Source organism: Jatropha curcas, chromosome 8 (assembly GCF_041381405.1).
Source record: "Jatropha curcas cultivar XTBG-Jc1 chromosome 8, XTBG_Jcur_1.0, whole genome shotgun sequence".
Lineage (NCBI taxonomy): Eukaryota > Viridiplantae > Streptophyta > Magnoliopsida > Malpighiales > Euphorbiaceae > Jatropha > Jatropha curcas.
Window position 1 is genome coordinate 8,663,676 of NC_143158.1, and position 142,963 is coordinate 8,806,638.

Below are 142,963 nucleotides of genomic sequence, written 5' to 3' on the forward strand. Positions count from 1 at the left end.
ATATAGTGTTGGAGTGGGTCCCATTCAAGTAGGATAACCCACCCCCAATATTAACATAATATATATATATAATATTAAACATGTGCTTTGGGTGCAAGCAAAGAAAGAAAATAGAGAGAAAGAAAATAGAGAGAAAGAAAAACCAAGAGAGAATTGCTTATATCAGATAGTCGATCTTTACCCAATCTTGATTAAATTTTGATATGTTGCTCTACTCACCAAGCTCTAGAAGGTGAACGAATCTAATTCTTGGTTTGGCTCTCTCAACCGATGAGATCTACCATTTTGTCTCTTGTATTTGTTATTGAAATCTACCATTTCGGTGATGATTATATTTGTATTAGCCAAGGGTGTGCCTTGATGATATTTGTGTAGCCTCTAGTTGATCTAGAGAGAAACTCTGTGTAGCCCATTAATTTATTAGTGGAAGATTTTGAAGTGGACTACGATCCCGTGGTTTTTCCCTTCTCCTTGAAGGATTTTCTACGTAAAAATTGATATGTTGAGTATTGTTGATTTTCAGTTATTTTGCTTGGCTATTATTATTATGTTATTGCTGTGATCACAAAGAGGAAAAAATATTGATCTGTGGGTTATTATTATTATTTTCGCTATGCTCGTATTGCTTATCTGTATATGAGCCTGACCCCGTGTATTTTCCCAACAAGTGATATCAAAGCACTTGGTTGCTTTACAGGTATTCTTATGTGAATTAAGATGGATGATAAATTGATCGGCAGTATGGTTAAACTCTCTTCGTCGAATTATCCAATATGGAAGATGTTAATGGAAGACCTTCTATATTGTAAAGATCTATTTGAGACCATTGAATTGAAGGGAGTAAAGCCAATAGAGAGACTTGATAATGAATGAAAGAAAATTGACAGAAAAGTTATCAGGATAATCAGACAGTGAATTGACCTGAGTGCTATTCACCGTGTTGCTCAGGAAACAGAAGCCTATTCATTATGGACAAAGCTCGCAAACCTGTATGAATGGAAGAATGCACAGAATAAAGCCTTTATGATAAGAAGGCTTGTGAATTTGAAGTACAAAGATGCAATACATGCTTCTGAACACTTGAATAAATTTCAAGAAATCTTAAACCAGTTGACTACTGTGAATTTAATGCTAGATGATGAGGTGCAGACATTACTTCTGTTAAGTTCCTTACTAGATAGCTGGGAGACTTTAGTTGTGTACTCAGCAGCTTAGCTCATGGAGGGAAGCTAACCTTAAGTACAATTAAGGATAACATTCTAAATAAAGAAGCCAAGCGCAGGGAATAGGGATCGAGTAGCCATTTAGAAGCATTTGTTGCAGTCACAGAAAGAAGGGGGAAAAGTAAGACTAGATATCCTCAAAATCCAGACAGGTATGCCATTGAAGACCTACACTGATTATTTGTCTGGTAAACAACATAGAGTTTCATTTAAGAGATCATATTCTCCATCTAAAAAGCCACGTATTCTAGATTTGGTACATACTAATGTTTGACTGATGGGGGAGAACCAAAAGACTATGAATAGGCCATGAAAACCAGTCACAAGGAAGAGCGATTGAAAGCCATGCAAGATGGGATGAAATCCTTGCATGAGAACCATACATATGAATTGGTGAAACTGCCTAAGGGCAAGAAAGCATTGAAGATTTAATTGGTGTTCAGATTGAAGACTGAACAGAACAACTCACAGCCAAGGTACAAGACAAGATTAGTTGTGAAGGGATTTAATCAGAAGAAGGGAGTTGATTTTGAAGAAATTTTCTCACCAGGGGTCAAGATGTCTTCTATCCAAGTTGTGCTCGGTTTCGCAGCTAATATGAAATTGGAGATTGAACAGCTTGATGTGAAGACTGCTTTTCTCCTTGGCAACTTAGAGGAGGAAATTTATATGGAGCAACCAAAAGGGTTTCAAGTCAAAGGCAAAGGGCATTTGGTATGCAGATTGAAGAAGCGCTTGTAGGGCCTCAAACAAGCTCCTAGGCAACGGTACAAGAAGTTTGACTCCTTCATGGTGAACCATGGGTATGACAAAACTACTTCTGATCATTTTGTATTTGTGAAAAAGTTTGCAGATGGCAACTTTATTATCCTCTTGTTATATGTGGATGATATGTTGATTGTGGCCTATTATGCTAAGAAAATTGATAGGTTGAAAAAGGAGCTTGGCAAGTCCTTTGCAATAAAGGATTTAGGATCGACAAAACAGATTCTTGGAATGAAGATCTCTCGAGACAGGAAGAATAGAAAGTTGTGGTTGTCTCAAGAGAAATACATTGAGAAAGTTCTCCATAGATTCAACATGGGCAATGCAAAATCAGTTTGCTCTCCACTTGCAGGCCACTTCAAGTTAAGTTCCAATCAGTGTCCTTCAAGTGAGAAAGAAAAAGAAGAGATGAAGAAAGTACCTTATGCATATACGGTTGATAGTTTGCTGTATGCCATGGTATGCACAAGGCCAGATATTGCTCATGTTGTTGGTGTCGTTAGTCGGTTTCTCTCAAATCCGGTTAAAGAACACTGGAATGCAATCAAATGGATTCTCAGGTATCTCAAAGGCACTCTTAAAGTATGTTTATGCTTTAGTGATGGTAAACCTATGTTGGATGGATATTACAAATGTAGACATGGCTAGTGATGTGGATTCTAGAAAATCCACTTCTGGATACTTGATGACTTTTGCAGGAGTAGCAGTGTCTTGGCAATCAAAGTTGCAGAAATAAGTTGCATTATCTTCCACCGAGGCTGAGTATATTGCTATTACAAAATCCAGAAAAGAGCTCTTGTAGATGAATAAATTCTTACAAGAATTGGGCCTTGAACAACAAAAGCATGTGTTATTCTGTGATAGTCAGAGTGGTATTCATCTTAGCAAGAACTCAACCTTTCATTCCAGGTCAAAGCACATTGATGTGAGGTATCACTGGATTTGAGATGCGCTAGAGATGAAATCAATTCAGCTTGATAAAATATACACAGATGATAATGGCTCTGATATGATGACTAAACCCTTGCATACGGAGAAACTTTTATTTGTAGGAAGATAGCGGGCATGGGGGACCTCCCCACTTGAATGTGAGGGGAGATTTTTTGGCGTGAGTCCCATTCAAGTGGGATAACCCACCGCCTTGTTAACATAATGTATATATTTATTAATATATAATTAAACATGTGCTTTGGGTGTAAGCAAAGAAAGAAAGAAATAAAAAGGAAAGGAAAAAAATGTTGTGAGAGTATGGTGTGTGCATGAAACGCCGTACAAATTAGAGAGAAAAACAAAGTGAGAAATAGAGAGAGAAAAAGAAAGAAAAACCAAGAGAGAATTGCTTTGATCGAATAGTCAATCTTTACCCGATCTTGATAAAATTTTGATATGTTGCTCTACTCACCAAGCTCTAGAAGGTGAACGGATCTGATTCTAGGTTTGGCTTTCTCAATCGGTGAGATCTATCACTTTGTCTCTTGTATTTGTTACTAAAATTCACCGTTTCAGTGACAATAATATTTGTATTAGCAAAGGGTGTGCCTTGATGATATTTGTGTAAACTCTAGTTGATCTAGAGAGGAAATCTATGTAGCCCATTAATTTATTAGTGGAGATTTTGAAATGGACTACGGTCCTGTGATTTTCAGTTATTTTGTTTGGCTATTATTATTAATGCTATTGCCGTGGTTTATTGTTGTTCCCCATTTTGATTTGCACAAAGAGGGATTGATCCGTGGGTTATTATTATTATTTTCGCTGCGCTCGTATTGCTTATCTGTATTTAAGCTCGACCCTGCGTATTTCCCCCAACATATAAGTGCTCATTAACTTACAAGAACATCCTACTGTCATGCTCGTTTCCATATTTGGACGGTATCCCTCAATGTTTGTTGGATTATTTTTCCTCGAAGTAATAAAGTTAAGTTATTCTCTTTCAAAAATAATTATTAAAATATAAAAGAGAAACAAAATATTTTTATAAAAACAAACTAGTCGTTTGTTATTATATTGTAATTTTGATATTTAATTTGAAGCAAGAGAGAAAATATCAAATACTGTAATTAAATAATAACTGTTGATTTTGTGTTAATAAATTTCTTTATTGGTTGTCATTGTAAATTTCTCGATCAATGGCTTGTTTAGAATTGTCACGACCCGATTCCATGGGCCGGACCGGCACTAGGGCCCAGGTAAGCTTAAGGCCCCCGAGACCCGTAGTAAGCCTGAAACACTAAAAATTTATTATCTCAATATAATTTTAAACATTCAGCCCATATTATTATGAAAGATAAACCTCAATATTTTATTATTTCTCGGCCCAAGTTTATCTTCTACAGCATTCTATAGTTCGAGCCGAATTTACAATACATCACATTCTAATATGGGCTTACAGAATTATTTTGTCTATGTTAATTTACAGCTAAATATATGTAAATTCTACAACTGCGGAGTCACTAATTCTTTGGTATACATAGCTTTTTATACGCATAATTACATAGTGAAATAATTATAGAACCAGGAAAATTTTCCTATTGCCCTGCGCCGAAGAAACATAGCCTAAACTGGATTAAAGAAAAAACTTACTTCCTGGAAAAAAAATAAACAAGACATGTGAGTTTTCTAAGAAGTAATACTTATTGCACAACACATGCATTCACACAAATGTATAAATATATCAATCTAGTCATCCGACTAGTTATGTGCTCACGCGACCAATCACACAAATGGCATATCATCAGCACTCACAAGTAATGTCACCTTCAATTAAACAAGCAAGTGGAAATTAGTCAGTGGCGCCACCTGAAACCCCAACGAGCCGTCCTCACACATGGCTCGCCCTCTCATACATGTGCACCAGGGAGCCGATCCCCCATACGGCCAACTGGTCTAATCCTCACTGACCAGTCCTCTCATTATTTTTCCATTCTCTCTTCTCTTTTCCATATTAACAGGAGGCAACTCGGTGGTCTCCATCCAATCTAGATCATCAAGTGCTCACAACAGGAGGCCACCCTGCGGGCTACAATCAAATCTAGATTATCAGGTGCGCAACTACAAGAAGCCATCCTGTGAATTTCCATATAATGTATATCATCAGGTGCACAAGGGGGCGCCGATCTCCCATTTTCCCGGCCGACGGTCAAGTATCATATCATAACCGGATCCATATCACAGACCGTCCTCACAAACCCATGGTGGTCCACTTCATCCCAATTCCACACAAACAAAGCACAACATATCACAACGCAATTAATCAAGTATTGCAATTAAATGCAAACATATTAATCAATTAAACATCGTAACGCAATGCACAATTAGGCATCCAAAATCAAATGCAAATAAATAAGTAATAGTGTTAACAACAAACAATAATAAATCAACAAATAATAATAATGATAAACAATAACAATGAAAATGAATAAATAAATATTCGAATACTTAAATGAATAACAATGATAATAAATAATTAATCAGAGTACTTTATTTATAGAATTTATTTAAATAAACTTATTAATTATATTGTTAATTAAAACTAATCTAAGTTCTACCGAAATTTCGGCAGCATCTCCCCTAAAAATTGGACTATCTACCTGTTAAAATATCAACAGTCTCACAAATATTCAATCCATACGGCCCATCCGTCGGGCAATTAATCAAACAACATTTTCCCATCCTCCTTAATCTCAACATCACCACACAATCCATTTTATACATTACAATAACATTATATCTTAATTAAATTAACAATAAAATTATAAAGCTATTAACTACTCACATCTACCAAATTAAATTAACTACATTAATTAACCACAAATAATAGGGTTAATTTAATTAACTAACATTTCTACCATTAACTTAGCTAGATTAATTAATTACAAATAATAAAATTGATTTCATTACCTAATATTAGTTAATTTAATTAAGTTTAATTAACTAATATTAACTTAATTAATTTAATTAGCTATTATTTCATATCTAAATAACATTAACATTAACACAATTAATGTTAATTAATTAACTACTAACAACATTAACTAACCCAACTAACTAAATTAACTAAATAACCTTAACACTATTAACGTTAATTAATTATGCTAGATCAAATTTCTTACGCGAGTCAAGTAAGGAAGCAGTGACTGCCGGTGATCGAACTTGACTGGCAGTGGCTGAGAGAGGCGGAGAGAGGCGAAGAGAGGCGGCTGGCAGCGAGACTCGCAGCTGGAGCTGCTGCTGTGGGCGCGCCAGACCTGACAGAGGGCCTGACTGCGCGATCTGTGGCGCTGCGTGAGCTAGGACAAGGCGGAACGAGCAACAGAGGTGCTCCGGTGACGAGCGGCAGTGAGAATGGCAGTGGCGCTCAACTGGAGCCGCTGGAGCTGCTGGACAGTGGTGCGAATGCAGGTGCAGGGAAGAAGAAAGGGGAAAGAAAGAAAGAAAGAAAGAAAAGGAAAAGAAGGAGAAGAAGAAGAAGAAAGAAAAGGAGGAGAAGGTGGCGGAGATGGTGTTGCCGGAGATCGGGAAGCGCAGAAAGAAAATGTGGGGAAGGGGAGTGAGGTGCGCTAGAAATAGAAAGAAAGGAAAATTCTAGATGGTTTGGGTCGAACCGGTTCGATTCGGTTCGGTTCGGCCCAAATCTTCGATTTTGTGATTGGTTCACGGCTTTACAATCAGTTTTCGGTTCGGTTTCTCACAGTATTCATACTAAAATATTTATATTAATTTCCAGGCTGTCGGTACATAAAATTCAATTGGAAAATGTTTTGAAATTAGAAATTCGGGTTGTTTCAAGAATCCATTACATAATATTTTGTATTTAGTTAAAATTTCAAAAAAATCACTAAGAAAGAAAACAAATTGGTGGTAATAATATTACTCTAATTTTTTTCCACTTTTGTTTTGAAGTGGTTTGAGTTGATGGAATTGATTGATTTCATTCATACCCCTGGTTCCATCACTTTAAAAAAAGGAGTTAAGATTTTCTTAATTCCATCGGTTTTTTTAATTAATAATATAGTTTAAACCACTTAGTTTTATTCCAAAAACATCTTATAAAACTATGGATTACGTTTTTCAGCTAAACGGCTAAACGATAGAATGTGAATTCTATTGAGTTCACAATCTATAAATTCTACATTCCATACATATTTTTACAAAATTGATGTATTTCATACGAGTTTCTCAAATGTGCGTTGCATTATACTCGTTAATTTTCTATTATAAATTATAATATGATGAATAATTTTTATTACTAAAAATTTAAAAACATTCACAAAATAAAAAAAATATTTTATAAAATAATAAATAAAAAATTCAATAATTAAATAACTTATTATGTAAAGAACATATTTATGATAATAAAATATTATTATAATTTGACAACCAAATTTTCATAAAATAAAATTACTTATCAATCAATTTAAATTTTCTTATAACAATTTAAATTTAATTAACTTAATTTTTGTATATAATATAATATTATGAACTGACTCAATAAAATATGAAACATTAATATTAGCTATATTAAATAAATCATTGTTTTCGTATGGGAAGAGATTTGGAGTTTGATTCTCAATAAATACACCCCCAAAGAGGGAAAAAAAGCTTTAATTACGATTACGTCTCGAGCTGAATTAGACGATCCCTGATAATAGTGTCAGGATACTGATGATTTATACCAAAAAATAAATAAATCATTGTTTTAGAGCATTGTTTATTATTTTTATTTTTAACTAAAGTATGACGATATAATTAGTTTTATGGTTGCTTTTTTTGAGAAAAAAAAATTATTTCAGCGTATTATATGATTTAATATGTTATATCATTATTTTTTATTTTATTATATATAGGCTTACTATATATATATAAAATGTCACGACCTGAAACCATGGGCCGGACCGGCACTAAGGCTCAGGTAAGCTTAAGGTCCCGAGACCCATAGTAAGCCTAACTAAAAAAAATTCAATTTTATCAATGTAAATTCTAAGTATTAAGCCCATATTGCCATGCGAAAATAAACCTCATATTTATATTGTAATTCGGTCCCAAATTATAACATCTTAAACATTTATAAATCGGCCCAGCTTACAATACACCACATTTATAATATGGGCTCGCAGAATTATTTCATCTATATTAATACACGACTAAAGATATATAAATCCTACAACTGCGGAGTTCACTATTAGATAAATACAATTATATTCTTGTCCATATAGTTATATAGCAATTTAGTTACTGAAACTAGGAAAATTTCTTTCTAGCTCTGCGATAAAAAGGTACAAAGCTTAGACCGAAATGAAGAGGAACCTACTGCCTGAAAAGTTAAATAAGTCATGTGAGTTTTATAAGAAATAATAATCATTGCACAACACACGCATTCACACAAAGATGTAAATATAACATTCTAGTCATCCGACTAGTTATATGCTCACACAGACAGTCACACGAATGGCATAACATCAACAATTATTCACAATTTCACATAAATCACATCACGTGGAAATTGGTTTGTGGCGTCATCAAAACCCTCGATGAGCCGTCCTCCCACATGGCACATCCTCTCATGACGTGTGCACCAGGGAGTCCATCACCATATATGGCCGATCGGTTTAATCCTCACTTGACCAGCCCTCTCATTGTTTTTCCATTCTCTCTTTTCTTTTCCACACCAATAGGAGGCCACCCTCTGGTTTCCATAAAATCCATATCATCAGGTGCACACGAGGGCATCGATCTCCCCATACATGGCCGACGGTATCGAAGACCGCCCTCACAAACCCATGGTGACCCACTTCATACCAACCCCACACATACAAGACATAGCATTATCACAACACAATTAATCAAGTATTGCAATTAAATGCAAGCATAGCAAACAATTAATTAACATGATGCATGTAACGTCCCATTTTTCTATTGAATCGGGTCGTTGCTTAGAGTCGAGTCGGGCTGATCCAAAACCCGGTTCGATCCATTAGATTCTAGAGTGGGCTAGAATGGGATGTAATTGAAATAAGGAAAAGAAGTGGACTTACTTGAAGGAAACAAAAAGATCAAAGTATAAGGATTAGGACTTGCTTGCACGAAAGCATAAAGTTGAGGTATTAAGTTGTACCATTTTGACACTTGAGGTACCATTTGGTAATTTTCACAGAAAAATCCATGATATTTTGGAGATGTACCCGTGAGTTCCATTTCATTTCATTTCTTCATCCTTATCTTCATCTTCTTCCTCTACTTTTCCTCTCATGCTTTCCTTTCTCCATCACTTTTAATGGTAGTGAAGATTTTAATGGGATTCAAGCATTAATTCAACTTCTATTCTATCCAAGTAAGTAAACCTTCTTGAATTTCACACTTGAATCATTTGGTGATATTTTTAGATGATTCATAAGAATTCTTATGTATAGGAGAAGTGAGCTCAAAGGTAAAAGGAAGCTAAAAAGAAGAGCTTAAGCTTATTGGCATAAAGGTGTGCTATCTCTTTTAGTTTAATCAATATCTTTGCATGAGAAATTGTGTGGTGTGTTGTTAATGAGATAATATTGCTTCATGTTGAGTGGGAGGACTGGTAATGGTGAGAAAACAGGGGATGGAATGAGTTTATGCTGAACCAGAGTTTGCTGGAAATTTTACCAGCAACTTCATCTTGATTTTGACCCCATTTAATGATGGAACTAGGGATTGTCATAGAAGAGTTATTTGTTCCTCTATGTGTTATCTTTACGTGGGCTTTTGAATCATTCAATTTGGAGTTGTATATTGAGAGTTATGGCCAAAAGAACACAGACTGCACAATCTGGAAACACGTCGCGCGCTCGCGCGGTCTGGAAAGCAAGTCGCGCTCGCGACTTTCACATGCGCGGTCGCGACTTTGGCCAGAAGCTCTCTGACTCTCAGTGTGCGCATCTCGCGCTCGCGAATCACACAAGCGCGCTCGCGACTTCATCTCGCGCTCGCGACTTGTGCTGCGCGGTCGCGACTTCAGCCAGAAACACACTGACTCTCAGGATGCACAAGTCGCGCTCGCGACTTTCACATACGCGGTCGCGACTTGAGCCAGAAACCCTCTGACTCTCAGTCGCGATTCTCGCGCTCGCGATGTTGCAAGGCGCGCTCGCGACTTATGCTGTGACACTCTTTTGCCTTTCATTTGCTATGTAATTACATTCCTTTGCTCAACATGCATGCATCCAATCATTTTACAACAAAAATACAACATAAGAACATGGATTAAAACAACATGTAAGCATTTATATGGTGTGAAATCATATCAATATGATGAACTATGACGTTGTGAAACCATTTATGTGCTATTGTGTTACATTGTTGACATGCTAATCTTAAGCTCCATTGAGGTTAGGTAGAAACCATGTAGATAAGGCTATGTCGCGACATAGAATAGCAGATCTGCGCCCCATACAGTTTGGAACTCCGGCTACAGGCCGTTGAGTGGATATGATTATACAGGCCATAGCAGCCAAGCATACAGTTTCATACAGTTTTTCTTATCACTTCGGTTTCACTATAACCTTATGGAGCTATACAGTTATATCGACTACAAATTGCATAATCATACAGTATACTAAACAGCAAGAAAGATCATTAAGGGAAAATGAAAGTATCATGATATGTGTGCTTACATTCCATATGTGAGTAAATGTTTAGTTCTACATATGTATGTGCTTATATGTTTCTTCATTCGTTGTGATATTCACTGAGTTTAATCAAAGTTGCAGAGTTTTTACAACATAAAGAACATCAGGTAAGATTATGAAAGTATCATGTTATATATGCTTACAAATTTATTTATTTAATTCTTAATGAGCCATACAGTTATGAAATGTTGTTAATCATACCTTATATGCTGTGACTAAAGTGCATCAGTCATACAACAGAATGAACAGCAAGTAAGAAAATGGAAATATAATGTTATGTATTCTTACATATTTATTGATTTCATGCAGACAACACAATGAACAGCAGGTAAGAACATGATAGTATCATAATGTGTAATATAAGGTTCATGTAAAGGAGTTATGAGAGAAGTAGATTAATTATGGTTATGAGTTAGAAGTTTATTCGTTGCTACAAAGAGACATTCATGTTAAAATTTACTGATTCTATGAGTATCAATGCTTTATGAAATTGGTATTTGAAGTTAGTTGCCATCGCACTTTATTTAGTATGTGAAGTATAAGAACCACTGAGTTTTATACTCAGCGCGTCGATTTTCATCACGCGCAGGTTGAAGATCGTGGTTGCTACTTGAAGACTTGAGGAGTCCTATCAAAGCAGAAGTGCTTAATTTGGTCATAATAGATTGAGAGATGTAAAATTAAGAATTATGGCATGTATTAAGATTTATGGCATGTATAATTCTTTTATTGTTAGAGCTTATGTGATTGTAAATATAAGTGAAACATGTAATTATTTTGGTGTAAGTAGTTGGAGATAAGAATAATATTTATGAAATGATTGAAGATGAAATAGTTTACTATAGTTGGTATGATTAGGTCATGAAAACTTGATATAGATTCTGAATGAAATTAATTGCTAGATATTAAATACTTTTGAGGATCTATACAATTATGTAAAGATATATATATAAAGGGTTATTGTGTTATGATGATTCTTGGAGATGTTGGAAGTTTAGAGTGTAACTGGGAGTGTTTATATTCTTATTTTGCATACAGTATGATATCAGCATGACAGGATATAAGTTCAACCAGATTGTAGCGTCTCGGCTCGGTTCATTCGGGTTAACGGGTGGACCGGGAAGGGGTGTTACAATGCAAATGCACAATTAGACATTCATAGTTAATTATAATTAAATAAAGAAATAGTAATCAACAACATATTATTATAATAATTGATCCATCGAAAATAAATAAATAACTAAATAATAATAATAATAATAATAAAATAATTAGAAAATTTTATTTATTATGTATCAAGTTAAAGAATTAATCTAATAAACCAATTAATTTAATTATTGATTAAGACTAACTTAGGTTCTATCGAAATTTCGGCGAAACCTCCCCTAGAATTTGATCAAACCATAATTCAATAATAAATTTTCAAAACCCATTCAACGGGCAATTCACATCAACTCATCCCATCCGCCATAGACATAACCATTCATTTAATCTCTTATTCAATTCACACAGCCCATTCGTCGGGCAATCAATCAATTCAAGCACCCTTCCTCCTTTAACATCAATATTATCACCCAACTATGTTAACCCTAAATTCACAAATATAGTAACCTTCAACCTGATCCAATAATATTCATATAACATTATTTATTAAATCATAAGCTAACAAAATTAACATTATTTATTAAATCATAAGCTAACAAAATTAATAGCTTTATGGTAATTAATTAGTTAAGTGGTTTAAACTCGTTTTTAACAACAACTAATTATAAATTCTACTTATTTAGATTCGACCATCTAATTATCTAACTAATTAATTCCAATTCATCCTCTACATTTCGATTTATGACAATTATTCTAAATGACTTAAGTTCTAGATTTTCAACATTAAGTGTATTTAATTAGGTCGAATAGTGATTTTTAATTACGTACTCAACCTAATATAATCACAATTTCTAACAATTGAATCCTAAGTTCGAATTCTCCTAAAAATCCTCCAATTAAGTTCAAAAACTTCCAACCTAATACTTCAAAGTCCTTCGATTAAATATCTATTCAAAATTAACAAAATTAGCCAATAAATTTAAATTTGAAATTTATACCCAAAAATGGGAAAATAGGTCTTAGGGCGTATCAATCGAAAATCGAGCAACAATTCCACGAGCAGCACGAGAAAAGGAGCATTCTGCCTCTAGGGGTCTCGTCGGCCAGTCGCGGACAACCGCTGCAGCCGTGCACGGTGGTCAAAATGTCGAACTTCACCGGAATCGGGCGATTCTAACACCATCAGGCTCGAAATTCTATAAAGAACAAAAATCCAGCGTCAATTCATGGAGTTACTGCCTCAGTGGGTTAGAAATAGCTTCGATAGTCATTATTCCTCCTCCACGCACGATTGCTCCTCAAAACCTCGGTGAAATCGCGAATTTATAAATGGGATTTACTCCCATGCCGTAGAGAGTCGATTGGCGCTTGTCTCTTCCTCTGGGACCACCGGAAACGGCGTGGGTCACCGAAAATCGAAGAAGAGAACTGTCGAGAGGGAGACGACTTGGCGTCGTGCCCCAGCAGCCCCATTCTGCGTGAATGATGGCCGGAATGTGACTGAGGCATGAAGGAATCTCGACTGCCACTTGCTTTCGTCGTTTGGTGGCTGGAAAACAAGGAAGGGAGAGCAAGAGCGGCGCTCGCACGCCCGCGAAGAAGGAGAGAAAAAAAAGAAAAGAGAAGGCGGTTCTAGAGAATTCTGGGCCATTTCGGTTCGATTCGAATCGGTTTGGCTCAATTCAAAGATTTGGCCCGATTTTGGTTGGTTTTCGAGTTTTTCGCTTAGTTTTCGAAAAATTCAGGTTGATTTACGAGTCTGATTTAGTAATAATAAAATATTTTCCCATTGATTCATTGGTCAGGTTTTATGATTATATTTTTAAATGACAAATTTTTGAAAAGTATTTTCTGGATCGTTTCATATATATATATATATATATATATATATATATATATATATATATTTAATGAGTTTTATTTTCTGTTTCATATCAAACAATAAATTCTGCAAATATACTTCTTAATAAATAATAATAAATTATATTTATTCTTTATAAAATAAGTTATAGGAAATAATTATAACCAATCAAATTCAAGATATAAACGTTTAGAGTCAAAAAGAATAGTTACAAGAGATTTTTCAAATCAGAAAAGATCTTTATTTTTTTTATCTATCAATATTTCTAACTTCGAATAAAAATTATAATTAAACATATTATATTTTTGCTATATTTAATATGTACCTTATATAATATAATATAACCAATCAAAATTAGATTATCTTTATATTTTCAACTAATAAAATTAAAATTCTTAAAGATATTACATTCTTACCATGTTTAATATATACCTTGCTTTAGTATATATATAATGTAATTTCTTAGTTTATTCAATTAAACAGGAAAATAATATACTAATTAAAATTAAATTATCTTTATTTTTTCAACAAATAAGATTAAAATATTTACGATGTTATACTCATACCATATTTAATATATACATAGTATAATATATAATATAATTTCTTATTTTGTCCAATATAAATTAGTTTTAAATAAAAAATTAATATTCCCAATAAAAAAAATTCAATTAACTTATTTTTTCAACCAATCAAATTAAAATTTTTAATGATATCTTTATCAATCCTTTAAACTTAGGCTCCATTTGTTTCCGTAACATAACTTGCTGAAAAATATTTTCTTTGAAAAAAATATTTTTCAAATGACTTATTTTCCATTATTTGGTTGTAATATTGAAAATTAGTTAAAAATATTAAAGTATTTGTCTTATAAGACCATAAAAATATTAATAATAATAGAAATTTTGTTGTTAAAAATGAAAAGAATGCAAAAAATATATAAATTATGAAAGATGCCAGTGTCCGGTGGTTGGTGGCCGATGGTGGTGGCTGGTTGTAAATTGTGACTGGTGGTAGTGACTATGATGATTAGTAAATTAAAAAATATGAATTTATAAGGTTTGCCAATATTTGAAAAATGTTTTACTCTCTCGAAAATGGAAATTGTTTTCCTTAAAAAATGACTTAATTTTCCTTTCACCAGGAAAAGACTTATTTTCTTGAGCGCCCCAAATAATGAAAAATTGTAGAAAATATTTTATTGCAAGTTATTTAACAGAAACAAACAAAGCCTTAGTAGGAGCGTTTTTTACAATCCATCGTTCTTTTATCTATATTCCCACGTTTATATATATTATATCAATAAATATATATAAATTATATATAGATATAGAATAGATTATAGATAGAAGATAAATTAGGAGGCTTATATAATAATAATAATAATAAAAAGATAGATTAGAGGGTTCAACCGATTGAAAGAACATTATATGTGGGCTAGAGGGATAAATTTTTTTTTTTTATGATTGAGATATCTTGAACCTAAGACCTTCCATTTTCTATATAACTAAAAAGAACGACCATAGGTTGGCTTATATATTTCACATTTTATCGAACCAAAAGACTTCGTAATTATATAGATAAGAAGAAACCTTAATTAATTCCATTATACTTTTCTTATAGAGAAATTAATTAATAATAATTCATCAATTTGACCCCTAGTAAATTGGACGTGAAAATGAGGGCTCCAATATATATATATAATAATAATAATAATAATAATAATAATAATAATAATAATAGTATATATAATAATTTCACCATTTTTATATTTCTATCATTATCTGCTTATTTGTTTAACATTATTGTTGTAGTCTGCTTAAGAATAAAATATATTCCATAAAGGTATTTTATTCTAAGATAAAGTAATTTATTTTTCATAGGTTAACAACTCTTAAAAAAGAGGAATGATTAATTATAAATTGATATTTCATCATTAAATATGTTGTGGTTTGTTTGTACGTTTTGTTTATATTTTGATATTATATAGTTATTATGTTTTACTTAAAATTACACATTGCATGATTTTTCTATATTCTAAATAGTACGTGAAAAAAATAAATGTAACTTTTACGATTATTTTTATTTTATTTTTTTAAAAGGGACAATCATTTGTATTTTTTTTTTTTTTGAAAAGGGACAATTATTTGTATTTAAACACTTCTAAAAGCTTATAAAACCATGGACATCGAGTAAAAATGAAAAAAAAAAAAAAAACACATAGCTGAATAGAAAAATAAAATAAAATATTTAAAGATAACTATAATTTTGTTTTAAATTATATCATTAATTTAGTGAGTTATTAGAAAGTTGCTTCCTATTGTATAGCCTGTCACATTATTTCAATCCGTCAGACTTTCTAACGAAATAAAAAAAATTTAATAATACTACATTACATATCATTAGTAATCAGAAAAAGCCTAAACTTAAAAATTATTAACTTGATTTATATGAATAATTGAATTTTTATAAGTGCATGGCATAATGGATTGAATATAATCTGCTATTAATATTATCCCTAATCACTTAATAAAATATTAATATAATTAATTATTTCATTACTTTTGGTAAGACTAAGATAAAATTATATATAATAAAGATTTGGGCCCAACTTATGTCTGACTAGGTCAACAAAAAAGTGGTAAAAAATTCTATTATTGTGATGCTTTATTTGTTTGGTGAAAAATATTTTTTAAAACATAATTTATTTTTTTATTATTTAATTAAAAAATATTTTTTTCAGAATTTTTTCAAAAAAAAAGTTTTTTTAGAATAATTATTTGATTACAATACTAAGGTTGAATAAAAATCATTCTTTCACACTTGGATTGAGTATATTGAAAGAATTAATTTCATTTACTATTTAAGAACAAAAATAGTTAAATGTATAAGAATTTTGTATTTTATATTTTTGGTGCAAAAAAACATACATAAATATGACAAAACACATAAAATTTCTCTCCAAATTAGGGAGAAAATAGAAATAAATTAGTGGAGGGAAAATAATTTCATTTTGCTTATATATATATAGAAGGAAAATAGCATTCTTTTTTTCAAAATATTTCTCTTCCCTTTACTTTTTCCTCTCTAATTGCTTTCCTTCCTTTTTTTCTTTCTTGACTAATAAAGGAAAGTTATGGTATTGGTTAAGAAACAGTTGCAGCAACTTGCAAGTAAAATTTCGCCATTAATAGTTGAAGATCGAAAATTTTGTATATGAACTGCGAAAAGCAACAAATTAATGCAAAACGACAAAACTAAAAGGAAAGGAAAAAAAATATAGCAGAAAAAGTTAAGAAGAGCCTCATAAAAACATCATCTTTCTCTTCAATTTGCACATTCAATATTCCATTCCCTCTCACAAATTTCCAACTCATACCACTACCCACGCTTGGGAGTTTGGTATTCCAATATGAGCTACAGAGAGAAACAGAAATGAAATAAAATAAAAAATAAAAACAAATATGAAGACCTTTTAGGGAGAGAAATATGGTTGAGATGGTTTGGTTGTATTTGCCACTGAATTAACCTTTTTATGGGACCGTGAAAATCCTTGTGCCTCAAAAACTACTGGTGGGTCATTCTTTGCCTTTGAGGTCCTACTCTCCACTTGTTGGTCTTTGCTGTCTCTGCTACTGTATCTGTTACCTCTTTCTAAATTAACCCCTCTTTCTTGTTAGTACTACTATCGCTTCTTCTCTCTTTTCTATGTGTTCTCTATCTTGCCTTATTAGTCCAAACTAAAGATCTAATCTTTTGCCTACCTGGGTATTCATTTTATTCTTGTTCTAGCTAATAAAGATCATATATTTATTGTGGTACTGAGTGTAGACTTTTGCATGCATGAGAGAATTGTATATGTTCTGAGTTTGAATTTTGTTTATTTGTGTTATCTTCAAGGTTAAGATTGTTGTTTTTCTGTGAAAGGAAGGTTGTATCTTTCAATTCAAGCATCTGGGTATTCTTGACACTGTCAAAGCTGTGTTAGGTATTGCTTGAAGTCATTCTTTTGGCTATTGGATTTGATGGGTTGATTCGGGCGGTCACTTTTGGGGTATTCGAGGGAAAGGAGGCTTTTTGAATTGGTTGAAGTTGTTATTCTATTTTCAGCGACTAAGATTTCATGCATGGTCCAAGACAATGGAGAGGTTTATGGCCAGATTTTTATTTCTTTAGCATTGAATACTTTAAAAGCAATTTAGTGAAATAATATGAAGAACCTGCTTAAGAAGCTCCATATCATGTCCAATCAATCACAAGATGCAGATGGGTCAAATTCATCAAGGGGCAACAAGCCGACTGATATATCTTCTTCCCCTGATAGGCTTTTGTCTTCTAAATCCCATGAACATAAACCCTTTTCAGGTATTTCTAGTTGGTTGAATTCTGTTGCTAATAGAAAAAGTCCTAGTCCACCATCTTCTTCAAATGTGACTAGAGCAGACAGAACAGAACCATCTGATTCAATTAGTAGTAGTGGTGGCTTGGATGTTGTTTCCGATGCTGTGAGGAGGGATTCAGGGTCTAATACATCCAGGGATCCTGATGTTGAGGAGGAATATCAGATTCAGTTGGCTTTAGAAATGAGTGCAAGAGAGGATCCTGAGGCAGTTCAGATTGAGGCTGTGAAGCAAATAAGTCTTGGCTCTTGTGCCCCTGATAATACTCCTGCTGAAGTTGTTGCTTATAGATACTGGGTAAGTTTTCCTATATTCATTTGACCTCCTTAATCTATTCAAACTATGATTTTTATAAACTGAACACTAGGAAGGACACTTGTATAAAAACATTTCCTCAACTGTTGACGTTTAAGGCAATTCCTTTATAATCTAAGCATTAAGTCTACTTCTATATGATGAATGTATATTATGTGGTGTATGGAAATGTACATTTGGCTGGAACATGTTCGTTTAATTGTTCCAGAAATGCTTTCTGAGTTGCCAACACATTTCTGGAATTATTTCAGTACGATAGCACATTGGATTGCATTTGATATGATGGTATTTCGGGAGAGATTATTAAAGAGGTAAATAAATGGAGAAGTAGTTGAAGAGGTAAAGAAGGATTTTATAATTTTGACAAATGGTAGACCATATAGTCCTAAATTGAGCTAAATGAAGGACAAGGATCCATGTAACCAGCCTTAACTAGAATGATATTGAGCATTTATGGATCAAATGGAGTTATGCTCAAACAGGGGGAATGTAGTTGGGCCTGTGCACACTTACAAGTCTGACTGTCCTTGTTCTACATTTCTGTACAAGTAACAAAAGAAAATCGAACTGTCAAAATGTAGTATCAGTCTTGTGACTTCATAGTTGCCACCATTACTGCTCTGTATTGGCTTTGTAACATTGATTTCAGCCAGTTAGAAACTAGAACTAGTGGCATAAATCATGAAGGGTAACCACTTACAAAATCTGGGTGGACACATTTGAAAGAACAAAGCAGATGGGAGGTTAAACAATTAATGAGTAACAGAATCTAGTATTTGGCTTAGTGGAAATTAAAAGTGGAGGAGCAGCATGTTAAATCCTCTTTACCTTAGATGTTTTGTGTGAAGCTATATCTGTAAAGATGGGACAATTTTTGATGCTTGACCCTGTAGTTTACTCATCCATGGATCTCTCTTAGCATTTGAAATTGTTCATTTCAAATCAAGTTTTATGCTTAAGTTTTAATGATATCTATTGTCAAAATGAGGCTGTCACTTTGGTCAATACTGTTAGAATCTCCTTTATTTGGCTACTCAATTTCTCTTTGGCTCCATCATTTATGGTTAAAGTAGTATGTACAAAAATTAAATGATCTAAGATTTTGTATTAGTAGAGTATCCATTATCAAGAAAGTGTCTGATGGTGTCTGTACTGGGATATGGAAAATATGGCTTTGACTTGTGTGGTAATGGGGAAAAAGGATTCATGTAGACCAGCATGTATTATCAAATTTCAAGAGTTGGCCTCGTGTTACTGGGAATCAACTAGCAAAATATTTATTCTTGATTTGATTGCCTTCTTCTAAGACTGAATAATCCAACAAAGTAACCAGTGCATGTTTTATGAATTCAACCTTTTCTACTGCTTTGAAATTTAATATCTCCTTTGGAATCTTGTGTGGGGGAAGCCATACAATCTCTTGAGTCTTGACTTCAGAGTTTGTCACAAAAAAGTTGCTGTGAGGCGAAGCAATTGGTTAGCTAGTTGCGCCTAAGTTGATTCATTTACATAATTTCTCATCTTTGACATGTAGCTGTGATATCGAATTTGAGCTTAACAGGATATTTTATATGATATACTTCAGAATTATTCCTTCATTCGACACTCTTTCCTCAAACTTACTTTATCTTGTGTTTATTCCTTTCTAACCAATCTCATATCGTAGATTTATCCATGCTTCACAGAATTACAATGCTCTTAGCTATGATGACAAGATCATGGATGGTTTTTACGACCTTTATGGAGTTTTGACCGAGTCTACATCAGAAAGAATGCCATCTCTAGTTGATTTGCAAGGAACACCAGTTTCAGACTGTGTCAGCTGGGAAGCAGTGCTGGTGAATAGGGCTGCTGATGCTAATTTGTTGAAGCTTGAACAGAAGGCACTTCAGATGGCCTTCCAATCTAGGTCTGAAACTCTAGTTTTCACAGAGAGAGCATTTGTGCGAAAGCTTGCTGTTTTAGTTTCTGAGTACATGGGAGGATCAGTTGCAGATCCTGATAACATATCAAGAGCATGGCGAAGTCTTAGCTACAGTTTGAAAGCTACACTTGGTAGCATGGTTTTGCCACTTGGTTCTCTTACAATTGGATTGGCTCGTCATCGGGCATTAATGTTCAAGGTATTTCACTTTTATTTACTATTATTTTACATTTGTACTGCCAGATAAATAGAGTAGGATGCTACCATGGCATTTATTAACATGAAGCTTTTAGAGGCATATTTGAAATTTGTTTTAGATGACCTTAACAAATTTATCTGACTGAATGTATCAGTTTTCTGTGTTTGTGCACATGCTAAGCATATCATTTCATAGCTTCTTTCTGCTTAGAAATCTTCTAATACTTGTTATCACCATGCCTTGCAAATGAAATGATAACCAGACACAAAGATGTGTCACAGCTAAAGTGTAGCAGTTGCAGCTGATGTCACTATGAATTTCTTAAATAGATTAGCAAGATGGTTCAAACCAATATTGTTTATCAATTTCTGCTTACCAAGTTCATTAATTTTGTTTTAGCATAGGGGCTCTGGAACATTGCTTTTCTCAATGTTCATTCGTCTTCAAGGGAATAATATATTCTATGCCTACCGACATGTCGATGTGGTTTTGTAATCCTGTATTTCTCTGCTTTTGTTTGTATTGAGTTATCTGATTCACTTCCAAGGTACTTGTCCCAAATTTAAACCTTGTTTGTCAATGGGCAATTCGAATTTCCCTAACTTGACCTTTTCAGCCAACCATGGTTCTTGGCTGAGTTGGCGAGGCATTTGTTTACTCTTTTTCTTATGCATCATCCTCGGAATTACTATATGACATGAAGTGAAGGACTACATGATATGGGAGCTTCCTGCATAATGTTATCACCACTGTTCTTGAGGGACTGAATTTGACAATATCAATGAATAGATTCATATTAAAACAACCCCCTTGACATGCTCCTGCTTATGACAATAATGCCCGAACCATGAATGTCATTATTTCTCCATCTGCAAATGACAACATGCACTAGGAGGAATACTATAGCTTGTACAGTGATTTTAAAAACTCCCTTTATATTTGTGAAGAAGAAGAATGAGAGGAAATATTGACTTGATTATTCCCTCAAGAATTGGGGATATAAATAGTACTACATATGTACAATATAGGTAACTAATCAAGGATTCCAAATAATCTGCTGAGATCCCAAATAATCTGCTAATGATACGCTAATTATAGCTCCTAATCTCAGCAGCTAATTACAACTAATTACAGCTGTAATACAGCTAAATACGGTAGCTAATCATAACACTCCCCCTCAAGCTGGAGCATACATGTTGTATGTTCCTAGCTTGCCACAAATGTATTCAATTCGAGGTCCTCGTAAAGATTTGGTCAGTATATCTGCCAATTGATCGTTCGAACTGACAAAGGAAGTAGATATGCATCCTGACTCAATCTTTTGTCTGATGAAATGACAATCGATCTCAATATGTTTCGTTCTTTCATGAAACATTGGATTTGAGGCAATATGGAGTGCTGCTTGATTGTCACATATCAGTGTCATCTGTTTTATTTCTCCACACTTCAACTCTTGAAGAAGTTGCTCGAGCCAAACAAGTTCACAAGTGGCTAATGCCATGGCTCGATACTCTGCTTCTGCGCTTGACCTAGCCACAACATCTTGTTTTTTACTTTTCCATGATATCAAATTTCCTCCAATCATGGTACAATAACCAGAAGTTGATCGTCTGTCAGAGGGAGAACCTGCCCAATCTGCATCTGAATAGCCAACCACTTGTGAATGACCCTTGTTCTCATATAACAGACCTTGCCCAGGAGTTCCTTTGATATATCTCAGAATGCGAACAACAGCATCCCAATGACTATCACATGGAGACTGAAGAAATTGACTAACCACACTCACGGCAAAAGAAATATCCGGTCGTGTAATAGTAAGATAGTTTAATTTTCCAACAAGCCTCCGATATCTGCCAGGATCTTTAAATGGCTCCCCCTGTCCTGGAATAAGTTTTACATTGGGATCCATAGGAGTATCCACAGGTTTACAATCCATCATACCTGTTTCTTCTAGTATATCAAGAGCATACTTTCTTTGTGAGATTGCAACTCCAATCTTAGACTGTGCAACCTCAATCCCAAGAAAATATTTTAGCTTTCCCAAATCTTTAGTTTGAAAGTTTGCTGAATAAATGCTCCTTTAGTTGAGAAATCCCTTCGTGATCATTGCCAGTTATGACAATATCATCAACATAAACAACTAGATAAGTACATTTCCCATGATTTCCATGCCGATAGAAGACTGAATGATCAACGTCACTTCGACGGATGCCAAATTTCTGGACAACAGCACTAAATTTTCCAAACCATGCACGTGGAGATTGTTTCAAGCCATAAAGAGATCGATGTAGTCGACATACCAAACCAGACTCCCCCTGAGCAACAAAACCAGGAGGTTGCTCCATATATACTTCCTCGGTCAATTCCCCATGCAAGAAAGCATTTTTTATGTCAAGTTGATGAAGAGGCCATTGATAGATAGCTGCCAAAGAAAGAAGAAGACAAACAGAGGCTATTTTGGCCACGGGAAAAAGTATCACTATAATCAAGGCCATAAACCTGTGTGTACCCCTTTGCCACAAGCCTAGCTTTCAACCTATCAATTTTACCATCTGGTCCAATTTTAACCGTGTAAACCCATCATTAGCCAACAGTGCTCTTCCCAGGAGGCAAAGAAACAAGTTCCCATGTACCATTATTATGCAAAGCAGTCATCTCTTCAGTCATAGCAGCAGACCAACCAGGATGGTTAAGCGCTTCACTGACACTCTTAGGGATAGAAACGGTAGACAATGTCGACACAAAGGCATAATATGAAGACGGTGATAGCTCAAAAAATTGTAAATAGGATGAGAATTACGAGTGGAGCGAATACCTTTGCGAAGGGCAATGGGAGCATTTTCTGCTTCTGTGTTTGGCACAACCGGTGCAGGAGATGAGATTGGAATAGGAGATGAGTCACTAGGCTGTATATCTGCATTCAAAACAGGATTAGTAGTAGGACGACGAGAATAGACCTGAAGAGGATGAGATGTAGCTGGAGGAAGAATAGGAAAGGGGAGAACATTGGAAACAGATTGTTCAAGCTCTGGCTGTTTAGAAAAATAAGGGGTAGTTTCAAAGAAAGTAACATCAGCGGAGATAAAGAACTTGGAAGAGATTGGGTCATAACACTTGAACCCTTTCTGAAGACGAGGATATCCTAAGAAAATGCACTTAATGGACTTTGGTAGAAGCTTGTCCCTGCTAGGGGTATGATCATGAACAAAACAAGTACTCCCAAAAACACGAAGTGGCAGATGAAAGGGGTCCTGTTTGGGAAACAAAACAGAATGGGGACTTTGATTCTGTAAAACAGAAAAAAGCATCCTGTTAATAAGAAAACAAGCAGTAAGTACGGCATCCCCCTAGAAATGAAGTGGGACTTGATTATGAAGAAGTAATGTGCGTGCTGTTTCAATAAGATGATGATTCTTTCTTTCGGCAATTCCATTCTGTTGGGGTGTATAAGCACAAGAAGATTGATGGAGAATACCCTGAGAAGACATAAACTCATTAAATTGCTGAGAAAAATATTCCCGAGCATTATCGCTGCGTAATGTTTTTATGGAAACACCAAATTGAGTTCGAATTTCAGCACAGAATTTTTGAAAGATAGAGAATAGTTCAGAACGACTTCATGAGAAACACCCATGTACAACGAGAATAGTCATCAATAAAAGTAACAAAATAATTAAATCCCAGAATTGTACTAACACAACTAGGACCCCAAATGTCTGAATGAACAATATCAAACATAGCCAAAGCTTTATTATTGACAATCTTAGGAAATGAAACACGAGATTGTTTTCCAAGTTGACAAGATTCACATTCCAAAACACTTAATGAAGATAAGCTAGGAACTAAATGTTTAAGTTTAAGAAGACTAGGATGACCAAAACGATTGTATAGAAGCTCAGCGGAAGCAGTAGAAGCTAATGTAATAGTGGCTTTCAAAGGGGATATGTAATACAAGCCATGTGACTTATATCCTATTCCAATCGTCTTCCCCGTATGCCGATCCTGCACAACACCATAGTTAGCTATGAAAAAGACAATACAATCAAGCTGTTCGGTGATTTTGCTAACGGAAATTAAATTATAAGGACAGCCAGGGGTGTATAAGACAGATTGTAAAGTTACTGATGGAATAAGTTGAACTGTCCCAATGCCTTTAACTTTAGTTTCTGAACCATTAGCTAAGGTGACTGTGGATGAGTCTAGAGTAGGAATGAGAGTAGAGAACAATGTTTCATTACTAGAAATGTGATCGGAAGCGCCGGAATCAAGTATCCAAGGAGCACCAGTTGAGGACTGAGACAAACAAGCAACTGAAGTGCTAGAGTGCTGTAGACTAGGTGACTGTTGTTGAGCTTGTTGTTTGGCTGCCTGGAATTGGGCATATTCTTCATATTCTGATCCTGTCAGGGTGATGCAGTTGCTTGATGTACCAGGCAAAGGAAGAATTCCAGCTCCATTACTCCGAACCATATGAGCTGCAAGTCGTCCAGTACCAGCAGATTGATTCTGAGACGGTTTACTATGTAATTTCCAACAGGTTTCACGAGTATGTCCCGGTTTATCACAATAAGTGCAGTGAACCTTATACCTATTACCTTTTCATTTTTGATTACTATTCTGGACGGCAAAAGCAGAGGCTTCAATGTTAGGAGGTGCAACTGGAGTGGTGGAAATACGAAGAAGTCGAGCAGAGATATCTTCTAAGGTAGGAACAATGGAACCAGTCAAAATTTGATCTCGAACAGAGCTAAGATCAGGTCGAAGGCCGATTAGAGCCAAGACCATAAAAAACTTGTCTCTTTGTTTTTCTTGTTCAGCAATATTCTCTATGAAAGGCATAATGGAAACAAACTCATCATGTCTCAACTTGCCCAATGTAACTATCCATATCCATTTGATTTTGCTGCAAATGGACAATATTAGAGACAACATTGTAAATTCGTTGTATATCATTGGTATACAATGTTTTGGCTTTTGTCCAGACTTTACAATAGGTTTTACAGGACTGAAAAAGAGGAAGTAATTTGGGATCAAGAGTATGCCATAATAGGCTACACAACTGAGCATCAATTTTAATCCATGCCGTCCTATCGGTTGCAACGATATCAATAGCATTCTTAATAAGATGATCATCATATCCTTGACCTAAGAACCATAGCTCAATAGAATTGCACCAAGAAATGTAATTGCTACTGCCTTGAAGTATTACAGTAGTAATACCTGTAGAATTAGGAAGAAGAGACTCGATTAGACCTGATTCAGCCATATTCAGTAGCAGAACAGCGAAGAGGAAGGTGGCAGAATCTGTTGACGGCGTGTGGCTGACGACAGCGAGGATTTCGGTGACGCGACTTGGTGTCTGAGGTCGCCGGTCACTGGGTAGGCCTGGGATAGTGGCTGTGACTATAGAAGAGAGAGAATAATAGGGTAATTGGAAATCCCTTAGAAGAGAGAAAGAGAAAAGAAGAAGAATGTATTTAGGCCCTTTGTTGGCTCTGATACCATGTGAAGAAGAAGAATGAGAGGAAATATTGACTTGATTATTCCCTCAAGAATTGGGGATATAAATAGTACTACAATTGTACAATATAGGTAACTAATCAAGGATCCCAAATAATCTGCTGAGATCCCAAATAATCTGCTAATGATATGCTAATTATAGCTCCTAATCTCAGCAGCTAATTACAACTAATTACAGCTGTAATACAGCTAAATACAGTAGCTAATCATAACAATATCTATGGATAAGACACCTATGAATGAAGAGGTCCCTTCTTAAATTTCCAGTATCTTTAATGCTCCAAATGCTTAGTAGTTAGCTTCTATGTACCTAGTCTATGCAATTGTGGAACACTATTGACATTCTCTAGATTAGAACCTTGAAAATATATATATTATGTAGTGTCAACCTATTCCTCAAAAACTGGACACCAACCAACACTATTCAGGATTTGCATTTACACATAAATCTCACCTTAAGGTAAGTTGATTTTTCTTCCTCAAAATTGCCAATCACTGAATCTCCTGAAGGGTCTATCTCAAGTGAGTGCCCTTGGCAACTGTGAAGCACTGAATATCATTCTCTTCCCTTTAATGAAGCTAAAAGAAATCAAACTTTTGGTTACCAGTTCTAATTTAAACACTAAAAACTGAGCACATAATAATATAGTGCTTTACATTGCTGAAATAGGTCAAGCTCTACAAAAGCTACCGGTGGTGCACAAAACCTTTACCTATATCAGTCCTAGTTTCTACCCTTTGAACTTTTCTGGATGGCTATCTTGCTGAAGCCACACTGCTATCAATTTTCCTGGTCATCTTTGTGTTGTTCTTTTCAAGATGCTCCTAGGAAATTTACACAAAATAATCAATCCTTATTAACTTCTTGTGGAGGGTTCATGCTATCTTAAGCATTACACTCTGCATGACTGCATGAGTGTTTGTCAAATCAGGGGTGTAGTAAAATTTTTTTCTTCGGTGGTTACCGTTATACATCATCTATGCTTCATGGCTGCCATTAAATCATAGAGGGAGATTGTTGTAATTTTTTTAGCAGTTTATCTGCTCAAATGAGACCAAATTATCCATAAAGCAGGCAGCTTTGGACCACTACATATTATTATTTTTAAATGGTTTTGATAAGTGCACTTCTTTTTTGAATTAAAAAACTTTTTTGTAATTTATTTCATGATAACTAGAGCCTTCTATTTGCGTTATATCTGAGCTAACATTTGCTTTATGAATTTGTCCTCACTTTTCAGTTCTTTTCCCTCAGTAATTGCTTTTTTCTCTTATACCTATGTCTTTGTGCAGGTTTTGGCTGATAGTGTGGGCATACCATGCGGGCTGGTAAAAGGTCATCAGTACACTGGTTCTGATGATGTGGCCATGAATTTTGTAAAGATGGATGATGGAAGGTAATTGCAGTTATGAGTTTCTACTTGCTACTTATATGTTTCTTTTGGTGGTGATAACCATTTTCTTTCTTTTTCTTTTTCTTGTTATTCCTTTAAATTCAGCTGGATTTTTCTTTAGGATTTAGTTCACTGTTTGCTGCATCAGAACATGATCTATCATGCAAATGTGAGCTGCTGTACTCAAATGCTCCTTTTCATTATTTTTTTAAAAAGTAGATGAGGCTATTCAATCATAGTTCTAGAAACCAATAATTTCCTGTTCTTATATGGGGTTCTTTGGAAAGACAACATATTTATATTAGGGGTTTCGAGGTTTTGTATGAATATATATAATTTGAAACATCAAACTACTTAAGGGGATGTGTAACATGGTTTCAGGGAATACATCGTTGATCTGATGGCAGATCCTGGCACACTTATTCCTTCTGATATGGCTGGATCACAAATAGAATATGAAGAGCCTTTTTTTTCTGCCAGTCCTTTTTCTCGGGACATGGACTCATCTCATATAGCTTCTTCTAGTAGTGGAGTAGCAAGTTCCTTTGAAGAACATTCGGATGTTGGGACATTGGAGAAGAGATCAAGATCCAGGAATGTTGCTACTGCTGGTAACGAATCTGATAACAGGGGTGACTTTCACCACGTCACAAATGTAAGTGAGCCAATTAAAGGTGAAGAAGAATCCAGGATGCCCTTGGACAATTTAAAGAAATCCTCCAATGTAGATAAGGTGCTTATGCGGGAGGGTCCTGGGAGGCCTAATTATCCTTATGCACATACAAAATCTCCTTCATGGACGGAAGGTGTTAGCTCTCCTGCTGTACGCAGAATGAAAGTGAAAGATGTTTCACAATACATGATTGATGCTGCCAAAGAGAATCCGCAGTTAGCCCAGAAACTTCATGATGTATTACTAGAAAGTGGTGTTGTTGCTCCCCCAAGCTTGTTTACTGAAATTTATTCTGAGCAGTTAGACGTATCAACTACTGAGGCCAAGTCCCCTACAGAAGATAAGGATGACTACAAACGGAAGAGTGAGACCCGTCATATGAAGGATCAAGATGATCTTGGTCCTTCTCCTGCTCGATATTTGCCTCGTCTGCCTCATCACAGAGTGCAGTCTAAAGCAAGTCCTGCTTTTAACCAACCAGAGCAACTTAAACCTGAGGATGGTTTAACAATCAACCATCCTTTTGATATGAGGGAGGCTACTGGACAACCAATGCCATTGCAGACTGAAGCAACTTCTGTGAGTTATGCAAAAAATGTTCCTGTTGCTGCAGCAGCAGCTGCTGCCGCTGCTGTTGTTGCATCTTCTATGGTTGTTGCTGCAGCAAAGTCAGGCTCTGACTCAAACCTTGAACTTCCTGTAGCTGCTGCAGCCACTGCTACTGCGGCAGCTGTTGTTGCAACCACTGCAGCTGTCAGTAAGCAGTATGAGCACTGTGCACGAAATGATGGTGATGCAGATAGTTCCAGTTATGAGCCACGAGGTAGTGGGGACCGTGGTAGTGGTGGCAAACAATCCGATGCTTTTATGGAAAATTCAGAAGGTGAGAGACTATCTGATAGATCAGCCGGTAATAATAGCTCGAAGTCTGACGCAGGATTGGATGATGTTGCTGAATGTGAGATTCCCTGGGATGAAATCACCTTGGGTGAACGCATTGGACTTGGTACTGACCTATGCATTCGCTATGAATTGTAAACTTTATTATAGTTTTATATCCAGATATAGTCTAATTATTTTCTTGCATCATTTGTTTTGCAGGATCATATGGAGAAGTATATCGTGGAGACTGGCATGGAACTGTGGGTATTCTCATGTCAATTAAATTTGTTCATCTCTTTTCTCTGCATATTTGTGCCGGATTATTAATTAATGGTTCTTAAAAAACCAGTTTTGCATTTTGGTCGTGACTAACCAACATCAAGATTGCCAGAAAATTTGTGACTAAATTTTGAAGAATTCTCTTCTTTGAAGAGCTGGCACCGCTCACTATGCGGCCCAGTTTTAAGCAGGGCACTCCCATTAGCCTAGGCTGCTCCATTGAAAAATAAGTGAGAAGGCTGTCTGCTGGCAGTTTTATTTAATTGGTTTAAATACAACACAAAAAAATTGGGATCCAACTGCTATTAGCTTCCTGAAGAACGTAATAATTGACTTTTTACCTGATTTACAAAAGCACAAGAAACTTTTCTTTTCCAAACTTTTGAGAACATTTTCTATGGGGAATCAGGAAATTATATTTCAAAATTCTCTTAAATTCTCTGGAGGAGATTGGTTTTGGGATTAGGAATCCTAGAAAACAGGTTTCACATGGGGAAAAGTTATGGCGTTGCTCAAAGTTGAACATTGGAGAGTCATTTGTATTAATGGATCATAGATAAAATAGACCAACTGAATGGGACTGCTAATAATTCTAATTATTTTGTTTGCAATGTTTAGAGGCAATGGATTGACCATGTTGCCCTCTTGTTTTCAATAGGAAGTGGCTGTGAAGAAGTTCTTGGACCAAGGTATTTCTGTTGAATCACTTGAAGAATTCAGAAGTGAGGTACAAGCCCCTCTTTGTTCTTTATCCTACTTTTTTATCTTTGGTCTGTCTACAAGGTATGAATGGATATTTCTACCATAGTGCTTTTGTTAAAGATGCTCAACCTTGTGGTAGTGTCTATCTAGTCAAATGGTGCTGTATCTGGGCTATACGCAGCATGTGCCTGTTATTTCTAAACTATATGATATTGTGAAGCATCCTAGATATGTGAACCATGGTTGATCTGTCACTATAAGCATTAAGATTAATGGTCACAGAGAACAGTGACACTAACATGGGTAGATATTCTTAAATCTTAATGCTCACAGCAACAGTTTTGCAGGTTGATATTATTGTTACGTATATATATTATTTTCCATATTCGGGTGCATCATAAGTTCCACAACTATCAATCCTCTAATCTTTGGCGAAGGCAGAAGTCTCTCCAGGATCTACAGTACACCCATTCTCAATAAGTTGGGGCTAAATTCTATAACCTTAGGATAGAGTGTTTTGTTGGATGTGACATGATGAAATTGTTTCGAAGCGTGAAGGATGATATGCTTTGCCTGTCTGGTGAAATATTTATAAATTTGCTCCCAATTGTTATTTGCCTCAATTCTGTGGTCTTAAATGATGAGACTGTAGAATATTATTAGATTAATTCTGCAGATCTCATTGGACAAGTTCATTAGAATTTTTTACATTATTTCCCCAAATATTATGCTATAGCCCTGTTACATTTCATATTATATCTTACTTGCTGAATTTTTATGTTTGGATGTAATTTTAGGATGTCTTATTATAATATGCTTCAAGCATGATAAATTTTTGGAATTCAGTCAATTTACTTTTGAGTTTGAAATTCTAGGTTAGAATCATGAAAAGGCTCAGACATCCCAATGTGGTTCTCTTCATGGGAGCAGTAACTCGTGCCCCAAATCTTTCCATTGTTACAGAATTTCTTCCTAGGTAAATTGCCACTTTGTTTACTCCCATTCATGTTGCTTTTTAACAATATATATTATGGATGCCAAAATTTTGGGATCTTTCTAAAAGGAACAATGTGATTTAATTATGTGCCATGAGGCAGAAACAACATAAAAAAGTCTTTAGGGCTAATCAAAACCTTCCTGTGAATGTAGTGTAATGCAATGTGTACTATGACTAAGTATTAGCTAAGATCCCTGTCCTATTACAAAGCATTCAGATTCTTAAGTATGAAATTTAGCAGAATGAATGACTTGCAATATCTAAACTCTTTTAACTGGGATGGACTTCCTAAGATTGTGATGGGTTATCGAAATTCTAATGATTGAACAATATTAGTTTTTGGATTTTCTTTGTAGAACAGCTCGTCTATGGTTATAACTGTGCATGTGTTTCATTTATATTAAAGTCTACTTGGAACTCATAATGTTAATAATTATTTTCTTTTGTGATATTGAATAGATTCCCACTTAAGTTTCATACTCACAATAACTAACAATAGCTTACAGTGCCTCATATTCTAAGTTGAAGTTTTCATTTTCTTTGTCTAATATTTTGCATTAATTCATGGCACATGTTTTCAGAGGTAGTTTGTATAGATTAATTCACAGGCCTAACAATCAATTAGACGAGCGGAGGCGTTTGAGGATGGCCCTTGATGCTGTATGTTTTAACATCCTTGTCTTGTTCCGATATTACTAAGCATGGTTGTCCTGTATTTTATGAATTCATTAGTTAGTGTTTCTATTTACATGATTAAACTTTCAGGCTCGGGGAATGAATTATTTACACAACTGCACTCCAGTGATAGTACACCGTGATTTGAAGTCCCCAAATCTTTTAGTTGATAAAAACTGGGTAGTGAAGGTACCCTTTATATTGTTAGACAGACTGGGAAACTTTTGAAATGCCCTTTAATACTTTAACTATCCAGCAATGACATTCTAGTTTTTGATTGCCCTCAGGTATGTGATTTTGGGCTATCAAGAATGAAGCACAGCACATTTCTTTCTTCAAGGTCAACCGCAGGGACGGTAAGTTGTGCTAGTATTTGACCCTTCTCTCATAATTTTGGATTTCTACCATTTTATTGGGTTGTAATCATTACTTTGTAGTCCATAAATAAGGTATTTTTTGCATCATCCTCCAGGCTGAGTGGATGGCCCCAGAAGTGCTGAGAAATGAACCTTCAGATGAAAAGTATGCAATTCTCTTCCCCACTTCTTAATCCACCTTTTTGGACCCCTGAATTTTCAAATGATAATACAAATTGAACATCTATATGTAGGTGTGATGTTTATAGTTTTGGGGTTATACTATGGGAGCTCTGTACAATGAAGCAACCATGGAGTGGAATGAACCCAATGCAAGTTGTTGGTGCCGTTGGATTTCAACAACGCCGACTTGACATTCCAAATGATATGGATCCTGTCATTGCTGATATTATTAGGCAGTGCTGGCAAACGTGAGTATTTGTCTCTTATGCCGAATATTCTGGATGCACTTCTTTCTATTATGTTTTTCTTAAACTGTAGATTCTGTGACTTTTGCCAAATATTATTGGTTGCTTAATCTTATGTGAAAGTAGGTAACAACATATGTTACACGATTTGGTTTCCGTTTCCGTGTTTCGGAAATGTTTCCTGCACGGAAACGTTTGGAAACTCCTCGAAATGTTCAAGGATGTTTTCGTTGTGACGGATTGAGAAAAAATTGTTGTAATTTCATTAATGAGAAAGATAAGTATATATACAAGTGATACCTAAACTATTTAGGATTATAAAACCTTAGACTACATAGGAGTAAATCCTAAGATCATGCTATGTACAAATGGGACTACTAACTTTCCTTAACACTCTCCCTCAAGTTGGAGCATAGATGTTTATCATGCCCAACTTATTACAGATATTGTCAACACGAGAACCATTCAAAGCTTTTGTGAAAACATCTCCCAATTAGTCTCCAATTTTAATATGATCTGTGGAGATAAACTTTTCTTGAATTTTATCCTGAATGAAATGACAATTAATCTCAATATGCTTGGTACGTTTATGAAATGCTGGATTAGAAGCAATATGAAGTGCAACTTGATTATCACACCATAATTTAGCAGGTAATGAAGACTAAGACCAGCTTCATTCAATAGTTGATTCACCCATACAATCTCACACAGATTGTGCATGGCTCTATACTCTGATTTTGCACTGGACCGAGAAACCACATTTTGTTTTGTATTGACAAACTTGCTGAATTTCAATAGAATTTCAATAGAAATCTGCTTCCATTCCCTCAAGCTGATTGGGTTAAAATAGACCGAAGTATATCACAAATTTGGGAATAAATTCCTAAATTACATCCTTAGTTGATGCCCATTGACTCCTAATTATGGTAACAATTACAGCCTTAAGTAGCTCCCTAATTGATGGTTATTTACAGCTATCTTACAACAGTATAGTCAATTAATTATAATAGTATACTAACATGACTTCTCCATGAAACCAAATTTTCTTCAACAAAAACACAATATCTAGTTGTAGATCTCCTATCAACTTTAGATCTTGCCCAATTTGCATCTGAATAACACTCAATATTAGAATGTCCATGATTTGATTATAACATATCTTGTCTTGGAGCTGCCTTTAAATAACATAAGATCTATTCTAAGGCTGCCCAATGATTTACTGTTGGATTAGACATGAATTGACTTACAACACTCACTGAATATGCAATATCATGACGAGTCATTGTAAGATAATTGAATTTTACCAACCAGTCTCTCAGGATCTTTAAACAATTCACTATCCTCTTTTCAGAGTTTCAGTGCCATGGGTGTATTACACGGCTTAACACTTAATTTTTCTGTTTCTATCAACAAGTCAAGAACATAGTTTCGTTGGGATAAAAGAATACCTTTCTTACACCTTACTACCTTAATACCTGAGAAATACTTAAACAAACTCAGATCTTCTGTCTGAAATTGAGAGTGAAGAAAGGATTTTAGGGATGTTATGCTTGTAGTATCATTACCAGTAATAACAATATCATCAACATATACTACTAACAGAATTATGCTGTCCTTAGAATTTCTATAATACTGAATGATCACACTTATATTTTTGCATTCCAAATGTTTGAACTGTCTCATTAAATCTACTAAACCAAGCACGGTACTCTGTTTTAACCTATATAATGATTTGTGAAGATGACAAACTTTCCCATACTCCCCCTGAGCAACAAACCGAGGTTGTTGCTCCATATAAACTTCCTCATACAAATCACCATACAGAAAAGCATCAATGTTAAGCTGATACAAAGGCCAATCACAAGTTGCTGCTAGAGAGATAAAGATACAAACCGCAGCAAGCTTTGCCACTGGAGAGAAAGTATCTGAATGATCAGCACCACAAGTCTGAGCATACCTTTTGACTACAAGGCAAGCTACAGAGCCATTAGGATTAACTTTCACAACAAATAACCATTTACATCCAATAGTGGTCTTCCTAGTAGGCAAAGTTATTAAATCCCAATTACCATTGACATCCAAAGCCGCCATTTCTTCTTCCACAGTAGCTCGTCAACTAGGATGAGATAATGCTTCATGAACAATTTTAGGAAGGGAAATAGAATCTGAAGACACAATGAAAGAGCTAGAAGAAGAAATGTGGTCATAAGAAACAAAAGAAGAAATAGGTAAGTACACTAACGTTTACCATTTCTAAGAGCAATAGGAAGATCAATGCTAGGATTAGGAGGATCTGGAATGGTAGGAATTGGATTCGATGATAAAGAGTCTAGCGGCAGGCATGAGTTAGGAGCCTCTAACCTGCGAGAATAAACATGAATAATTGGAGGAGGTTTAGTAGCTGTTGATGTGGGTGCTTGTACTGGTGGAGGTTCCAGAAAAAGATTAGGTGGATTAACAGGTTGAGAGATGGTATAGACTAGAAGATTATCCTCCTCTCCTTGACTATTTAAATAGGAGAGGACGGAAAGAAAGGATTAGACTCTAAGAAAGTGACATCAGCAGATACAAGATAACGATTAAGAGTTGGAGAAAAACATTTGTAACCCTTTTGAAGTCTAGAATATCATACAAAGACACATTTAAGGGATTTGGATCAAGTTTGGTAATATGAGGACGAACATCATGAACAAAATAAGTACATCCAAAAATACGAGGTTCAATAGGAAACATGGATTTAGATGGAAAAAGAGTAATATAAGGAATATCACCTTGAAGAACGAATTAATGCATATGATTAATAAAAAAACAAGCAGTGGAGACAACACCAGTCCAAAAAGGTTTAGGAACTTTCATTTGAAAAAGAAGTGCTCGAGCTAACTCAAAGAGGTGGCTGTTTTTTCTTTCTGCAATCCCATTTTGAGAAGGTGTATCAACACATGATTTTTGATGCAAAATGCCATTTTGTGTCATATAACTTTGAAACATTTCTGAAAAGTATTCTTTAGTATTGCAAATACGTAATCTTTGTATAGAAACATTAAATTGTGTTCTTATTTCAGCACAAAAGATAGGAATTAATTTGGATTAATTCTTCATTAAATATAACTAAATAACTTGAGAATAATCATCGATAAAAGTTACAAAATATCGAACACCAGATTTGGAGGTAATAGAACAAGGATCCCAAACATCAGAATGAACTAATTCCAAAAGGGACATAGCCCATTTATTGACTCGAGATAGAGAAGGTAACCTATGATGTTAAGCAAATTGACATGACTCACAATCTAAAGAAACTAAAGACTGGAATTGTGGAAATAACTTCTTCAAAATGGATAAAGGAAGGATGGCCTAATTGACAATGCACCTCAAAAGGAGATAGAGCACGAGCACAAGCAAGAGAAAATGGTACTTGTTCATCAAGTGGATGGAGACTGCTAGACTCACGTCCTGTACCAATAATCCACTTTGGCGTAAGATCCTGAAACATACAATAGTTAGGATAAAATTTGATGCAACAATTTAATACTCGGGTAGTTTTGCTCCAATCCAAATAATTAGAGCCGTTATGTTTGTTTCTATGATTTTATTCATTGTTGGAACCACATCTTTATTACAGCCTTCTATTCAGTAGTCCCCATAATGTTTAAATAGAAACACACATAAATTGTAAAAACCACAATAGCAGAAAATACCATAGAAAATACCAGACTCTCAACTGAACCCACTTTCCAAACCAAAGAGCAGCAACCAAATAGCAGTAGCAGCAAGACACTTGGGTGTCGAAAAGAGAAAAAAATAAAAAATAAAAACTGAATGGAAATGCAGAATCACACAGGAACTCAGAAACTGAATAGTAGTATACCAAACCAAAAAACAAAGTATATGGATGTCCAGAAATTCAAAACAATTAATGGGATAAACTTCCCTGTCCAAGTCAACACCGGAGAAGGAAGTCTTAGCCGATGATATCTCCACAGATCATTCCTCTGATTTAGGAACAGATTACAATTAATTTCCTGTAATTAATCTCTGTAATTCCTTTCCATATTCTGTTTGTATTCTCCCTATTTAAAGGGTCTTGTACATCAATACAAAATCATCAAGAATTCCAAATCCTCAAACACTTTCATGGTATCAGAGCTTCGGTTCTGAAAATTATCCCTCCCTCTCCTTTCTCTCATATTTTTTTTTTTTTTTTTTTTTTTTTTAGCTGCTGCCGCCGATAGCCATGACACAAACAGAAGTCCCATCTTCGACCTCCAACCCTAAAACACCCACCCCCATTCACCCTGCCTACTCTGTGACTAACATCCAATCAAAAATAAGAACCCTAGATGGTAGCACAGTTACATACACATCATGGGTGAAATTATTCAAGTTTCATTCTATTGCATACCGTGTTCTTGATCACATTGATGACACGCCACCCCCAGCCTCTACAGATCCATTATACAGTGCCTGGAAAGAAATAGATGCCTTGGTGTCTCAATGGATTTACAGTACCGTGTCTGATGAACTGCTCACCCGCATCCTCGACACTGAAGCTACGGCTAGAAAAACATGGCTGAAACTTGAGAAAATCTTCCTTAGCAACAAGAAAGCAAAAGCGGCAGCTCTTGAAACAAAATTCGTTAATCTCACCCTTGCAGCCTGCAGTTCCGTTGATGATTACTGCAAGAAATTGAAAGACATCGCCGACCAACTGAACGATGTTGACCAACCAGTTACAGAATCCCGATTGGTCTTACAACTGGTTCGTGGCCTTCCTCAAGAATTCGACGCCATAGCTTCTCTTATTAACTCACAAAACGTAGACTGGGACCTTGCACGAACCATGTTGAATGATGAGGTCATTCGCCAGGCTGCACGACAACAAACCACCTCTGTCCTTGTCGCTCCAACCATGCAAACAAACCAAACCCAGCCGGCTGCAACTCAACAACCTGAAAACAATCAGCCTCACAACAGTTCTTACCACTCCAATTATAGAGGCCGTGGTCGAGGCAGACGTGGCAGAGGCAGAGGACGCGGCTACAGGGGAAACTCTACGGGGACTCCTTGGGCTATAACACATCAGTCCACCAATCAAACCTACCCAAAATGGGCTTGGTGGAACACTCCACCTTGTCCCTACCCAACACAAACTCCATGGCCACCAAATCAAATTCAAAACACACCCACTGCCCATTATGCCGCTTATTCAGAACAGCAGCCATACGGCCCAGCACCACCATATCCCCCTCCACCGCATACTGGATATGATACTTTAAGTCCTTCCGATCTCAGCCAAGCTTATAACACGATGCAACTCAACTACACAGATCCAAATCTGATCATGGATATAGGGGCAGAACGTCATGTCACCGACAACTGAGGTATGATTCGCAACCCTGACTCTTTTCCTGTTAACACTAAACTTTTAGTCGGCAACGGACACTATTTACCAATTGAGGGCTCAGGAACAGGTTACCTTCCCATCCTTAACCGTACATACATCCTCCCAAACATACTTTACAGCCCACATATCATTAAAAATTTATTATCTGTCCGCCGTTTTACACGTGATAACAATATTTCTGTTGAATTTGACCCTTTTGGTTTCTCTTTGAAGGACCTCAAAACGGGACAGCTCCTTTCCCGCCACAATAGTACCGGAGATCTCTATCCTGTCACTCCACCAACCCTACCACCACAAGCTTGTTCAATCACATCTCCAAATTTACCTTGGCATGATCGCCTCGGTCACCCTGGCACACAAGTTTTAGATGTTTTAACCAAACAGTTTGGTCTTCCTTGTAATAAGAACAAGCATTTATTTTTTTGCAATTCTTGTCATTTATCTAACAGCAAACGATTACCTTTTTATGAGTCAAATTCCTTTACTTTTTCACCATTTGATATAATACACTGTGACTTGTGGACCTCCCCTATTCCAACCAAATCTGGATATAAATACTACATGGTGCTAATTGATAATTTTTCCAATTATGTGTGGGTATACCCTCTCAAGTTCAAATCTGAAACTTTCACCACCTTTACTAAATTCCATAAACTCATAGCCACCCAATTCAACCGTAATATCAAAACTTTTCAATGTGACTTGGGGGGAGAATTTGACAACCATAACTTCAAAATTTTTGCCCAACAACATGGTCTGTTATTCCGTTTTTCATGCCCCCAAACATCTTCCCAAAATGGTCGGGCTGAACGCATGATTCGTCGTCTCAACGACATCATCCGCTCACTCCTCATCCATGCTCAATTACCACCTATGTTTTGGGTCGAAGCACTTCACACTGCTGCCTATCTCCATAACATCCTTCCAACCAAACGTCTCAATTATTTCACACCCACTTTTGCCTTATATCTCCGCCACCCGACATACGATCACTTACGTGTGTTCGGGTGTGCTTGTTATCCCAATACCTCCGCAACCCAACCCCACAAATTACACCCAAGATCCGTTAGATGCATCTTCCTTGGATACCCTCCAGATTTTAGGGGATACCGATGCTTTGACCCTACAACTGGGAAGATCCACATATCACGACATGTAACCTTTGATGAACAAACTTTCCCATACACCATTCCAACTCCACCCAAAACATACACATTTCTTGATGAACAACCACCACCAGGATTTCAGTTTATACAACCTCACCCAACACCAAACACCACCCAAACCCCAAAACGCCCAATCTCTCCTTACCCCATAATATACACCCGCCGCCATAAACAACAGCCCCTTAACCCAGTGGCCAATGCTACGGCACCCCAACACACTGCTGCACCTGTCTCACAAAATCCCAACACTCAGACCACCGCTGTATCAAAACCCGCACAGAATACCCATCCAATGACCACCCGCTCCAAAGCTCGCCATGCCCTTATGACCACCTCAATTTCACCAATACCCACCTCTTATGCAAAAGCTTTTTCTGACCCTCATTGGTTAAATGCCATGCAGGCTGAGTTTCGTGCTTTGCAGGAAAATGATACATGGGAACTCGTGCCTCGCCCTCCTGACCGACCGGTCATTCGGTGTATGTGGCTTTTTCGTCACAAATTTAAATCAGATGGGTCACTTCAAAGGTACAAAGCACGTTTGGTGGTAAATGGCAAATCTCAAACGGTGGGCATTGACTGTGATGATACTTTTAGTCTCGTAGTGAAACCTGCAACTATACGGACTGTGTTATCCATTGCAGTTTCCCGTTCTTGGCCAATACACCAGTTGGATGTCAAAAACGCGTTTTTACATGGGCATTTAAATGAAACTGTTTTTATGCATCAACACCCGAGTTTCACAGATAGAAGATACCCTCATTTTGTGTGCAGATTGAAAAAATCCCTTTATGGGCTCAAACAGGCGCCACGGGCATGGTACACCAGATTTGCAACCCATCTGCTGTCTCATGGGTTTCGCAGCAGTGTGTGTGACAATTCCCTATTCATTTTCTCAAAGGGAAATCAGCTTGCTTATTTACTTCTGTATGTTGATGATATAGTGCTCACTGCCTCTTCTAATGAGTTATTACAGAATATTATCCGCATGCTCTCACGAGAGTTTGCAATGACAGATTTGGGCCGGGTGCATCATTTCCTGGGAATCAAAGTGACACGGACATCTGGTGGGTTATTTTTGGATCAGTCTCAATACACAAAGGATATCATCTCCAGAGCTTCAATGTCCTCTTGCAAACCGTGTGCCACCCCAGTCGATCTATCATCAAAACTGAGTGCTTCTAATGGACCTCTATTCCATGATCCAACATTATACCGCAGTCTTGCTGGCGCATTACAGTATCTCACATTCACACGCCCAGATATATCATATGCTGTTCAACAAATATGCCTCTTCATGCATGAACCGCGGGATCCACACTATGCCTTTCTCAAAAGAATAATCCGATATTTACAAGGCACAGTTGACTACGGTATAAGAATTGGCAAGACAAATACACATACCTTGGTAGCATACTCAGACGCAGATTGGGGTGGATGCCCAGACTCCAGAAGATCAACTAGTGGCTACTGTGTTTTCCTTGGTGATAATTTGATTTCATGGTCTTCAAAACGGCAGCCTACTATCTCACGGTCTAGTGCAGAGGCAGAATATAGAGGAGTAGCCAATGCTGTTGCAGAGACCACCTGGCTTCGCAATTTGCTTCTGGAATTACACCTCCCACTTCAGCAGGCCTCCGTCGTATACTGTGACAATGTTTCCGCAGTGTATATGTCTGACAATCCTGTCCAGCATCAACGCACAAAACACATTGAGATCGACATACACTTTGTAAGGGAGAAAGTTCGAATAGGCCACATTCGGGTCTCACATGTCCCATCTGCTTTTCAATATGCTGACATCTTTACCAAAGGCCTATCTCGACAGTTGTTCCAGTCATTTCGATCCAGCTTGAGCATCTGTCCTCCGCCCGCTCAAACTGCGGGGGAGTCTTAGCCGATGATATCTCCACAGATCATTCCTCTGATTTAGGAACAGATTACAATTAATTTCCTGTAATTAATCTCTGTAATTCCTTTCCATATTCTGTTTGTATTCTCCCTATTTAAAGGGTCTTGTACATCAATACAAAATCATCAAGAATTCCAAATCCTCAAACACTTTCAGGAAGGTGGTGCATAGGAGATGGTTGGACGCGCCCACACACGCCAACGCGTGGATTGGAGCTCAGAACTAAGAGTTGAGTGAGAGCCACATGCAGGGAATCGGGATTTTGGGGAAGCTCTGCTCGGCAGCTGGAGGAGTCCTTAGGGTGGGCTGTGAGACAAGATAGTTACCCTAGAATGTTCACCAACACTGACAATGGCCTCCCTGCATGGGAAGCCCAGAAAAAATTGCAGAAAAAAAAAAAAATTTGATCTCAATATGCTCTGATACCGTGTGACAAATTGAGAAAAATTTTTTGTAATGTCATCAATGAGAAAGACAAGTATATATACAAGTGATTTCTCAACTATTTAGAAATATAAATCTTAGACTACTTAGGAATAAATCCCTAAGATCATGCTATATACAAATAGAGCTGCTAACTTTCCTTAACATTTGTAAATTGGGTAGTTTGGAAACACGTTTCCGCGCTTGAAAATACGTTTTTATAAACTAGAAACTATCGAGAACTGCACACATTGTTGAGAGCCCTGTCATTATCCTATGAATTTTATGGAATCTTTTAGACTTTCTTAGTTCTTTTGTTTTCTCAAAATGCTTATGTTGGTAAAATATTTAAATTGTAGAGCGTGTATCAACAGGAAATTTCAGTAACCTAAATAGCTGATTATCTGCAATTTGTATATTTGTTATTGAAACTCTGAAAACAATGCTTGTAACTGAAACATAAATTCATTGGTTTTGTTTGAACTTCTCAAATCAAGCCAGGCAAGGTCTTCATTTCTTTAAACACTGGAGGGAAATTAGAATTATGACTGTTTTGAATGGTTTAAGAGAAGTATAGCGCACATACAAAAATGATTGTATGTGTGGCTTGTCGATTTTTTTTCTGTGCAATAAGACTTTCGTCCATTTTGAATCCCTACTTTTACGTTGACTTGATCAGAAATTGTTATTTCCTCCAGGCTCATTCAATTTATTATGATAGTTTAAAAAAATGTCCATAAAGTCTTAACCCCATAGGGGTGAACTATATGGATTTTTTTCTCCATCCCATGTGGTCTGGAGCAATTTATGATTATAGTTTGAACCAAATAAAAAATAAAACACAGAGGAGTAGAAGGGAAGCAGATTTTATATTCAATATTTTAAACAATTCTACTTGCTCAATAGACTTGGCATTGCTTATTTGTCCAAGGTCTAAGCAGCTTTCTCACACTTGACCAAATTGTAATCTGTTGAATCATGTCAGATCAAGTCAGTTTGACCATTAATCCAACACTTATCAATTAATCAATATCCAGAGGAAAAGCTGAAAAGGGATATTTTTCGCATATTTTTCTCTAGTTGACACCTAATGTAGTTTGAGCTTGAATTTTATTGTTATGGTTTATTAGTGCTCGTCTTCAGACTGTTCACAACAACTGTCTCATTGTGAATGTATATAGTGGTCTTCAAAATTCTACATTTGCAAGTTGGATGTATGCTATGTTAGTGCCAGCTCGCCTTACCCCTTTATTCTCCTCATGTTTCATAATCACTGTTACCAAATGGGTTATATTTTTGTACCATGCAGGTGATCTGGCTTGTTTCTACTAGTGTTAGGACTCTAAAAGCGTGAAGTCTGCTACCTTTCTTCCCTCTTCTTTAGCTGATGAACTGTCTCCTTTCTTTCAAATAACCATTAAATTCTTTCCTCTGTTTATTTTCTGAAAAGTTGAAATCTGGCACATGAAGAACAAATGTATCATAGGATCATCAAAATTTCTCCTGCAACTGCAAACCAACTTTTCCCAAATTTCTTTTGTGCTTGAAAGAGTGGATATAATTAGCAAATTGCATATTGCATAGAATTACTATCCGTTACATGCTATAGCTAGTGTTGTAGAGGTGAACTTCATTTTGTACTTTGCATCTGTAGAATGAATGTTATAGCATTATATAGAACTGACTTTTGACCTCTTTAAATTGTAGGGATCCAAGATTGAGACCGACATTTGCAGAGATAATGGCTGCTTTGAAGCCATTACAGAAGCCTATAATCGGCCCACAAGTGCCTAGACCGAGTGCATCTGCAAGAGCTGGACATGAGAAAGGTCAGCTGTTACGAGAAGCAGAAGAGCAGGCAGGCTAACAGGTCAATTTATTTACAAAATGGGACTTTGGTTCATTGAATTCCCAAAATATGGAGGCAAATTATGGTCTTGAATCAGAAGGCACATCAGAACGCCAAAATATAGAGGAAAAATATAGATTGTTTGGAACAGGGATGTGAGAGATTGATCGAAGATCATGACCCAACATACATATACTCCAATTTGAGATGATTGTGATTCTTTTTTCTAATTTTACCTTGTTTTGCATTCTCGTGCAGCCATCGTCAAGTTCTATTTGTTTGTAAAGAAAAAAAAATCCATTTGAAATTGTTGTAATCAATGTTGTGTTTCTTTTTTGAGCTTGCGGTTTTTTACCAAGAAATTTCAAACTGAAGGAGCAATTGGAATAATTTGCATAAGTTGGCCAATTTGTTGCTCAAGGAGTTTGATGAAGGGAAATATTCCCAGTATGAGCATTCTTGAATAACTTTTGCTGCCATGATTATTGGTGCTGTATGTACGCGCAAGCTGGCCAATTATTGCTCAAGGAGTTTGATAGGACGAGGGGAAATAATTCCCAACATGAACATTCTTTTATCATTTACTTTGGAAGTTTCTTTGAGCTCTTGATTCTGCAGAGTAAGTCACAAGTGATCTACATGGAGGAGGTGCCCTGAAAATGTAGGTTAGGGGCAGATGAGTTCGATTGTGGAAGCCTCATTGCAATAATAGCATTTTGCTTACCTTGTATCAGATTGCAGCAGGATAACACATGAATGGGATTGGTGACTTCAAATAAAACCACTTAAGGCTACGCATCTTGCGCTGGATGTTTTGTTGTTTTTTTCTTTTTGTATATTGGGGAATTGTAAAGTTGTGAGGTATCAACAATTGAACTCCATCCAGAGTTTTGCGATTTGAGGGCAGGTATTCGATTGTTGAGCTGTCAACTTTTGAAGTACTGGAAGAGGAAATCTCAAATTCAAGTTATTGCTAACATATTATCAGTCTAAAGTTGCAAATTTGCTGCATATACTATGAGACTAGAGTCGAAGGAATATTCGGTCCCTGGTAGGGATGAGAGAACTTTTCTTCAGGTTCAGGGTATCCTCGCAGCCAAACAACCTTATAAAAAGCAAAAGAAAACGAAAAAGCAGAGACCCACCGTGCAAATCTCATCACATACATGGATAAGGTAGGGGACCAATAAAAACTACCAAAAAAATATATCACAGAATTATCATACTTTTCTTTCTATGTCTCGCATCTTAATATCTAAACCAAGAAAGAAACTATATTCACAGGGCTAAAAGATGGCTGCCTTATTTGGCTCTCCACCATTTCTTTCCCACCCACTAACAAGAACTGCCCACATATCATCATCATCATCATCACAAACACCTCCACCAAGTCAACCTCCACAACCGCAATCACAATCACCACAACTAAGCACAAATTTATCAGAGCAGCCAACACCAATACCAGTCAAAGTGCAACAACAAAAGCCTACGACCAAAGTTGAAACCACAGACTGGATAGCTTCCAACTTGACACGGCGGTTTGGCCTCGGTGCTGGCCTTGCTTGGGCTGGCTTTCTTGCATTCGGTGTTGTTTCAGAGCAGATTAAGACCCGCCTTGAAGTTTCACAACAAGAAGCAAATACAAGGTCTTAAATCTGACTTATCATACTTTTTCTATCTCATTATATTATATTCTGAAACTTTTGCCAATATATGTATAATACAGTACCACCTAATGCATATACGTACTCCAATACAAGTAGCTTGTATACGATTGCATTATTAATTACTGTTCATACCGTAGTCTTGAAAAATGTTGCTAAATAGATATGCTGTTCTACAGAGATGTTGAGAAGGAAGAAGAGGTATTACTGCCTAACGGAGTAAGGTAAACACTTCAATCATCAATTATATATTTGACTAACGTTTGATAACCCCTAATAGAACGTGACATAATATATTTTTAGTATAAACATTAGATTAGAAATATTATTGATTATATGATATTACGTTTCACTACGACTTATCAAATGTTATTTTGGTTCGTAAAAACTCCTGATAACCTTAGACTTTTTCTTTCTTGGGTGATTTACCTGAAATAGAGTAATTTTGTAACAGGTACTTTGAGTTGAGAGTTGGTGGTGGTGCTTCTCCAAGGCCAGGGGATTTGGTGGTGATTGATCTCAAAGGAAAAATAGAAGAGAGTGGTCAAGTGTTTGTTGATACATTTGGAGACAAGAAGCCTTTGGCTTTAGTAATGGGGTCAAGGCCTTACAGCAAGGGAATATGTGAAGGGATAGAATTTGTACTGAAATCTATGAAGGCAGGAGGGAAAAGAAAAGTTATAGTCCCTTCTAATTTAGGGTTTGGAGAGAATGGTGCTGATTTAGGTTCTGATGTGCAAATTCCACCATTTGCCACCCTTGAGTACATTGTTGAGGTTGACAAAGTTTCTATTGCACCAGCTTGATTTTTCCAATAGAGCAAACAATTAGTATATAATTAGCTTCTGGTTCAAAACATTTTAGATTTTCCTTTTCCTTTACTTTTTCATCTCTCCATTTCTTTCCATAAAATAAGTTGTAAGAAAATAACTTGCTGTAAAAAATATTTAAGTCTTTTATCTCATAAGACCATAAAAAATATTAATAATAATAGAAATTTTATATTTGAAAAATTTTATTCTTAAATATGAAAAAGAATGCAAAAAAAATGTAAATTATAAAAACCACCAATGGCCGGTAGTGGTAGCCAATGCTAAATGTTGACTGGTGGTAGTGACTGATGATTAATAAATTAAAAAATATAAATTTATAAAATTTATCAATGTTTGAAAAATGTTTCTCTCGAAACTGAAAATTGTTTTCCTTAAAAAATGACTTAATTTTCCTTTGACCAGGAAAATATTTTCTATTGACTGATTTTCCTGAACGCCTCATGCAACGGAAAATTATGGAATATATTTTCCTGCAAGTTATTTTACGGAAACAAACGGAGTCTTAAATACTAATTTTTTATACCAAGTCAGGAGATCAAAGAGGAAGCATTCTCCAAGTTGAAAAACGGATAAAAATACTACAACCAAAAGAGTTCCAAAAATATACATTAAACAGGAATGCACTGTATTCACTACCAAAATATCAGACTTGGCATTTACAGTTACTTGATTGCCTTTCCTTCTGGTAAAGAAATTGCATCAAAAACTCTGTTTTCTCCATCTACTTAATCTTTTTACATTTGATACCTAAAAGCTAGTTGTCACTTGTATCTGGTATGATTCCATGAGAAATCATATCACAAATTCGCAGAACAAAAAATAATTAAATAATTAAAAAGAATATGCATGGATACAACGCAAGTAAGACTACTTCGACTTAAAGGTTAAGCTCTATAGAACTAATCAAAACCTGACTATGATCCTTACACCAAATAGGAAGACATAAGATTCCAGCTAATTTTCATGTGGGTTGGCATTGATGCCACAAAACGGAGAAGATCTGGCTTTGCGCTAAGAGCAGGGTGAATATTTTCCGATTTCTGATTTAAAATATCAAGGAATTTTGCAATATTTGGAAGTACAAATTCCCTGCAATGGAGATGTAACAAGGGGACTTTTGACAAGACGCTTCCCTTTTGAACGTCTATACCTTCTGGTCTCCGCAATTTGTATGGTTTCCCAGAAAATGGCTCAATATCAACACGGGCCATTTGCTTCCATCTACGGTGCACAAACCAGCCGTACTTGTAATCACCAACAATTGGTGTCCCGAGAGCTTCGGCACAATGCACACGGAGCTTTGTAAATATTGAACAAACGAAATCAGATATGCTTCAAACCATCTTAAGAAGGAACAAAATACACAAGGAATCAAACAAATCCATGGAAGAGAAAAGAATCAACCACCAGCATTTACCACATAGATCTAGAATGTAGCAGAAATATCTTATCTTCACAAGTTCATTCAAATGAAGCCCATCACAACCATGGAGCGGAGGCATTGATATGAGCATAAGCACTTCTTGCTTGCTTAATTTAGATGAGGAATAAAAGTAAAAATACTAAAGATCAGCAAAACACAAACATGGGGGACCCTCAACTTATACATCCTAAATTCTGTGCCTTTTGAAATTTATAGCTCTCTCATGTTTCACTCATTATTATTTTCTCCAATCCCATAACCCATGCTTTTAGAAATATTTATTGTATTGGATATCCATCACAATTCTATCCAATATTTAACCAATTGACATTTTAATGCAAAAGCCATACTTTAATTAGCATTTAGCCTTTGCTTGAGCAAATCATTGGCAGCTTCTTTCATTTTAGCAGTGCCAATTACATCAAATAAGGATAACCATGTTAGTAGTACCTGATGCTTTCGGCTGGTGAGTGGGCATAGTTCAACCCATGAGCATCCATTTATTGTAGGACCTAACACTCGATATTGAGTTAAAGCCTCCTGGGATGCTTCAAAACCTGAATTCTGAGCCAAGACGATTCTCTCAGTCTTCCCATCATTCAGAAGCACCTAAAATATGCAACAATTGATTTAATTAAAAACCTCATTATGCTTCAAGATATCCATTTCACCTTCCAGCAAACACACACACACACACACACACACAGAGGGAGAGAGGGAGAGAGAGGGAAAGAACCTTTGAAAGTGGAGCTCGAATCAAGCCTTCCTTTTCCTCTGGAGAGCCTATAACCAATGCCCAAAATCGTTGACATTTTGCTTGACATGCATCATTCCAATCCTAAATTGCCAGACACATATTATAGTTCTAAACCAAAAGGTGGAAGCAATAACCATCGATCCTACTGTATTTTATATAAAACATCGACTGTCCAACACCAGTAACATAAATACCTTAAAACGGGAACTTGGTTTCTTTTGGTCACTAAATAACCATTGGAGATGATCAACACTTTCTTTTTTTCGGCCCATTAAGATGAGACCACTGCTTTCTCTGTCAAGGCGCTGCACCTGGTAAAAGTATTTGTATGCGAATAACTACATCAATAGTTGGAAGACATATAAGAATAGCAGAAACACTGATTTAAATTTGAAGAAATAGAGAGACAATTCAAAATTTTAATATTCATATTTAGACAAGTACTTTAGAAATGAACTTAAAGAACAGCCACAGTACAACTTCCTAGAAGCTTACCAACTTAGGTCCCTCATTATAATCGTAACTCAAAGCTGCAGCTGCCAATGCATCCATGCTATTGTGAACTGGAAGATTCCCCTAATAAAATTAAAACACAAGAATAAATCAACAAATGTAATAAAATCATGTAAAGGCAAAAATCTTTCAGCATATGCAAAATACTAGTGATTCTAACCTTGATTGGCAATTTTGGGGGTTTGTTTAGCACGATTATAGCAGAGTCCTAAAAATTTGAATAAGAAAATGCTAAAAGAGTTAGTAATATATGAAGAGAAGAATACAACAAAGATTTCAACATATGCATCCTTCAAGCTAAAACTAGCATATTCATGACATGCAGAAGTTTTTTTAGAGAAAAGGAACAGAAGTCAAATTAAGACATACCTTATACTTGACGAGCCTCTGTAAATATTCAATCTCATCAGCATTTGGATATAAAGTTCCACTTGGTATGGTGTCAAACCTCTTGGAAATCCTAGTCTCAGCTACCGATACAGGTATATGAACTTTTGCCCCTACCTCCATGACATCACTAGGCTTAATCTGTAGGCAAGCTGTGTTGTAGAATATTAAACCCATATTGCATTACATAAAGTTCAAAGAGAAGTAGATAGAAAAAATAGAAAGAAGAAAATTTAGCATTAGTGATTATGTTCACATGTATACCTTTCTCATAAATGTTTGCTCTCCCTGTTCTATGGGGCACTCCATTTGAACCTAGTAAGAAGAGGGATTGGAAGAGGCAGATCAGGATAATTAATCAACACAAACAAACACATACAGACAGATATTACATAAATTTGTACTCACAAGGCCCTTGTTAAAATGTGATTGTATCACAGAGTCTAGGATTTCATCAAAGTAATATTTGACCCAGCTAATGGCAGTCACACGGGATGCCTCTGAAGTCTTTCCAGGCAAAGGGAGGCCAGGGAATGGGGGTAATGATAAAAGCTGCCGCGGCTTGGGTCCATCTTTTGGAGAGCCCAAGTAAGCAACATTGTTTGAGACTCTAATGATTGGTTGAGCATAGGCAGGGGCTGGTGGAGCTATCCTTGAGTAACTTCTAACTTTAGATAGCACTCGCTTGTAATGAATGTTCTTCCACATTGTTGTGCATGCCAAAGTATGCAAGGTCAAAGAGAGTCCTACAGATACAGAAAAAGGAAAATGAAATTCTGTTTACAGCCCAAGTGGCCAATATTCAAACCATAACTGTGTGTATTATGAGGGTTCTAAGCTGAATGGCCAATATATAACATGGTCGTATATAATGGCCGGTGAATTCAAAACGATAATAACACATTCTAAAGGAATCTCTGCCGTTCTCTGCACTTTTTCTAAGACTTTGAATCAAATCAAACGTGAAAAGAGATAAATTTTGGGGCAAAAGAGAATCAATTTCTCTTGAGAAAAGATTAGCTAACAACAATTGAAGAGGGGGGTATAAACCAAAGATTCACAGAACAAAAGTAATTGCTTCCTTCTCTACTGTACGAGCTTTCTTTTCTCTTCTACCTCTTCAAAATTTTACGTTCTCTGTCTTCCTAATTTCCTGCTTTTTCCTGGATCTCATGGAGTCTTGAATTATCCACAAAAATTGATGAAATCAAGAAAAAAATTGAGAAATTACAAGCTAGTGTTGAATTTAGACATTGAAAGAGAAGAAAAGGCCGGCGTTCGGCTGCGGCGGTGTCGTTTAAAGACAAGGACTGAGGTCGATTTTTAGCGAGTAATACATTTAAAATACCCTGAACATAATATGAATTCCATCCCATTTTGACCTTAACCCCCAAATGATTTGAAAGTTTTGAAATAATTGCAACCTAATTTAAAATCATAGTCTAAAAAATAATAAATAATGAGAATATGGGTCCCACACAGTGACACAAGTTTAAAGTTTAAAGTTTAAAGTTTAAACTAACTTAAGCCTAAATCTATTGACAAAAACGCACCGTTTAAATTTGGAACACATTAAGTGTTCTTCTTCTCCCCTTCCAATGTTCATAGAATGAAAACCCAAAAAATCTCAAAATTTCTAAACTTAATTTCTCTATCCATCAATAAAGTCCCCACTGAGCTCCAACAGGAAACTTATAATTCAGCCTTTTTTTCCCCTATGCTTTTCGATTCTATTGCCATAAACCTTAAGGAAAAGATTGAAGCATCTGCAACTCCTTATCCTCCAACCCCATGAAGTAGAATCAAATCTCTCTCTTGCTGATGACAGAATCAATATAAAGAAAAGGTTCTACAATTTCATAATTAAATTTTATTTTTTAAATTTTGAAAAATAAGAAAAATCACCTAAATTTGCAAAGAAAGAAAAGTCAAACAATTCAAAAAATAAAAAAGCATAAAACCAACCTCCAAAAATACAAACATAGATTATATTGTTATTGTTTAAAATGAAAATATATTTTTAATATTTGAAAAATAAGAAAAATCGATCAAGTTTGCAAAAGATAAAAAGAAAAAAAAAAGTTTAAAGTAATTCAAAAAACACAAACTGATTGGTTCTTTCAAACACAATGAATCAAATTATACACCTACCAGCCAATGAAGTAGCCGAATCTCAAAATGAATGTAAGAATTCCATATTAAGCGCGAAAGAGAACTATGGAAGCGTAAACCCAACAATATAGGCACCAAGAAGTGAAGATTTGAAGAGAACCAAAAAGAGAATACGAAAGAATAACCCAAAAACAGATGCGTATAGGTGCTTGTCGAGCCGACCAGTAGCAAGTTGGCGGATGAAACTCATCGGGACTGTCGTCACGAAACAAAGTAAGAATTGAAAAGTACCGGGATCAGTATGCCGATCGCTGCAGCCATAGCCTCCATATCCACGGTGCGTTTTGCCTTTAGGTTTGGGGTTGGGTTAGTTTAATCCTAATGTCAGGCGTGGGACCCATATTTAAAATGTTTATCGATTTTTAAGCAATAATTTTAAATTGGGATGCAATTATTACAAATCTTATAAATTGGGATAACCAGTGGGTTAAGATCAAAATAAGATACAATTGATACAATATTCAAAGTTCAGGTATTTTAAATGAACTATTCATATTTTGTGTGCTAGGGAGTATCAAGCAGTGGGTACCCTTTATTCTTTTTTTTTTGGAAAATTCACAGTACAATTTCTGTAGTTTGTGAAATACAACTAGTCCATCCTTGTCTTTTTTTAATTATATCAATTTGTCCCTATGTTTTGCTTTCGCTATACTGCTAGGTCCTTCAGTAATTTTTGCATAGTTTCCATTAAGTCAACAAGAAAATAAAAAAGTTAAAGAAGAGATATTAAAATATTATATTAAAAATTACAGTAGGGTCCCACAGTTTGAAAAACACAACTAGTTCATCCCTGTGTTTTTAAAAATAAAAAGGGTATTTTCGTCATTTCATAGGGTACTTAACGAAAAAAAAAAAAAAAGCAAAACTTAGACGGAAGTAAATTACAAGGATATTTTAGTCTATTTTCTAAAAGATATGGACGAGCTAGTTATATTTTGCAAACTAAAAGGATTGTATTGTAATTGTTAGTAAACCCTATTCCAAGGGACTATCTAATCTGGCTCGAAATTTAATCACAGTTGACCTAAAGGTGTGTTTAGTGGGGATCAAACTCGAGAGCTCTTTCTACATGCCCAAACTGCATTGTCAACTGAGCCATAACTCGTAGGTTGGGTACCCTCTATTTTTTGTCTAAGTATACTCACATATGACTTATTATGTTTTAAAAACTAAAATTTTAGTATCATATAAATTTATCTTTGTTTTTATGAAAAAAAAAATTATAACACCCTATATTATGTCCTAAAATTACAAATTTTAATGGTATTACACACTTCTCCACCTTATAAACAGTAATTTTTGTATGCAAATTTTAATTTGATACTCTCTCGATTCCAAAAAGATAGTTCAATTTCTATTTTCACTGATTAAGAAAATAGCAATTATTATGGTTAAAGGATATTTTTATTCATATAGCTTTTTTTATTATGCCATCTTAATTAATACATAAGTAATTATTATATTGAAATAATAAGTAAGAATTAATGAGGGTTATTGAAAATAAGATAAAATTTAATAAGAGTATTAGAATAATAGTTATTGAACATTAATATTATTGTTATATAAAAGAATAATATATATTGAAGGATATTAGATTCCTAAATAAACTCTAACTAACAGATAATTCAGAATTCCCTCTATCTTTTATCCTACTATGGTTATGTCTCTCCTAATATATATATCTCCAACTAAATCTAGAAGGGGCTTAATTCACAATTCACAATTCTTTTACTTCCATAAATTTTGAGAGTTTAACAGGTATAATAGACAATTTAAAGATTAACTATCATATATTTTGAATAAACAAAAAAAGAAAGATGGACTATCTTTTTGGGATAGATGGAATATATTGCTAATACAACTTCCAAAATAATAACTTTCATATTTTCAACTATTTAATATTATTTATTAGACACTCTAAAATGTTAGAGCATTTTAATAAACTGATTTTATAAGTTAAATTGTTTAATAGGTATAATTTGCTAAATTAAAATATTTAATTTAATATGTAAAAATAGAATGTGACATCTTGATCCAGCTAAACGGTCCTAAGAGGCGAGTAGAGCAAAGTTCCTGGCAAGCTTGCAAGGCTAACTAGGGTAGTTGAATGTAGGACATAGAAATGAATTATATCATACATTGAAATGAAATAAATAAAAGTGCCCTTTTGATGAAATGAACCGAAGAGTTGGAAGAACTCCAGAGTTAAGTGTGCTCAGATAAAAAATCAGTCGTGACCCAATACTCACATTAATTTGATATCCAATCCGGTTTTTAAAATATTGGGTTCAAGTGAAGAAGATCATCTCTAATGCTAATATGGATTGTGATTGATGTGTTATATGAGATAGAAATGTGAATGATAATGTGAATGAATGTCTATTTTTAGACATTGAATTTTAAAACTCTCTCTCTAATGTATTAGTTTTGAATCCTCTTTCATCATATTTTTTTTCTCTTTTTTGTTGGTGCACAATTCAATGTGCAACCAATCACTAGAGAGCAATTGAGACACCCCGAATTTTTATTTTCGAAAACTTTCGAATTTTTAATAAATCAAAAATCTCGATTTTCAACTAATGGGCTATATATATACCAAACAATCTCAATTCGAGCCCAAAATTTTACGAGTCAGGCCCAAGCCCAAATAAAATATCGAAAAGAAATTTTGAATCGTAAACGGTTAAAATTTTTGAGAATAATACGAAACCCCGTAATTTAATCTATTATGAATATATATAAAATCATTATCCTAAAATCAAATATTGTTACTATAAATAATTTTATAATTATTGAGTAAATGGAGAAAATATTACGAAACCGAATTAAACGGTTAAAATAAATTGAATCAGGCCCGAAAATCAGTTTAATTTGTCGAGAACCACCCAAATAATCCGAGAACCGAGGGAAAAACTTGAAAATCAAGCGAAATGAGACCAAACCACTAAATCGGACCAAACCGGTTTGAATCGAACCGGAATGGCCTAGAGTTTGCTAGAAACCGCCTTACTTTTTTTTTCCTTTCTTTTCTTTCTCCTCTCCTTCTTCAGGCGCGCGACAGCCTCCCTCCACCCTCTCCCTCCGTTTCCGGCCACCGCTCCACGAGAGCGAGATGGCGATCGTCTCCGCTAGAGCTCCTGGTCCGTTTTCCGACCTCCTTCCACACTGGCAGAGTCTCCAGTGACGCGAAGCGGGACTGTCTCCATCGACAGTTCTCCTTCTTCGATCTCCGACGAGATCGAGCAATTCCGGCGACGTCAACACGAAAGGCAGGCGTCGATCGAGTCACCTCCACCTTGTGAGTGTTTCTCCTCCATTAATTCCGGCTACAAAGCTTGAAATGGCGAAATCACCATTAATGGCGGCACCAAGCTACTGTCGGACTAATTCAGCCAAATGGAGGGCCAACCTCGCACAACCGACATCAAAACGGACTCCTCGATGACATTTGAGTGGGGTGGCGTGAAGAAGGGTCAATTCTGGGTGGCCCCAACTTTTCCGGCCACCGTGGACGGCGGCGGTCCGGCGAGGCACCAGGGACAGAATGTTCCTCTCTTCGCAAGGATCTTGGAATCGTCGCTTGAATTTCAATTGGTATGCTCTAAGACCAATTTCCTATTTTGGTATAAATTCTAAACTTAGTGATCATTAGTCAATTAAATTGAAAATTTGAATGAATTGATTCATATATCATATACGAGCTAGGTTGAGAATGACCTATTTTGATGAACAACAACTAATTTGAATAATTGAGAACATTTAGATAAACTAGTTATAAGAATTGATATATATATATATTAGTATATATATAAGGGCGAGTCGAGCTACTTATAATTAATTATAATTATATATATAATTAATTGGATAAAAATTAATTGAATTATAATTAATTGAAGCATTTGTTCTTATTGGCTAGTATAAAATTTAACCAAGGTATAAAAAAAAAAAAATGTGACGTATTAGCTTTAAGCAAGAACGAAGAAATGAAAGTAATTGAAATTAACTTACTGATATAAGTTTTATTTGATTATATATGTATTAAAGCTTTCATTTGTTTGGTAATTAGCTATACTAGCTAGTTATAATTATATGATGTAAATAATGATTGTCATTATCATTGAAACATAATTGTTGTGAACTAATGGTTGAGCGTTGATATCGTGGTTTTGGGAGGAGGATGGGGTCTTAAATTGATTGATTGCCCGATGGATGGGCTGTGTGTACTGATTGATAAATATATAATAATACTGTGTTATCTAAACAGGTGGATAGTCCAAATTATAGGGGAGGTGCTGCCGAAATTTCGTTAGAACTTGAACTAGTTTTAATTAATAACATAATTAAAAAGTTTATTTAGATTAATTCTATAACCTAATGCATAATAAACAGAGTGCTCTAATTATTTATTTATTTTCCTTATTATTCATTTAATTATTTAAGTATTTAATTATTTTCATTGTTACTGTTTATTCTTATCATTGATTTTATTATTGTTGTTTATTGTTAATGGTAATTATTTAGCTATTTAATTGCATTTGAGAATGAATGTCCAATTGTGCATTGCATTACGATGTCCAACTGATCAATATGTCTGCATTTGATTGCAATGTTTGATTAATTGTGTTGTGAAAATGCTGTGCTTTGTTTGTGTGGAATTGGGATGAAGTGGACCACCATGGGTTTGTGAGGACGGTCTGTGATATGGATCCTGAATACGATATGATACTTGACCGTCGGCCGGGAAAATGGGAGATCGGCGCCCCCTTGTGCACCTGATGATATAGATTATATGGGGATTTACAGGATGGCTACTTGTTGTTGCGCACCTGATAATCTAGATTTGATTGTAGCCCGCAGGGTGGCCTCCTGTTGTGAGCACTTGATGATCTAGATTGGATGGAGACCACCGGGTTGCCTCCTGTTGATATGGAAAAGAAACGAGAGAGTAGAAAAACAATGAGAGGACTGGTCAGTGAGGATTAGACCAGTTGGCCGTATGGGGGATCGGCTCCCTGGTGCACATGTACGAGAGGGCGAGCCATGTGTGAGGACGGGTCGTTGGGGTTTCAGGTGGTGCCACTGACTAATTACCACTTGCTTGATTACTTGAAGGTGACATTACGTGTGAGTGCTGGTATGTGCCATTTGTGTGACTGGCTGCGTGAGCATATAACTAGTCGAATGACTAGATTGAAATGTTTACATATTTGTGTGACTGCGTGTGTTGTGCAATAATTATTACTCCTTAGAAAACTCACATGTCTTATTTGAATTTTCAAGAAGTAAGTTTTTCTTTAATCCGATTTAGGCTATGTGTCTTCGGCGCAGGGCAATAGAGAAATTTTTATAGTGCCATAATTATTTTACTATGTAATTATGTGTATAAAAAAGCCATGTATACCAAACAGTTAGTGACTCCGCAGTTGTAAAAATTTACATATATTTAGTTGTGTATTAACATAGACAAATTAATCCTGTAAGTCCATATTAGAATGTGATGTATTGTAAATTGGGCCCGAACTTTAGAATGCTATAGGAGATAAACTTGGGCCGAGAAATAATAAAATATTGAGGTTTATTGTTCATAATCATATGGGCTGAATGTTGAAATTTATACCGAGATATTGGATTCTAGTGTTTCAGGTTGACTACGGGCCTCGGGGGCCTTAAGCTTACCTGGGCCCTAGTGCCGGTCCGGCCCATGGAATCGGGTCGTGACAAAGTAAATGCTCATATGGTCTAAGAGATCCTCTAGAAATAAAAAAATATAGTAGACAATGTCTATTTATTTTATTGACACCTCAGCTTGACATCTTAATGCCTTGTTTGGAGGAAGGAATCATTAAAGTAAAGTATAGTAAAGTATGGTACGAGAAAGTATTTTAAACATCTTTTTTGTGGTTGTAGGGAAAGTATGATAAATGAATGTTTAATAACATTATTTTATTTGGTTTAATGGTAGAGGAAAGTTAAATATAAATATTACGAAAATGCTCTTATCATGAAAGATTTATAAATATAATTATGGGTAATTTTGAAAATTAAATTTTTTAACTATACTTACACCTCAATTCGAAGCGTTGAAGATTAAGGTGTTTAAATGCGTTTTCAACCTCTCAAATAACTTTTAAAAAACCATAATCTCTCTCAAACTCTCTTTCCAAACGACTAAATAATCTCATTTTGCCTTAAATTAGTATACTCTGCAAGCCTATCAAATAACCTTCATCCAAATAATCTGTAAATAGACATCAGCATTAGAGAGTATTTTTTAAAAAATCTTTTCATTTTTTTTATGTGGCAATTAAATAAAAATAATATATACATAGTCGTCAGCGTTATAGAGTATTTTTTAAAAGTCTTTTCATTTTTTTACGTGGCAATTAAATAAAAACAATCTATATTTACTTTGGATACCCTCCTATGCTTTTCCAATAAATTGGGACCTCGCAAACTTTGACGCCGAAGTTACAACGTTGTTTTAGTCCTAGCCGCACACTCTCATTCTTGAGACGAAGCGTTTTTATATTAAGAATACAATGAGATAGTAGAACGCTCTTATTTTTCCTTCAACCAACCACCATAAAGACAAACCGGACATTTACATATATTGCAAATCACAACATATTGCAGAACGTAACTCTTATCCAACAATGGGAACCGTCATCGACTCCCACTTTCTAGCTTTCACTGCCATCGTCACTGTAACTCTGTCTCTTGCTTTCTTTAAATTTCAATGCTTGTTTCTGTTAGTTCCTCATCGTTGGGTTGTTTTTGTAGGTGGGATATCAGTTTCTGTTTTTCGTAGTTACTGCTCTTCTTAAGTTTGATAAAGTTACCGACTTTGCTGGTATCACTCTCTATATACTTCTTCCAAGACTCTGCCTTTGTTTTTTGGTTATTCAAATAATACTTTTGTAGACTTGAATTTTCATATTTTCTTGAGAATTCGGTTAATGGGTTGCCGAGAAATCAAGTTTTCTTTTGATGGATTGCTTAGGAATGGCAGGATAATTATGAGTGAAGTGATCTATTATTGAGGTAATAATGTAATTTGCATAGATTTTAATTCTGTTTGGTTTTTTGTTATCTCAGGAAGTACTAATTTTGTTATAATTGCTGTGTTGACTCTGGTTTTGAAAGGGACATGGTATTTCAGGCAGGTAAATGTCGTTATACCCGGCTTTCTCTTCCAATTATGTCTTCATATTGTCCTTCTGGGGTTTACTCATAGGCTATTACATTTTGGGTTCAGATGTTAGGTTGAATTTATTTTTTCCTAGAAATTGATTGTTGACTCGATTTCTGCTTTATAAAGTTAATTGCTCAGACTACATGGTTCGGTATCTCAGAAATAGTATAACATTGTCTGTTATGTTCTTTTTCGGCTACATTTTAGTTTTGACTGCATAAAATACATGTTCCCCCCTCTTTTTAAATTAAGTTCATCATTTTAACTTTTGCATTGTCAGTGTTGAAGAAAAGGATTTTTTAGGAGTGGTTGCTAAAATTTGAATCCCACCAATAGGAGAGATTGGAAAAAAAATGAAAATTAACTTCTATTTTGCCCTAAAACATTGATGATATATGATCTTGTGAAGAAGGGTTTTTACGGTTTCTGCTGCTATTCAATTGAGTTATTTAATCTTTATTGGTCGCTTATAGATTATTTTTTATAAGAAAATCCCTTGCATACTCAATTGTAGTTTTCTACGTTTTAGAAAAATGTTATACTTATGCAACTAAAGAACACTAGATGGTTAGCTGAAGATAAAAATGCTGATGATAGAAACTCTAGAAAAGTGTCAACAATAGAAGAACTAGACCTTCAATTATTACGTCTGGCATGAATGAAGTTTGTTTGTTATATTGAGATCCTAATATAACTCTTTGTTTTGTTCAAATTTCTCTATTAATGATTTGGCTGTTCTATTTTTCAGGTAGTCTTGAGCTTACTGGTGGTAATGTGGGGTCTTCGCTTGGGATTGTTTCTTTTAATGAGGTATTGATGATGTAGCATTTTGTTTAGCTTTTTTTTCACTCGCTAAACATATATCTACTTGATCATGAACTAGAATTTTTAGGATTCAGATGGTTGCATGGGTTGATATGTATTTGATTTACAAAATTACAAGATTGGTATATGGACATTACTTTTTGGTTTATTAGTCTTGTGAAGTCAATAGATTGCTAGCATCCAAAAAAATTTGATAACAAGCTACTTTTGATGTCTATGTGGGGTAGTGCCATTTCTTTTGCAAATTTTGTCTTTCTCAGGATTATACATAGAGCAGTTTAGGGATCCGTGATAGCTTTGGATGGTTGGATCCCATAAATGGTGATTGGAAGACTGAAAATTGCCCAAAGTATTATTACCAATTATGTCTCACAAAACTCCTTGAAAAATATGAAAAAGACCGTACCATGGATGGGATACTCTAGGAATTGATGGTCTTGGAATTATTATCCACATCTGAAACTTATAGAACACATTTTGTAGGTTAAGAGTTGTTACTGTCTGCAAAATAGCTGCTTAAAAAACTTATGATACAACACTTGTGGAAACAATTTTCACTGTGAAGATGGATAGTCCTAAGCTCCATACACAGCGTTGCATACATGCTTAATAACACTTCGTTAAAATATATTTCACTGTGAATCAACTGTTATTGGTCAGTGATTTTTCCCCATATCATGCATATGATCAATTATTCAACCATGAGGTGCAAAAAGATTCTTTTGAAAATAATAATTTTGATGTCCGGACAGAAAATTATGGGCATATTCATGCTTATGCAATGTGAGGGTATCTATAGATTATGTATTTATGTATGGGGTCAAGTGAAATCATGAGTGCTGCACATTAATGATTTATCCCTGATTTTAGTGACGTAATGCTCTAAACAGGATTTTGCAGTGGGGGGAGGATAGACGCTTTGATGAAATGCGTAGTAATTTGGGAAAATTAGCAGTTTTCTGGATATTTCAGGTTTCTTTTGTCATTCTCGATTTTATCTTTAAATCAACTGTAGCTTTGCATTGATTCTCAATGCGATTAAACTTTGACATCTGAAAGTAATTTATCCATCACTTGGTCCATTTTTTTCCTTCTCTGCAGGCTGTGTGGGTTTGGACAGTGAGTTTACCTGTAACAGTGGTCAATTCAAGTGATAGAAATCCTTCTCTTCAGGCTGTGGATATAATTGGCTGGGTTATGTGGTCTGTGGGGGTTTCAATTGAAGCTGCAGCTGATCAGCAAAAATTGATATTCAAGAACTCTCCAGAAAATAGAGGGAAATGGTGCAATGTTGGATTATGGAAATACTCTCGTCATCCGAACTATTTTGGCGAGGTTTCCCTTAATTTTTATTTTAATACCACTCTTTTGCAATTAGTTCCACCATTGACTTCTCATAATTCCTTTTGTAAATTGTGATCAAGTGACACTACTTACAAAACAACTTGTGAATTGGAATTTCCTAGTTTATGCATATTTAAATGCTTAAACTGATTTTGATTATAAAATCAATAATAGTTGGGTCTAGTTTCCTACTTCTTTTAGGTTAATCTAATGCTAGGATAGTATATCGTAGTTGCTTCGTTTGGATAGACAATAAATTAATAAGATATGAACCTCAACTGTTTTTGTACTTGTGGCAATAAGGACTGGGTTCTTTCTCATCAAACATATTTGAAAGCTACATTTGATATTTCTCCATTTCACTCAACCTTTCTGAAGTTCCTGTGCAGATTTTCCTTTGGTGGGGAATTTTTGTGGCTTCTACACCTGTGCTGGAAGCTGCTGAGTGGCTTGTAATCCTTGGGCCAGTCTTTCTTACATTGTTGCTTCTTTTTGTTAGCGGCATACCATTGCTTGAGGTTTGTTTTTCCGCTCCAAATGTTACTGTTCATTGTTCACTACCATCAATCAAAATGCCTAGACTTAAAAGCATGAATGGAAACAGGAATCTGCTGACAAGAAATTTGGCAACGTGGCTGCATACAGGATGTATAAGAGGACGACTAGGTTAAATGTCTTTTCTTCTGCTCTTCCTTTCATTTTAAATGAATTTGGAGGATAAACTAGCCGAACTTGATTTATTCCATTTCAGCCCACTCATTCCGCTGCCCACCATAGTCTATGGGAACTTGCCTTCATGGTTCAAAACAATTTTCCTTTTTGAGTTTCCTTTATATAGTCGCAATCTTCCAGTTGAGGGGACAACATGGTGAGACTGCTATACCTCTAATAAATCTTTCTTTTAATTTTGAATGTTAAATTCATTTTATCGTTTTGTTAGTTGGAGAATTGTTTTAAATATCTCTTCATAGCGTCGCAAATTTCAGATTTCCTTTTTTTATTGGTTGGATAAATTTGATTGCTCATTCTTCTGGTTTTTACATTTCTTTAATTCGATCCTATTTGCTTTGGGGTCTCACTATGTTGCAAGTTACATGTATCTCTGCTTCAGCTTCTGTTGCATATGCATTCTATTTTGTACTTAAACTTTATACTTTACTGGAATTTTAAATTAAGTCTATAGAAGCTCAACTGCTTCGCGAGTATAAGAACCGAGAGATAGGCAGATAGCAGCTATTCAGCATCTTGGTTTAATTGAATTGCTGTTACAATAGTGTTGTAGCCTGTAGGTTAACTTATCTGCTCCTGTCAATATTCTTAAGGTACGTTTGGATTGATAATGATGTGAAATGAAATGAAGTGCCATTAATATTAGTGTTTGTGCTTGTTCTCTTGAAATATAAACTGCAATTCACATCTGTTTTTAAATTGACATGTATATAATACAACCTCAATGTATACTGTATCTGAGCAAAGGGAAGATATGTAACTTATGCTGCAATGTAGTTCAAGCGTTCCTTTTCCTTGTTTCGAAACTTTGTTTTGACATTTGCTTTCAATTTGCATTGTTTCTAAGGCATTCACCACTTGTGCAAGGTGTAGAACAAGCGGAGGAGTCATCGACGAGGGATTGAAGACGAGTTAGAATTTGATTCTCTGGAGTTGCTCTAGTTTACAAATCACCTTTAAGCTTTCATTAATTAAGCCTTATCAAGTTAACTTTTTCCTTTTGTCTATTTTCCTTGATAGTTCATTTTTCCCCTTTTGATGTATGTTAATTGCATAGTTCTCCCTCCACTTTGATACTCATTCTTGAATGAAAGCTTTTGTGATGCCCTTAATTAGAAGGTGCTTTGTTATATGATTGGATGACTAGAAAATGAAAGCAAATTATAGAAAGAAGACATAAAAAAAGAAAATCTCTTTGACATGTTGGTCGACCCAAATGGGGATGGGAGGCTCCCTCTCTCTGAAGCCTTTTGATACCAATCAGGTGGTTCTAATGTGCAAAAATTCCCATCTAGTACTGAACTAATTGGATTGTTTTGGCTTTATTAAAAAGAAAAGAAGCAAAGATTGACGACAGCTTTTAAAGTAGTTTTTAGTATTTTAATTAGTTGAAATGCTAAATGTTATTTCTTGATAATGTTCAGCAACATTTAGATAATTCATGTAACGTTAAACTTTTAGTATTTTATGAAAAACTACTCAAACAACTAATAACTAAATAAATAACTACTAAAATAGCTAAATTTGCCAAACATACCCAAAACACTAAAAGATAGTTCAAATTTCTCCTAGCAAAATGAGTATAAAAGATAATTATGCTCATGTTGAGCTAGGGTGTTAAATTGGTAATTGGACTTTATTATTATGGTTTTGGTACAATAAGAAAGTTAAAGAGAAAAGACTCCTATATCCTCATTTGTGTATGTATGCTCCGTTAATGAGAAATAGCTGAGTTGTCATTTTTCCCAATTTCACTTTATATCACATGGAATGGATATCCAGTTTTATGAATCCAAACAACCTCAAATTCGTGTCCAAAGCAAATTTTGCACATGTTGAATTGAACTTTTGTACATGTTGAATTGAGCTTGTCCAAATCACTTTTGCTTGAATACTGTTGACGATGCTCTTTAATAATAATAGAGTTGAGGATGCTTTTCAATAATAATAGAATAATGTTTGGCAAAATGTATAAATTTATCTCTGTATTTTATAGAAAACTCATTATGGCACTCTAAACTTTGCGAGAGACCTATCGCACCCCTGAAATTATGAATTTTAATAACATTGTGCTACTCTTTGTAATAGCAATAATAGTTTTTTGGTGTCTTTGACATTTATACACAAAATATTTTCTTGATATACTATTAGTATAATATTTGGAACAATAATAGTCTGTTTAGAACATATGAATTATTGTTGTAAAATTCATTTGCAAATGAATTTGTTATGTTTGTTATGCTATAATTTAAAATAAGGAATTCAATTGAATTCCACAAAATTATGTTTGGAATAAATTCTTAAATGAAAATTCATTTGTCTTTATTTTTTATAACACCCTTAACATAATAATTTAACAAAAATAAATAATAAACACCAATTATATTTATTATGTATAATCTAATAACTTGTCATTTTTTATTAAAATATAAATAATAAATTTCATATAAATAAGTAACTAATATTCCACATTAATTAATTAATTATATAAGCAGTAACATTCATCATAATAATTATTTTTAATTGATGTAAAAAATTTTATTGATTTAAATAATTAATTTGGAAACTAAAATAAAATATTAAGAATGTTACTATTATTTTTAATTGCATTTGAAAATAATTGTTGATAATCAGTTTTTAAAGTTTCATAGTAATAATAATTAACATACTACTAGACTTAAAAAAATGTTATTATTGGTTTGGAATTTCCAAAAAAAAAAGGAAAAAAAATAAAAATATATACTTACGTCATTATTGGATTAAAAAAAGACGTTATATATTTTGGTATTTTCTAAAGAAACTAAATAAAAAGGAAAAAAAAGTAAAAATAGTTGAATTTATAGTGGAGAGTAATTTTGTCAATAAACATTTCAATGGTCAATTTTATGGAATTCATTTACAAACTCCATCAATTTTAGTAGTTAGGAATACCCAATTCCATAGAATAAATTCTTAGACTTTAAATCTGTATTTTTTTTTCATTCCAAACATAATATTTTAGATTTTCAAATGAATTCCATAAAATTTTGTGAAATTTATTTATTCCAAACGAGCTCTAACTTTCACATTTTTCAGTTATTCAGTTATTCAATAAATATTTAATCAATCTAATTTTACAAGTTTAAGCGTTGAATAGAATAATTTTTACAAATAAAAATATTTAATGGTTACAATTTTGTTCGTGCATTGTTTCAATGGATCAAAGTAAAAATTAAAAGTACCATAAAATTTTTTACCTAAAATATAGGAGGCGAATTTATGCGTTCGGCCAATGAGTTTCTTTCGAGATAATAAATAATTTTGAATTGATTATATATCTCGCTTTCACTAACATGTAAAATCAGATAGTTACAATCCTGTATTATTCAGAGTTAGGGGGGAACTGCACAAATTACACCCACATCTTAAAAGCTGGGGCAAAAAGAAATTAGGACAAAAAAAAAATTAAAGAAAAAAGTAAAATTACAATTTATACACCAGTTTTGTTGATGTTTTCCAAGGAAATCGCAGCACCAGATCTTCCCTCACTTGACACTTGTGAATGTGAAAATAGAACGTAGAAGACCCAGAAGTGCAGGCATACAAGATAAACCAATGCCCACAATTTTGCAGCTGGATTTCTCCTCACAAACACTGCACCGGCTGTGAAAATTGCATCCAACTGCAGAAGCAATGATCCCAAGTGTTTACTTCCTGAACGGATTTTTTCCTCAAATAGAGGCCTCAACTTCGGTTCAGGGATCTGAAACATTCCCGATTCCAGATCCCTTGAAATTGACCTATTTTCATCAAGCATGTTTGAAACTGCCTGTAGAAGCATTATGGTAAGAGTAACCAATCAAAATTCCATCTGTGTTTCTGTTTTTTATTTTTAGTTTTTGATTATACTGATGATTCTAGACTGAAGGATGTACCTCAATTCTGAATAAAAGGGTTGCCTTCTCTGACGAGAGCGCCTCAACCTGGTTCAGTAGGCAGAAACACAAAAGTTACTTTCACAAAGCACCGGCCATATTCTAATGATATGACATTTGATGACTTTAAATGAAAAATATGCTGCAATAGGGTTATGGAGTCCGTGACTACTGAAAATTTGTGCTGTTACTTTATTCTTACAATTGGCATTTGATGACTTGAAAAATATACTGCAATGGAGTCCATGATGAGCACTGAAAAATTTGAACAGTTGACTACCACAAACATATTATGTTCTCCCCAACGCTAGAAGATCATTTAGCTATTATGAAAGCTTGGAAAGTTAATCACGAAAAAAAGAAACAATTTTCAAGCTGCAAGAACCACACAGGAATCCTATGCGAACCACTGGGAGTTAATAATTCATAGGACATGAATAAATTCTTGCTCACGCCATATTGGCTTCGTGCTTAATTGCAATAACATTGGAGTTGCATTAGGTTAATCTTAATTCTACCAAAGCCATCCCCATCCCCGCAATCCCTCCTCCAAAAAAATGCAAAAAAAAAAAAAAAAAAAAAAAAAAGAAGGAAAGCACGGGCTCTCTTATTATTAAATTGCATGTGCGGAAAGGCCTGGTCAATGTAGCCCTTCCATCCCAAGCAGCTTACCTTGCCTCATCTCCACACCTCTATAGGATTTGAACCAATTCAAGTTTCAAAGTATAGTTGTTAAATTGAGATTGACTCAAGAATCCAATCATCATTTTCTGAATAGAGAATTGAGAATCAAATTAAATTGTAAGATTCAGTATACCTTTTCAAAATGGGCTGATAGCTCTTTTGACCAAAAGAATAAGATAGGAAAAGAAAAGACAAGTCACATAGCACGAGATACTATATAGTCTATATTAGAGGAGGCCAATGGGCACTATGTTAAATAGAGGCGTATAATTGGTCGGTTTAGTTCTGAAGCAAACTGATTAAAACCGAAAACTGAATTGCACTTTTTTTCTAAACTGAACTGACACTGAACTGTGTAAAAACCAAACCAAACAGGTTTATCTCAGTCAAATCAATTCAGTTCTTGGCCAAATTTAGCTTATTTCTATAACTGAACCAAAAACTGAAGTTACTTTAAAATATAAACCAAAGCAAACTGATAACCTGAAAAACCGAACTAGATTAGTTTGGTTCAGTTTTTCGTTCTGCTCACCCCTAATGTTAAAGAAGGGCTGAATTTAAAGTGAGGGTTAGCTTTTATAGGAGAAGAGAAGAGAGAAAAACTACTTGAGCCATCAACGAGAAAAACAAGAATTCTGCACCTTGCACTCTCTTAGTCTCTCTCACGCCTCTTCTATTTATGTGCTGCTTATCTGCTCCATTGATGTTTTCTACCATGTCAAAACTTCATCATATCCTTTCTTCTTCAAATAAAGATGAGATCCTAATTCTGGGGACCCGTATTGCCAAAGTACCAAAACCGAATTAGGTAAATAAGGGCTTGCATGGGTTTTCTTTTGTCCTTGTCACACTATCGGAAATAAACAAATTTGAAAATCTTTGGGTTTAAAGTTGAGAGAAAAATAAAGTAGTTAAAATAAATTATACCATTTCCAAGGTTTCCACTCTATGAAACTCAAAGATGTAAGGTATCTTGCTCAGATGAATAATAAATAAGATGCACCTACTTAAAATGCATTCTGTCTCCATTTTTCTCTCTCTTCTACCATTTTTGAAAAATAAAAGCAAATTTATACTACTTGTAATTTGCCATGAATCATAGATGCAAAATATTATACGCACATCCCACATGGCAGTTGCTGAAGGGACAATAACTTGCATCCATATTTCTATGAGAATTCTACATGATTAGGAAAGCTGTTGGAAACACAAACCTGGGCTTGTTTCTGAATTAAATGGTCAGTTAACTGTCCCAGTCTTCGCTTAAGCTCAATTTCTACTTCTGTTGGATCCTCCATATCCTTTCTTGTCATTTCAATATTTGCTTCCAGCTTCTTTGCCTAAAGAGATCAAGTCAACCTTAAACAGATAAGTAACACAAATTGAGAACATTACTGTATTTGCCTAAATGTGAAGAAAATCATTCAAATATATGCTCAAGAGAATTAAATATTATCAACAGTTATCAATGAAATAATTATCATAGATTCTGCAACATGGGTACCAGGGTAGCAAAACTCCTCATATGGTTAACAGTCGCAGTTGTCTTCAGGTTTCTATGAATGAAATCAGGACACAAACTTGGAAATAAATTTTTATTTAATTATTTTGGGTAAGTAAACCCAAAATGTAAAAGTCCATTTTACACATCCAGTGATGCGATTTAAATTCCTTTATTATTTATCGTTTTTGTTTTGCTTTTTGCAATGAAAGAGGTATTCAAAAAGACATTTGAAAAATAATTGTTGCCCATTCTCAAAACAACAAAAGAACAGTGTCAGGCATGTTTTCATTTATCAGTAACCAGAATCCACCATCCAACAACTGAATCCAATCCCAATTCAATTCCAATTCCAATTCAGAACTCTTTTTCCTTTTAATTTTTCATCATTAATCATATCCTGAAGGAAGTTGTTAAAAGAATACATTGCTACCTGTTAGTATATAACTTTGCAATTTGTTTATAGTCAAAACAAGCCTATGAAACTCAAAGCCAAACTCTTTAGTTGCGGACCTGTCAGCATGTCACATTTCTGTTGGAAGCATTTACCAAAACATCACCAACAGGGGATTATTATCATTGATGCTAAAAATTGCAACATGACCAATTCTTCCACTATTTATATTCTGTTCTTGTCTTTCCATGAAGAGGCCTTTTTGCTTTCCAAGAAACTACAAAGATGTTATGTTTATTTGCTTTACTAGGCTCAAGCACATTCAAGCAAACCTAAACTTGAGTTCAAACCACTTATTCTCAAACATAAATGCAAACCAACCAAAATGCTTCTATAGACAAATATTTAAATGTGCAAATAATCAAGCTCCTAAGAAAATATTTCAAAGTTAGTAATACTAGTTGGACTCTTATATGCTTCACACATGGAGTCCAACTTTAAAATGCTTTAATTTATTATTTATAAAATATATTAATAATTATAAATGTAAAAAATATTTTTATGCTAACTATATTTGTATTTTCATTTTCTTTTACTATTAATGAGTTTCTATTAATTCATCTGAAAGTTTTTAATTTGCATGGTATTATTTATTTTCTTAAAAAATAAATTAGCATTGAACTTTAAAATTTATGTATTATAAAAAACTGTCAAATGCCCATTTAGTTAAAAAATTAAATTAACCTATATTTAACTATTCATGATAGCTAATACAAATCCTCTCAAATGTTCATAAAAAATTCAAAAAATAAAGTAGCCATCTATATTTTTTATATAGAATATTATATTAAGGGATATTCTAGACATTAAAAAATTGTACATTTTTGAATATAAAAATTGAAAATTTAGACTTATGTTATATAAGATAATTGAGATAATATAGAGGTTTTGTAATATTTTATGCAAAGTAAAATAGAAAATCCTTACAGAATGAATATAATGTAATGGCTGCTTCTGCTTTTGATATTGCATGCACATTGTTAGAAAAAAATATAAGTAAAATATTTCAATGAATAGTACTAATAACCAAATAAATAAAGATAAAAAATAAGAAATCTGAGAAAAAAAAAAATAGACATGTAATAAATGAGAAAATAATTCTTTGGGTATTTTTGGCTAAGTAAAAAATTAAAGTAATGATTAAGCTTTTATCATTATATTTGGCACTAGGATTTGGTTGTTATTATTGTTGTTTATCAAAGTATGTCCAAAAAAATAAATAATACTCCCTCTGTCCCATTTTGTTTGCATGGTTTGACAAAACACGCATATTAAGAATTTAGTCAACAAAAGCTATTTTGCCCTTTTTAACCCTTAACTCATTAAAGATATAAATAAAAGTCCCTCATTTAACGAAGGATCATAAAGGTTATCATGAGAAAATAATTGTTTACATGTCTAATTAAAAACCTTGCAAACATTTTTGGACATCCAAAAAGGGAGTAACAAGCAAACAAAATGGGACGGAGGGAGTATAACTTAAAAAATTTATTGTATTTCATTATTGAATGTATTCTAAAATTGAAAAAAGAATCATATATAGTAAACTCATTAAAGTTGTATAATATAATAATATAGTCAGCTAACGCAAAATTATTTGTTTTATACATAGTACTTTATTGAAAAGAGAAAACCATTAACAAGAAAATGAGAAAATATAATTAAATGGACTATTATTTTATGTTACATTAATTTGGCTGTCCTTAGGAATTAATTAATTTAATTCAAAATGGGGAATAGAATTCATCTCACAAGCTTTTATTTGCCATTTGCTGAAGCCAAAGCCAATTGCGTCCTATTTTGTACATGTAGGAGGATGCTAAATTGAATTGACACATGAGAACAAAAGCAAGCATATAAAATGACGAAAGAGAAATTCTATGGAATGAAATATGTATGATTTTAACTGTCAAGTGCAAGGGTACTTTTGGTAATTCAAAAATACAGGTCGTGAATAGTGAACAACCCATTTCTACCTTTTATATAAGTATAAATGGGCAGATATAGGTGTCAAACTTTAAAATTTAATAAAATCAATTATACACACACACACAGATCAACCTAATAATGATAAATCTTTATTGACGCAGCAGAGAATTAGAGCAATTAGTGCTCAACGATTAGGCTTAAATAGGGTGATTGTGGTTGGAACAATATAAAATAATTGGTTCCAAGAAAACCTTAGAATTAAAATTTCAAAGTGTTAATTAATTAAAATTCCTACAAAGTATGTCAATTAATTAAAACGTATTCCTAATTAATTAATTAACATACTCTATAGGAATCCTCAATAAAGTAGAAAAACTGAAAAATGGCTCCTAATTTAATAAATTTAATTTAGAATCTTAAATGAACTTGAATACTCCTGCATCATTTTTGCAGCAAGTTGATAGTATAGAAATACCACAACATATTGAAAACATGAAAGCTAACCTTATCTTCCAATCTTCCAATTTTATCAGTCAAAAAGGAGTACTCTGCTTCAAGTATCTCCCTTTCAAATTCAACTCCCTTGGAAGCAGCTGCCTACAAATATTCAAGTTAAAATTAAAAAGATCAGCACAGAGTGTCCAAGAAAAACATGGGACCGAGACAAGCTTTAAATGAGCAAGACAAAGCATATACAACCCCTAAGGATTATAACATCTTTTCGCCCTGTTTATGTACCAATATGATCATGGGAAAGCATTACTCACTTGGTTTAGATATGTCCCAGTTTGGTGAGCCTTCAAGATCTTCCTCTTGAGTTCTACCAAAAAAAAAAAAAAAAAAAAAAACCAAGTTTCAGTGACTCGTATGAGAAGCCGTATAAGGTGAGATAAATTTCATCATAATTTAAAATTCATTTTAAATATTATGCATATTATACAATATCTTGCATATTTCAAACTGACATATGAATGTTACTCATTTTTAGTATAAGTATCTACTACTGCCTACCTATGGCAAATTTTCAACTAAAAAATATTAATAAATCTTATATCATTTACATACAAACTGTCAAAGCTTTTAATTTGTTCTGTTCTAAGTCCATAACTAAAAAAAGGAAAAATAGGTTAAAAGAAATCAATAGATGCAAAGCAATTAGAAAAGAAGTTATATACAAGTTTTCTAGGTTGGATTGAAAGAACTAATAACACAACTTTTAACTAATAGAAATCTCGCCAATGGACTAATTGTACAGCATAATGTTTGCCTCCATCCAAAATGGACAACAAATCTTGACGAGTCAATAGGGAATATCATCAGCCCTTTGTACATGTGTTTGTGTGTCCCCATTGCAAAAATTGTATACACTTCTCTTCTTTGTATATATGTGAAAACACACATCTTATCCCCTATTTTCTTGCGTTTCTTTCCTTTTTCATTTATTGTCCTCAATGCACACAATAGTTGCTATATTGACTAAAGCTAACTGGAAGTAATTGTTAATTATGCGTACACGCCTTGATGAAAGGGTCTTTGCAATTGGCAATTTGACAGGTTCATTTTTTGAACAGCCATTGCAGTGAATTTGGTAGTTCTATTAAATTATAATAGCTTAGGTAGCGTGAAATTGATTCTAAGGCTTCATTTGTTTATGGCAAATAACTTGTTTGGAAAATATTGTCCAGATTTTTCAATGTTTAGGGGTTGCTTAGGCAAATCAATCAACAAAAAATATTTTCCTAGTTAAAGGGAAAACTAAGTCATTTTAAAGGAAAATAACTTCTCATTTTCACAAGAAGAAAACCTTTTTGAACATTGACGAATTTATTATTATCTCATAAACATATATTTTAATCCTAATCAGCGGTAGCCACCACCATTAGTCACGGATTCATGCTCAGGACCACCACCAGTAACCTGCCACTGCCACGGGTGACTACATATCACAATTTATCATTTTTTATGTATTTCTTATGTTTAAAAAAATAAAATTTTCAAATACGAAATTTTTATTATTCCAAATATTTTATGGCCTATATAAATTAAAATATTTTTAATTAATTTTCAATATTGCAACCAAACAACAAAAGTCGAGTTATTTGGAAATTTTCATTAAAAAATATTTGTAAAGATAAACTAATTTCTAGAAACAATCGAAGCCTAAATTTGATAGGATTTAAAAATCTAATAGTAGTTATGATATCTGTGACAGCTACTTGGCATATGTTGTGTACTATCAAAATGGGTCCAGTTTAGCTTGATATTGTTGCCTGATGAATGATTGTTGTTGATAAATGGTGATTGTCTATCTGAAAAATGCCATGATTTGTTCTTCTTTCAGCTCCTAGCAACTGAACAACGCCAGATATGTTTTCAGAAGTATGGTTCAACTCATGAATTTCTCTAAACAATAATGCCATGATTTCTTAAATTGTACTCCAGGTGTCCATAGATGGTTTTCAATGAAAATAATTAGATTGGTTGTCTCTGCTGTAAATTTATCTATGATGTTTTTTATTGTTCTTATTTGTTTCGAATAAGTGGTAATGCCATCATTTTTAAGCTTTAAAATTTGTATTCAGGTAAAACATAAAAGAAGAGGGGGAAAAAAAAGAAATTTTTTTTTTAGAAAACAGAAGACAGCAACAAGTTGCAAACAGTTTTAACTTTCAAGAACTAGAAAATAGCTCCAATTTTTTTTCTTTGATAAACATCAGTTAGATTTTAGAACTGGGATCCAGCGGAGGGTGTGATATCATGAAAGGTGAATTGATGCACCCTTTGTTTCTCGAGTCTTGGTTAGAGATGAATGCCAAGCTTTTCAAGAAATTAAGGTAAAACTTTTGAGATTCTCCTTTATTGCAGATAATTTCACAGGCTCTTATCTGAACATTATTAGTTCTCTTGATTTGAGATATTTATTATGTTCTGCCACTTAATTTATTTATTCTAAAGTTTCCTACATGCCCTCTTCAATTTAGCTTCAGTTTATTACTCCCTCCATCCCATTAAAATTGTTGGTTAAGGTTTTTTTTTTTTTGTCCCACTTCCTTGGTCATTTTAGAAAATTAAGGAAATATTTTTTTTCCAACTTTCTTTTGGTATCTCCACTAAGTATAATTACTTAGAGAATTGTTAAAAGATTACAACTATATTTTACTGGAATTGAGGTTCCTAAATAACTTCCTTTCTCATGCAATTACCTTAAGTGACATGGTGGGATGGAGGGAGTATAGTGCACCCCCTATGGCATCATAAAAAATCTATGGAATGCTTGTCAAAACAAAATACATCTCCGTCAATTTTCCACCAGTCTAGCTACTAACAGATTATACACTTAAAAGCTAATAACATTTTGGCTAAAAATCCCTTGTTATCATAGACCTATCATTTCATTGCTGTGAATTTCTGAAATTATTATTCTAGAGTCTAGAAACAATTCAACTTCAAACTTTAGCTTCTTCAAAATCCATTCCACTTCATATATGACACGTAGATTGATGGAAATCCGAACTCCTAAACCTTACATTAAAGCTATGGCCCCACTTTTTTTCTTCAAATACTCTATATTAAACCGATAATGCATGAGATAGCTAATTATCTCTTTATTAAATACTTGAGATTACACCTTCTTTTCTCAAGAAATCAATATATCATAAATGTATATTTTAAATTCCTCCTAGAAATGCATGCATTACCATCTGCTATAACTGGGAAAAGAAAAGGAGAAAATAAAATGTCATTCCACATTTATTCAAGTAATCAAGATAAAAAACAAGTATAACACACCTTCATGAGACACTTCTTTCAGCTCAAATTGTTGTCGAAGTTCAGCAACCCGATTAATCTGTCCCACAACAAATGCACGATAAATAAGCTTTAATTGGTACATGTATGAATTATACACACACACACACACACACACACGGAAACCACACATGTGAAGTCATGTTACTTGTTCATGAGTTCAAAAGGCCATATCAAAAAGAGGCCAGCAATGCATAAGTCCTCATCCACAAAATAGCACATTTGTAGATTGGCAGACTGAAAATGTTTTATCAGCACATTACAATTATATCAACTTAAAATTTTTTTTTCCTATGAGATTTTTAAAGGATATGTAAATTCAGTTATGAGTGATTCAGCTAAAACAAAGTCCTAAAAGAACAATTTTGGTCTTTCCTCTCCTCCCCTGTGCTCTCTTTTTATTTATTCATTAATGTGGATGCAACACCTAAAGAAAAAAGGCAGACTTTTTTAGTTCAAGAAAGAGATTTTGATTCATCAATCTATAAAAAGGAAGGAAATGATCAAAGTTCCAGAAAAGGTGAAGATTTTTCTCAATTCATCCCTGAAGTTGAGTACCTCCTATGCGATTGTCCAAATAGCTAAAGTTTCAACACGAGAAAAGGGTGTAGAAATTTCCTTTTCATGTGTTAAAGACTAGGAAGATGAACAAAATAATAGCTCCTAGAATCCTTTGTTCCCCTTCAGCCTTCTTTAATTTTCTACTTACCTATCTTATGCGTAACATCTAGTCAAATCATATATAAACTATAAAAACTTCAAAGGCACATAAAATGCAATGGGGTGCTCAGAATGATTAGTTGAATAAGAAGATCACTATGACTATAGCTGTTAATTTACTAAATTGAGTGATAAATGGGAAATAAAAAAAAAAAACATATAATCCCCACTGCATGATCGACAAAAATTAGAAGCCAAAGATCTATCAATGAGATTTTGGCCTGTCTAGACTCATAATTTGTGAGAAGCAAAAAGTAAGTAGTAGATCTAGGTAACAGTCTAGCTGAACCTGTCTTCTATAGTACAGCAGGATTTTTCTTCTGTCACTCCATAATGAAAAAGTAATTCAACTAAGTGGGCAAATATTTTTCCGAAAAGAATACAGAAAGAAGAAGATAGTCGATAGGTTTATCAACCAAACCATTTGAATCAGATTAACCATACCTCCACTTCAAGATTCTTCTGTGCAGTAGCAAAGGATCTTGCAAGATCAGCATTTGCAGTCTGCAATCACATTGACCTTTAGAAACAGCCACATTAATGTAAATATTTGCATTTAATTCTAATTTCATAAAAAGCAATTTCAAAGATCAGAAAATAATAACAGTCCAAATAAATTAAGTTGACCATATAAACAGTATGATATACCTCCAGTTTAGCCAAGCGAGGAAGGGCTTCCATTCTCGTATTATTATGTTTCTGCTTTTCCAACTCAACAGCCTCCATTGTTTCCATCATGGTTGTCTGAAGCTCTGAAGCCTGAAACAGGAAAAAGATAAGATCAGCTACAAAAGTTGTGCTTGGAAATAAACAGTAATTTGATGTAAGTTTAAATTATCAAAGAACAATACTGCAAAACGAAAACCAGAACTGAAAAAAACGTTCCTTCAGCTGTAAGTACCAATAAGTTTTGCACAATGCTCCTGAGACATTTGGTATAGCAGACAAACTTCAGTTTATCATCGTCTCAATGCATTATTATTTTGAAAGACAAATGAGAACTAGTTTTGTTGTATATGCAGAACCTTACACATAGGGCTTGATGATGACTAGTAGTTTAAGGACACAAAGGACAATACTAGCCATAAGGGCATAGATGGAAAAGAGTATAAAATATGCCTACTCCAAAATATTCAAGAAGACAAGAGTAAACTGAATTCTCTCTCCTCACTAACACTCTTATTTACCAATATTCTCTACCTTCTTTTGGAGGCAAGTGTCATTCCAAATATCAGAAGGGAACAATGTATGATATCATTCCAATTTATTGCCAGCATCAAGCACTGGGGAGAATTCTTTTATCTGACATGAAGGTAGTCGGTGCCATGTGGAGCAAGAGGTGGACCATCCTCCTAGGACGCAACGGACACAATATTTCAAAGGACTGTCTCTTCTTCTGAGTTCTGTTACGCGTGCTTAATCTTCTATTAGAGGCAATTGTACTTGCAAAAACTAACAAGGATTGATGGTCTGTTCACCACCTTAAGTTTACAACTCTAGAGTCTACCCTGGCCTAGGCCATGCTAGTATCATTTGCCAACAAAGCAATAATTGTCAAATAGTGGCATTGAAGAAAACTACTCAAAAAGGTTTTCTCTTTTTCTTCATAAAAGTACGAAGGTGGTTCTATTCTCATGGCTCCTAGGACTTAGATTATACCTATATTTAGAGTTCCATATCACTTAAATGTGTTAAAGTATACTAAATTGGTATTCATTGCTACAACTAGAACAGGTCAAGCATATAAGCGAAGACAAAAGATCCACACTACTTACTTTTTCAAGCCAGAATAAGAATTTGATCTCAGCTAAAGAAACAATGTACAGAGAACAAAATGACAAGAATAACATTGTAGAAACTCTCTACAAAAAATGTTACCTCCTGTGCTTGTTGTTTTGCTCGTTCTTCTAGTATTTTCTCCAAGCTTTGTTTCTCACCTTCCAATCTTGCTACCATATTTTCCCTCTCTTTGATGACCTCTGCAGCTTTAGCTGCTGCTTTCTCTGCCAAAATCTTTTCCCTCATCTCCCTCTCTTGTTCACTCTCGGAATCAGATGATGAACCTGAATCACTCTCTGAATCAGACCCTCCACTTGTTGAAGAACCTTTCTTCAAATCATCAGAGACAGAATTTCTAGATGCAACACCAGACTGATGCTTCCCCTTTACAGTACTTCTCAGTCTATCATAAACATTGCCTGCTCCCTTCCTCACCTCTGATACCCCACCAATTTTCTCCGACACTGATGACATTTCTGAAGTAGCAATTCTATTTCCTGTTCGCAAAAGATTCTCTTCAGATATATGCTTGGATTCAAAAAGGCAACCATTTTTTTCATTTCCCTTGTTGCTTTGTCTCATCATATTAACACCAGTGTCCTTATGACCCACCTCTTCCCTATCCAAAATCTTACCATCACTCTGCAACTCAACACTTGAAGATCTTGCTGACGAAGTTGACTCTTCCTCATCATTCGGTGTTCCATTTAACTTATTTCCCAATGCAATATCCAATTTCTTCTTAGACTTAACTCCACCACTACTCTTCAAATTCCTTTTCTCTTCTAACACTGACAAATTTGAGCCTGAACTTCCCTGTCTCCTCCCATCCCTCTTCAAACTTCGAATTGCAGAAACCCCATTACCACGATTCGATGAAGAAGAAGGTGTTGCCTGAGTAGGAGTACTAAGAAGCTCAGTCCAATCACTATCAGTAAGTGTCGGCTTTGGTTTAGGAGAAATTTTTGCGACATTTGCAATTTCCTTGTCCCCTCCATTATGATTGCTGGTAATAGTACTATAAGCACTCACATTGTTAATATTAGGATCAGCGTTCAATTTTCCTAAATATTCATTGCTATTACTATTGTTAACCTCATTACTTGTTTTCTTCTTCAACTGATCCTTCAACGGCACCGTTCCACCAGCTCCTCCTCCTCCTCCTGTTCCTGATTTTGTTGGAACATTGAACTGTTGATCCCCAGATCCCAACAGTCTCTCGTTCTTTTTCAACGACTCTGCCGCTTGCTGATCGATCTGAACCATCCATCAATCATCATGACGCATTCAACTCCAATTATTCATGGATTAGAGAAAAAATTCTTCAAAAATAATAATGTAAATCAAAATTCAAAATAAAATTAAGGAGCAGAAGAAAATTTGCCTGTTCGAAAAAGGTCTCAGCTACTTTGAGTTTCGAGGAGATCCAATTCGCCATTCTTTTTTATTTTGAAGATCCAAATTTGTCACTTGTATATAGGTATATTGCGCATTTTAGCAACAACTGGAGAGAGAGATTCAGGGGTTTAGTTGCAGGTTGCAGAGGAGGCGATGGATATTGATTGTGTATGGTTACGTGATAAATACGCGCGAGTTTTGGCCGTGGGTTTGGACGGAAGCACGCAGGTTAGAACAATAATTTTTTTATTTTTTTTCGGTTGGGAGATTTTAGCTTGTCTGTGACGGAAAACACATATCACAAATTAGTGAATTGTCAGATTTGCCGCACGTGTCTACAAAAATATATATAAGCAGGCATCTTCAGACGTCAATGTTTGGTTCCAAACAACAATCCAATCAAAATTTAAGAGAAAAATTATAAACGTCTTCTTATATTTTTAAAATATATTAATTTGTGTTTATATTTTAATTTCGTCCAATTATTATATTATTTTACTATTATTTTTTATTTTTGCTGTTAAATTTAAATAAAAAGACTGAAATACTCTTATCTTCTTTCCTTTTTTTTTTTTTTTTTGTTCTCTTCCCCTCTCTCTCATTCCCTTTCTGTCGCCGGGCAAACCTGAGATTCCAGAGATAACGGCGATGGAATTCACGGTTACCGATGAGGTTTTGTTTGGATTTCCAACGAGGTATGGCGTTATGGCTACATAAATGAAATTGTTCTTTTACTTGATTAGACAATTGTTTTTTTACTGTGAAACATACTGAAAAAAATATTTTTTAGTATATTTTTTCCATTAAAAGCTTTATTCTGAAAAAAGATGTTCTACAGAACCTACTGCATTACACTTACCGTCAATTTGGATCTATTGATTTATGCTGTAAAATTCATTTGTAAATAAATTTTAAGTAAAATTTATTTATAAATAAATTTATCATTTTTAGTATGTTATAGTTTAAAATAAAGAATTTAATTGAATTTCACAAAAGTATATTTGGAATAAATTCTTAAATGAAAATTCATTTGTTTTTATTTCTTATAATACCTTAACATAATAATTTTAAAAAAATAAATAACAAACACCAATTATATTTATATTTACAATATAATAACTTGTTTTTTTAATTTAAAATATAAATAATAAATTTCATATAAATAAATATACTAATATTCTACAATTAATTAATTATATAAATAGTAAAATTCATCATAATAATTATTTTTAATTGATGTAAAAATTTTTATTGATTTAAGTAATTAATTTGGAAACTAAAATAAAATATTAAGAATGTTACTATTGTTTTTAATTGCATTTGAAAACAATTGTTGATACTCAGTTTTTATAGTTTCATAATAATAATAACTAACGTTATTACTAAACTTCAAAAAAAAATCCATTACTAGGTTGGAATTTTTCAAAAAAACAAGGAAAAAAATAAAAAATATAAACTAACGTTATTATTGGATTAAAAAAAACATTGTTATATAGTTTAGTATTTTTTTTCAAAGAAAATAAAGAAAAAAAGTAAAAATACTTGAGTTTATAGTGGATGGTAATTTTGTCGATAAACATTTCAATGGTCAATTTTGTGAAATTCATTTACAAATTCCATCAATTTTAGTAGAATTTGAGTTAGGCATACCTAATTTCATAGAATTCAATTCATAGAATTCAAATTTGTATTTTTTTTTTCATTCTAAATACATCATTTTGGATTTCCAAATAAATTTCACAAAATTTTGTGGAATTCATTTATTCCAAACGGGCTCTTGATATTTAAAATTTATTTTTAAAGAGAATTTGCTGTTGAATTTGGATTTGTCGTAGAAAATGCAAATTTAATAAGGATGTAGGGTATTTATGTCCTTTCATAAGTCTTTCAACGGAAAAAAATAAAAAATATTGACAGAAAGACAGAATAGTTGAATAGAATCAAAATATATGGATAAAGTAGTATATTTTAAAAAATATATGGACATAATAGTTAATTTTAATACAATATGAGAACATGTTTATAGTTTTCTCAAATTCAACTGATTAAAATTAGAAACTAGCTAATTTTGGTCTTACGTTGCTGCAGTGCAGTTTTCAAAAAGAGTATTGCTAAATGGCACAAGTTGTATATGACACCATCTATACACATTTATAAATACACTCTTAGCCTAACATCAACAATATCTAAATTGCTAAAAAATTTTTTAAGGGTATTAAAGTCTTTTCACTTATGTTGGGTTGACATAAATTACACCAAAAATATTTTCCACTTCAAATTATATATACCTATCGGCAAGCTATTTATATATACTTTTCAAAAAAAAAAAAATCTATCCATAACTATATTTTATAATTAATATGTATTTTTATAATCTATACTATGTATAAATGTGGGAATAGGGGGATACTAGGATTTCCTATAGCGCCCTTGATGAAATTTAGAATATCCTAAAATAACCTTAGCTATAGCAAATTAAAAAATTATATTTTATTAATCAATTGGATATATTTATAAGCCAATTATGTATAGTTTGATTGTCTTCTTACTTATGTGAGGATTGAGAGATCTTGAGTTCAAGTCCTTTCTTGTAGCCCACAGTGTTATTTTGACCTATCAAGCTTTCTAATGAATCAAAAAAAAATATATTTTTAAATAAATACATATAGATAATTAATCATTTTTTAAATTTTAAGTTTTATCTTTATAATAAATTTATTTTTTGATAAATAAATAAATATGATAATGAGACATTTGAAATTTTTTTGTATGTTTTATTTATCAAATACTTAATTTTACTTTGATTATAATTTAAAATAGTTTATTTAGGAGATAGATATAAAAAGAAAGAAAATATATTCTTTTTATTAATATTCCTTTTTTTTTCTTTATGTTTGTATGATTTGATTGGATATTTAAAAATAAATTTTTAAATAGAATATATATAATATTTTATATAAGAGAGAGATAAAAAAAATAAAAGAAAATATATTGTTTTTATTAATATTTTTTCTTTATGTTTGTAAGATTTGATCGGATATATTTTCTAAAAATTAAATTTTTACATAGAATTTACATAATTAAACCTGGGATGACAAACAGTTAAAAATTTTAATTTGAAAAATATATAATAATATTTTATTGATATATTTATATACCTATATGCATTGAAATGTTTTTCCTGTTAGGTGAGTTTTGAAAGAGTTTTTATCCTCAATGAAAATTTTTTATTTTCTTTTTCATTCTTGAATAATTTATAATTACTATCATTTTAATTTAGTAAGAGATTTATAACTCCCTTGCAATAAATAGATGACCTATTGATGATTAAACATTTTTAATTTTCTTGATATTTTTTTTTCTCTTATATCTTAAATCTTGTTGACTTTAAAAAAATAATGTTTAGAAAACTGAAAAAAAAAAACTAGAACTATATATTTTTGTTTAGGTCACGTTTTGGGTTTCAAGAATAAGTATGTATTTGCATATATTCCTTTTTCTGATGTAGTGGATAAGTAATACTGTTTCTATAGTTAAAGTTATTTCCATTATCAAATTCAGATCATCTTCTCATTTCTTTTCTTTTACCTAACAGTAAAAAATAAATTATTATTAGTTTTAATTATAATTATATATAGATATTGATTTGGGTTGAGGGCAAGAAGTTGGAGATTGAGTGACTTGATTTTTTTTTTTTTTGGATACCTATTAGAATTTTAAAAATTGCATTTATAAATTAGGGACTAAATGATTAGGTATAAAGATTGGGTTGAACATTATTCTGAGGCCATTTCATTATATAAAAATAGAAAGTATATGAGAAGTAGCATTATAAGTAGTTTGTATGACAAAATTTATTATAAATTAACCACTTATATTTATTTTAATCTAAACAAAACTTATACTTTAATATTATATAGATAAAAAAATGAGTATATAATGAGTATAATCAACGTGCAACACTCATCATACAAAAGACTAATATATAAAAAAGTAGAAACATAATTTAATTTGATTAGTTGAAAAAATAAAAATAATTTAATGTTGAATGTTCACATTAATTTTCTATTTAACTTTAAATTCTGTTGGATAAAATAAAAAAAATCATATTATATATTATATAAGTTATATATTGTAACATCCTACTGAATCGAGTCGTTGCATAGAGTCGAGTCGAGTCGGGCCGAACTAGAACCCGGTTCGAGCCATTTAACTCCAGAGTGGGATAGAATGGGATGTAACTTAAATAAGTAAGAGAAGTGGACTTACTTGCATAAAACAAAAAGATTAAAGTATAAGGAGTAAGACTTACTTGCACTAAAATATTAAGTTGAGGTATTAAAATGTAACATGTAGAAAATGTAGGTACTTTTTAGTAATTGTACCATACAATTAAAGAGATAGTTGGGAAGTATACGAGACTTCCATTTCAGTTTGCTTTCTTCATCTTCATCTTCAACGTCTTCTTCATCTTCATCTTCCTCTTTATCTCCTTCATCTTTCTCTTCATCTCCTTCCTTTCTCCATCACTTTTCATGTGATTTAAACACTAAATTCAACCTAGAACTCTATCCAAGTAAGTAGCTTTTCTTAAAGTTCATACTTTTGTGATATTTTAGATGATTTATAAGAGTTATTATGTATAGGAGAGGGGAGCTCAAAGTAGGAGGAAAAGGAAGTTAAAAAAAAGCTTTAAAGCTCTTTTGGTTGAAGGTTTGATATCTCTTTTAGTTTTTCACATTTTCTTGCATGAATACTTGTGTAGTGTGTTGATAATGAAAACATATATTACTGAATGTTGAATTAGAGGTCTGTAAATGGTGATAATGCATGGGATGAATTGAATGAATGAAATAGATATTGAATTCATGCTGAACCAAGTTTGTTGGACTACTGACCAGTAACTTCACCCTGATTTTGACTCTGTTTAACGATGGAATTAGGAAGTGGTATAGAAGAGTTATTTGTTCCTCTATGTTTTATCTGTCCATGAGTTTTTGAATCACCTAATTTGGAGTTATAAATTGAGAGATATGACCAAAATAGTACAGACTGTGCAGGCTGGAAATCAACAGTCTGGACGGACTGGAAGTTGCTCATTTCGGTAAATATTTGACTACCTTACCAACGTAATTAAGAGATGTGGTAGAAGACAAATTTGTAGCCTAATGTGTTATCTAACCATAGAATGTAGAATCACCTAAATTGGAGGTATAAATTGAGAGATATGACCACAATAGTACAAACTATGCAAGCTGGAAACCAACAGCTGAGCAGACTGGTAGTTGCTACTTGAGCTCAATATTTGACTACCTTACCAACGTAATTCAGAGATGTGATAGAAGACAAAGTTGTACCTTAATGTGTTAGCTAACAATAGAATTTAGATTTACGGCCATTGGACTTCTGAATATAGAGTTATGCTAGAATTTGTGAAACATGTGCAGGCTGCCCTGTCATATTTCAAGGCTACATTAGAAATGTTGTTGGCATGCATATGTAGCTTCATGCAACCTAAGATTTACTACTGAATTTGAACCTTCTGAGTTGAGTTACATTAACAGCAATAAATTCCTTAAACTGACCGGTAGAAATTAAGTTATCTAATGATTGGTACAAGTTGCCTCACGGGTGCATCAATTAGATTTCCATGCAAATTATCAATTGTGTGCTTTTACTTCGATTTATCTATGATATCCTCTTAAAGCATGAAAGAATGAGACAACATACAGGTAAACAACATGGGTTATGAATTTGATGAAGAATTGAATATGCTTTTGTTTTGTATTCTTGAAATACCGATAATATGCTCCATTGAGGTTAGGCAGAAACCATGTAGATAAGACTATGTCGCGACATAGGATAGCAAATCTGCGCCCCATACAGTTTGGTACTCCGGCTACAGGCCGTTGAGTGGATATGATTATATATGGGCCATATCAGCCCAGCCATCCAGTATTCATCCAGTTTCATACAGTATTCATACAGTTCTTCTTATCTCTTCGGTTTCACTGTAACCCTATGGAGCCATACAGTTCGAAGATTATATTATTTCTCACTTATATGATGTAAAAATTTCATAAGTCATACGGCATAATGAACAGTAAGTAAACTACTGAAAAGCTAATGCAATATGTGCTTATATGTTTATTTCTACATTGATATCATGAAAGTATAATGATATGTGTGCTTGCATGTTTATTTATAAGTTGAGATATCCACTGAGCTTTATTTGCTCAGCGAGTTACTTGTTTAACTCGTAGGTTTTGGGTCTGGACCGTAGAGAATCATTTTACAACTGCTGCAGTTCATCTTTTGAAGATCCAGTCTTCAGGGTAGCTACTCATTTTGATATTTTAATTCTGTATGTATTTATCATGGCATGTACAGGGCATATAGTTGGGCTCATTTCATTTTGGACATTAGTATCATGTCTTGTAAATATTAAGTACATATCTATATTTTCCTAATGTAGAAAGCAACAGCATGATAGTATAGTCAGTATACATTATGATATCAGCATGACAAGACATAGAGTCAACCAGATTGTAGCGTCTCGACTCGGTTCATTCGGGTTTACGGGTGGACCGGGAAGGGATGTTACATATATAATATATGACACCTTTATAAGTGGAACAAATGATTTTGAAATCGAAACCATAAAATATAATATTGAATAAGGTATGTAATATATATATTAATATGATAATATAGACATATTATATGGTAATATAATGATAATATATACACAATATATAGTAATATAATATAATATTGTAATACTACTTGATGTACAATAAATAAGGTATATATTAAATATGGTAAGAATATAATATCTTTAAAGATTTTAATTTTTTTGATTGAAAAAATAGAGATAATTTATTTTTGATTGGTTATATGTGTCACGACCAAAAACTATGAGCCGAACAGGCACTAGGATCCAATAAGCTTAAGGCCCCCGAGGTCCATAATAAGCTTAACTACATAAATCAATCCTGCCAACCGGATCCCTAAGAACAATAAGCCTGTATTATTTTATATATAAATCTAACAATCACATATCTCTGGCCCAATTTCAACATCTCGAATTAATTCATAACTCGGGCCTATTTACAATACATAACATCTATAATATTGGCTAACCGATTCATACGTGCACTTAGACAAATAATTAAAACATCCAAATGTTCCTTGGTTCACATGCTCTTAATAATACATATCTAGAGTAATATAAATCCTATAACTGCGGAGTTTAATACTAAATAGATGTAGTAGCGTCCTTATCTATAAGATTACATGATTTAGAAATTCACTTCTATAGCCCTGCGGAGAAGGATGCAGAGTTTTAACCGACACAACAGAGATTCTACTTCTTGAAAAGTTAAACAAAAGAAAAATGAGTTTTGCAATTAAGTGAATAATAATAAATACATAACGCAGACATTTACGTGAAATGCTTCCTAAAATACTAAAATAAACACACAATCAGTCAAGCATATAGTACAACATCAATACTAAAATGAACACACATAGACAAGTAATTATACCTTCAATTAATCAAACAAGTGAAAATTGGTCAGTGACGTCACCGAAACCCTCGACGAGCCATTCTCACATATGGCCTGCTCTCTCAAACATGTGCACCAAAGAACTGATACCCATACATGGTCGACTAGTTTAATCCTCGCTTGATCAGCCTCTCATTCTTTTTCAATTACCAAAAGGAGGCCACCCTTTGGTTTTTCCATATCAACCATGCATAGAAGAACATGGAGGCATCGATTTCCCCATGCATGGCCGATGGTATCGCAGACCGCCCTCACAAACCCATAGTGATCCACTTCATCACAATTACAAACAAACAAGGCACAATAATTTTACAGTACAAGTAATCAAACAACTCCCTCAACATAATACACCAAATCGATCATTAATACACAAACATAAAAGTGTAATTATATATTAATAATAACACAATAATATAAGTATATAAATAACCACTAAGTTATCTTTTATATATATATTTCTTTATAAAATAATTAATACGTGTATGCAAAGGATGATATGCAATATTTATTATTACCCACAGTGATAGAGAAGAAAATAAGTTTGAATTTTGACTGGTAGGAGCGGTAAACGTACTCAAACGATCTAGATAAAATACAAAGACAAAGGAAAGACTAAATTAAATAAAATTTACTTAAAAATAAATTAGGCCAAAGACTTTATACTTAATCAAGCCTATTTACTTAATTACTACACATTATTAGTCTAAATTCTGTCGAAGTTTCAACAGCATCCTCCCTAAAAATATGACTATCAATCTGTTCATGTAACATCCCTTCCCGGTCCACCCGTTAACCCGAATGAACCGAGCCGAAACGCTACAATCTGGTTGAACCTATATCCTGTCATGCGGATATCATACTGTATGAAAAATATGAATATAAACTACTCCCAATTACACTCTAAACTTCCAACGTCTCCAAAGAATCATCATAACACAATAACACTTTATATATCTTTTCATGATTGTATAAATCCTCAATAGCATTTAATATCTAGCAATTAATTCCATTCAGAATCTATATCAAGTTTTTCATGACCTAATCATACCAACTATAGTAAACTATTTCATCTTCAATCATTTCATAAGTATTATTCTTATCTCCAACTACTTACACCAAAATAATTACATGTTTCAATTATATTTACAATCACATAAGCTCTAACAAACATAATAATTATACAAGCCATAAATCTTAATACATGCCATAATTCTTAATTATACAACTCTCAATCTACTATGACCAAATTAATCACTTCTGCTTTGATAGTACTCTTCAAGTCTTCAAGTAGCAATCACGATCTTCAACTAGCAATCACGATCTTCAACCTACGCGTGATAAAAATCGACGCGCTGAGTATAAAACTCAGTGGTGCTCATAATTCACATACTAAACAAAGTGCGATGGCAACTAACTTAAAATACAAATTTCATAAAGCATTGATACTCATAGAATTAGTAAATTTCAACGTAAATGTCTCTTTATAACAACGAATAAACTTCTAATTCATAAACATCAATAATTTAGTTCTAATTATCTCATAACTCCTTTACATGAACCTTAAATCACACCTTATGATACTATCATGATCTTACCTGCTGTTCATTGTGTTGTATGAATGAAATCAATAAACATGTAAGATTACATAACAGTATATGTTCATTGTCTTATTTGCTATTCATTATGCTGTATGACTTATGCACTTTTAGTCACATCATATAAGTTATGATTAATAACATCTCATGACTGTATGGCTCCTTAAGAATTAAATAAATAAACTTGTAAGCATATATAACATGATACTTTCATAATCTTACCTGATGTTCTTTATGCTGTATGAACTCTGCAACTTTGATTAAACTCAGTGAATATCACAATGAATGAAGAAACATATAAGCACATACATATGTAGAAATAAACATTTACTCACATATGGAATGTAAGCACACATATCATGATACTATCATTTTCCCTTAATGATTTTTCTTGTTGTTTAGTATACTGTATGATTATGCAATTTGTAGTCGATATAACTGTATAGCTCCATAAGGTTATAGTGAAACCGAAGTGATAAGAAAAACTGTATGAAACTGGATGAAACTGTATGCTTGGCTGCTATGGCCTGTATAATCATATCCACTCAACGGCCTGTAGCCGGAGTACCAAACTGTATGGGGCGCAGATCTGCTATTCTATGTCGCGACATAGCCTTATCTACATGGTTTCTACCTAACCTCAATGGAGCATATTAATGGATTGACAATAGATAAAACAAAAGCAAAGTAACTGTGTCATAATTTGCATGCTTGTGTCATGTTATTTTCACACCATTTACATGCTTGCATTTTGTGTTTATACATGTGTTCATGTTGTCTTTTTATTTTAAAATGGTTGAAGACATACAAGTTGAGAAAGGAATACAATTGCATAGAATTCATAATTTCATATACCATTTCACATCATTTCACAATTGCATAGAATACAATTACAAGTTGTGTTTACCTCATTTCACATCATTTGCATGCTTGCATGTTGTTTTGATACATGATTTAATGTTGTATTTTTGTTGTAAAATGATTGGAGGCATACAAAGTGAGCAAAGGAATCCAATTGCATAGAAAAAGAAGTCCAAAAGTGCATGAAAACACAAGTCGCGAGCGCGCCTTGCAAGGTCGCGAGCGCGTAAGCACCAAATGAGAGACAGTGAGTTATCGGGCACAAGTCGCGAGCTCGTACTTGAAAGTCGCGAGCGCGTAGAGTGCAAAATGAGAGACAGTGAGTTTCCAAGCCAAATTCGCGAGCGCGCGATGAAGGTCGCGAGCGCTTACAGGCCAAGGGCCAAGTACGCGAGCGCGTACTTCAAAGTCGCGAGCGCGAGAAGTGCCAAATGAGAGTAAGAGAGTTTGCGAGCACAAGTTGTGAGCGCGCATTTGAAAATCGCGAGCGCGAGAAGGCAACGCGAGCTCGTCATGCGATTCGCGGCGCTTCGTGTTTTCCAGCCTGCACAGTCTGTACTCTTTTGATCATATCTCTCAATATACAACTCCGATTTGGATGATTCAAAAACCCATGTAAAGCTAACACATAGAGGAACAAATAACTCTTCTATGACACTTCCTAATTCCATCATTAAATGGGGTCAAAATTAAGATGAAGTTACTGGTAAAATTTCCAGCAAGCCCTGTTTCAGCATAAACTCACTATTTACTTCATTTATTCAATACCTCCCCTGTTCTCCCCTGTTTCTCACCATTACCAGACCTCCCACTCAACATGAAGAAATATTATCTCATTAGCAGCACACCACACAATTCTCATACAAAGAAAATGGTAAAGGAAAAGAGATATCACACGCCAATAAGCTTAAGCTCTTCTTTTAGCTTCCTTCTACCTTTGGCTCACCTCTCCTATACAATAGAGTTCTTATAAATTATCTAACAATATCACCAAATGAGTCAAGTATGAAATTCAAGAAGGTTTACTTACTTGGATAGAATAGAAGTTGAATTAATGCTTAACTCCCATTAAAATCTTCACTACCATTAAACGTGATGGAGAAAGGAAAGTGGAAGAGGAAAGTAGAGGAAGAAGAATGAAGATAAGGATGAAGAAATGAAAATGAAATGGAATCCATCGGTAGTCTCTGGAATGTCATTGATTTTTTTATGTGAAAATTACCAAATGGTACCTCAAGTGTCAAAATGGTATAACTCAATACCTCAACTTTATACTTTAATGAAATCAAGTCCTAATCCTTATACTTTGATCTTTTTGTTTCCTTCAAGTAAGTCCATTTCTTTTCCTTATTTCAATTTCATGCCATTCTAGCCCACTCTAGAATCTAATGGATCGAACCGGGTTTTGGATCAGCTCGACTCGACTCTAAGCAACGACTCAATTCAATAGAAAAATGGGACGTTACAGTTCAAATATTAACAAATTTTATATACACATCAATCATTACTCTTACAGCCCATCCATCGGGCAATCAAACGAATTTATTTCCCTTCCTCCATCCAAAGTAACAATTCAATGTTAAACCATCAATTTTTCAACCTAAAGTAACCTTCAAACTTGTTACAACAATATTATCAATCATTCTTTGCTTAAGACATAAACAACATATTTAAACATTCATTAAAATTCTAGTCTATTCAGTAAGAATAAATGCTTGAACCCGACCGCCAACATACTATGCCAATTTTGTTCCACTTAATCCCTATTTCATGGCCACATATCTTTCAGGCTAAGGAATGTCTCCTAATCAATTCATAATTTAATAAAGCTTCATGAATCTTTCTCCGTCTTGACATAAAATATCATTTCTGGATATAGCTGAAGAGATCTAGAATTGAATTGTTTACTTAGCATAAATAATGCTATCAAGTAACAACCAATTATTCGCAATAGTTGTTGCTTATTAAAATAATAGGTTGTCCTTAACTTAAAATTATATACTATATTCAAAATAATTTGTATCGCATTAAGAATTTAATTTACAACTTCATTTGGTTTATATTGGTTGCTGCCATATTAACACTATACCTACTTTTTTTTTTTAAACTAAAACCTCTTTGTTCATGCTAACTTATCTATTAAATTAGCTATTAATTCGATACTGAATTAGAAAATCAAATTTCTCTAGTAAAAATATGCATGAACAATATGAGTTAGGGTCTAATTTCTGCAATAGTAAATTCATGATTCAAATCCACCATCTCTGATCAAGTAGTTTATAAACTAGACTGAAGCAGATTGAAACTTTGCTTACCTAGTCGCAACACACGCCTCAGCGATACCATGTCTTTATTGTGAGTTATTTTCCCAGTTGGATTTGCTTCTGTACTTACTTGGTCTCCTACCTTAGCTATTATAGTTCCATCTCCGGTATACTCTTCTTTTTGTTGCTCCTCTGCTTATACTTGTATTCATTTCCTTTATTTTATGCAGAGGACTCTTATGGTTTCTTCACCCCTTTCGTCACTAGTAGTTGATCATGTTGAGGATCTATTGGGTAGTTCTCTCTTTTCTTACGGAGCTTGCCATTAGCTCCTCCTCTATCACTAGACACCCTTCCACAACTTCCATAAATGTGGCTAACATTCAGTTGAAATATTTATTTTTTTAGAGCTTTCAGAATTGATAAAGGAATGACTTAACCTAGTGTAGTCTTCTATTTGCTCTTTGGGTAGTCTTACCAACAGTACCCAACCTAGTAGGCTGAGGATTGAGGTAGTTACATATACACTGGTTACTACTCTTCAAGGAAGGTTAGAGATTGACCAGCAGTTGAGGAGGCGTGTGCAACTAGCTAACAACCTTGTAGCCGACATTGCCGAGAAAGAGTAAAGGTGTAAGAATAGAGAGTCATGGAGATAGAGAATGAAGCTTCATTCCTAAAGGAGGAGTTTAATAAGGTTACAGTTGAACGTGTTATATCACCCTCTCCCTTTGATAAAACAAATAATATATATATATATATATATATATATATATATATATATATATATATATATATATATATAAATGGATAAAAGAAAAGATTAATTTTCTAGACATATTTGAGAAAAATATTCCAAAACTTTTGTCATCATATATAATATAATGTATAATTAAGACAATTTAGTATGAACAACAAGTTGATTGTTTAGTAGCAGATACTTCATCAATAGTAAGTATTTCTTTTCCAACTGGAATGGTCATAGTAATAGTAGTATTACTATTATCATTGATTTTAGCTTTTTGACTCATAATTTCATGGATTTTAGTAATCATTTCCAAAAATGCTTCTTCAACATTGATATTCTCCAAAGCTGATGTTTCCATGAAACATAAACCTTCAGCCTCTGCAAGATTCTTGCCTTCTTCTTCACCAACTTGTCTGGAATTATCCAAATCAGATTTATTTCCAACAAGAACAACCACCATGTCAGATTTGCTGAATTCTCTTAGCTCTTTTAGCCATTTCTTCACATTATCAAACGTTGCTCTGCGTGTTATGTCATATACTAACAATGCGCCTAATGCTCCTCTGTAATACGAACTTGTTATAGCTCTAAACCTGCAAATTACAAATTATCATCTCATCTTAATTAGTATAACATTTTTATTGTTTGTTGGATAATATTTAAAATAATTCAATAAATATTATATTTGGGTTTAATTGGATTTTATTTCTATATTTTCTTTTTGTTTCAAATTACTCAAAAATAACTAACTTCTCGTTGGCCCAAGTGATAAGCAATCTCGCTCTATCCTTACAATGGAGATAATACTGATTCAATCCTTAAGAGACGAACTTTCTAGAAGGGCAAAACAACTTTTATGCTTTACAACTCAAAAGGGAATTAATTTAAAACAAAGTTGCTGTTGGACCGTTTTTTTGGCAGTGATTAAGGGGGTGATATTTCATATTTCTTTTTTGGTTTTAATCATCCGGTATCTGAAAATTTACTTAGCCAACTAATTTGGATTCATGCCGGGCAAATTTACAAAAAAGGGCGAAACGCTCCCTCTCGAGTGTTTAAAGAGACTTTATACTCAAAACTCAAATTCAAGACCTCTAATTAAGGAAGAAAGCAAACATGCCATCTCATCTCACCCCTAAAGGATACAAAGGTAGTATTTTAACCTTAGTTAAAATAAAATAATGAGCCATGTCCCTAAATTTAAAAAACATATCCCCAAACATATTTCTATATTTTCTTTTTATTGGATAAGACACCAATATATAATCTAGCAAATCATTATTAAAATCTAAAATTAAGTGGATGGTTGAAATAATAATATAGTTAGATAAAAAAAATTAGTCAAAATTAATAAAATTGTTAACATTTAAAAAACATATAACTAAAATGAATAAAATTAGTTAAAATTTAAAAATATGTAAAACCATGAGTCGTTTAGGCAATGACCTGATAGTAAATACATATACAATCTAATAATAGACTCACGTCAATTCTGAAATCTCCCAACCAATCCGAAAAGAAAAAACAATAATTTGTTATAACTAACCAATTAATTGATATTCCACTCCATATGTTCCATGAGCTAAAAAAAAAAACAAATAATTAGAAATAAATAAATAAATTGATTAATAAATATCCAACTCATATTCTTCTTTCTAAAAAATTGGTGTTTATTTGTTATTTGTTGATGAAATGACCAGAGGATGTTACTAGAAGGACCTAACCCATGACAAAGAGAAGCAAAAAGTTCATATCATGAACCTTGTTAATGGACAATGCACACACCTATCTTTTCACTACTTTTCTATAATCTTCTGCATTAATTAAGGATGCTTTTTTAATTTGTCCCCACCTAAGTGGAATAAACTTATCTTTCCTATATTTTATATGATCTCCAATGAGCATTAATTACATGAAAATTTTCAAATTTTGGATTAAATTAATTGCATGAATGGAGAAATTACAACACGATAGTATAGCAACGAAAAAGGAGGATAAGCTTTTTTTTTTTTTTTTTTTTTTTTTTTTTTTTTTTTAATCATCTAATTTGGATTTGCCCCGGACAAACCCATAAAGAAAAATAAAGTGTTTCCTTCCAAGTATTTAAAGGGCCTCCGTATCTAGAGTGAACTCAAAACCGAGAAGAGATTCCTAACAATCTCATCTCATCCTGTGAGGGAGCTTATTGCTTGTTTATTCATAGAATAATTTACATGTCTTTTAACTATTCTTTTAATTAAAGATTTTTAATATTATATGAAAAATACATCTAGTATATTTCAAAAAAGAATTATTAATGATAGCTTTTTTCTAAGAGATTAGAAGGAAAATACTAACGGATACATACATGTTTTTCAAAAAATTTGTGTTATTTGATAACTAGAAGTGGGTTGGAACTAATAGAATTTTGATCATTAAATTTCATATTTTATTCAATTGTATATTTTTTGTTATGTTGAAAAAAAAAAAAGCCAAAATTCATTAAATTTACAAATTTTATAATGGGTTCATGAGATTTTTCAATTCCATCGTTTTTATTAATGTTAAACAATGAAATGTAAAATTTAAAATGTTAAGCTACATAAAATTTAAATTTAATATTCATGAAAACTATCTAAGTTTTATATAGTTCAGTTCCACTTATGTGTAAAAAGAAAATTATTAAAAAATTTTATACCAAAAAAAAAAAAAAAAAAAGATTAGTGTTTTGTATGAAAAAAAAGCCAACCAAAATTTCCCAAATCAAGATCTTCCACTTTCCAGCAAACACTTTTAATACCCCAAAAACCAAAATCAATCATCTGAAGAACACGAGCCCCACTATATGCATATATATGTCTATTCTTCTCGGCTTCTTGCCTTAAATAAACTACTAATTACTTAAATTCACAACTTCTGCTAACTTCAAAATTGGTTCTTATATACTTAGATATATAGCAAACATATAAAGCAAAAGCATATATAATTATATGATCAAAACAAGTAATATGAGCATATACCTTTCTTGGCCAGCAGTGTCCCATATTTGAGCTTTGATGAGCTTATCACCAACTCTTATATTTCTGTAAGCAAACTCAACTCCAATAGTTGGTTTTGAATCTAATTTGAACTCATCTCTTGAAAATCTTGATAGAAGATTTGATTTTCCAACAGCTGAATCCCCAGTTAGAACTGCTTTAAACAGATAATCACACTCTTCATCATATGAATCTCCCATCATCACCATAAAGAGAAAGAGAGAGAGAGAGAGAGATGGGCTCTATAGAAAAGAAAGTTTGAAACATTCAAGAAAAACAAGAAAAGAAAGAATATGGGGGAAAAGTCTTGTTTTTACATATATAAATTCCAAGAAAGGTCACCTTCATATATATATAATTTCAAGTCTTAAGTTAATTATAATCCTCTCTGGATTAGTTTTAGTGGGTTTTGATTGTTAACGTGTGAAGCTATGGAATAAAGACGTTATGGTGTTGGCATCAAGTCAATCTCTTGATTTGGTAGGTGGTAGGACAAATGTTAATGAAGGACCAATCATGTAGCTCCATATGTAAATTAAGATCAATAATGAAACGTGTATCTGTCATGTCATGCATATGTGGAGTTTTCTGATTGGGTTGTTTCCTTATTGATTATGACCTTACTGTTGCTCTATCATGGAGTTTTTTTTTTTTTCATATTTATTTTAGCTAAAATATTGTGTTTGTTGCTTAAATTATTATGCTTAGCTATAATGATTAATCATTTCAAATCCCTTTTTTCTTTGTTGGGAGTTTTAGCCTTTAGAATTGACTATAAGTTGGTGATTAGTTTATTCCCCTAACCAATTACTAAATTAGGATTTTTTTTTTTATATATATAATATAATATAATATATCTTTCCTTTTTCTTTTTAAAATTTTATTTTTCTAACAAATATTCTTAGCAATCACTTCGATGAGATAATAGTGATTATAATTAAATTTAATTCTTTTTAAAATAATAAAAATAATATATTTAATTTTATCTAAAAATAACAATCTTATTTACCAATGCATTAAGAAGTGTTTGTTATAAATCCTTTTTTTTTTCTTTTTTTAATAATAACTTCGAATTTAGATTGATATTTATTGTAAAACATATTTTTAGAAAAGTAATAATCAAATCCTTCATATAAATGTAATGAACTTCATGAGTTGGTGAGACAATGACAATTATGAGTTGGTGATGAGTCTATAATCATAACTAATAACCAAATTCTCCTTTTTTTCTAAAAAATAAACTAATTACCAAATTAATGAGCCTTTTGGTAACAAACCGTTTCTTTTGTTTTCTTTAAACGTAATTTATCCTTGTTATAAATATTTAGTTTTTTCTTTATCTAAAAAAATTAATTATTTTAAAAAATATTTTATTCAGTGGTTATTTTTTGACTCATTGAAAGCGTAACATGGTCGAACTCGAGATTTCTAATTTCTTACATAAGTGAAAAGATCAATGGGTACTACACTTAATTGGCTTATCTAACACTTATTTACTAATTCACCTATAATTATTATAAATATATAAATTTTAATACAATAAAAAATAATCAAGTTAAAATGAAATGGAAATATTGAAAATTGCACTTAAACATTGCAATATATATTAACATGTATATGATCTAAAACGGCCAAATGCATAAATATAACCATGTATTTTACGAAAAAAATCTTGTGGCACCCTAAATTTTGAGAGTGGTCTATTATGCCCTTATGTTACAAATTTTGTTAACATTGTATCAATCTCTATACTAGCAAATATATTCTTTTTTTTTTTTTTTTTGGTGTTTTTGGTAGTTATGTGCAAGATATTCGCTTAATGTAGTTAGTATAATATTTAAAGTAATAATTTTCACATTTTTCAACTATATAATAAGTGTTTAATTGAACTAATTTTAAAAATTTGAGTATTCAATAGAATAATTTTTGTAAGTCGAAGTATTGAATTGGTACAATTGTATAAATTGAAGTGTTTAATAAACTTTTAAAAAAATTGAATTGTTTAATAAGTCAAAATAAAAGTTGAGGTGTCACAAGTTTTTTTACATAAAATGTGAGGGTGAATTTACACATCTGGCCGATCTAAAACATCACGGAAGTTTCATACCTTAATTGTAAAAAATGACACACACATATATGTATGGGATCGTATTATATAAATATCTTTACAATTAAAGGTATTACCATTTTTTTTTTTTTTGATTTAAAATTTTCACATGATTGTAATTTACTCATCCTTTAAATGGAAAAATTATGTTTAATGGTATTGAAAATTCTGAGCATGTGAGGAAGGAGGGTTAACATTTGTTTCTTAGCGTGACAGCCAAAATAAGCAACAAACACACAAATGAGGGTAAATGGGGCGAGAGAATAAGTCAGGAAGGGATGCCTATGTATGTCACGGGCTTCATTGAATCAAGATTAAAAGTTTAGCAGACAACCTTTTGGACCTTTACTTGATAATTAGGATCTTGTTCACGGGACAGAACATTAAAATACCAGCTTAAACATTAAAATATACGCATTGGAATAAGATAATTATAATAAAATAATTATTTCAATAGTATCCGTTTAAATGATTAAAACAATAAAATTATTTACGAACATACTTAAACAATAAAATTATTTACGAATATACTTTTTTTGCAGATTCTTCAAAACTTTGATCTATGCGGCTAAATTATCACAAGCCACAAATCATCTATTGTCCGACCTTTAGTAGTACCCACACGAATAAATAATTGAAAAACTCTAAAATTATTTTAAAGAATTGAAAGAATAGAGAGTATGGTTGTGCTACTTATCTTACACTCTATGTTTAGTTTTGTGGCTATGAACAACAACCACAGTCTTATTTATTAATTCCAAGAAAAACATCATAATACATACATTAATAGGATTATAATTATTATTATTTAACCTAAGTCTTAAATAAATAAATTATAATTATTTATTTAAACCTTTTAAATAAATAAATTATAATTAATATATATATATATATATATATATATATTTATTTATTTATTTATTTTAAACAATTTGAATAAATAAATCATAATACATATAGTAATAGGATTTTCAATTTAATCAATTATATTTATTTATTTAACTATTTAAATAAATAAATCATAATTAAAATATTAGGTTTATTTAATCTTAGTAAATTTTAGACATAAATCAATTTAGTCTATACTTAATAATTTAGAAAAAATTGTAATTAAATATAAGTTATAAATTTACGTGTGATATTGCAAAATTTATTTGTAATCAAGTCATACTTGATTCAATTTCTCATTTTCACTTTTTCATATCCATTTTTATGTGTGTGACCTTTTGGATTCCAAATATGCTGCCGACAAATATAAATTAAAATAATTAATTAATATTTGAAGGTCAAGTATATTTTCTAGCAACATGTCATGACTACCCAAATATTTGAAAAGTCAAAGTGATTTGACTTAATCTTTCAATACATAATTTATCAGTGTAATTAATATATTTTCATCATTAGTGTTCTGATTTAGTAATTAGGTATGGAGTGTGTCTGCTTTACTAAATCATATGAGTTCTCTTAGTCTTAGTCATTGATCATTTGAATGAAATTCCAAAACTGATTTGCTAATTTCATTCTATCTTATGCAAGGATTTCTTAATCAAACTAATAGAGAACAACTAGAACATTTTCCTCAATTTACCTAGGATGATGAATCATATCATAATTACACAAGTATCTCCATAAAATTTCCACTATGTCTAATTAACCATTGCTTATTATTAATAAATGAATAATGTAAATGAAGAATCAAAACATAATCGTCCCTGTACAAGATAGTTTAGTAATTTCAAGTCGCAGGATCACTTACACAACCATCACTTAAGTATTTTATAGACACAGGTAACTCTTCACATAAAACTCTCATACAGGTAAATTCAGTGGACTTGTTCAAATAACAAGCACTTACATATTAGTTCTAGATATCTCAACTTATGAGAACAGCTACTTCCCTAAGAAAAGAACATAATATGTACCAGTTTGAACAACTCTAATCATCCAATAATGAAGAGAACATTGACCAGGAATATGTAGAGACATTGATTTAATGCAAAATAAAACTCATAATTATAATCACATTATAATTTATTTTGCAAAGTAATATTGTCTTATGGATTTTATCTTTTACCGAGATTAAATAAATAGAATATAATAAATAAATAAATGTATTTTATTAATAATAAAATATTTATTATATAAAATATTATATCCAACATATAACCAATCAAATTGGCTAGAGGGCATATAACTAATACTTTCTCTCTCAGCAAAAACAATTCAATAATTAGAAATAAAAATTAAAGTAAGCAATCATAATAATATTACTAATGGACCAATAATATTATCAAACTGTTAATAAAAATAAACTAACACTAATAACAAATTAAAAATTAATACTTAGCAATGGACAATAATAAAGCGAGCAAGAAGTCTTCGATACACCTTTAATACCGAAAGCTATATATACTCGAATGATAGGATAAAACTTCCATAATATGATTTGCATTCTTAATTAATTTAATGAAGAAATAGATAAAAACAAACACGTAAGCCACATTAATCAAAACCCACTCCAAACACTTCCAAAATAGATCAAAACAAGACTACTAATACATATATAGGTATATATAAAGAACTTTGCAAAATTTCATGTAAAGAGTAAATAACATAATACAACACACACAAAAAAAAAAAAAAAAAAAAAAAAAAAAAAAAAAAAAACAAACAACAATAGAGATTAATTAAGCGAATCAAAAAAATAAAAGGATATTTTTTTATAAAATTAATAGGTGTAATCCCCTTGGGTTATAGTATGTAGTTTTTTGCCCTTCTTGCTCCCCAGTATTAAACTTATATTCTCACTCTTATGAAAATTGAGATTACATACCATCTCAATCAACAGTTTATTGGTAATATATATATTAATAGGATTTTCATTACATGAAGTAAATATATTATTTAGTTTAAAAATGGTTGTGGTTTAGTTAGGTCTACGTATGTCAGAAATGCCTTGGGATAGATGGACAAATGGATTGAGGTCTGTTTAGTCCAAAAAGAAAAGGATAATAACAAGAGTTTCAGAGAGGGAAATATAAAGATGAGAGGGACAAGAGATAAATATAATAAATTAGAGAGTGGGAAAAGAAATGGGACATAAAATGACCTAAATGCGAGTAAACAATTTGATTTGTTTGTATAAATTTTTTTGTCATTTACCGTAATAATTTCTCCTATTTATAGGCTTTCTAGAAAAACTACACAAAAATCTAAAAATGTCTTTTATATATATATATGCAATATTTAAAATTTATGGATTCTAGGCCAAGTCGCCCTCTTAGGCATTATTTCTGTAATATGAATTCTTCCAAGCTCTATCGATTCGGGCATTGTTTTGAGTCTTTTTTTTTTTTTTTGGTTAACACACACCTACGTATACATACATACTTTTATATATATATTTGATTTATTTAATTATCATTATTAGGAATCATATATATTTTATTAGTTTATTACATTTTGTTATTAATTTGTATATTTGTGAATATTAACTAAAGTTTTGTATGTATAAATTGTCAAGAAAATACAAACTTCAATCAACTAATATAAACAATATTCATAAGTCGAAAGATGTTTTATTGCATTTTATTTTTTGAACTAATAAATTTATTTATTCAATAATTGATTTTAAAATAATCCATATAAAATTAATGATCTGAATAATATTCACATTATAATTGAATAAGATTATTCTTAAATTAATTTTTATATGACAGGACGATATTAAAATTTAAATATACTTAATAAAAAATTTGTAAATGATAAAATGAAAAAACATTATTAATTATAAGATTAAACTTTAATTAACATCTAGGATTTCATTAAAAAAAGCACTTGATTGGAAACAGCTATTGATGTTTTTTTATTTTTTTAGCATAACAACTATTGATAAATTGGATTTTAGTATTCATTCACTTTCATGCAATTAAAAAATGAATAGCATAATAAATAAAATGGAGATATATATATTAAAAAATTAATTAAATCAAAATTTTAAAATATATAAATTAAATAAATTTTTTTTGATTATTTAAAATAAATAAATAAAATGAATTATATTAGATGAACTAATAGAAATTAAAATTTCACACACATATATATATTCAAAAATTCAAAAGGTATCATTATATATTTTTATATCAGTTACTGATTAATTATAAATAAAATTTAAAAAAAAACTAACAAAAGTCCAAATTTAAAAAATTTGGAAGTCATAATCACCTATTAATATATTATTTATTCAAATATTATATATATATATATATATATATATTAAATTAAATTAAATTAAAATTTTTTATTAGCTGTTTTCAAATAAAAAAAAAAATCTTTGATTAGCCATAACTATTTTAGGATATATGAATTTTATTAAGGGTATTTTAGAAAATCCTATTATTTTTTCTTATTCTCATTTTTTATATATAATATAGATCCATACATTCCTTATCAATGTATGGACAGCTATCTCTCGAGCACAGCTTTAGGTTCGGCCTCAATGGGAAAATAAAATGGGGATTTCACGCTTGGAAAAGAAAATGCTTCAGACTAATGGATTCAGGTCTATAACCATGGGTTCCAATGTTCGAGATCTTGTAGCACTTACCAATGAGGCCCTATCGATTAGTATTACACAAAAGAAATCAATTCTGGATAAATTCTAGCCTAGTTAATGTATCAGAATAACTCGAACTTTATAGATTTTTGCAATTTCATTTATTTTGACTTTTCTATCAATTTTACCACAATTTCAATTTTTTATAACACTAGCACCTTCAATTGCAATTAAGGATGAAATTTGCAATTAAAATAGTATTTTCATTTCTTTAAAGAGAATTAATAATAAAACAAAATTTTAAATCTTCTTCAAATTATATTCACATCTAGTGGGTAATACATTTATAGAAGTAGAAATATGATATTTAATACATATGAAATTAAAATCATTAAGAAGTTATTTATTTATATATTACTAAATTACTAATAATTTAAATAATTATCATATTGCGAAACATGATAATGTATACAAAATTAAAGAAATTAAAATAAATTAGGATTTGTCATCCTTAAAATATAGATAATGTATACAAAACATGTAATTAAAATATTTTATAAATTTAACTTTTATGTAATGCTTGGGGATTTTTCAGTAAGTAATAGAAACCCGTGTTATAAATTATTGATTAGCATATTTATTTCAAAAATTAAAAGTTAATGTGCAACTTATTTGTTTAGATTAATTATTTTTTTCAAATTTTTATCAGAATCAAAAGATGATTTAAAAGTTTATGGAGATACTTTTTATTTGCAATTTTATCTTTAATTGCAATTGAGGTGTTATTGCTACAAAAAGTCAAAATTAAGGTAAAATTGATGAAAGGGTCAAAATACAATGAAATTGCAAATAAATCATATGAATAAGCTAATTTACAGCTCTCTTAACAAACATAAATGAAATTTGCCCTAACTTATTTTTTTCTTAAAAAAAAAAAGCCTCACATTCTAAAATTACTAAGCCAAAAAAATCAGTATTGTCAACCGTGAAAGCATTGACGAATACTTGACAACCTGATTCTATACTCACTGATGAGGATGCAATATTTGATTAGTGATACTTTTTGTTGCTAATGCTAAGTACAAATTAGTTATGGTGCTTGCTATTTAATTTCTTTTATTAATGTGTAGGGATGGTAGTAGGTCCAGCATTAATGAATTAAGAACTTTTTTTTTTTCTTTTGAATGGTAATGAATGAGAACTATTTATTTACGATTCTATTAGAAATTTTACTATTTATATACTTTTCAAACTCATTTAACTATCCGAGTATAACCCACTCCTTAACTCATTAAATTTATGAAAATTCTCATAGTTAAGAGAATTCGAACGTGAAACCTCACGTTAGTTAGAAGATCAATCATACAACATCTGACTAGTTGCAATTGAATCTCTTTAATACAAGTATTATGTGTTAGGCACTAAGAGACCTAAATCCACACTCTATTGGAGCTTATTATACGTAGATTTTATTACCTGTATCCATTCATAATTAATTAATTGCCTAAATTTGCAATAAATTAATTGGTACCAGAAAAAAATTAAACCCACTATTGTCACGGTGCCAGAATCTCGGAGCCTTTGGCACGCGTGTGACGCCTAGACTTAGCTCATAACCTAGGCCAGCCATGCATATCCGAAGGGTCTTTGCATCCTTTCCGACTGTAGGACTCATCTCGCAGTGCATATCTAAGGTTCTCGCACTACCGTATATGGGCTCAATGCCTTCGACATCCCAGGCGGCATAGTCCTGCCTATACCGAAACCCCCATTGCAGGAGAGATGCGCACTATAGGCCCTCGACCCTATAGTGTCCATAGAGCTCCTTCTCTATGGAGACATCAGTCTCTCTTGCTAGACATGATGCCCGCACCTAGTTCACTAGGGCCGGGTCCCGCATCCCAGCCCCGGGGCGGTGGTGAGCATTACGCCGTGTCTCCCCTCTCATATTCTTGGTCCATATGCCATACAACATGCTATTCTTGCCTCCAATAGCCTTATTTCGTCCATAGGGCCACCATGGTAAGGCACCAAGGGTAGGGATGCTGGACTCACACCCCTACAACTATCATCCCTCTTGAAAAGTTGTAGTGGTTAAATTAGAATTTTTTTTTTTTTTAAGAAATTGTGAAGTTTTAGAACTTGTTACAAATAATAATAAAAATAATTAATTATATTTCAGTTCATTAAGTATCTCAATGCACCGAAAAAATATTATGGACTATATAACAAAGGTAATCTTCTTCTTTATTCATGAAACTAGTAGCATGCATGTGCTATGCACAATAAAATATCTTTATCTATAATCTTGGAAATGTTGTGATAATATTTTAAAATATAAAATTTAATTAAAAAAATTTATAATTTAAATTATTTATAATTTCATATTTGATAATTTTATTGAAAATTATTTAAATTAAAGAACATCTATTTCAAATTCAAAACATTAGAATAATTATATAAAAATTAATGTCTATAATAAAATTGAAAGAAAATGAAATATAGATTAAAATCATTGATTTTAATTTATTTTTGAATTAATAAATTTTCTTAGATGATATTAAAAATAATAAAATAAATAGAATGAAATAGAGAATAAAAATTCAACCATATATATATATCATTCTTAATGATAATTTCATATAAATCGCTTTCTCTTATAATTTATCAAATTTTTCCTAATTTGATAGAGTAATAGAAATAAGAGGAGAAAAAAATATATATCAATGCCGAAAAGAAATTGTATAAGAATTATTTAAATTAAAAAAAAAATCTTACAAAACTCCAAAGAGCTCTCTCTATTTATAGTCTAGTAATAAGTAATTGATGGCAATTCAATATATTATCATTAAAGCTAATAAAGACAACTACATATTACGATTTTAAGACAAATAAATATTGAAACATTTGGATATTCATCATTAATAAAACTATTAATAAATATTTCCACCATCAATCTTCTCTATCATTTTTTTAAATATAAAATTTTTATTCATAATAATAAATGATAACTATGACTAATTAGAATGATATTCAATATCAATATTATAAAATAATATTAATTTAAAGGATAAGTTATGGTACACATTAATATGATAATCAACATCAAAATTATGATAATTTTTAATTAAAAAATAATTTATAATACTATAATAATTTAATTATTTAATACATATTAATATGATAATTCAACGTCAATTAAGAGCAATATTATGTAATTTTAATTGAGAAAGATAGGTTACAATATTATAATAATTATAATTATTTGCTAATATGTATTAATTATGATAATTGAATGATAATTAATATTAATATTTATATAACACTATAACTAATAATTAAATTCTACGTGGCATTATCAAAATTTAAGAATCGTATGTGGCATTAGAATCCTATATGTCAGCACCAAGAATCTAATGTGACAAGAGGAATAAAAGAACATTCATTTAAGACATGCCACATGTCAACTTCTTGGGAAAAAAAATGCTTATATATATATATATATATATATATATATATATATATATATATATATATATATATATATATATATTGATTGACTGTCATTCACCGATTGTAATTTTCTCAATTTATTACAAGAAATTACTTCACGAAAATATTTAGTAAAAATAAACATTCAAATAAATGATTTTATGATAATATGCCTGACGTTTTGACAACATAGTTGGAACAAAATACCAATTCTCAGGATAATAATTTTTTACAATTTGCCAAGGATTGGTATGATTATACCCATCCTGATGAAATTTCTAATAAACCCCAATTACAACGTTTTCTTGGTTGTTTAAATTATGTAATTGATTTTTATCCAAATTTAAATTGCATGATAAAACCTTTACATAATAGACTTTGTAAAAATGCTGGTCCTTGGACCACTCAGCATACTCAACTCGTAAAAAAGATAAAATCCTTAGTAAAAGAAATTCCTTACTTATATATTCCTGATCCTAATGCTTTTAAAATTGTTGAAACTGATGCTTCTAATATTGGTTATGGAGGCATTTTAAAACAAAAAAATTAATGGTAAAGAAAGAATAATCCAATATACTTCAGGTCATTGGACTTCAACTTAATTAAATTATTCTACCATTAAAAAAGAAATTTTAAGTATTGTTATTTGTATAAATAAATTTCAATCTGATCTTTTAAATAAAAAATTTTTACTTCGTATTGATTGTAAATCTGCAAAAGACGTTTTGCAGAAAGATGTCCAAAACCTTGCCTCTAAACAAATTTTTGCTAGATGGCAAGCGCTTTTAAGTATTTTTGAATTTGACATAGAGTATATTAAAGGTAATGATAATAATATTCCAGACTTTCTAACTAGAGAATTCTTACAGAACAATGGGACGAAAGAAGGATAAAGGGAAAGAAATTAAACAAGATTCCGGCTCTCCAACTAAAGCTCTTTCTGAGCACTCTGAAGATCTTAGTAAAACCTTAAACACTAAAACCACTTCTCCTAAAGACCTTAAAAAATGGATTGAGGAACTTTCTCAATCTCTTGAAGTAATTAAAGCACTGCAGGGAATGGCATCCTCTTCCACAGAGGACCCAGGTATGTCTTCTAAATCTAAAGCGATCGTATCCGCTCATGATACGGCTACTCTGTCTCAAACGGTAGACAGTAAAGAGTTATCAAATCCGTTGATGGCTGTGGATTTGCCAAAAATCCAATATAAATCTACTAGTAATATACATAAATGGTTTAATAAAAATTTATTTGATTTTGAAATCGAAGTTGAGGATGGGTATAATCATACCAATCCTTGGCAAATTGTAAAAAATTATTATCCTGAGAATTGGTATTTTGTTCCAACTATGTTGTCAAAACCTCAGGCATATTATCATAATATATTAATAGATACAGGATCTGTAAAAATAAAACATACTTTTGATAAAAATAAAATTATCTCCTACTCTTCTATACAAATAAAACGCGTCATCCACCCTAAGGATTGGCCCGTATCTTCTCTTTATACTCCTATACAATTTAAACTTTTACATCAGCATTATGCTACATATAATTATTTTGATTATAAAGCATCGTGGGATAAAGTTTTTTGTCTTCAAAACCCCACAGCTACACATTCATGGTTAATATATTTTGATCAAAATATACGCACTGATTTAAAAATACCAAATTGGTTTAAACGATGGTGGCAATTTAAAGGAATTTCTGAGGAAATCATTCCTCATGATATCCATTATTTATACCAGTTCTTTAAAACCCATTATAAACCTAAACATGATGAAGTTTATATTCCTTCTTTGATGTATTATTGTATGACCTTCTTCACTCCATGGGTATATCAATGGTATTTTGATTATCAGTATGTTCCGGGAAGCCAAATTCCCATGATAATAAAAAGACATAAAATAAAATGGTGGGGATCATTCAAGAATTCCACCACTGAACATAAAATTAGTCAATGGATCCGCAATAAATTATCCAGCCCATCTAAACCAGCTTTAACCTATGCCCATACATTAGCTATTCAGGATAACCCCCAGTTTCGTATCCAAAAAGCCCAATGTCAGGCCCGGTTAGCTGCAGCCAAAACACTAGAAGAATATAAATTGATCTGTCAAGAGATGTTTGAACAACTCTCAACCAGTTCAAATAAGCCCATAAATCCATCCACCAGTAAAGCCCAAAGTGCATCCTCTAGTAAATCTTCAAACACTACACACCATAAAAGCAAGGGTAAAATCGTTTTACCATCATCTTCCTCATCTAGTTCATCTAGTGACGAAAGTGATGACAGCGATATCATAAAAATCCAAAGTAAAGCAGGTAAAAAAGAAAAAGAAAGAAAAAAGAAGTTAAAACAGAAAGAAAAAATAAAAAGAAAAGAAAAGCTAAAAAAGAAAAAGAAGGACACATCATCGTCCTCATCTTATTCTGAATCATTGTAAACAGGCAGAAGGAACCTTATTCCTTCACTCTTTGTAAAACACCAAATCAAAGTGGCAGACAAGTTTTTAGTAAAAGGCCAACTCGGCAACAGTAAAGGTCAGCTCGGCACAGCTCAGCAACAGTAAAGGCCAACTCAGCAACAGTAAAGGTCAACTCGGCACAGTAAGCAAACAGTAGAGATTCTTCGACTACTGTTCCAACAGTAAAAGCAAACAGTAGAGATTCTCCGACAAAGACTACTGTTCCAACAGTAAAAGCAAACAGTAGAGATTCTCCGATAAAGACTACTGTTCACAACAGTAAAAGTAAATAGTAAAGATTCCAAAATTTTTATTTAAGGGAGCCTTTCCCCTTGTGAAGGCATCGCATATAATTCAATATAAGCTTTAGATATAGGCGTAGATATTCTCTCCTAAAAACATCTCCCTCCTTTTCCCAGTTCGATTGTAAAGGATTCAAGTTGAAAGTCTTAAAACTATTGTAAGTTTAAAGTTCACTATTATAAATTTTATTATTGTATTTTGTAATTTATTTTTAGTAAATATAAATTGCTACTTCTTAAATGCCCTGTTGAAGGCATCTTTCTCTTCTCCCTCCACACTCTGACTTAGTTCTGGGGATCCCAGGCTAAGGTTGCAGGAACCCTCAACCTTAATTAAAATAAAATCAATTAAAATTGGTTGAGTTAATTGATAAATATTAAATTTACTTGTGACTTGTATGTTGTATATAAGTATGCTCTGTGGATGCAGCTTAGTCTGATCTTCCACATCAGAAATTTGTATTGCTTGTATAAATTATAAATTGTTTGTAATAAGTATTGGTATATAGGCTGGAAACCCAGAAGTGCGGGCTACTGGTCCAAAGGACTATTTATTAGTCATCTTCTTGGTATAACAATGCCAAGTATCATACTTAATGCATTATATAAGTATTCATATAAATCCATTAAATCATAGTATTTTAATTAATAGTTATAATTTATCTTTAATGCTTTGTATATCTGTTTATATAAATCCTAGTAATAATCTTAGCTCACTTCATATTTATGAGTTGTAAGATATATTTTTATCTGAGTAAACGGTCCTTTTTCTCTTTTGTTGGTATCAGAGCCACTAGGGAGTAACTCCTGCCGCCTCCGCGCAATAGCAGTTAGGCAGGTGTCCCGTTCCATGGAGGGTTCTCACTGTGAGACACTGTGACGAAACACAGGCTAGTCTCAACTGAGTAAACGGTCCTTTTTCTCTTTTGTTGGTATCAGAGCCTAAGGATTTAGATCTACTATCTGTATACATATAAAGACTTCGTTTTAGTATATATCCTAAGCGGTTTTGACTTTGCCTACTGAACCAATTCCTACTGAACCCGTGAGTAAGACCCATGTGAGTGGCATCGAAAGGGTATAACCAGGAGGGTATAACCAGGTAGTCTTTAAAGCTTTTGGTATATAATAAAATGGATCCTTTTTTATGTAGATCGGCTAGTAGTAATAAATCTGAAGACTCAGATAACTCAGAAATTAAAAGGGTAATAAACAGAAATGAATTAATTTTACAAGATTTTAGTAAAGCTATTGATGAATGGGAAATTCCTAAAGTTGATAAAGAACAAATTTATAAAATTTCTAAATTTAATTTATTTAAAACAGATTATGTAATTAAAACCGAAGAAAGAGATTTCCAATTAAGTAAACCTTTTGAACGTATAACTCTTTTGTCTTCTAAAACTTTGCAACATCATAAAAGTAAAAAATATAAATATATTCATATAGGATTAATTCAAGTTGGAATAAAACCTTTAACCAGAGAAGGATTAAATACTAGTATTCTTTCAGTAATAAGAGATGCTAGATTTTTAAATTTTCAAGATTCTTTATTAGGATCAGTTGAGACTAGCTTAAGTGAAGGACCGATCTCCTTTGAGGTCTATCCAGATATGACTGTCTCATTAAATGATTTAAATATTCTAGAAAGTATAGTTTTGGAAATTAAAACTCATAATTATAAAATGAAGCAAGGATCAATTCCTATAGCTTTAATATATGAAATTCATTATAAAGCAATGAATTCAGCTTTTGGAACTAAATATAAGTTACAACCTAAAATTGGTGAAACAAGATTTTTGCAAACAGATTTAACTAAAACTAATACTGTAATTCCTAAAACAATTCAGTGGAAGGATATCACACTTCCAGATGAATGGATTTTGGAAGGGGTAGTACCTCCTCCTATTCCTGAACCAGTAAAACCAAACGTCAATTTGCAAAAAATTGAACAATTTGAAGATGGTAAAGTAACTCTAAAATTTAATCGCAGTCAAAGTATGAGGTTTACAGGGTCGTCTTCCTCTGTTACAACAGATGAAAATGATAAACCTAGTTCCTCCATACCTTCTGTGATTTATGCTAAATACAAAGATAATGAATCTAAACCAATAATTCAAACCATAGTAAAACCAAGATATTCAACTTCAGATATTCCAAGTAAAATGAAAGGTGTTGATTATAGTAATTCTATACCACAGGCAGTTTATAATCCTGTAGATAATTATGTAAATCAACAGTCAACCTTAGTCAATTCACCTGAATCACCAACAGCTTCAGCTATCACTGAAAATGTTAGTGATATAAACAGAGAATTAAATGTTCTTAGTAAAATAGATATTGAGAAAAGTTTAATAAAAGAAATATCTAAAACTAAAAATTTATTTAAAATGAAAAAGATATTAAAACTTTACACTTTTGAAGAATTAAAATATGAATATTTAGAATATAAAATAAATAATCAAACTAAAATTAATTTCTTTGATTGGTATAAATTAATTAAAGAAAATAAATCTGAAAAAGATTTAAACCCTATAACAATTAGAGATAAAAGACCTGAATGGATAGTAAATGAACAAACCATAAAAGGTGATTTTCCTCCTAAAACAATTAGTAAATTAAAACATCAAGATCATGAAATTATATGTGCACCATATAAAGTTGCTCGAGATAATGATACAAATAGTAAGATAATTGAACAGAATAACTTTAGTAATGCAAGTTTAATTTGTTTAAACTCACAATTAAAACGCATAGAACATATGCTAGAAAATAAACCTTTAGTTATGAAAAATATAAAAGGTAAAGAAATAGTAAAATCTCACATGTTTAAACCTTACCAAATTTCGCAGTCAAGTAAAAAAGAATTTGTAAACAAATTAAAAGATCAATTAAGCAAAATTGAAGTGTGTTTAGAAAATACCCAACACGTAGTTCAGGACACCTCCCCTTCAAGAAACATAAATATGATAGAAGAAAACACCAATTCTGATGTTAGTGAACCTGACTCAGAAAATATTAAACAATTTGAAATCAATCCTATAAATCATCATAGAGAAATAGTAAATAGGGCACCAGACCTAGGGATAATTGATAAACCTAATACTATATCTCAATTTAAATATAATGCTTCAACAATCTATGAATGGAACATAGATGGTTTAAGTGAATATAATATCTTAAGTATTTTGCAACAAATGACAATGGCAGCAAATGCTTATAAAACACAGTCAATCATTTCTGATAAAGCTATAGCAGAAATCTTAATTGCTGGATTTACCGGCCAACTTAAAGGATGGTGGGATTATCATCTCACTGACCAACAACATTCAGAAATCCTAAATTCAATTCAAATAGATGATGAAGATGAACCTATATATGATGAAAATGGTGAAGTAATTCAAGATGCAGTGTCATCTTTAATTCTCACTATTTCACTTCATTTTATAGGAGATCCATCTCACTTAAAAGATAAAAATGCAGAGTTACTTAGTAATTTAAAATGTAGAAACTTAGGTGATTTTCAAAATTATAAAACGACTTTTCTCACTCGATTAATGTTAAGGGAAGACTCTAATCAAAGCTTTTGGAAAGAAAAGTTTTTAGCTGGTTTACCTTATTTCTTAGGAGAAAAGGTTAGAAATCATATTAAACAACAACATGGTCAACCTATACCTTATAGTAAGTTAACCTATGGACAATTAATTAGTATAATTCAAAAGGAAGGATTACAAATATGTCATGATCTAAAACTTCAAAGAACAATAAAATATGAAATGCAGAAAACTAAAAAAGAATTAGGATCTTTTTGTAAACAATTTGATTATAGTATAACTTCTCCACAGAAATGTGATGGCCAATGTTCTAAAACAAATAAACCTAAAAAATATTATAGAAATAAATACTCTAAAAAACAATATAGGTCTACACCTAGTCAAGATAAATTTTATAGTAAAAAGAGAACAAAATCTTCTTATAAACACAAAAAATAAACAACCTTCTAAAACTAAAACTTCTTATAAAAATTTGACTTGTTACAATTGTGGTAAAAAAGGGCATACATCTAAATTTTGTAAATTTAATAAAAGATTACATGAATTAAATTTAGAAGATAATGTTTTAAACAAAATTTATGAATTATATATTGATTCGGATTCTTCGGAATCTGAGATTAATGAAAATGAAAATCAAATTGATGAATTAGGAACTACTACAAGTTCTTCCAGTTCATCAAAATATTCTTTAAACATGATATCTAAAGATCAAAGCAATTTATTAACAGTAGTTAATGGTATTGAAGATCAAGAAACTAAAGCTAAACTTCTTAAAAAACTAATAAAAAGTTTTGAAGAAGAAAATGACGTAAAAGATATTACTCCTAAAATTCAATCTAACACTTATGATTTAACTACCATTTTAAATAAAAATAAACCTAAAAAGGTAGATGCGGATGAATCTACTAAAGAATTATATAAAGAAATTAAGGCGCTAAAACATGAAGTAAAAGAATTAAAAACCCAACTTCAACAAAATTCTAAAAAAATAAAAATACTAGAATCCCAACTCATTTTCAGTTCTTCCTCAGAAGAAGAAGAACCAGATAATAATTTAATAAATGAATTAGATGAAGATGTAGATTGTAATTTTCTCAATTTATTACAAGAAATTACTTCACAAAAATATTTAGTAAAAATAAACATTCAAATAAATGATTTTATGATAGATGCAATTGCACTCTTTGACACAGGTGCAGATTTAAACTGTATAAAATCTGATTTAGTTCCTAGGACTCTATCGGTCCGTTCCATGGGGGGCTCTCACTGTGTGACCTTGTGACGAAGCATAGGCTCTCACCCCCAGGTTATCCCATTCGACTAAATGCGGCTCTTGTGGTTAAATTCCCTTGGAGGCTAGCGGGTCAGCCCTTCAATGGGGTGGGTTTGGCGTTGTCGTGAGGCAACAAGTTGATTCAGCCTGTAAAAAGGAACTAAGTGGTACCGCAAGATGTCACGATCCTGGTGTATTGGCTTAATGTCTCACGCATCCCGGAGCCTAAAAGGCTTGACTGAAAGTGGATTTGCGGTTTTGTTGGTATCAAAGCCACTACAACGTTTTCTTGAGGTCTCCTTTGAGGTCTATCCAGATATGACTGTCTCATTAAATGACAGTCAATCAATATATATATATATATATATATATATATATATATATTTATATTGATTGGTAAAACCTCTGGTCGAGAGGTTTTACCCTTCAAACTTCCTACTTCCCACATAAATGAGAAGACCAACTAAATTAATTATTAATAAAAGTATTTTATCACAGGTAAATTTCACATATAAAAAAGTAATTAATTTAAATTGGTATTTCTGATCATTGGAAAAGTAAGATCACTTAATTAAAAATTTAATACCTTAGAACTTTGTGACTTGTTAGAATTGCATCAAATTTTGAACTTTTTAATAAAAGTACTTTAAAATAAAATTTAGACATAAGACATAAATTTGCATGATTTTTCTTATTATAGCTTTATTGTAATATAAGACATACTCATTAATCTATTATTTAGTTTTGCATCAACCAATATTAATTAATTATCTAAGATAATTAATATGTATTGAAAACCATTAAACTTAATAAAGAGTGACATTTTCAAAGTGCTTGTCATATAGAGACTTAACGTATTATGTGACATCCTACTGAGTCGAGTCTTAGCATAGAGTCGAGTAGTCAAGTTGAGTCGAGTTGAACCAAACCCGGTTGGGGTAGAATGGGTTTATAAGTGGACTTACTTGATTGAGAGAAAAGATCAAAGCATATGGGTGAGGATTGATTTGCATTAAAAGATCAAGCTTGGGTATTAAGTTGTAGCCTTTTCACAATTGAGGTACCATTTAGTAAGTTTCACATCAAATTTCTTGATATTTTGATGGCCTACCCGTAATACCCATTTCACTTTCCCATTTTCATCTTTATCTTCATCTTCTTCATTTTCTTCCTTTCCTCTTTAAATCCTTCCTTTCAATTTTCATGGTAGTTAAGCCTTAACTCCAACTTCTTTTCTATCCAAGTAAGTAAACCCTCTTGAAGTTCATAATTGAATCATTTGGTGCTATTATTTTAGAATTCATAAGAATTCTTATTTATAGGTGAAGGGAGTTCAAAGAGTGTAGAAAAAAGAAGCTAAAGAAGAACTCAAGCTTTTTGGAGTAAAGGTTTGATATCTCTTGTCATTTTCCATTTTCTTTGCATGAGAATTTGTGTGGTGTGTTGCTAGTGAGACAATATATTGCTTCATGTTGAGTGGGAGGACTGGTAATGGTGAGAAAACAGGGGAGGAAGTGAATAAATGAAGTAAATATTGAGTTTATGTTGAAACAGGGTTTGCTGGAAATTTTACCAGTAACTTCATCTTGATTTTTACCCCATTTAATGATGGAATTAGGAAGTGTCATAGAAGAGTTAATTGTTCCTCTATGTGTTATCTTTACATGGGTTTTTGAATCATCGAAATCGGAGTTGTATATTGAGCGATATGACCAAAAGAGTACAGACAGTGCAGGCTGGAAAACGCGATGCGCGCGCGCGAATTGCATGACGAGTTCGCGTTGCACTTCTCGCGCTCGCGAATGTGAACTGCGCGCTCGCGACTTTCACCTGAAACTCTCTGACTCTCATTTGGCACTTCTCGCACTCGCGACTTTCAAGTGCACGCTCGCGACTTGGCCCTTAGCCTGTAAGCGCTCGCGACCTTTATCGCGCGCTCGCGAATTTGGCCTGGGAACTCACTGTCTCTCATTTTGCACTCTACGCGCTCGCGACTTTCAAGTGCGCGCTCGCGACTTGTGCCCGATAACTCACTGTCTCTCATCTTGCACTCTACGCGCTCGCGACTTTGCAAGGCGCGCTCGCGACTTGTGTTTTCATGCACTTTTGGACTTCATTTTCAATGCAATTGTATTCTTTTGCTTCACTTATATGCCTCCAATCATTTTAACACCAAAATACAACATGAGAACATGTATCAAAACAACATTCAAGCATGCAAATGATGTGAAATCAAATAAACATTATGATTTATGAAGTTATGAACTATTAATATGAGGTTGTGTTATATTATTTCCAATACCAACATTATGCTCCATTGAGGTTAGGTAGAAACCATGTAGATAAGGCTATGTCGCGACATAGGATAGCAGATCTGCACCCCATACAGTTTGATACTCCGGCTAAAGTCCGTTGAGTGGATATGATTATATATGGGCCATAGCAGCCAAGCATACAGTATTCATCCAGTTTCATACAGTTTTTCTTATCACTTCGGTTTCACTATAACCTTATGGAGCCATACAGATATCTTGACATAAAATTTCATGAATCATACAGTATTATAAACAGTACGAAAGATAATCAAGGTATAATGATAAGATCATGCTATATGTGCTTAGATGTTTACTTCTCCATATGCATTTACATGCTTATTTCTATCTGTGCATGTGCTTAATTGTTTCTTTTTATGTTGAGATATCCACTGAGCTTTATTTGCTCAGCGAGTTACCTGTTTAACTCGCAGGTTTTGAGATTGGACCGTAGAGAGTCAGCTTACAACTGCTGCAGTTCATCTGTAGAAGACTCAGTCTTCAGGGTAGCTACTCATTTGGATGTGTATCTTTTGTCTACCCTTTTCATGGCATGTACAGGGCACACAGTTGGGCCCATTTCATTTTGTAAACTAGTATCATGTTTTGTAAATATTAAGTAAATTATTAATATAAACAACATCAGCATGATATTATATTCCATATACATTATGATTTCAGCATGTCAGGCCATACAGTCAACCAGTTTGTAGCGTCTCGGTTCGGTTCATTCGGGTTTACGGGTGGACCGGGAAGGGATGTTACAAATTTTGGTATCAGAGCCCTAGGTTTAGTTTCCCCGGGCTTGCATGCATAAGTCAGTATAGTGTACATGCCATGACTACCCTGATGAACTAAGCAGTTGTTGTTCTTTTAGGAGGATGTCACAGGAAGGTGAGAGCGAGTCACACGCCTCCAGAGCAGTGGAGGGTGAGGCTCCAGTAGCACCAGGTCAAGCCAGAGCAGTGGAGGTTGAGGCTCCAATAGCACCAGGGCAAGAGGTGTTGTTAAAGCAACTTGCAGATACTTTTAGACAGATTGCAGGGGTGATACCTCAAGCACCAATAGTAGTTGAAAGAGAAAGAAAGCCCCCACTAGAGAAGCTTCGAAAATATGGGGCAAAAGAATTTAGTGCTAACAAGGATGATAGTCCAGAAATAGCTGAGTATTGGTTAGATGGGACATCGAGAGTTCTGGAAAAATTGCAATGTACACCAGAGGACAAGTTGGTTTGTGCCACATCATTGCTCATAGATGAGGCATATACATGGTGGACTACTGTTCAGCAGCGAGTATCAGCAGAGCAGCGTACATGGCAATTCTTCTTGGATGAATTCAAGAAAAAGTTCATTACAGAGGCTTACCTAGATGCAAGAAGGAAAGAATTCTTATACCTGAGGCAGAACAGAATGTCAGTTGCCGAATACGAAAGAGAATTCACAAGGCTCAGCAGGTATGGTAAGGGGATAGTGGCTACAGAAGCCGAGAGGTGTAAAAAGTTTCAGGAAGGCCTGAACGATGAGATTCAGATGGGAGTGGTAGCTTCCAGATTCAGAGAGTTCTCAGCTTTGGTAGAGGCAGCTCAGGAGATAGAGCGAATTCAGGCCAGTCAGCGTACCAGACGCCAGCGGTCTCAGCAGAGGAGAGACCAAACTCAGAGTGCACCCAGTGCATATCAGTCAGAAAGCAAGAGATTCAGAGGTGCTAGTAGTTCAGCTAGTTCTAGGCCTCCCTTTAGCCAAGGAACAGCTAGGGGTGCTAACACGCCAGGGGTATCAGTTGTGGCTAGTTCTGCCGGTGGTAGTCGAGGTTCAGGCAGAGGAACTGGTAGAGGCACCAGTAGAGGTGCAGAGTCAGCCGGTTATACTTTTTCACCTTGTGAGCATTGTGGCAGACGGCATGGTGGAGATTGTTGGTTGTTGACTGGTAAATGCTGGATATGCGGAGCATCAGACCATCAGAAGAAGGATTGTCCGAAGAGGGCAAAAGTTTCTACACAGTTCATAACAGGCAGAGGTAGAGGTGAGAGCTCCGGAGGGCAGAGACAGCAGTCAGAGACTGTAGACAGACCCGATACTAGAGGTCCAGCCAGGGTTTATGCTCTGCGAGCCAGGGAAGATGAGGAAGCTCCAGATGTAATAGTTGGTGAGTTTTCTTTATGTGATCATACAGTTTATGCTTTAATTGATCCTGGCTCATCTCATTCATACATTAGTGTACCTAAACCTTGGGTTAAAGGGTTAGAAGTTGCATATGTGAGTCAGGGTATGGTAGTTACTAATCCATTAGGCGATGTAGTACAAACTCATACAGTGGTTGAAGGATGTCCAATTGTTATTCATGGAAAAGAGTTTCCAGGAGATCTTATGGAGTTGCCATTTAGAGAATTTGATGTTATTCTGGGTATGGATTGGCTATCCAGACATCAGGCTATAGTTGATTGTGCAAAGAAAAGGGTGACATTATATCCAACAACAGGGGAAGAGATTATAATAGTCGGGAAGCGGCGAGATTTTCTGGGTAATGTGATATCAGCCATGGCAGCAAAGAGATTAATTCAGAAAGGTTGTGAAGCATACTTGGTATGTGCATTACAAGCAGAGAAAGAACAGTTAAAAGTGCAAGATATACCAACAGTGTGTGATTATCCAGATGTATTTCCAGAACAGTTACCAGGGTTACCACCAAGGAGGGAAGTGGAGTTTACCATAGATGTCTATCCTGGAGCAGCACCAGTATCAATTGCACCTTACAGAATGGCACCAGCCGAGCTAAAAGAGTTAAAGATTCAGCTGCAGGAGTTATTGGACAAAGGCTTTATCAGACCTAGTGTATCACCTTGGGGAGCACCGGTATTATTTGTAAAGAAGAAAGATGGATCATTCAGATTGTGCATTGACTACAGACAACTGAACAAACTGACAATCAAGAATAAGTATCCATTGCCTCGAATCGATGATTTGTTTGATCAGCTAAAAGGTGCAGGTATATTTTCTAAGATCGACCTTAGGTCGGGATACCATCAGTTGCGGATAAAGGAAGAAGATATCGCTAAGACTGCATTCAGGACCCGATATGGTCACTATGAATTTTTAGTCATACCATTCGGTCTCACAAATGCACCAGCGGTTTTCATGGATCTCATGAACCGCGTGTTTCATTCATATCTGGATCAGTTTGTGGTGGTGTTTATATATGACATTTTGGTCTACTCTAGAGACAGGGTTGAACATGATAAACATTTGCGGATTGTACTTCAGACACTGAGGGATAAACAGCTGTATGCCAAGCTCAGTAAGTGTGAGTTTTGGCTGGAAGAAGTTTCTTTCTTAGGACATGTGGTGTCATCGGAGGGTATTAGAGTGGATCCTCATAAGATTGAAGCTATTGTTGATTGGAGACCACCCAGAAATGTCACAAAAGTTCGAAGTTTTCTGGGTTTAGCCGGTTATTACAGAAGGTTCGTAAAGGGATTCTCTATCATTGCATCACCTTTAACAAGATTATTGAAGAAAGCCGTCGTATTTCAATGGGATGATAGATGTCAACAGAGTTTTGACACTTTGAAGAAAAAGTTGACTGAAGCACCAGTGTTGACCCAGCCAGTGTCAGGTAAAGACTTTGAGATTTACAGTGATGCCTCTCATATTGGGTTAGGATGTGTACTCATGCAAGACAGGAAAGTGGTAGCTTATGTCTCCAGACAATTGAAGCCACATGAATTGAATTATCCAACCCATGATTTAGAACTGGCAGCCATTGTTCTAGCATTCAAAGTATGGCGGCATTATCTGTATGGTGAAAAGTGTTACATTTACACAGATCATCAGAGTTTAAAGTATTTACCGACACAGAAGGATTTGAATTCAAGACAACGGAAGTGGATGCAGATTCTGGCTAATTATGATTATGTCATTAATTACCATCCGGGCAAAGCTAATGTGGTAGCTGATGCCCTTAGCCGGAAATCATTGTTTGCTTTGAGAGCAAGGAGAATTAGTATGGAGTTGCAACAGCAGGGAGTTATTCTAGCACAGATGCAAGTACAACCATCTTGGGTTCAGGAAGTTGCAGAAGCACAGAAGAAAGATGCACAAACAACACTATGGGTGAAACAAGTACAAGAAGATCATGGTGGGAAATTCAGATTGGATAACAGTGGAATCTTATTCTATGAGGACAGAGTTATTGTACCACAGATAGGGGAGCTTAGACAAAAGATTCTGCATGAAGCTCATAACAGTCCATACACAATGCATCCAGGTAGTACCAAGATGTATCAAGATTTGAAGAAAGGTTATTGGTGGCCAGGCATGAAGACAGATATCGGAAATGTTGTAATGAGATGTTTAATATGTCAACAAGTAAAAGCAGAACATCAACTGCCATCTGGGCTACTTCATCCAATAACAGTGCCAACATGGAAGTGGGATCAAATCACGATGGATTTTGTTACTGGATTACCTCAGACGCAGCGGAAGCACGATGCAGTATGGGTAATTGTAGACAGATTAACTAAGTCCGCACACTTTCTACCAGTTAGGATGGACTATTCTCTAGACAAGTTAGCAGACATTTATGTTAGAGAAATAGTTCGACTACATGGAGTTCCATCATCCATTATATCGGATCGTGATCCAAGGTTTACATCGAAGTTTTGGGGTAAACTGCAGGAAGCATTAGGAACGAAATTGCATTTCAGCACTGCATTTCATCCTCAAACGGATGGCCAATCGGAGAGCGTCATTCAGATCCTGGAAGACATGATGAGATCATGTGTGATAGAATTTGAAGGTAGTTGGGACAGATATGTACCTCTCATGGAATTTGCCTACAACAACAGCTACCAATCAAGCATTAAGATGGCACCATATGAAGCATTGTATGGTAGACAATGTAGGACACCTGTGTGTTGGACAGAACTGAGTGAGAAGAAGATTTTGGGTCCAGATTTGGTTAGAGAAACAGAAGAGAAAGTGGAAATCATCAGAAAAAGACTGAAAGAAGCAAGTGATCGACAGAAGTCCTATGCCGATTTAAAGAGAAAGGATATTGAGTACTCGGTCGGTGATAAAGTATTTCTGAAAGTTTCACCATGGAAAAAGATCCTAAGGTTTGGACGAAAGGGTAAGCTTAGCCCTAGGTTTATTGGTCCATACGAGATTGTTGAACGTGTAGGACCATTAGCCTATCGCCTAGCGTTACCTTCAACCTTAGATCGAATTCATAATGTCTTTCATGTATCCATGTTAAGGAGATACAGATCAGACCCATCACATGTGTTATCAGCAGAAGAGATTGAAATTCAGCCGGATCTCACTTATGAAGAAGAACCAGTTCAGATCCTAGCAAGAGAAATAAAAGAATTACGGAACAAGAAAATAGCATTGGTAAAAGTTCTTTGGAGGAATCATAAGACAGAAGAAGCAACTTGGGAATCTGAAGACACCATGCGACAACAGTATCCGCAATTGTTCACAACTGGTAAACTTCGGGACGAAGTTTTTATTTAGGAGGGGAGAATTGTGACATCCTACTGAGTCGAGTCTTAGCATAGAGTCGAGTAGTCGAGTTGAGTCGAGTTGAACCAAACCCGGTTGGGGTAGAATGGGTTTATAAGTGGACTTACTTGATTGAGAGAAAAGATCAAAGCATATGGGTGAGGATTGATTTGCATTAAAAGATCAAGCTTGGGTATTAAGTTGTAGCCTTTTCACAATTGAGGTACCATTTAGTAAGTTTCACATCAAATTTCTTGATATTTTGATGGCCTACCCGTAATACCCATTTCACTTTCTCATTTTCATCTTTATCTTCATCTTCTTCATTTTCTTCCTTTCCTCTTTAAATCCTTCCTTTCAATTTTCATGGTAGTTAAGCCTTAACTCCAACTTCTTTTCTATCCAAGTAAGTAAACCCTCTTGAAGTTCATAATTGAATCATTTGGTGCTATTATTTTAGAATTCATAAGAATTCTTATTTATAGGTGAAGGGAGTTCAAAGAGTGTAGAAAAAAGAAGCTAAAGAAGAACTCAAGCTTTTTGGAGTAAAGGTTTGATATCTCTTGTCATTTTCCATTTTCTTTGCATGAGAATTTGTGTGGTGTGTTGCTAGTGAGACAATATATTGCTTCATGTTGAGTGGGAGGACTGGTAATGGTGAGAAAACAGGGGAGGAAGTGAATAAATGAAGTAAATATTGAGTTTATGTTGAAACAGGGTTTGCTGGAAATTTTACCAGTAACTTCATCTTGATTTTTACCCCATTTAATGATGGAATTAGGAAGTGTCATAGAAGAGTTAATTGTTCCTCTATGTGTTAGCTTTACATGGGTTTTTGAATCATCCAAATCGGAGTTGTATATTGAGAGATATGACCAAAAGAGTACAGATAGTGCAGGCTGAAAAACGCGATGCGCGCGCGCGAATTGCATGACGAGTTCGCGTTGCACTTCTCGCGCTCGCGAATGTGAACTGCGCGCTCGTGACTTTCACCTGAAACTCTCTGACTCTCATTTGGCACTTCTCGCGCTCGCGACTTTCAAGTGCGCGCTTGCGACTTGGCCCTTGGCCTGTAAGCGCTCGCGACCTTCATCGCGCGCTCGCGAATTTGGCCTGGGAACTCACTGTCTCTCATTTTGCACTCTACGCGCTCGCGACTTGTGCCCGATAACTCACTATCTCTCATCTTGCACTCTACGCGCTCGCGACTTTGCAAGGCGCGCTCGCGACTTGTGTTTTCCTGCACTTTTGGACTTCATTTTCAATGCAATTGTATTCTTTTGCTTCACTTATATGCCTCCAATCATTTTAACACCAAAATACAACATGAGAACATGTATCAAAACAACATTCAAGCATGCAAATGATGTGAAATCAAATAAACATTATGATTTATGAAGTTATGAACTATTAATATGAGGTTGTGTTATATTATTTCCAATACCAACATTATGCTCCATTGAGGTTAGGTAGAAACCATGTAGATAAGGCTATGTCGCGACATAGGATAGCAGATCTGCACCCCATACAGTTTGATACTCCGGCTAAAGGCCGTTGAGTGGATATGATTATATATGGGCCATAGCAGCCAAGCATACAGTATTCATCCAGTTTCATACAGTTTTTCTTATCACTTCGGTTTCACTATAACCTTATGGAGCCATACAGATATCTTGACATAACATTTCATGAATCATACAGTATTATAAACAGTACGAAAGATAATCAAGGTATAATGATAAGATCATGCTATATGTGCTTAGATGTTTACTTCTCCATATGCATTTACATGCTTATTTCTATCTGTGCATGTGCTTAATTGTTTCTTTTTATGTTGAGATATCCACTGAGCTTTATTTGCTCAGTGAGTTACCTGTTTAACTCGCAGGTTTTGAGATTGGACCGTAGAGAGTCAGCTTACAACTGCTGCAGTTCATCTGTAGAAGACTCAGTCTTCAGGGTAGCTACTCATTTGGATGTGTATCTTTTGTCTACCCTTTTCATGGCATGTACAGGGCACACAGTTGGGCCCATTTCATTTTGTAAACTAGTATCATGATTTGTAAATATTAAGTAAATTATTAATATAAACAACATCAGCATGATATTATATTCCATATACATCATGATTTCAGCATGTCAGGCCATACAGTCAACCAGTTTGTAGCGTCTCGGTTCGGTTCATTCGGGTTTACGGGTGGACCGGGAAGGGATGTTACATATTAACTAACCCATTAAGATGAAAAGTGGAATATAATTTGAAACAAATAAAAAATAGAAAGTGTGTCTATTAATTAGAGACATGAGAATATAATCTGCTTTTAAGAATGTTGGTATAATCAATGTGACATCCCGACCGGCAAAGCGATCCTAAGAGGGCGGACGGAGCAAAGCTTTTCTCTAGCTTCTAGAATGGTAGGCTAGCTTTGGATAGTGGAATGCGGGAAACATGAATGAATCAGATCATATATTGATAATGGGAAAATTACTCATTGGAGGCGTCTTTTGGTGGAATGACTTGGACAATTAAAAGAACTTCAGGATTAAGCGTGCTTGCTTAACGGAAATCCTAAAATGAGTGATCACTAGGGAAGTTTCCCATTTCACCTGCATGACAAAACCGTGCGATTGATCTAAAGCGGACAATTCCTCTGGTGATTGGAGTCGGACGTGACAATCAAAGCATAGAAAAGGAGATACATTGGATATGTTTAATTATATGTAAGAATAAAAAAAATTTACATAGGACGTCAAAATAGAAGCAAGCCTTAGTATAGATTAGAAAATTGGATTACAAAGTTAATTAGTTTTATTCATTTTAATTCAATTCAAGTTGTTAATTTATTTTAGTTTGATTTTAAGTAATTCAACTTTAGTTTTTAAATTTTAGAAATAATAAAAATGTACTCAAAATAATTTCTTCAAATGCCATAATTTAATTTAAAATTTATAAGATTGAAAAGCAAATCATAATTAAATAATAAATGAGAGAGAGAAAAAAGCAATTAAAAAAAAGAGAAATATTGAAAAATTTCTCAAGCAAGATAAATGAAAATGCTAAAAATGTTAGAGAATTTTACTTTTCCGAGGAAACGCCACATCAACACATTGCAAAACCTCCTTTGTTGATCAAACCTTTGAGCAACCTTCATCTCTTTGTTTTTTTTTGGCAAATTTGGATCAAGTTATGGCACAATTTGTTGTTCTCATCCATTAAAAGAGAACTGTAAAAATTGCCCAACTAGAAGCCTTAAAGTCCAGTCCAAAGAACAGAAGAAGCCCAAGTGAATCAATGAACTTGGACATTTGCAGCAGAAGTCCCTGTGAAATGACGTTGTGGCAGAGCATTTGAAGTAACACTGCACCATTTTGGAGAGCACTGTAGCTTGCTTTGGCTGCAGTATTCCTCACAATATTTTACCAATTTCTTCTCTAGATGGGCGGTGCAAGTGGACCAACCATAGATGAGAATGAAGCAATAGCACTATAAATAGAAAGCGATGAGACAATTCACAAGGAGAATCACTTGGCACTTATTGTGTGGACATGCTCGAATAGAAAGAAATTAAAAAGAGACCAATCAAGAGACAAGGGAAAAAGAGAAAGAAAGGACAAGTATCTTAATCCGTCAACAAACGAGAGCAATAGGCAGTAGCAGCTTACAAGCTCGACGTGGAACAAAGTAGAGAAGGTTGCAAATTAATCCCAAATTTTATTTTTACTATGCCATTTACTCCTTTTGTGCTATTTAAATTGATTGCAAAATTTATGAGATATGAGATTTTTCTATTAGTTTTAAACTGCAGCCATGAATAGTTTGATTTATATTTAAATATCTAAAATTCATGATTTAATATGTTTGAATTTAATGCATGTGAATGTGTTAGGCTCTATGTTTACATAATTTTGGATCGACTTATATGATTGAGAAATTGACAGGTTAGATTGGATCCTACAAATTAAACTTAGATGTCATAAATTCTTTGAGGTTAAAAAAAAAAAAACATCGGTTTAATAAGTTTTGATCACGTTATACTATGAGAATAGATGTCATCTGATTTTAACATTCTATTTAGATTCAAGAGAAAAATTTGGATACCTTTGACTTTTTCTCCTTCAACAATAGTCATGGTCTATTTAAATCAATTGTCCATGGCTTGCACTAAACTAATAAATATCCCAAAACTAGATTGTCTCAACCTATTCATTGTTTGGATTTAACTTTTGCTTATCTCAACTTACTAATTTTAATTTTTGTTCACTTAATTTAATTTGTAACTTAGCTTAATCATTATTTGCATATTACATCTTTATTATAATTGTTGAATTTGAAAATTAATAATCTATTCTTCAATCTTTATAGGACGATAATCTTTTTACTACTTCTAGAGATTACCCGTTAACTGCGAATAGCTCCTCAATGTCAAAAGAGTGAATTTATTTCGAACTGTGAATAGCTATGATATGAGAAAGAATCTACAATTTCTCCGAGCTTTAACGGCCTATTAGCCAAAAAATGAAACCTCGGACCTCTGTAATAAAACTAATCAAGGACAAACAATCTGCTTTAAGAATCACATTTTGAAAATCCAATTCCATATCTTCGTGGCGGAAATCATAATATGAGAGGATTATAAAATCACATAATAAAAGGTTAAATGCATAAATTCACTCTTGAATTTTATCACTTTAATTTTGTGATACCTTTAATTTTTATTTTGACCTATTAAACACTTCAACCTATAAAATTACATGTATTAAATACTTCAACTTGCAAAATTAGATCAACTAAACACTTGTTACATAGTTAAAAAATGTAAAAATTATGGTTCCAATAGTTATGCTAATTTCATGTCCAATCAATATTTTGCATGTAAAAGCTAAAAATTCTAAAACTATTGCTATTAGTATGGAAATGTGTGAAATGTCACTAAAATTTGAAAGTTTAAGTGCATAATAGGTCATTCACAAAGTTCAAAACGTCACAAAGTTAAAATTATAAAATTTATGTTAGATTTATCAATTTAAATTATATGATCCAGCATCGTTACGAGCCAAACACCTGTACCTTTTTAGAAATGTGGTTTTTTTTTTTTTTCACTTTTCTAAAGCACCCTTATATAATAATTCATATAAATAGTTAATATTAATTGAATTATTAAACAATGAAAACAGTATTGAGATAATTAATTTTAAAATCATAATATATTTATTATTTATTATATTTTGAAAGTTTCAAGAAATTGTTAATATCTTTAGTGTCTTTAAAGAAAAAAAGGAAAAAAAATATAATTACATTAATTTTATTTTTAAACTGTATGAAAAATATTCTAAAATGATAATTTTAGAATGAAAAAAAAAAATACTTTTTTTTATCTTCTAGTAAATTATTAGAAATAGCCTCATTATAATTAAAAATTTACTCCGTATTGATTTGGTGAAAGGATAGATGAATTATACCATATGCGGCGGAGGAGACAAGTTTTGTTATCAAAACGCTAACATCATGACATTATTGGACCGCACGCGACCCTCATTTCTTTTCAACGAATATCTCGTCAGTACCAGTAATCGTTTTCCAGGATAGCTTTAGTGCTTTTGTCACTGCTAGACTTCTTTATACAGCCTACAGGGCGTTACAGTGCGTTATAAGTTTGATTATGCGGATCGTATATCCATTCTTCGAATTTGTTTAATTTTTTATTTATATGATGTTAAAATATAAATTTTATTTAAACTGAGTAATTAAATTATATTACGTTTTATATATTTAGTAAATATTTTTTTAATTTTATGTCAATGTACTGATTTATATTATTTTTATTATATGTTAATTGGTTTTATTTTTTTTTTTTAAGGAAAAACCGAATTGATTTATAAACATCATCATATAAAATATATTATACATTTTATAATTAATTTACATATTTTGGTAATAATTTTCTTTGTAATCTCTTGTAGTAAATAAATATACGTTAACAGTAGAATAAGAAAGCCATCGAATAAATCAAATTAAATTTTTATAAATATTTAGAAAAATGAAAATTTTTTAATTTCATATTTTTATGACTAAATAATCTAATTTTATTCTAAAAATACACTTTAAATGCCTAATTAAATGAATAATAAATGAAAAATTCATACTTGTGACTTAAATCTTTTGTTTTTGTTCATATTATAAGTGTCCTTAACCTATTGGGCTAATTCTAATCCTGATCGCATCGTGTCAAGTTGGCAACCTGTCAAGTCCATAAAAGAAAAACGCTTACAATAGAGATTTTCTCTATTTATAAAAATTAAACACTCAATCTCTTATTTAAAAAATCTAATCTATTTCTACATCTCTTATTTAAAAGACCTAATTTATTTCTAGTTAGATCAACCTAGCTGGTAATTCTTTTTTATAAAACATGATAAATGATAACACTAATTAGACGTCTACTGGTTGATCGATAGACCTAATAATAATAAAATATTTGACTCCAAATCTTGCGATTAATTGAATTAGAAATGAGATTTTTTTTTTTAATTACCGAACAATTCTATTTTAAACCGTTAAGAGCATATATCTTACCGTTAAGAATTAATAAAATCGCTGACACCACTAAAATTGCCAAAAAGAGTCTAAATAGACTACACAATAGAGATAACATTCCCTTTTTGAAGAAGATCGATCAAATTGATGATAATTTTGAAAGATCGATCAAATAGATGATAACTTTTGTGGTTAAAAGGAATCGGACAACCAACAATTTAACCTTAAACCTTATTATATGATCTGACAACATAAATTAATTATAATTATAACTCTTTACTGTTTATATATAATCATTTTTTCTCTGTATTAATCTTTGCCTTGTGTAATGACATTCTTTAATTATAATTGTGAAAATGCAATTAATTAACATTATATTTCATTCCCATGAGAGCCTTAGATCGCCTAAAATCAAATATTTCTATTTCTATGATTCAAAACTAATTATTATAAACATAATCCCAAATTGAACCAACTTAATTAATGATTCAAGAAAATGAAAAAGGACAGAAATCTCAATATATTCATAAAATTCATCAGATATTAGATTAGATCAAAACAGACATTATTCCTAAACCCAACTGTATGTATTAAACCTAAATTTCAGATCCAGCATTAGAAATTTAGTATTAAAAAAAAACAAAAAAACTATAGAAAATTACCCAAATCGATGTCTTTTTTTTTTCTTTAATTTCCTCTAGGAGTAGCAACTCCTCCATTATTGACACTAGCATCCATCATCTTTCGAAACTCTTCAAAACTGACACATCCATCTCCATCCGAATCAACGCCCTTAATCATCTGAACACAATCGTCCACAGTGCACGACATCCCCAACCGAGTCAAGACCTGGTACAACTCACTAGACGAAATAAGCCCATTCTTGTTCTGATCATACAGATCGAATGCATCTCTCAACTCACTCACAGCGCTACCACCGGAACTCGAGCGGCAGAGTTGAGCAAACTCCTCCAGATTTATAAATCCATCTTTGTCGGTGTCTACATCATCCATCACGCGATCTAGCTCCGCGATTGTGTAAGTAGAGCCCATGGCTTTCAAAATCCCACCGAGCTCGGCGGTCGAGATCTTGCCGTCGCCGTTGGTGTCGAACTGGTCGAAGACTTTTTTGAGTTCCTTCATGTCTTGGAGATAGAGAGCCATCGTTATGCGTTGCACTTGAGGAAAGAAAGATGTGGTTGGGTATATTATAACAAGGACAGAGAAGAGGGAATTGCGGTGAAAACGTGGGACAGCGGGAGTGGAGGAGAGTTAAACGCGTTTGGTCAACATAAAAAAAGGTACGGAAAAGTAATTAAAGTGACTTAGTGGGGTCAATTATTTTGGCGGGTATATTCAGCGTTTAACCAGCGTTGCCAAACATTGAATAGTATTATATTGAATACATGTTGAATTTGCTATTTAAGGTTTCATTAGACGTTAAGTTTAAGTCAAAATTTATTATTTTAAAATTAATTTAGAATATAAATTTTTTAAGTCTGTAATTAATTTATTTTTTGAAATTCAGAAATCTAAAAAAAAAAAAAAAATTAGAATTAGAAAAGAAATTCATTCAGGTTGTCTAAAAAAAAGTAATTACACATTGCTCGATGATAAAACTGAAGATAATTGAAATTATTTCATTTCTATTAAATGTCTATTCTCGTATAGCAAGTGTATCATAATAGATATTAAGAAAGAGAATTGGACAAAGACTGTTTGCGACGGTTACAGGCCAAATAGCCTGTCCTATACTATGTAATAAATAGAAGGCTGCTTCTAGTGGACAACTAGGCTGTTCGGGAAGAAGGAACAGTTCGGGATTAAGCTTCTTTACCTAATATGTCCATCATTGAATACGACACTGTGAATAGAGATAGAGAGAGATTGAAGTTACTTCACATTTGGAAATTTCTATTTTCGTTAGATTGTCATTCTAACTCATAAGGAAAAAAATTTTATTAAGACGCTAAATGAGTGGGAATAACATCATTGACTGTACAACAAATGATAGATTCCTTATATTCATTGGTAAAAACTTTTATAGCTGAAAAGATTCAAACTCAGAACTCTCTCTCCATCCTTACATATCCAAAGTAAACCAACAAATGAGCTTAGCTGCATATGATGTTTGTGGAAAGCCAGATATCTACCCTTCTGCTATATGGTTCCAAACAGGAATTACCCTCTTCAAGTGTAATTACTTTCTCTCCTTTTGATCTCCTCAACCCTCCTAACCACTGACAAGTTGAGTTCTGATATTAAATCATCCTTTTGTATTGCCATGTAACTTGTCAAGAATCCGCCAGGTTACAGCATCAGGGGTCAGGCCATTCTTTCGCATTTCATTTACAATTTGGTAAGCTTCTTTCTTCATGCCTAAGTTGCAAGCACTGTCAATCACGATATTGTAGCTAATGATATTGGGATAAACCCCCGAGTCTATCAGTTCATACAGGAAATGGCAAGCCTCATTCAAATTTCCTGATCGACAAAGCCCTTTGAGAATGGAAGCATAAACAAAATCATCATGAACTTTTGACGGCCAAATAACTTCATCCCAGAACTTCTTAGCATCTTCAATTTGGCCAGAATCACATAATCCATCAATTATTATTGTGTAAGTCTTACTGTCGGCAGCCACGCCATTCCCCAACATTTTACTAAAAACCATCATTGCCTCATTTGCTAACTGAAGTTTAAATAAACCCCGAAGAACTGCATTATATGTTACTACACCAGGACTAATATCATTTTCGAGCATTACTTTATTCAATAGATTGAGAGCCTCTTCACTTCTTCCAACATTTAATAAGCCCCCTATGATAGTTGTGAAGGTCACAGCATCTGGAGCACAAAATTTTCCCATCATCATATCATTTAGCACCTTCAAAGCTTCTTCAATCCTTCCCATCTTGCAAAACCCGTTAATAACAGTGTTAAGAGTGATCACGTCTGGTTGACAATCTGTTTGCAGCATATAAACAAGCACATTTAAAAGTTCAGTTGCATTATTCATAAGACAAAGAGCTCTCATATAGATGTTGTAAATTCTAGTTCTATCCACTCCTTTCTTATTCAACATTAACTCTAGAACTATCCTTGCCTTGTAAATATCCATTTCTTGGCAAAGAGCTTCCACTAAAACCTTAAAAGTATATTCCGATGGCAGGTAACCAAATTCAATGCCTTCTTCAAACAATTGATAAGCCCTCATGCAGCCTCCCTCCTTGCAAAGCCCATGTATAATAGAATCATATGACACTAAACTTGGAATAAAACCTCTCTTTCTCATTATATAAACAATTCTTGAAGCACCATGGTTCTTTCCAACTCTACAAAGCGAATCAATCATATGCCCATAAGCAAACTCCTCATTAACACACTTCCCTTGTGGCATATCTTCTGCAATACTAAAGACATCATTGAAAAACCCTTCTCTACACAAAGAATCAATCAGATTTCCAAAAGCAGCACTATTCACAGACTGATCTTCTTCATCCTTCATTCTCTGCCAAAGATTGCACATCAGCTCCTTCCCACGTTCAACATCTCGCTTCGCCAAAACCCCACGAATCAACACGCTATAAGTCAGAGAATTAGGTACTATCCCATACTCGTGCATTTCATCGAACACCTTGTGTGCAGAAGATACTTCACCTACTCGACAGTACCCATTAATCAAACTAGTATAAGTAACGATATTCGGGCAATGCCCTCTACTGATCATATCATACAACAATCTATGCCCTATATTGGGGTGCGAAACTTCACAGTATTGATAAATCAAACGGTTATAATTAATTAAAGAGGGCACGAACTGCGGCTTAACATCAAACAAACGGCAAATGGCATAGAATGTGGAATGTGGAAATTGAGAATCAAGCAAGCGAGCAATTATTACATTACAAGTTCGTTCATCAGGAATGCAATTAGAGGAAATGGAGAGCACAAACCGGCGGTGAGCTTCATTGAAGCGGTTTGCTTCACAAAGCGCATGGATTATACTGCTGAGGTTAAGAGAATCGGGGCGGTAGCCGCGGAGGCGGAGATGGTCGAGAAGTGCAAGAGCTTCATCTACTTTGCGGTGTTGGGTACAGAGATCGTGGATCTTTCTGGTCCAGTAAGAACGGTTGGCAATGGAGATGGCTTCTTCGTGATCTTGGTGCAGCGGTTCGGTGTTTGGTAGCTGGTAAGTGGAGAAGAAAGAAAGACGTATAAAAATAGGATTGAGAAGAATTTGGTTCCTGAAATGGATGAGAAGCATATTTTAGGTGCATGCTTGTCTGCAACTGCAACTGCAACTGCTATGGTGATGTGAACTGGACTTTAATTTCAAGAATTCAAGGCTTCTTTTTGGTTCCCTCCAACACTGGTATTCAACACATATAATTTTAAATGGGTCGGGTTTGGATATGATATTTTTGAAAAGCTAGGCATGGCCGATGATTGAAACGCCGGTCAGTATAAAATTTTTAAAATGTTGAATTTTAATTAGCTTTTGAACCGTCGATTCCGATCCGATTCTATCTTGTTCTAGTATGATTCCAATAAATCATCGATTTCGATTACAGTTTTGGCGATATATATATATAATATGTTACATCTTTCTTTCGAAAAAATTAATGAGTTTAAAAAATATTGATGAATATTATTTTGAATAAATTTTAGAATATTCTACTCGTATAAGGATAAAATTAATTAATTTTATAAAATAATCAAAAAATTTATTCGTTTTATTTTATCTAAACGTTATTAATTAAAAAAATTGTTAGAAAATTTTCAAAAGTGCTTCGAACAATGTAATTCTGAACTAAGTAAACAATATAAAAGAAAAAAAAAATAAAAACAATATAATTTTACACTAAATATTTCTTTTTTTTACCATTTTACTTTTTTTAATTCTTAACTTTTAAGTAAAGCGTATTATTAAAATATTATTTAGATTTTAGAGGTGTATGGAAGCTAAGTGATTATCATTTTGAAAATAAAAATAGAAAATTTATGGTTCGAACTGGATTGAAAACGCCAGTTTTAAATCGATTCAGGTTCAGATTTTAACATTCACGTGAACCTTAACTAGCCCTTGAATCGCTGGTTCCAATTCAAAATTTTGAATTGACGGTTCCGATCCGATTACATTTATCTACAAATACGATTCGATTCCAATTCAAAATGAACCGGTCACCATTTCTAGCTATTTGTTGTTCTATCAAAATCAAATAAATAAATATATTGAGCCTACTTATCATCGAAGCTCTGTCTTCTCTCCTTTTCAGTCCACATGGTTTATGCAACAAAGCTCAGTCTTTCTTTTAATCTATGTAATTTCAATCCAATGGTCATTGGGATCTTGATATGAATCAAATAATACGACGACGTTTTGATGGAATTAAGAATGCTCTGTGTTTTGTAAAGTGCATAAATATTTGGTGAGAGTTAAAGAAATAGTGCGTAACAATGAAGAAACATTGGTAAGAAAACATCATGAGCCAAATGTTAGTTTGTTAGAATAACTGTCACTTTGTTAGAGACTCTTGTCATTCTGTTAGACAATTAGTTAGCTCATTAATTGTTGGTAAAAAAGAGATTTGCTCATTTGTAAAGGTAACTTGATTCATTTGCCATCTTAATTGAATCTATTCTCATTTTTCTTCTCTTCTTCTTGTTATTCTCTGTTCTATTTATGCTTCTTGAACTAAAACCCACCTATCAGTTGGTATCAAAGCCAACGATTTCCGGCTATTGGTGATGGAACTGCTACTCAATCTCAGGAGGCCACAAGGAAAGAAATGAATCTCTTGATTAGAGAAGCAGAGCATAGGCAAGAAGCTAAGCTACAGGACATGGTCAAAGAATAAAAGAATTTAATTGCTTGTCTTAGTCACCAACAAACTGAGGTTATGTGCAATACAACTAGACCGGGTATTTCTCAAACCACCGGTAACATGATTGTTGATGTTATGCATAATCACTATGGAAATAATACTAGATTGGATTTTCCTAAGTTTAATGGAAAAGGTTTAGAAGGCTAGTTGATGAGATATGATTACCATTTTGGTGCGGGGAAGAGTTGCTTCAAGAAATAAAGTCATAATTGTAGCTTTAAACTTAGAGCGGGAAGCAATTCAATGGCAATAAGGGTTTGTTAAGTTGAGGGGAGAGTGGGCACACGAAGACTGGAACGAGTATGTGAGATATTTGAATGCTAGATTTGGCAGTAATTCATTCAATGGTTATGATATAAAATTATGTGTAATTTGATATTTTATGTTTTTTCATTCTATTCTGTATATTCCTATAATAAAATAAAGAATAAAATGTAGTTTTTATTTCGTGTTGCATATTAAATACGAAAATATAATTTTTATTATATGGCGATAGTGGTGGTGGTTGTAGTAGAGCGGTTGATAAGATGGTGGTGGTGGTAGTCGTGGTATTGTTGCGGCGGCGGTGGTAGAGTGTTTGAGGTGGTTGAGGTTGGGGTGGTGGAGTGGCGATTGAGTGGTGCTGATAGTGCTAGTCGAGCAATAGTGATATTGGTAGCCTTTTGATTGGGGTGATTTGATGTAATTGGTATTATATATGCTTAATGTAATAAACATACATGTAATTTTTTTTTTATGTAATGAATACTACATCAATTTAAATTATTACACATGTAATTTCAATTATATTACACTGTTAAAAAAGTCTAACCAAATAATGTCAATTTAATCAGTCATGTAATGTAATTTTCATTCCGTTGCTGGATTAATTAAATATATCAAACATGGCCTTAAATACAAGTACTCGTCCGATTTATCATGGAGACCATCCTGAATTGAAGTACTTGGTATCAACTTCCAAAATTGTCAGAGGAAAATAATAATGAATTACGTAGGAACTCAGTTGACCTAGTATATCTCAATCATTATACTTGGTAGATTCATTAATCATGCATAGGACTGCCACATGAGTACAATTATTAAATTTGGTTCCAAAAAAATTCATTTAAACTCGTTAATAAATTTAATGGGCTAAATTTGAACCGAGCTTTAACTCAAGCATTTAAATGGTAAATTTTTTTGAGTTCGACCCTTTGAAAGTTAAAAAGTTCTTTTAATTATAAATTGTAAGACAATCCGAATTTTTATTCAATTTGTCTCTAGGTACTTCAATTTTAAACTTGTGTCAAAATTGCACCATAATTACAAATTCTGTCATTGATTTTAAAATATAATAAATATGGAGCCAACCAAAGTTAATTAAATTACAAGTCGTAAGCGCATAGAATAAGTTAATTAGCCCCGTCTGAGCAAATCAAATCAAATGATCACTTTAAGAATTTTTTTTTTCCTGAATTATATAAGATCAAGGGTCAAATTTAACCATATATTTCTTTTATAAACAAAATAAATTCAGGGATAAAATAATAATTTACTTCAAAAAATTTATTAATCAGATTTATTCAAACCTCGCTTTTTAAGTTTTAACTCCGTTAGTTCAAGAGGGAATATATTTAGGATGATCACGCGGAGATTAGTCACATCAACTGCAGACACTCTTCACTTTTCAGCTCATAGAGAACCTAAACCAATAACTTTACTTCTAAAAACATCCTAATTTCCCATTTATAATATAATCATCATCTCATATCAAATCAAACTACCCATTATAATATAACAATACGAAAAACAAAACAATCCACAAAGCAATTAAAATATAACACACTACACTAATTTAATTAAATATAATTAACTAAAACACAATAATTAATTAATTAATCAACGGTGATGAGGGCAGAAAGTGACCAAATAGTTCCCACGAGTGCAAGTAGCAATGCTTGTAGGATCATCATAGGCATAAGAATAAGCTTTAGGACAGGCTGCCTTGAAAATCCTTGAATAAGCTGTTGGCTTGCAAGTTTGGGGGTTCCCAAAGCTTCCTGTGCAGCAATATCTTGGAGAGTTAAACGCAAAACAAGCACTCTTACAAGCCACAACTCTCCTGTTATCTCTTGACCTCACTTGTAACCCAACTGGGCACATCAGGTTTAGGTCACTTATGCACCCTGCGTAGCTGCATTTTCCAGATCCCTTAAATGGGGTAATAGAAATTCCAAGATTATACCCATCTACCAAGCTTACATCGTAGAAATCTTGGTCATTTCCCAAAGTGATTTCTGCTAATGTGGCTGGAGGAGTACCTCCTAGACCATTGCAGTAAAGAGATCCACCACAGTCACCGGTAGCACACCGTCCACGGCCTGAAGCGTCGAATGAGCAGCCGTGGCGACCCCAGAAACGGCCGGACCAAAGGGGAGGGAGATTGAGAGAGTACGCCTTGTTTGGTAGGAGCTTGAAGCCTCCGCGAACTAAGAGTGGCTTCCCTGCACTTGGTTGAATGCCTGGCCATACCGGATGGGTACACTTGTTGTATAGTGTTATTGTTGTTGATGAAACCTCCACTGTAAGCAGTAGAAATTCAAAATACAAAAAGCCATTAAAAAAAGAAAACTAGCAGGTTAGATTTAGATCTTACTAAGAAGAGAAGAGGAGTCAAAACTCAAAAAGTATGGTACCTGGAATGAGGGAGATAATGAGAGTGAAGAACAAGAGACTGAAGAGAGATCTCAGCATTATCGCCATAGATACAGCTGGGACTGAGACCGAGTAAATGAACACCACAGAAATGTAAATCAGGACAAACAGAGAAGAAAGAGAGTCTCACTCTCTCTACTCAGGTGGCAATAGCTCTGTTTTTATAGAAGGAAAGGTAAGGGTTAGGGTAATTAATTAAGTTGGTGATTACTGTCAGTGTTTTTTTTTGAAAAAAATTCAGCAAAGTAGGTTGAAATGTGGTCCCATGAGATTGATTTTGATTGGAGTGAGAAAACTATTTATTTTTCCAAAAATCAAGTCAACTTTTTCTTTAAATTTATAAATAAACATTCATCTTCAAATGGAAATAAGAATATTTTTGAAATATTTAATTTATCCAAAATTGTTATTTTTATCAATTTGAGAAATAATATCAATTGGATCCATTTTTGTACCGTTTAGTACTGTTTATATACACAAGTAAATTACAAAATGTGAAAGTATTAGGCTAAATAACCGGAGCTAATTATCCTAAATGATACAGCTGTAATCTCCTAAGTTATAAGACTAATATAAGCTGTATCATATCTTCAGTGTAATACCGTTGAAAATCAATTGAAAATTTATTTTATTACCTTTAAAGTATTATTAAAGACTATTATTTTTTGTTAATTCGAAAAAATATTTCAACTCGTAGAAATTTTTCTATTCGATATCCATTTAAAAATTAGTATAACCAATAATATTTAATGAATTAATGAGTGTGTTTATATATTTTTTTTACATATATTTTTCTTTTTAAACCATATATAGGTATCTTAAGTTTATTACGTCGAACCTAGTTCTATCCGCACTTTTAGACTCTTAAGTAGTAAGGGTTATGAGTCAAATTGAGCTCGAATCAGCTAATTTAGCAAGCCAACTAAACTCGAATATATATCGTTATCGAACATTATCAACTCCAAATAAGTAAATTTAGATTAAATTAAACTTGAATCTCGAGTCAAATTTGAACTTAAAACTTTCAAACTCGTTGAATTTGAAGTGTGCAGAGACTTATGCAATCAAGCTTCAAGCTGAGTAAATTCGATCTTGGCTAGCTTCAGCTTATTTACCACGGTAAGATTATTGCACTGTAATAAATATTATATATCTAGAAAAAAAAAAAAAAAAGGAGAAGAACAATAAAAAAATACAATACATTTTATTGTCTAAAATCCAGATGTTAGTAATAATTTTTCGAGTAAATAAAATATGAACACCTCGAATCGGCGGGACAGTCTCTGTCTGGCAAATGATAAAGATCTGTGTCTGGCAAAGCCTTAATATTTGAACCAATATACAGTGGATGTGTGTCTGTGCATTTGGACAAAGTGCACTGTTTTCAAAAATGTCAGAGAAAAGTAGAATCCCACAAAAAAAGAAAAGCAATTTCACATGGCTAAGTGGAATCCCTCGCAACTCTCCTCTTCCCCTGTAAGTTGTAACCCTCCCTTCTCTGTTCACCCTCTTTTTTCTAGTAAAATTTTATGCTGCATTGGACTCCAATTTGCCACTTGAATTCCCTTTTTTTATGCTATCTTTTTCCAGAAAAGTGATATTTTATTTTATTATTTTATTATTTTATATTTTATATAAAAATCAATAAAAGGGTTTGGGTCCTCTTCTTATTATTTTCATTTTATGTGGGTTTAATTATCCAAATTTTATGAAAAAGAAATTTGAAAACGTAAGAGTATGTTTATTTATAGAAAATAGTTTTTTATTTTCTAGTTTTTATTTTTTATAAAAATTTCATGAACATTATTTATAACTTTCATAATTAAATAAAATATTATAAAATAATTTTAGCAATTTTTTATTTAAAATTTTTAAATAATAATAATTATAAAATTTTTTCACAATATAGTATTTTGAATTTTTATTATCGATTATTTATAATAATATCCATTTTTATCATTTTGTAAATTTTTTTAAAATAAAGGATATAATATATTTGTAATAATAAAATTAATTATATATTAAAGCATAATATAATTTTTTATGTTATTTAAATATTTTTATTTATTCAATAAATATTTTATAGAAAAAATTATTTATAGATACTATAACTTTAATTATGAAAATGTCATTTTATAAAAATCGAAACAGTTGAAAAACATGTCTTTTGCTATAAAAAAAAAAAAAACTGTTGAAAACAACTTAAAACTGTTTTCCAAACCTTACTTAAATTTTGAAAAACTGAATAACTATAATTTAATTTTCTAAATAGAAAACTGATTGATTCAAAGAAAAAAAAATTCTATTTTCCAATTTTATTGAAAAACTTTTTCTAGAACTCCAATTTTCTATAAGTGAACACAATTGAAGGTTTCAGGTTTTTTTTTTTTTTTTTTTTACATAAGAGTACTAAATTCTTAGAAAAGAGCAATTTATAAATAGGCCGCCACATCCCATTTTCACATATACATGAAAATGATTCCTATTGTGGAAATTACATACTCTATTAATATTACTATAAAAAACAACATAAAATCAAATGATATTAATATTACTGCTTATTCCATTCCACTTTAATTATAACATTTGATTTTTTTATAAGAATTAAGAAAACGGAAAATGATAATTTTGGTGTCTCAACTTTATGTTTTTTTTTTCTATTTTGTTATCTCACCAAAAAATATTTGCGATTGAGTGTATTGACTTTTGAAAATGTTCAATTAAGTGGCTGTAGGCAGTTTTAAATACCGAAAAGATGACTCATCAGTAGTAGAATCCTTTTTCTATTTTCCAGCAGACACCAAAATAGAAAAAAATCAAAAAGTTGAGACACCAAAGTTATCATTTTTTCTTTAAAAAATGGTTTAAATACATTGATTTTCTCAAAATATATGATAAAATATCTAAATTGCTCTTCTTAAAATTAAAAGCTCTCCATTTAATTTGGCTACAAAATACCTAATAAATATGAGTAAAATTAAAAAAAATAATTAATATATCCTCAGAATTCTAAATGAGCACTAAAAGTGAAATAAGGTAAAACACATATTTATTGTTATTAAAGTGGAACGGAGAGAGTACTAATTACTCAGATTGTTATTAAAGTGTAACTATCCAAAATTGTTTTGTATTATCTTTCTTGCTCAGATTGTTTTTTTAATTTAATTTATGATGATATAATCTGAAGAATTATAATTGTTAAATTATTTAATCGCAAGTTGTAATACATCCATTGTACTTTATTAAAAAAATTAATACATTCAAAATTATTAAAATTATTTTCGACTTCTTTCTGAGGGCATAATGGTTTGATAAAACGAAAAATAAGAGCCGAATATATAAATACATCCTTGAACTTTATTATTTTAATCTTATGGCACTCTAAAATTTTATTTTGATACATTAAATACTTTAACTTATAAAATTTCACCTATTGAAACCTTCAACTTGTAGAATTATTTTATTGAGCATTTCAACTTGCAAACTAAGATTAATTAAACACATATTAAATAGTTGAATCATGTAAAAATTATTGTTCCAAATTTATGCTAACTATACATTAAAAATTTTAATTTACCTTATAAAATATATAAAATTTTAATTTTTACCTACAAAATAGTGATTTTTTTCCATAACGCACCCTCTAAATTTTAAAAAATTTTTTTAGCCCCCTCTAATTATTTTTTCTGGTTCCGTCATTGATCACTAGATTAAAGTTGTGAGATTTAGGAGTGAATTTATGTATTGGGACAAAGTTTTTAGCTTATGGTGATCCAAAATCATGACATTTAAAATTACAAATTTATCTAGATTTAGTACTTAAAATTGTTAGATTTGACATGAAGAGTGAGAGATTTAAAATTTGAATTTCAAAAATTTCTCTTTCATCAATTAACAACTCCACACAAATCATTGAATGAATACGATTATCAATACACATGCTAGACATTTATTTTGTTTTTGTCTCATAATTAATAAACCATATTCTTCCAAGTGTCTTAGTAATTTATGAGACATAAATAATCATATGCCACTTAATTTTTCTTTAACTTGATTTTTTTTAAGCTACATTTTGTTATGTTTGGAATCAAATGAAATTAAGACATTCAAATTACTATTAAATTAAGTAACAATTAAATAAGTCATATATTGTTATACTTGAAAATTAGTTATACATATAAATTTCACTACGCTGATAAGTGCATTAAAGAATAATTAAGTTGTGAAATGCATAAAAACATTGTGAATATTTTTTAGAATTTTGTGTGTATAAAGATTGTTAAATTAGATGATTAAAAATTTAATCATGAATTAGAAAAATAAGAATTATTGTGATAGAAAGTGTATATTAAACATATATTGGAAATTTAACTACCAAACACGAAAATAAGTATTTTATTTGTAGGTAGAGTGGCAAAATGGTGAATAAATAGTAAAAAAATAAACAAATAAAGGATTGAGACCAATGACTTAAAACATAGTTATTGACCTTGTAAGTACTATTTGTCACTGAGTTAACCTCATTTAAGTTTACTTTATACTTTATTAAGTCACATTTAACAATTAAGTTAAATTAAGACGTTCAATTTAAAATTTAATAAAGTAACAATTAAATAAATCACACTTGGTCACACTTGAATCGAAGTCAATTTAGATAATCTAATCCAAATTAAATTAAGTTACACTCAAAATTAAATTAAACTAAGTAGCCATTTTGACACTTATTGTACATTTTCTTATGATAAGTCTATAGAACATTCTCTACATATAAATTTTACTGTATATAAATAATGACAAAAACTTGAATGGTTAATTTACACTCTATTAAATCATATTTAAAAATCAAATTAAATTAAGATATCTAAATTAAAGTTAAATGAAGTAACAATTGAGTAAGTCACACGTGAATCAAATTAATTTGACGTTCTCCTTATATAAATTTTAATAAATATAGATAAACGCAATAACTTGAATAGTTAATTTACACTCTGTTAAACTATATTTAAAAATCAAATTAAATTTAGATATCCAAACTAAAGTTAAAAGAAATAACAATTGAGTAGTCACAATTGAATCAAATTAATTAGACAATCTAATTTGAATTAAATTAAGTCACACCTAAATTAAATTAAAATAAAATACTCTAATTGAAATTAAATCAAGTATTGATTGATGAAGTCTCATACTTAAAACTAAATTAAATTAAGACAACCAAATTAGAATGAGATTAAGTAACAATTAGTTAAAGTTGTACTTGGTCACACAATAATTAAATTAAATTTAGTTAAGCTAACAATTTTTCGATTAGGCATGAACAATGGTAGGATCTATACTTTGGGTAAAATTTTTATATAAAATTTAGACTTAAAAATTTTTATTAAAAGGATTCATATGCTAGGCTTTTGTATTCTGTCAAATAAATTAAAAGAATATTCATATATAGTATTGTTGGAATTTGATTGAACTAACAGGTCGAACCAGTTAAATCAAAACAAATTAGTTGTTCAATTCCATTATCAACGTGGACCGATTTTTTGAAAAAAAATGAATATTTTTTAGAACATCAGGTTGAACCAATGATAAAAACTGAGTTTTCTTGATAAAATGGGACAAAACTAGATTTTTTTAATAAAAACTGAATTTTTTTTTAGAAAACAGCGTTGAAAATTATTTTGTTGCTATATACACTCACATGTATGTAAAAATATTAAAAAATAAAAAATTAAGAATCTGGTTGAAATTGTCCAACCCGATCCAACCTTGATTTGGTCATGATACCGATTCAGTTGCCAGTCTAATTTATAATTACTTGGGTGTTATTCAATCCTTGTAGAATTCATTTTAGACTTAAAATTTTTATTATGTACATAAATTATTTTGATTAGTTTGACTCAAATTAATCATGACCAATAAATATGATGATGTCAAAAACAAATTCTTTTAATTTAAAAATTAATGATTGTCATCGTTTTCAACAATATATATAATTAATTATGTGATAAAGTAAAGTAAAATAATTAATTGTGGGAACGTGTATTTAATGCATATATTTTCCTTTAAAATTAGGTTAATTTTCCATCCATTTACCCTTCCAAAATCACTCAAAATTATATATGTCATTTAAAGTGCCATGATGCACGATCATCGTGAGCCAAATATCACTACTCTTGTGTATTTGACAAAAAATAACCATTCTTACCAACTTAGACTTAATTTCATTGGATTCAGAGCATTTTATTCGTCTGTTAGTGAACCTTCTTAAATTCCTTAAAAAAGCACCATTTTCATGTGACTTTGGCACACTATCGTTCCTTTTGGAACCAAGAGGCAAAAGATCTCAACCCATATGATGTGACAACATGCCCTACCCGTTTCTGATTTGAGCAAGATAATTCTATTATAGTCCTTTTAAAAAGACACCATGCTTGTAAATCCTTACCATTTTATTTTAATTTACCTTTTGGCATCATAATATTTTTCAAAAAAAAAAAAAGTAGTAATATATCAAGTAGGGCTGTGCAAAATTCGACCCAACCCAATCGAAAATATAGGGTTATAATGAAATTTTCGGGTTGAGTGAGACGACTTGAGGGATGTACATCCCTTATTCGGTTCGGATGGATCAGTTAAACACCTTGTTTAATCTGATCGGACCAAAAAAAAAAAATGAAAATATCATTTTTTTTTAAATTTTCTCAAGTGACTCACTTTGCTTTCCTTCTTCTTTAGCTTGTTAAATTAAAAATTCCAAATCAAAATCAATTTTTTTATTGAAGATGATATGTATTATTTATTAAGCAACTAAATTTATAATTAATTAGTTTAAATTTTCATGTTTTTATTTCTATTACGAATGTTAAATACTTAATTAGGACTTTTTAATTTGCTATGATTTTGTTATGATTTGAAGATGAAAAATTATGGTTTATACGATTAGGATTGTTATGATTTGATTATGTTATGATTTTTTCATTATGAATGTTTGATGTTGATTATGGTTCGATTATTGTTTTATGATTTTTTTATTGTGGTTGTTTGAGAAAAATTATTTTTCTAGACAATTCTTTTAATTGTGTATGCTCCAAATAAAAATTTGGTTGTGTAAGGGCCATATAAAAAAGTATTTGATCCATTAAAAAAAATTTAATTGAAAATTAGGTTAAATAGTCCCAAATAACTCAACTCAATTTTTATAGGGATTATTCGAGCGGGTCGTAACATTTAAAGGGGTCAGTTCAGGGTAGTCGTCCCCTTATTTTGGGTTTCAAGTATTTTGGATCGTTGCTCAGCCCTAGTGTCAAGTGGTGGTCGGCATGGGTATATGTAAATATGATTTATGTTGTCAAAATTGGCAATAATCATGGGGAAAATTTTTTGAAGTTGATTAAGTTGGCCTAATTAACTACTTAAATTTTATACTTTTAAAAATTATCTAGTTCTTTTTACGACATGCGATACATGTTGACTATATTCCTTATATATTTATTTTTTTATACTCGTTTAACTTTTTTTATTTATATAATTAAGTATAAATTCTTATTTAGATTGTAATAAATATAGTGATTCTGATATATATAGTAAAATATTTTTTTAGTTATATGTCTTGTACGGTAATATTTCATTGAAAAAAAAATTGATATACTTATTTCTCTCTTTAAAATAACAATTTAAATGTAAAATATGCCATTTATATGCTTTTCAACATACCGGTTCATATAGTTTTTATTACACGCCAGTTGCTTTTATTTTTTGTTTCTGTACCAAATTGATTTGTAAAAGTCATCATATAACTTTTATTTTACCTTTTGTAATTAACTTACATATTTTATTAATAACTTTTACTATAATCTATTTTAGTAAATAAATATACTTTAACAATATAACGAGAAACTAATCTAATAAATCAAATTAAATATTTATAAGTGATAATATTTTTATTTTTACTTTTTGAGCCAATCAAAATCATAAAAGCATTTAAAAAATTCATTAATAAAATTATATTCCTTAATAGAATGAATATGATTTGAATTAAATAAAATATCAATATAATTAATCTAATTCGAGATGTTTAAAAATAATATTTTTTATCTTATTTTTTTGGACAACCAAATTAGAGTGCAATTTATAATTAAAGAAATTTAACTATACCGTTTTAAAATTAAAATCTTAATTATCTAGATATATTTATTTAAAATAAATGCGAAAAAAATAAAAATTTTCAAATGCCTCACATTTGCACATATTCATTTAAAATAATAATGTTGAAGAAAAATTATAATAATAGTAAATAAAAATAAAATAATAATAATTAATAAATTATTATTAATAATTTATAATAATATAATGAAATAAAACATAATTACACATAATAAGATAATAATAGCAAAATTTTAAGTTTTCAAATACTTAATTATCTATATGTATTTATCTATTAAAAAAAAGTTAAAAAAACATCGAATCAAATTATAGAGATATTATATATATTATTATCTTAAAATTTTTAATTGGCTATAACTAAAGTTATTTTAGAGTATCTTAAATTTTACAAAGACAACATAGGAAATTCCATTATTCCCCTCCTCATTCTCACTTTTATATATACTAGTCTTTTGTATGACGTACGTTACACATTGATTATGCTCGCTATATACTCATTGTTTATTTATATAATATTAAAGCATAAGTTTTGTTTAGATTAAAATAAATACAAGTGATTAATTTCTACTGCACTTTTCCGTAAAAATTACTTGCAATGTTACTTCTTATGTAATCAAGTGGTTTCAGAATAAAGTTCAACCAAATCTCTAGACATAATTATTTAGTCCATAATTTATAAATACAGATTTTTAAAATTCTAATAAGTGTTCAAAAAGAAAATCAAACCACCACTCAATCATTAATCCCCGTCCTTAACTCCAAATTAATATCTATATGCAAATATAATGAAAAATAATAATAAATTATTTTTTACTACTAGGTAAAAGAAAAAAAATGAGACGATGATTTGAATTAATAAAAAAAATCACTTTGAATACGGTAGCAGTATTATTTACTCTGCGTATCAGAGAAAAAAATATATGCATATACATACAAAT

The 142,963-nt window shown here is 32.7% G+C and overlaps 9 protein-coding genes, 3 long non-coding RNA genes and 2 pseudogenes across 18 annotated transcripts; 4 read left to right on the top strand and 10 right to left on the bottom strand.

Annotated features, from left to right (window-relative positions):
• Nucleotides 1-4,240: 4,240 nt before the first annotated feature.
• LOC149494144 (uncharacterized) lies at nucleotides 4,241-6,517 on the bottom strand. The gene is made up of 2 exons (XR_016322166.1): nucleotides 6,101-6,517; nucleotides 4,241-4,574 (listed from the first exon to the last, which is right to left on the bottom strand). It is a non-coding gene; the product is annotated as an uncharacterized LOC149494144 (long non-coding RNA).
• A 10,461-nt stretch (nucleotides 6,518-16,978) lies between these two features.
• Nucleotides 16,979-43,447, top strand: LOC105631059 (putative serine/threonine-protein kinase SIS8). 2 transcript variants are annotated; one of them, XM_012213052.4, is made up of 13 exons: nucleotides 16,988-18,307; nucleotides 20,011-20,448; nucleotides 27,262-27,365; nucleotides 27,744-29,041; nucleotides 29,137-29,177; nucleotides 29,855-29,923; nucleotides 30,774-30,874; nucleotides 31,477-31,555; nucleotides 31,661-31,759; nucleotides 31,858-31,926; nucleotides 32,043-32,092; nucleotides 32,181-32,357; nucleotides 42,967-43,447. In XM_012213052.4, exons 1-13 carry the CDS (start codon nucleotides 17,822-17,824, stop codon nucleotides 43,124-43,126), a joined length of 3,171 nt encoding a protein of 1,056 aa, XP_012068442.1. In that variant the 5' UTR covers nucleotides 16,988-17,821; the 3' UTR covers nucleotides 43,127-43,447. The 2 variants fall into 2 exon arrangements, 1 of the variants encoding a protein (XP_012068442.1); XR_016322248.1 differs by lacking the exons at nucleotides 31,477-31,555; nucleotides 31,661-31,759; nucleotides 42,967-43,447 and having other exon boundaries at nucleotides 16,979-18,307; nucleotides 32,181-32,271.
• On the bottom strand, nucleotides 21,609-22,492 carry LOC149494145 (secreted RxLR effector protein 161 pseudogene; annotated as a pseudogene).
• On the bottom strand, nucleotides 24,507-25,714 carry LOC149494146 (uncharacterized; annotated as a pseudogene).
• An 834-nt stretch (nucleotides 43,448-44,281) lies between the features above and the next one.
• Nucleotides 44,282-45,630, top strand: LOC105631060 (FKBP-like peptidyl-prolyl cis-trans isomerase family protein). Its single transcript, XM_012213056.4, has 3 exons — nucleotides 44,282-44,754; nucleotides 44,952-44,996; nucleotides 45,227-45,630. Exons 1-3 carry the CDS (start codon nucleotides 44,402-44,404, stop codon nucleotides 45,576-45,578), a joined length of 750 nt encoding a protein of 249 aa, XP_012068446.1. The 5' UTR covers nucleotides 44,282-44,401; the 3' UTR covers nucleotides 45,579-45,630.
• Nucleotides 45,631-46,184: 554 nt separating this feature from the next.
• On the bottom strand, nucleotides 46,185-51,174 carry LOC105631061 (RNA pseudouridine synthase 3, mitochondrial). 5 transcript variants are annotated; one of them, XM_020678144.3, is made up of 10 exons: nucleotides 51,089-51,174; nucleotides 49,094-49,431; nucleotides 48,950-49,000; nucleotides 48,668-48,826; nucleotides 48,459-48,506; nucleotides 48,281-48,361; nucleotides 47,980-48,123; nucleotides 47,765-47,866; nucleotides 47,479-47,637; nucleotides 46,185-46,903 (listed from the first exon to the last, which is right to left on the bottom strand). In XM_020678144.3, the coding sequence occupies exons 2-10, from the start codon at nucleotides 49,391-49,393 to the stop codon at nucleotides 46,529-46,531; spliced, it is 1,419 nt and encodes a 472-aa protein (XP_020533803.1). In that variant the 5' UTR covers nucleotides 49,394-49,431; nucleotides 51,089-51,174; the 3' UTR covers nucleotides 46,185-46,528. The 5 variants fall into 5 exon arrangements, with proteins under 5 accessions (XP_020533803.1, XP_012068448.1, XP_020533804.1 ...); XM_012213058.4 differs by having other exon boundaries at nucleotides 50,837-51,162; XM_020678145.3 differs by lacking the exon at nucleotides 51,089-51,174 and adding an exon at nucleotides 49,917-50,583.
• Nucleotides 51,175-57,334: 6,160 nt separating this feature from the next.
• LOC105631062 (uncharacterized) lies at nucleotides 57,335-62,077 on the top strand. 2 transcript variants are annotated; one of them, XM_012213060.4, is made up of 10 exons: nucleotides 57,339-57,561; nucleotides 57,638-57,707; nucleotides 57,953-58,020; nucleotides 58,798-58,859; nucleotides 59,765-59,846; nucleotides 59,976-60,209; nucleotides 60,608-60,736; nucleotides 60,823-60,884; nucleotides 60,970-61,086; nucleotides 61,795-62,077. In XM_012213060.4, the coding sequence occupies exons 1-10, from the start codon at nucleotides 57,511-57,513 to the stop codon at nucleotides 61,850-61,852; spliced, it is 933 nt and encodes a 310-aa protein (XP_012068450.1). In that variant the 5' UTR covers nucleotides 57,339-57,510; the 3' UTR covers nucleotides 61,853-62,077. The 2 variants fall into 2 exon arrangements, with proteins under 2 accessions (XP_089581459.1, XP_012068450.1); XM_089725333.1 differs by lacking the exon at nucleotides 57,638-57,707 and having other exon boundaries at nucleotides 57,335-57,637; nucleotides 58,001-58,020.
• A 2,158-nt stretch (nucleotides 62,078-64,235) lies between these two features.
• GC2 (golgin Putative 2) lies at nucleotides 64,236-77,324 on the bottom strand. Its single transcript, XM_012213063.4, has 10 exons — nucleotides 77,120-77,324; nucleotides 75,835-76,992; nucleotides 74,605-74,715; nucleotides 74,401-74,460; nucleotides 73,219-73,276; nucleotides 70,197-70,249; nucleotides 69,934-70,026; nucleotides 66,760-66,885; nucleotides 64,862-64,909; nucleotides 64,236-64,755 (listed from the first exon to the last, which is right to left on the bottom strand). The coding sequence occupies exons 1-10, from the start codon at nucleotides 77,171-77,173 to the stop codon at nucleotides 64,417-64,419; spliced, it is 2,100 nt and encodes a 699-aa protein (XP_012068453.1). The 5' UTR covers nucleotides 77,174-77,324; the 3' UTR covers nucleotides 64,236-64,416.
• Nucleotides 77,325-81,574: 4,250 nt separating this feature from the next.
• Nucleotides 81,575-83,628, top strand: LOC149494147 (uncharacterized). Its single transcript, XR_016322217.1, has 3 exons — nucleotides 81,575-81,709; nucleotides 81,780-81,846; nucleotides 83,397-83,628. It is a non-coding gene; the product is annotated as an uncharacterized LOC149494147 (long non-coding RNA).
• Nucleotides 83,629-85,681: 2,053 nt separating this feature from the next.
• LOC149494148 (uncharacterized) lies at nucleotides 85,682-90,110 on the bottom strand. Its single transcript, XR_016322120.1, has 2 exons — nucleotides 89,473-90,110; nucleotides 85,682-86,029 (listed from the first exon to the last, which is right to left on the bottom strand). It is a non-coding gene; the product is annotated as an uncharacterized LOC149494148 (long non-coding RNA).
• A 151-nt stretch (nucleotides 90,111-90,261) lies between these two features.
• Nucleotides 90,262-93,555, bottom strand: RABA6B (Rab GTPase-like A1I protein). The gene is made up of 2 exons (XM_012213064.4): nucleotides 93,169-93,555; nucleotides 90,262-90,762 (listed from the first exon to the last, which is right to left on the bottom strand). Exons 1-2 carry the CDS (start codon nucleotides 93,393-93,395, stop codon nucleotides 90,324-90,326), a joined length of 666 nt encoding a protein of 221 aa, XP_012068454.2. The 5' UTR covers nucleotides 93,396-93,555; the 3' UTR covers nucleotides 90,262-90,323.
• Nucleotides 93,556-125,783: 32,228 nt separating this feature from the next.
• Nucleotides 125,784-126,496, bottom strand: LOC149494149 (Calcium-binding EF-hand family protein). The gene has a single exon (XM_089724616.1). The coding sequence runs from the start codon at nucleotides 126,448-126,450 to the stop codon at nucleotides 125,974-125,976; it is 477 nt and encodes a 158-aa protein (XP_089580742.1). The 5' UTR covers nucleotides 126,451-126,496; the 3' UTR covers nucleotides 125,784-125,973.
• Nucleotides 126,497-127,230: 734 nt separating this feature from the next.
• LOC149494150 (Pentatricopeptide repeat (PPR) superfamily protein) lies at nucleotides 127,231-129,743 on the bottom strand. The gene has a single exon (XM_089725517.1). The coding sequence runs from the start codon at nucleotides 129,551-129,553 to the stop codon at nucleotides 127,553-127,555; it is 2,001 nt and encodes a 666-aa protein (XP_089581643.1). The 5' UTR covers nucleotides 129,554-129,743; the 3' UTR covers nucleotides 127,231-127,552.
• Nucleotides 129,744-132,918: 3,175 nt separating this feature from the next.
• On the bottom strand, nucleotides 132,919-134,017 carry ATLP-1 (Pathogenesis-related thaumatin superfamily protein). Its single transcript, XM_089725327.1, has 2 exons — nucleotides 133,850-134,017; nucleotides 132,919-133,735 (listed from the first exon to the last, which is right to left on the bottom strand). The coding sequence occupies exons 1-2, from the start codon at nucleotides 133,914-133,916 to the stop codon at nucleotides 133,053-133,055; spliced, it is 750 nt and encodes a 249-aa protein (XP_089581453.1). The 5' UTR covers nucleotides 133,917-134,017; the 3' UTR covers nucleotides 132,919-133,052.
• Between the last annotated feature and the right edge of the window lie 8,946 nt (nucleotides 134,018-142,963).

Excerpts from the sequence above, each read along its gene's own strand:
- LOC105631061 (XM_020678144.3), bottom strand. The coding sequence starts at position 49,393 with ATGTGGAAGAACATTCATTACAAGCGAGTGCTATCTAAAGTTAGAAGT. Across the intron at positions 49,001-49,093 it reads CACATTTTAACAAGGGCCTT|GTTCAAATGGAGTGCCCCAT; the intron begins GTGAGTACAAAT and ends TCTTCTTACTAG. Across the intron at positions 48,362-48,458 it reads CCCCAAAATTGCCAATCAAG|GGGAATCTTCCAGTTCACAA; the intron begins GTTAGAATCACT and ends TAATTTTATTAG.
- LOC149494149 (XM_089724616.1), bottom strand. The coding sequence starts at position 126,450 with ATGGCTCTCTATCTCCAAGACATGAAGGAACTCAAAAAAGTCTTCGAC.
- RABA6B (XM_012213064.4), bottom strand. The coding sequence starts at position 93,395 with ATGGTGATGATGGGAGATTCATATGATGAAGAGTGTGATTATCTGTTT. Across the intron at positions 90,763-93,168 it reads GACACTGCTGGCCAAGAAAG|GTTTAGAGCTATAACAAGTT; the intron begins GTATATGCTCAT and ends TGTAATTTGCAG.
- ATLP-1 (XM_089725327.1), bottom strand. The coding sequence starts at position 133,916 with ATGGCGATAATGCTGAGATCTCTCTTCAGTCTCTTGTTCTTCACTCTC. Across the intron at positions 133,736-133,849 it reads CATTATCTCCCTCATTCCAG|TGGAGGTTTCATCAACAACA; the intron begins GTACCATACTTT and ends TACTGCTTACAG.
- LOC105631060 (XM_012213056.4), top strand. The coding sequence starts at position 44,402 with ATGGCTGCCTTATTTGGCTCTCCACCATTTCTTTCCCACCCACTAACA. Across the intron at positions 44,755-44,951 it reads CAACAAGAAGCAAATACAAG|AGATGTTGAGAAGGAAGAAG; the intron begins GTCTTAAATCTG and ends GCTGTTCTACAG. Across the intron at positions 44,997-45,226 it reads TTACTGCCTAACGGAGTAAG|GTACTTTGAGTTGAGAGTTG; the intron begins GTAAACACTTCA and ends ATTTTGTAACAG.
- GC2 (XM_012213063.4), bottom strand. The coding sequence starts at position 77,173 with ATGGCGAATTGGATCTCCTCGAAACTCAAAGTAGCTGAGACCTTTTTC. Across the intron at positions 73,277-74,400 it reads AGAAGAATCTTGAAGTGGAG|ATTAATCGGGTTGCTGAACT; the intron begins GTATGGTTAATC and ends GTTGTGGGACAG. Across the intron at positions 70,250-73,218 it reads GAAAGAAGTGTCTCATGAAG|AACTCAAGAGGAAGATCTTG; the intron begins GTGTGTTATACT and ends TTTTTTTGGTAG.
- LOC149494150 (XM_089725517.1), bottom strand. The coding sequence starts at position 129,553 with ATGCTTCTCATCCATTTCAGGAACCAAATTCTTCTCAATCCTATTTTT.
- LOC105631062 (XM_012213060.4), top strand. The coding sequence starts at position 57,511 with ATGGGAACCGTCATCGACTCCCACTTTCTAGCTTTCACTGCCATCGTC. Across the intron at positions 60,737-60,822 it reads GCGGCATACCATTGCTTGAG|GAATCTGCTGACAAGAAATT; the intron begins GTTTGTTTTTCC and ends GAATGGAAACAG. Across the intron at positions 61,087-61,794 it reads CCAGTTGAGGGGACAACATG|GCATTCACCACTTGTGCAAG; the intron begins GTGAGACTGCTA and ends ATTGTTTCTAAG.
- LOC105631059 (XM_012213052.4), top strand. The coding sequence starts at position 17,822 with ATGAAGAACCTGCTTAAGAAGCTCCATATCATGTCCAATCAATCACAA. Across the intron at positions 18,308-20,010 it reads TTGTTGCTTATAGATACTGG|AATTACAATGCTCTTAGCTA; the intron begins GTAAGTTTTCCT and ends CATGCTTCACAG. Across the intron at positions 32,358-42,966 it reads ATTAGGCAGTGCTGGCAAAC|GGATCCAAGATTGAGACCGA; the intron begins GTGAGTATTTGT and ends TTTAAATTGTAG.